This window comes from Anopheles gambiae, chromosome 3 (assembly GCF_943734735.2).
Source record: "Anopheles gambiae chromosome 3, idAnoGambNW_F1_1, whole genome shotgun sequence".
Lineage (NCBI taxonomy): Eukaryota > Metazoa > Arthropoda > Insecta > Diptera > Culicidae > Anopheles > Anopheles gambiae.
In genome coordinates, this window is record NC_064602.1 from 22435130 (window position 1) to 22578487 (window position 143358).

The 143358-nt window shown below is 45.3% G+C and overlaps 6 protein-coding genes across 13 annotated transcripts; 2 read left to right on the top strand and 4 right to left on the bottom strand.

Moving 5' to 3' along the window:
- The first annotated feature begins 19720 nt into the window (after positions 1-19720).
- Positions 19721-35956, top strand: LOC1279951 (ras-related and estrogen-regulated growth inhibitor-like protein). The gene is made up of 4 exons (XM_061657776.1): positions 19721-19873; positions 26065-26378; positions 30180-30348; positions 30451-35956. The coding sequence occupies exons 1-4, from the start codon at positions 19798-19800 to the stop codon at positions 30585-30587; spliced, it is 696 nt and encodes a 231-aa protein (XP_061513760.1). The 5' UTR covers positions 19721-19797; the 3' UTR covers positions 30588-35956.
- Positions 35957-44068: 8112 nt separating this feature from the next.
- On the bottom strand, positions 44069-47083 carry LOC1279952 (phospholipase A2 group XV). 2 transcript variants are annotated; one of them, XM_061653932.1, is made up of 5 exons: positions 46933-47083; positions 46104-46329; positions 45317-45691; positions 44727-45249; positions 44069-44658 (listed from the first exon to the last, which is right to left on the bottom strand). In XM_061653932.1, the coding sequence occupies exons 2-5, from the start codon at positions 46273-46275 to the stop codon at positions 44427-44429; spliced, it is 1302 nt and encodes a 433-aa protein (XP_061509916.1). In that variant the 5' UTR covers positions 46276-46329; positions 46933-47083; the 3' UTR covers positions 44069-44426. The 2 variants fall into 2 exon arrangements, with proteins under 2 accessions (XP_061509916.1, XP_061509917.1); XM_061653933.1 differs by lacking the exon at positions 46933-47083 and adding an exon at positions 46586-46777.
- A 1231-nt stretch (positions 47084-48314) lies between these two features.
- Positions 48315-51158, top strand: LOC1279954 (CDK-activating kinase assembly factor MAT1). The gene is made up of 4 exons (XM_319742.4): positions 48315-49549; positions 49620-49711; positions 49810-50975; positions 51059-51158. Exons 1-3 carry the CDS (start codon positions 48702-48704, stop codon positions 49815-49817), a joined length of 948 nt encoding a protein of 315 aa, XP_319742.4. The 5' UTR covers positions 48315-48701; the 3' UTR covers positions 49818-50975; positions 51059-51158.
- A 3281-nt stretch (positions 51159-54439) lies between these two features.
- LOC1279955 (prohormone-3) lies at positions 54440-71605 on the bottom strand. Of its 6 annotated transcripts, none has more exons than XM_061653936.1 (8): positions 71215-71605; positions 70867-71015; positions 65874-66048; positions 63651-63771; positions 56126-56330; positions 55689-55737; positions 55324-55380; positions 54440-54747 (listed from the first exon to the last, which is right to left on the bottom strand). In XM_061653936.1, the coding sequence occupies exons 3-8, from the start codon at positions 66033-66035 to the stop codon at positions 54688-54690; spliced, it is 654 nt and encodes a 217-aa protein (XP_061509920.1). In that variant the 5' UTR covers positions 66036-66048; positions 70867-71015; positions 71215-71605; the 3' UTR covers positions 54440-54687. The 6 variants fall into 6 exon arrangements, with proteins under 6 accessions (XP_061509920.1, XP_061509922.1, XP_061509919.1 ...); XM_061653938.1 differs by having other exon boundaries at positions 70867-71034; XM_061653935.1 differs by having other exon boundaries at positions 65874-66051; positions 71215-71604.
- Positions 71606-76387: 4782 nt separating this feature from the next.
- LOC1279956 (serine protease filzig) lies at positions 76388-114445 on the bottom strand. The gene is made up of 8 exons (XM_061658196.1): positions 113513-114445; positions 80543-83646; positions 80259-80451; positions 79909-80095; positions 79573-79757; positions 79055-79170; positions 78757-78876; positions 76388-77499 (listed from the first exon to the last, which is right to left on the bottom strand). The coding sequence occupies exons 1-8, from the start codon at positions 113646-113648 to the stop codon at positions 77335-77337; spliced, it is 4206 nt and encodes a 1401-aa protein (XP_061514180.1). The 5' UTR covers positions 113649-114445; the 3' UTR covers positions 76388-77334.
- A 12058-nt stretch (positions 114446-126503) lies between these two features.
- LOC3291870 (mucin-2) lies at positions 126504-142336 on the bottom strand. Of its 2 annotated transcripts, XM_061658451.1 has the most exons (10): positions 142172-142336; positions 134572-134729; positions 133218-134493; positions 132391-133119; positions 131087-131845; positions 127700-127877; positions 127481-127633; positions 127283-127398; positions 127048-127203; positions 126504-126973 (listed from the first exon to the last, which is right to left on the bottom strand). In XM_061658451.1, the coding sequence occupies exons 1-10, from the start codon at positions 142314-142316 to the stop codon at positions 126813-126815; spliced, it is 3831 nt and encodes a 1276-aa protein (XP_061514435.1). In that variant the 5' UTR covers positions 142317-142336; the 3' UTR covers positions 126504-126812. The 2 variants fall into 2 exon arrangements, with proteins under 2 accessions (XP_061514435.1, XP_061514436.1); XM_061658452.1 differs by lacking the exon at positions 132391-133119.
- Between the last annotated feature and the right edge of the window lie 1022 nt (positions 142337-143358).

Below are 143358 nucleotides of genomic sequence, written 5' to 3' on the forward strand. Positions count from 1 at the left end.
ATGGCATAAGCGATGTCTGGTGCGAGCATAAGAAGCAGCTACAGCACAACAACTGGAGCTAAGCAACGTGAAGACCCTCACCGGGGAAGGGTTTTTTTTTGCTGTCACGGCAGGACAGTTTAAGAGGAGTTTGCTGCTGCTGGATCCATCTACCCGAAACTGTGCGTCTCAGAAGCAAAAGAGTTTACCGCGCGACATGCCACCAGCAGACGGCAAGGCAGCAAGACCCTTCAGCAACAGTCACCGACGGCGGCGAACGCCCCCCTCAATGTCACTGACATAATACTGTGCTTGATGGGAATGCTGGCTTTTGGATTGAAGCGAAAGAAATGTGCTTTCTGTAAACAGTGGGCCGCTTTTTTTGGTTTGAGTGGAACGTGTCGCATGTATTATCGAATATTTCTGCTTCGTTTAAATGTTCCAGCCAACCATCGGTGACCGGACAAGCGATCTAGCGTAACCCAGTTCAGGGATACACTCCATTAACTGGTGACTGTTTACATCGATATGAGGGTGCGATCTGCCACGTGGAATTCGTAAGGTCATTCGGTGATCGATCGAAATGAGGTGCGAACGGAACGGAGCGCACAATCGGTTGACCCTTAAACCGATGCCCTCTAGCTATGCTTAGCTAAAGGGACCAGCTCCGAATGCCCTATCCTTCCTCTCCAAAACCACCGTGTCCCATTAATCTAACGAAATTAGGGCCAAAAAGTTAATTGCCTGTTTGGTCAACCTTGATCGACTGTTGGAATCGGATCGAACCACTTTAGTAGTTTTCTAGGGCAGGCGTTGTGTAAACTATGGCCCATTCTGTTCATGCCCTTTCATCTTGCTCTCACGCACGATTCACTTTCATCGCTCTACATCCACACATTCATACACCGAATCGAAGTAAACTTCCCATTTCGTATTTTTGCTTCTAAAAGCACGCTGAACGGATGTTTTCCTTTTTCCATATTGCTGGGGTACGGTAATCTCGGTAAGTTGGATACAAAACATCATTTACTTGACTTGACTGCCATTGCTTCCTTTCATCGCCGGTTGATTATGGGGATTACATGCAGTGACCAGAGCGCCAATTGACACCCGGTGCTCCCGGTGAATGGTCGCTTAAAGCACGGACGCCTCTGCGCGAGACATTCCGATGCATCTGGGGCGTTTGTTTGCGCTATTGCCCGTTGCACCCAGCGGATGAGGTGTTGCTGGGTGCTGCCGTACTGCATAAGGAAGTAAATGCAGAACAGAAGAAAAGAAAAAAGAAACCATCCTCACCGGACGGTAGAGGAACAAAAAAAAAAATCATCTTTCAAAATGCCATTACCTACCGGTATGGGAATGTTATGAAAGTTTACGGTTCTTGTCGGGAAAGGACTCGAGAGAAAATGATTGAAGTTTAAGGCTCAATGCATAGATTTTACTATTTCACCTCAATTGGATGATGTGTCTCCCTTGGATTGAATAAACCCTATTGATGAGGTAAAAGTCATGAATGTTTTTTTGCGTTCGTTTCATGTTAACAATGAAAAAATAAGATCAATATCATATTAAAATATTACATAAATTATAATTTTCAACTGATTCTGAAGTGAATATTTCAAGGAGTACAAAGAAATTCGTTAAGAGTGAACAAAGGTGCGAGTTTTTGATATTCTTCGTACAACTTAAACCCAAATGTGCTACAAAATTCAACAACTTTTCTAGGGGGATATGATCATTTCCAGCATCTTGAACCTACCCTTTGCTCTCACCCCACACCATTGCCATGCAAATAAAGCCAAACACTTGCTACTGGGCCTACCTTACTGGCCACTCACCGGGGATGGAAGTAGTCGACCCCGATTGTTTACGTTTTGAACCCCCGATACGTGACTCTTGCCCAGTCCCGGCGGCTACAATCGAATCACCGGAGAGAGCGGGAATGGGGAAAAAATGGGGGAAAACTCAAATTGAGGAAGTTCGTTGAATTCGACGATGTCTTGACCCGAACCAATGGCTACCTCCACCTCCAATCGTTTTCCCAGCATTGTGGCTTGCAGTCAACCCCAAACCATGTTCTTTCAATTTTCCCGCTCGATGGTGGGTTTTTTGTTGTTGTTCTCACTCTCGTGTTCTTTCGCCTACCCGCGTAATGATGTGTGCCTTCGGTAATGGGTCACTAATAGCGACGATGACTTTGAGTGAGTGAGCTGTTTGTGGGGTTGTATGGTGAATTATTGGCACCGGGTTCACCATACAGCCAGGTTGGCCGTTCAAGGCGAATTAGCATCCCCAACCACCCCGGAGAGCGGGAACACTGTCAGGCTTGTTTAACCGTTCATTGCATGGACGGTTCATGCACCTGGAAACAGGAACAAATTATTAAACGTAACTCCGAGAGCCAAAAGAGTAAACAGACCGTCCGTAGCAACAATGGATCAAATGTCTTAATCCATCTTTTCTTGTTGAGATGGAAAGGGTTCATTAGGATGGTGAAAGCATGCCAGTTGTCTTTCAATAAGATGGTTCACCCCATCAACAAGACATCCGCAAACAGTTGCCTTAAAAGGCTGACCGAATTTCTATTCACTCCCGGCTGCTGGTTCGGTCAAGTTGAATGATCGTGCTCAAGTTCAGTGCCAAGATTCTCCAAAAAAAAACAAAACACTAATCCATCAATGAAACGATTGCTCGTTACTATGCGCCCGTGTCTCTTTACAGGGTTTTCCAGGAATTTTCATAGCTATGGGACACTTTATTGACTCTTTCTTACGTGAAATGAACTATCCCCAGTACGATTGGACTCTACAGAACCCTTGTTGAACCAATCCAATAGGAATTTCTAAGGAGCCTGTCCAAAAACGGTGCCAAAGAGTCCAATTTTCAACATACGAAATTCACATCTCATAAGCAAGAGTCAAGGAAGTGTCCCACAACTATGAGAACCCCTGGAAAACCCTGTAATATACCAGATGTATACAGCACATAGGGCAAACAATTTCGGTGCTGGACAAACCAGGCACCGGCATGATCTGTGTATTTGAGTTTAAGAGAGAGCGTTTTATGATCGATTTTGCGTTACGACTTCCACTTCCTGTCCGGAGCAAACATCAGGTTTTGGTTTCCCAACAACCGTGTTTGCCGCAAATTTGATAACTCAATCGGCGCAGAATATCATACGATCAGTTATTGCTGTTGCTGTTGTTGTTGTCTGAAAACGGTTCTTCTCCGTAGCAGACGCTCCGTAGATTGTTCGCCCGTTCGCGTCAAGGTTGCTTGTTTATCTAAAGATCCGCGTTTTTCCATTTGCACGCGTTCGAGGAAGATAAGAGATCTTGGATATCAGCACGGGACGGCCGTGATCGTGAGCCGTATCGTCTTCGCGCGGGCACTTGGCCCGGGGCCTTATCTTGAGTGCAGTAAAGCCGGGACCGGGTGTCTTTGGGTGAAGAACGGATTTTCTGACGACTGTGTGTGTGTGTGTGTTTGTTGTTCGGCGGGGTTGCACTGTAACAGTTGAGTTGCATTCCTAAGCTAATTCCACCACAGCTGTGGGAAGAGTCCACGGGGCAGTGCAGGGTGTTGAAAAAACGTGATAAACAATCTGTCAGAAAGGGCTCTACTGTGGGTGATTGGTGCGTAATAGCGATGGAATGTAGGGATGACTCTTTGTAGTCTGTAAGAGTGATGAGTCCATAAAGCGTTTGGGAATAACTGAACGAAGGATGTAGGACGTAACGCATCAAGTTGATTTTAAGCAATATTTTAAGCCAAAACCTTCATCAGCCAAGCTTCATCAAAATGAATGTATTTTATTAAATAATCCATTAGAAACTAGTCCACAACTGGCAGAAGACGCAATCAGCGACTTGATTCAACCGATAAGTATGATCTTATCTGTGCATTTGGGTTTAGATATATGAGAATATTCCAATTTTGCAGTTTTATTGAAAAAAATATTCTATAAGATCTTATCTATTTAAAACTTTAAAAGAAACCTATTACAACCTATTAAAACTATTACATATTAAATAATACGGATACTTCTGATACAAACGTTTCCTCGGTTATTATGGCACGTGCCATAAAACGAGCGAGGGTCTATCGTACGCTCTCAAATAGGTTATGAACTCTCGCAGGAATTTTCCTCTTCCCAGCACGATGCAATAACAAACCTCTCGCTCTCTCTCTTTGTCTCTCAAGCGTGGGATTTCCCTGACTGTTTCTCTCTCGCCGATGATGCCGGGCGCCGGCAACCGACCGGACTTCTATATATGAGAGTCCACATCGGGGTGCCGGCTTCAGTCGAACAGCATAGTTTTCCCGGTGCAGTACCGAGCAGTACCGAAAGCGAGAGAAGACACACGAACAAAAAAGGTCGGTCTACCCTGTTAGGTATTAAAACGCTTCCTCTGTGTGTAACGCGTGTACCGTCTGTAGTAACGTAACACAGACACACAGTTACGCACACAAGCACCCAGCATCACAGATACCACTGACGTCAGGTTTTTTGGCGTACGGTTTACGGCGTCGTGTATTAGCAGTTGTTGTAATCGCAATCGTGCACTGTAGCATCCGTGCTAGAGTGGACGAAACACAACAGTGAGTGGGTGGGTGAGTTGGAGTTTATAAAGCACAACTGTTGCGATTTAGTAACAGCAGCAACAACACCATAACGCTAAAGTGAAGTGGGAATAAAAAACGGTCAATTACAACCGTGCAACAAGTCGGCTCCGGTGGTTGGTGGCTGCCGTGCTTATCAGTTGCAAATCTCGGCCCAGCAAATAAGTGCAGTGTGTGAGGGTGTGCAAGTGTGAAGAAGATAACAGATAAAAGTGTGTGTGTGTGTTGTGGTCAGAGCAATTGGAGAAGCAACCTCAGCAAAAAATATAAAACGGAAGAATGTGCAGTGAAGACTGTTGGTAGTGGTGTCAAGACGAATTGAAACGATTTAAGGACATTAAGAGCTAGTTTTCCTTTTGAAGGTTAAAGAAAAGGAATCAATTTAGTGCATTTTGTGTGAAATATTAAAGAAACAATTGCCCGTCGATCGAGTCGAACAGAGCTCGACGGCAAAGTGACACCATTCTTAAAGCAACCGAAGGTGATTAGCCCGAATCCTTTGTGGCAGTGCAGTGAATAGGAAAACCTTGAAGACCGTGTCAAAGACTTGCTGCTCAGCACAGCAGCGCTCCCGCCTGATCTCCATCAGGCAACAAAAGAATTTGCCAAACCTACCTGAGGTAAGAAGTCAGTAGCAGTAGTGCCATGGGTTTTGATTGTTTGAATATGTGGGGAACGGGGTTTTTTTTTGCTCCATTTTGAGAGAAGGTTCTCGACTACACCGCCACTCGACAAGGGGGACATTGAAAGCTCCGTTTTCTATGAAAGGATCAGTTTTGTAGCGCACGTGAATGATAGAGTTCGGGGAAGGCAAACACAGTCCACTGCAAATTGAATGAAATGAGATTTGTTTTTTTCCTACCCTCTCCTTTCATGACAAGTGCCTACGTTTACCATGAAATTGGTACAGAAAAGGTTTCATATTTAAGAGGAGTGGGGATGGGTAACCCGATATTTGGGTCAATTTGTTGTAACACCCACCCATAAAGCTCTTTAAATATGAGCCCAATTTTTTGTGTGAACGTTCTGAGCCAACCTGTCCAAGCAGCAAGCAGCGAGGGTGTAAGTACAGTTTAAAGTTCATCACATGCAAATGAGACTATCAAAAATGTAGTGAAAGATGTGTGGGTGTTTCATCCTGTTCACACACAAAAAAACCGACCATATTCTAATGAATGAAATTTTACCCACACAAATCATACCGCTCCCACAGTACCCGTCATCCATCGACCGGATGATGGGGGAAGATGATTAGTTAGCGTGCGCACGCTTTTCGTGTACAGGAAATTTCTCCCTTGGGACATGGGCAGCGGGAGCAGGGCATTGATGGATGGGCTGTATTAAAATCGTAGCGAGTAATAGCTCGTGTGTATGTATGTGTGTGTATACGTGGGATAGTAATTGGCTGTAATCCGTACCTTTATCCCGCACGCCGCTGAGCGAATGGTTCCAAGGTGCAGTTGGAAAGTGTTCCCATCACACAAGCGGAATGCGATTTTTGAACTGCAAATGGAATGGTTTGCATCATACGTGAGGTAGGAGATTTATTAATTTATTACAGTTGCAAGCTGGCGAACAAACCCATTCCGTTCAATTACGCTGAAAAAGAACTTTGACCGGATTATTGAATTTTGAAGACAAATCATGGGCAACAACTGCTCGTCGTCTGGTGCAATTAAATGTTTCTACGTAATAAAAATTGCACCACAAGTTTCAGATGATCTTGGGTGGTATAAAACTTCATGTTTTTTTACTCTGTATTAAATTTCAAGAAGGATCTTTTACCCGAAACGTTTGTGATACACGCTTCCATCATCCGAGAACCCTCCCGGACATGCGGGGTTGCCATGTACTTACCGACCCACGTGTATCAAATGTTCGAGAACGACACACATTCCAGAGCGTTCCGTACTGGGCTGCTGGTGCGGTACTACTGCTGTGCCAAATGTCAAGGTCAGCCCGATGCACATCTGCTTCCTTCTCACAGCTTCTCTCGGCCCGGCTCGGTGCTCGGGGGTGGCGGTTGGTTGGTACCCGAAGGTTTTGTTTCTCCATCAACATGAAAAAGCGCACCGAACATGGGGCCGGTTGCGAGCAAGCATAACTGATCCGCTTTGTTGTTTTAATTTGTTTTCCATCCTCCGTAGCCCCCTTTGGTTGGACGCCCACGGCATCCTGCAACCAGGCGTCTCCATTTCCTGTAAACTCTCTTGATGTCTCTCACCGATGCGGAGGCAAAAAAGGGAATTAATCATTTTAAAGTTGTGGAAAGCAGCCTCCCACCTCCCAGCGCGTTATTGGCAAATTCCAAGTAAATCAGGGGACTTGAAATGGGGCCTCTGAATGGTTTTTTTCTTCTTCTGCTAAAGCAACACTTCAAACTCAAATTGTGATTTAAGCTCTTGGCGTGCTGCCGGCGCCAATCACGATTTGTAATGATGAATGTTTTGGTGTTTCGCTAGACGGTTGTAAAGCGGCGATGCTTGAACGGGTTGTTGCGTTGCATAATTTTGAAAAAAGAAACCCCCCCCCCCCGTCAAACTAAATCCCTCCCAAGCAACACCCTTTGCTCCCATCTTCCGAGCGGTTAGGCAACGTCTGAGTGAGGCGAAAAGCGCGTGCACACAATCGGCCTAGCGTTTCTTGCAAGGGGGTTCCTTGGCACGTGTGTGTGTGCGGTTTGTCGCAACAAGTAGTGCGCAACGAAACTCGATACGGTCGGTCGAAAGATGCGTGCTCCTCGCGCAAAGCAACGGCTAAAGTATGGCGGCATGTGTGATGCGCTTAGACTCGCATGTACACACACACACACACACGCGCATTTATGAGTCACGTAAATGGTCGCTCCTCATCTGTAAGCCGCATTAGATAAATAATAATTGCGAAAATGTACATTCCTTCGCAGTGGTGCGCCAACGAGACCACATAACCGACCGGGCGTCTCCACCGGGCAGTAAGATTGGAAAGATTGACCACTTGCCGCCGCCGCCACTAGGTTTCGGTCCAAGTGGAATGTTTGTAAACACACGCGTGTGCAAGTTCGTGACTGTTGCGGGCGATGGATGGGCATTGAGGAGCGTGTGGGTAGTTTTTCGACTCACGCCTTTCGGAGCGGGGGTTTACAGTGAGGAAACATATTTTTCAAGCAGCTTAAGCCGCCGTTTGCTGCCGCCACCGGCCGTCGCAACGGCCGAGCGATTGAGTAATCCCACTGTTGGATGCCCATCACAGCTGCGGTTTCGATCGGTACAGGTCCACGGGGCTCATTATCGGGTTGGAATTTATCGTTTCGACCTAGAATTCAGCTGACCGTATTCTCGCACTCGGGCGTTTGATTTACTTTCCCTAGCGAGAGCATATGAAACGGGGTGAGTGAGAGAGATGTACACATTCCAATCTGTATGATACATTCCAGCAAAAGTATTGGAAGGCTTGGCTCTATGAGTTAGAAGAAGCAAATTCCAAAGGAAAACGCTGATATGATGAAGTTCGATACTTGTATACAGTGTCGAGTTAATTTAATTGCAAAACGATCCTTTTCTCTATCGGTTGTTCGGTTGTGGAAGAAAAAGAAAGTGATTAAATATTAACTTGTTCGTGGGATCCACTCAACCAACATCAGTCAAACCCTTTTCAAGGGTTTCAATTCTTCGGTCCCGACCCTTCGCAACGGTTCGTGTACGAATCAAATCCTCCAGCCGTACGAAGCATCTCGAATTTCAGCTTTAACCCTTCTTCATGCCACCAAGTCCAACTCGAACGGATCGCCCGAAACAAAGAAGCTGTACGTCTGAAGCACGTTCAATACTGTCCCCTCCCAGCGTTGGAATGCTGAAGAGCTACTGTACCCTCTAGCTTCAAACCAAACGGTTCGATTTGTCCGTTGCTGATTGACGAACACACTTCTTCTCGTACTGCGTGCGGTATTGTGGGTAGCAAGTTCTAAATTAATTCCCGAAGGTTGACAACCCTACCTTTTTGCTCTTGCTGCTTGCAGCGGGACGCCTCGTCGGAGGACGGTGGAGGTAAAGGTAACAAACACATTCTTTGCCTAGATTGTAGAGAATTTCCTCCTTGTTTTGCGGTCGAAACGATCGTTCGACACAGTCACTCGTCGCATTGCTTGCCGCATAAATGCATGCATGCGGCAGTGTGTGAGTGTGCGTTTGTTATGTAGGAGCCTAATCAGACGACCGACCCCGATCTCTCTCTTTTTGCTGTCCTCGGAAAGCAACTCCAACGAGGTAGAAACGTACCTTTCCCCCCATTGGACGCACTTCCTCACGGACGGACGTGTGCAGCATGACTGCAGTTTGACTGCATTCCGTTCCCGGGGCGTACGAAGAAAGAGAGAGAGAAACGTTCCTCAACATTCCAATGGGCCCTGTTGCCCCCCTTAGAATACGATCCCACACGCACACGCACGTCTTGGGATTTGGGAATGCTATTTTCGAATCCAATACCGACAAGCGGACGCCATCCGAAAGTAGCGAGCTGCACCGGGTTTGGGGACGCATCCCACGACGTGCCGATGCACACGATGATGACGATGGTGATGATGATGATGATGAGGATCGGGTCGTTCTTCAACTGTACCGTCGCTGCACGCAGCATCTATGCTGCGATGTCTCGCTTTGATGCGCTGCTCATAAATTCCTTTTTGCATATATAAATAGCACCCGGGTAGGAGGGAATGTACGTGTTGTATTCCCGGACACGGTAGACATCGACGCACCGTTCTAAAGTTGGATTTTAGCATGGATCCCACGCACGCATGCCAACTGTTGTGTGATTTGCTTTTGATGGGAATGTGTGGCCGTTCTGTTCTAGAAAGAGCATATGCAAAATTCTTCCCTGGAGCAACGTCGCAAAAGCGTGGATCCAGGTGGAGAGCTGCACGCGTAAACAGTTAAGGCACTGTTGAGTTTGGCCAAAACAACCCCATGGTAGAGCAGCTTGTTAGGGGGAAGCGGCGATGAGCCATTCATTCATATCTTTTCTGGATGTTCGCGGGACGTGTTGGTGTGGTAAACATCGTAAAATTGGCCCAAATATTAGTTTCACTCATCGAACCGGTCGGTATTTGTTTACGCTCACCAAATTGCGGGCCCACCTTTTGTTTTTATGCAGGGTAATTACAGTGCTCTCTCGCTCTCTTTGAGCTCGTACGTTCGCTTCCTGATTGCAAACGATCGTGGGACTCATTGCAAGAGGTAAGCAAATCATCAAGCAGCGCTGTTGTGGTGTATTGGAGAATGTAATTTTTGTTGTTGTTAGTACATCTGCGGCCCGTAGGAAATGTTTTTTTCTCGAGCATATTTATCTGGCTGCTGCTTACTCAAGCGAAAACAATCCTCTCAATCAGTGAAAAAATGTGGGAAAATGTTGTGGGATGGAAATGAAATAAAAAGCCAGGTAAAGAGCACATTCTTTTTGCCCTCCAGGGAAGTGTGACGCTGCCGATTCTTAGAACTGGAAACAATTTTCCAAGCCTGTATGGTACACTTTAGCAATCGCAGTACATCATTTCTATGCAGCTTCGATTTTAGAGCTGTCTTGCCTTGTCTAGAATGTTGTTGATTTTAATTTATTTTAGGAATGCGTTTATGATTTTATGGAATTTATAAGGTGGGATGATTTTATACATAATTCTTTGGAAATGTCTTGAAAAGATACAATTTTGGACTAAATATCCAAAATTATTTTTAAACATGATAAATATTTGTTGATGATTTCCTCATTTCCTATGGCTATTATGACTTTTATTCTTCTGCAGTGTATTATGAAGCCAATTTATCGTGCTTTAGTATTCATTTTTCCATTCATTTTTGGTATATTTTCATATTTCTTCATGTTGAAGTATATTGAACCTTTCTGTACCTTTTATTTCATGATATGTTTTAGTCAGCAGTAAAAATTTATTTGCTTCTGTATCAACAGCTCCTAATTAAAGTTGAAATAAAACAATACAAGCTGTGTTTAAGAATGATTTCATTCATATCGCACGTGAGCGAGCAAGCATACCTAGCGCCAACATGATCGCTTCATACAAACGCTTCGCATGACGTTCGTACGAGATTATGTGTTATTGTGTGCCTTTCTGTTTCTGTTGACACTGCTCCTCACGCGACAGTTAATCATGTCTGCCCGTGTTCGGATCATTGTCAATGAATTTCGACCAATTGTTTCCACGCAATAAATTGCTCACGTGTGGGCACGAAGCAAAACTGCCCACTTCCCAGAATGTGGCGAGTCGTTTGCTTTTGCTCCTCCTCACGACCGCTTCTTATTGGTTTTGGGGGTTCGGGTCGGACAGGATTCTTCTAAACCTAATGGCCCACACCATCTCGCACGCGCACATCTGGAGCAGGTTCCACGTGTAGGACTGCGTCTGTCATCTTAATTACTGTGCCGTCCCGGGACGGGCGACAGCTGCCATGGGTGTAGCAGCAAGGCCATCGGAATTTTTACGATAATTCGCCGTACCCACACCGCTAATGTATCGTCGCCATCGGTGCTCTAATAGTGGGAATCCTAGGAAGAAGAAAAACTAATTGGAAAACACACAACAGATCGGTGAGCAAAGATTGGACTTGAAGGTTGCAGCTTTAAAATTTCCCTAACCGCAGCGCATCATCCGCTCTCGCCGGTGCAGTTATGCAATTAAAGGTTTGATGGAAGGGGGGAGGGCATAAGCGAAATTTATGATATCGCAGGCATCAGCACTGATGTAGGAATGAATCTATCTCCCCGTCCTTAAAACGAGCTCATCAAATGGTGCTTCCACTGATCCATCTTAGTGATGGGCAAAACGGCTCCGAAGCCGGAGCCGGCTCCGACCGGCTCCAGGCAATTTCGGAGCCGGCTCCGGAGCCGGCTCCGCTCCGACGGCTCCGGAGCCGGCTCCGCTCCGACGGCTCCGGAGCCGGCTCCGCTCCGACGGCTCCGGAGCGGGCTCCGCACCAACGGCTCCGGAGCTGGCTCCGCACCAACGGCTCCGGAGCCGGCTCCGCACCAACGGCTCCGCTCCATCGGCTCCGGAGCCGTTTTTAACACAAAGGACCAAAAAAACTTTTTCAATGAAGTTTCAATCGAGGTAATCCGTAAATTGCGAAGTAGGTCATGTTTAAAAGAATTTATCAAAAAAATATCGATTAGTTTTGAATATTGTTAAGAAAGACGAGACTAACGAATGCTACACAACGTCATGCATGCCAATACTGCAATCATATCGTGTGTTAGCTTCCACACGTGCGAGAATATATATTCATTTATGGAACGGAGGCGTGAGTGTAGAGCCGTTAGTCCGGAGCCGGCTACGGAGCCGTTGGTGCGGAGCCATTGGTGCGGAGCCGGCTCCTGAGACGTAGGTGGGTGTGGGTGCGGAGTCGGCTCCGGAGCCGTCGGAGCAGAGCCGGCTCCGGAGCCGTTGGTGCGGAGCCGGCTCCGGAGCCGTCGGAGCGGAGCCGGCTCCGGAGCCGTCGGAGCGGAGCCGGCTCCGGAGCCGTCGGAGCGGAGCCGGCTCCGGAGCCGTCGGAGCGGAGCCGGCTCCGGAGCCGTCGGAGCGGAGCCGGCTCCGGAGCCGTCGGAGCGGAGCCGGCTCCGGAGCCGTCGGAGCGGAGCCGGCTCAGGAGCCGGCTCCGGAGCCGTCGCTGCGGAGCCGGCTCCGGAGCCGTCGGAGCGGAGCCGGCTCCGGAGCCGTCGGAGCGAAGCCGGCTCCGGGAAAAAGTCGGAGCCGGCTCCGGAGCCGTTAGTCCGGAGCCGGCTCCGGAGCCGTTGGTGCGCTCCGAAACGCCCATCACTAATCCATCTCTTAAAAAAGGGGACAGTAAATCTTGCTTCATCCATCGTCAGCTCAATGATATACCACTCTCGCTGGAGTTTTTTCGTTCTTCTAATTTTGATGACTAAAAGGGAAGGCAATGAACAGGGACAGGGTATGAGGAATGAGCAACGGTTGGCCTTCGCCGGTAGCTGGCTGGGTGCACTCGAAAGTGAAATTAGGCCAGAGCTATAAAACCTTTTATCGGATCAACATCTAGAGCACCTGAATCCGCATCCAATGCGGTGGTGAAGGACACAGACACATACATTGATCGAACGTTTACGCCTGCAAAGCCCTTTTGCGACAAAGTTCAGTGTTTTCCATTTTATCGCCGTATTTTTCCAACGGCAGTAGCAGCAGCTCACATAGGCATCGCAGCGACGCTCGTGAACTGGTTGTTTGTGTCGAAATGGTAGCAAAACAAACGTGCCCCGTGGTTCGGTCCTGATGGCCCCGATGGTTACTACAGAAGGGCGGTACAAGGGTTGGGATCTGCCTTTCCGATGGCCCTTGACAATGATCGTTGAGCGTCGTCCGAATGATGAGATAATTCCACGTACACCACGCATCACCACGCCTTAAGGTCGGGGTGCGCATCAGGTTGGCCAAACATGATGCCCCTAATACCACGCTGTCCCTGAGCCGTTGAATCGTTGGGGCTAACAAAAAGCATAATAAAATGGCTCATAAAAAAAAAAACATGGGAGCAAACAAGTCTCGAACCGATGGTATAGCCTCGTCAACACAAACACGTTGATTCGATCGAATGGAAATTACCGAATAGGAGAAAAAAGATGGATGAAAAATGGGAGCAGGAATAAATTAACTCCATCTGCAGCCTGATTGGTGTGAAGCAAAATGCAACGCTAACTGCAACATTGTGCCCTAGGATAGGATCAATAGGAATTAAAATTACAAATAAATAATAAAAAAGAAACAAACTAAATCCTGCTCCAACGCACTCAGTTCAAGGTATAATCGATGTACCAAACGTGCCAAAAAGGATAAAATTATGCAGCCCCGGAAGGCTTAGGCCGGGACCGCGGAAAAGCACGATTTTACACCGATTAGTCGCTGGCAGCTGGTGTGTGTGTGTGTTTGCTTGATTGTTTTTCCCTTCCTTTAGTGCTCCCTTTAGTTTGAAGCGGGGGAGGGAGATCGAGTGCACTAGAAGTGAGTTTATGCATTATTTATGAGGCCACCACAGCTCGGCACCGTTACGCGGGCTGGTAGCGCTTTTGAGGTTATTATTATGTTTATTATCGATGTATTACGGTTAAAGGGTGGTGTTTGCTCTCTCAACCCCCGGTGTGATGGGTAGGAGGTGTTAACGGCGAGCACGGCGACAGACACCAGCCGTCACACAGCCGTTGCGATGGAAAGTTTTTCCCCTGGAGCCGTCATTGTAACGCAGTACGCAGAAATTCAAACACACGTCAACAGGTGAACATCATCAGCGTGAAGATACGCAGCTTGTCGGTGCAAAACAAAATGCAAATGAACGCGACAAACTGTGCACGACGGTGTACCGCTAGCTCTCTAGCCACAAGCCGTCGGAAGATTAGCGGAATGAACATGCGATGCGATCGCAAACACAAACCCTTCCCCAAACCAGAATGAACCGGCAGTTGAGATTGAGCCGCGGGGTTGGAAGATCCCCAAAGCTGCCTTTTTATTGCCAGCCGCGTGAGCCGTAACTCACTTCGCACGGCCGTTCGTTTTCTGAGTGAGTGAGTGAGTACAAATGCGTCGCCAGCGTTTCTCGTTCGTGTGACGAAATTGCCCTGCTTCACGATCGTGTGTGCGCCCGCGCGCCCAGCAGGTGAAAATTGTGACTCAGAAGGAAGGTTAAGGGGGTAGGGAGGATCGTTCGAGAAAACCGGCTGGCGCCAGTTGACACTTTGCTACAAATCGGTTCCCATGCCCCGTTTTTTTGCCGCTGCTCTGCTTTATATGCTTCACGTTCCCCCGTTCGTGTGTGGCGTGTTTCACACACTTGTGCATCATCAAAAAGGGGAAAAGAGGTTTTCGGTTTTTTTTTCTACCAAACCTCCTCCACCATCACAATGTAATAAAAACCAGTGCAACAGGGGACAGAAAACAAAACAACCAAGCTCCATAATCCATAAATTCCATCCATTGCCTCAGCTTCTGGTGGCGTTCGTGTGCACGCAACCGGCAGTTTTCCGCGCGAGCGTTAAATTGAATCTTGCGCGCCACGTTCGCGTCGCTAAAACTGCCACCACGCCACGAACTCCGATGACAAATGCGTGCATCATTAACGTGGGGAGGGATGAAATGTTTACCCCCTTTTTGTCCTGGGTAAGCCCCACGCCGGCTTAATGGTGACACATTCCCGTTTGCGTGGACGCAGTTCCCGTTGCTTAACCACCGGAAAGGCAAGGAATGGGTTCTGGTTCGCATTCCTTTCTCGCACTGCAAGCCGAATACAAAACGCTTTTGAGATGACAAATGGTGGTGTGCCATCGCGTTGTGTCGTACAGAGTCCGGCTTCTACACGTGCTGTTGGTCCGGTCGGGGGGTAATATTTAATTCGCATTTTGCTAGCGATTAACTTCCGGGACAGTGAGGGAAACGTTGCAATTCTAGGTGCTGTTGCTTACTTGGGCAGTAAGTCCTCCTACAGATTGGGAGAAAACTGCTTTATTTCTTGGGAAAATGAAAACCGATGAGTGCTGTGACATTTAGCGTAACCTTTTCCAGCAGATGAAAATACACCAACACACGGTGGGAGAATGGGTTAAAGTTTCACTCTAATTTGTAATAATTAGAGTGTGTTTGCGAGCAGTTTCAATGTTGTGGGTGTGTAATAGATTGAGCTACTAATTAATTGAATAACAGGCGCAGGTGTGTTGATTCATCGAAAGAGTCATCTCAATGAAAGCAGGAAATAGAAAATGAATATGGACATCTTATCTGTAGGTTCTGAACAAGTTAAGCTTCAGAAGAACTTGAAAACATTATGAATTCTTTGCAAAATTCACTCAAAATTCAAGTTCAAAAGTGAAGTGACTCAATCGTTTTAATTGGCAACCATCCAAATGCACACAGTGTGTCCCGCACGTTGGGATGAAACATGTTTTTCAAAACTTTGGCTCCCTCAAACACCCCAAGAGGGCAACAAACTTGATCGTTTTATGGACACAAAATAGCAAGCTGCCAGGAAATCAATAAATACAAAGGCGCACACACACAAAAAAGAGCAACTTTTACGGCTCAAACACAGTACTGTGTTTTTATCTTCAATGTGGCTACTTAAAAAACCAGTTCCGTGTAGCGTGTGGGGCGTTTAAAAGATGACACACACACGGGCCATCATCATTATACGGAGGCCTGCGGGACTGCTGGGCCCTGGGCGATGAACAGTTGCCAAAACTGGTGGTTCAAAAACTAGGTTAATGGTCATGGCAGGCAAGCAATTTGTAATGTTTTTTTTCTTTCTTTGTCGGTGTATGTTGTCCATTCACCACTCCAGTTTTGTGGCTTGTGCATGAGGACATAAAAATCGTCCCGGAACTTAGCAAACACGCTCACGACCGTTGGCTTGGGGCCAGCCTGGTGACAAATCGAACCGATGAGGTGGGATATGATTGGGTCTTAAAAAAAGTAATGATGCGGTCGTTGACAGGCATTTGGGCGGTTTTATTTTAAATCTTTTTTTCTTCTGTCGCCAATCAGTTAATTGGTGGATTGAGCAGGCGAAGGAGTTGAGACATGACTTTGCGTAGCGAAAGCCCCCCGCTTCGGGTCGGGATTGGCTAGCTGTTTGTAGTAGCGCATCATCTTTTCATCACCTAATCGGGTTGCTCGAAATGGTCGACATGGTTTTCGTAGGCAAAAAATATGCCTTTCCGATTTGTTTTTACTCGTTTGGGGAAAGAGATATAGGCGTGCGAACAGGCCGCTCACGAATCGTGAACCGGGACCGGTGAAATTCCGGTGCCGTACAAGATCAAGCAAACAGAGCAAACATGAACCACCCGTACCTGCCTGCTACCTTCCTGCTTTCTGCTAACGGTTTTCCACTCCTTTCGCGCAAAACGCTCTGTTTTATTTAAAACAAAACATTCACCGTTGTGCCTCTCTTTCTCTTGTATGTATCGAGCATGAAAATCAGGCACTCGCTCTCTTTGGTTGGCTGCTTTTTTCCCCTATCTCCTTTTTCTTACCAGCAACTAAATATAGCATCATAATCCGGTTGAAATGTCATTACAGATCTCTGTTTTGTTGAGCAGCAGCGTGGTCCGCCGCATTTTTTTGATCGCTCATTCACGCACGACACGGGGGCTTGTTTCGGAGCTTGTGTCCGGCACTGCTTGTGTCCGTTCAGTTCAGTTTTGCTCGTTCTTTTAGTGCGAGGAATTTCCTGCAAAAGAACGACCGTCGCGAACGGTAAAAAGAAGACAAAACCAAACAAACACTCGAAGGAAGGCGCGTTATTTTTTTTGGGTTTTTCTCTTCCTCCGATGATACGAAAAAACCCCTTTTTCTCACGCGAATGGACAGTTGGGAAAGGAAAGTCCCCGGTTGCTGACAGTAGTACACAAATGCACCCTGCCGCCGGCCACGGCCCAGGTTTGCGGTACGGTTTGTTTATGTTGATTACTTGATTCGCATAAATTCGCGCTCACTCTCTCAACGCGTCACAGAACAGCGTCGCCAAATGTCGCCAAATGGTTCGCACGATCGTCGAACAAATCAGGCACGAATTGCGTCGTGAGTGAGTGATATTTGTTCCCACCCGGGCGGGCGGGATCTTCGTCAGCGTTTCGGGGAATGCGCCTCAGGAATGTGCGACGGCCCCATCCCATCGTGCGAACATCGTCATTAGCGGGGGCCTCAAGAGCTTGTTCAAGGTGCTTAATCATAGTGCTGCAGGCTAGGGAAACAACAGGAATTAAAATCGTTTGTAAATGGCAGGTGTGGTGCATTTTTTTTTCCACCCACCCAACGAACAAAAGCGAATGATCCGGAAAAGAGCTGACAAACGTACAGTCACGGAAACTTGTCCACTCCATTCAGAGAGAGTGAGAGAAGAGGTGATTTTTGATCAGCCCAGTGTGTTAATGTTGTTTTATTTTAAGCGGGCTCATCAAAACATCAAACGGAATTCCAACCGATGGGTCTATTTTTGAACGCAACCATCAGACGGGACCGTTTGGTGCTTCACTGTTGGTCCCAGTGGGATGGGACATTTTTAATTCCCAAGCAGAAATGATGCAGCTCGTTCCAGGGAAATGGCCTGTCAATGCGGAGTCAATAAAAACAAGCTGACCAAACGGTGGATGAGTAATTGTGTGGCTGAATGCGCCCGCAATGGAGCGTTGCTAACATCGTTCGCCGTAAAACCAGCTTTCCCTGGAACCCGGTTGAAGTGTGTGTTATGTGAATGTCCCCCTTCACTAATGACGCCATTCGAATTCGTCCAATGACCGATACGCAATCACGTTCCAGCTTCGTGCTCAAGCCGCCGAGCCCTGGCAGTTGTTTCTAAAGAGATGCGGTTGTGAAATTGACCGATTGTATTGGTATTGGTCGGTATCGGACAGGTGGTCAATAGTGTTTTGTTCGCCACACATGCCCGCAACTGACGCAGACAAAAGGATCCAACCTAATGAGACGAAAAAGACACCCGACGGGGACAACGGGTTTTAGCTGAATTAGTTCGGCCATTCGATCCGGCCCGCAGCACAAAGCAGGCACGTTTTCCGACACATCCTTATGCTCTGATTGGTGTGGTGCAGCCTGCAGTTACGTAGAACGAGCGTCTGTATGTGTGTAAAGCTTGCCAATGCAAAAGCACACGTGTCTCGAATGGTGCGGATTAGTGTGTTTATGTGTGTGTTATTTATCACCCAAAACATTGCTCAATTGAAACTCCGATGTGTGCTTCGGTTTATTTATTGCTATTAATCTGACGTCGTTGACAACTGTCGAGTCGTGCATAAAGATGAACCATTTCTTGAGAAACAGTACCTTCAAGCAATACTGAGAATTGAAAAAAGCAACATTGAACAGTGAATTGAATGGAAAAATACACCCGCACACACACTCACATAGATGAAACCCACAGCTTTTCTGCAAATGCCACACGCAGCATCTTCAAGGGCACGGGAGATGGCTGAAGATGGTGACGTCACGCTTCACAACCATGACGTGTAACACGGTATGCTCTTTTGGGCGCTTGTCAGACGATGAGAGGATAAGTTGTGCGCACTGGTGTTGGAGGGGAAATGGAGAAGCTATCGGTACCGCAAGAGCCCACGCTGTGAAAACAATTTCTCGTTCCGTTTGCTTACCGTACGGTAGGAGTCGTCCTTGCCCAACGCGTACCACGCGCGCAGACTGGTGCTGCTTGTGGCATTTGTTACCTCTTAGTGTGTGTCACGTCCTAGTTGGTGGTGGTGTGTTGGTGGTACAGCGTTTCGTTAGCAACTGCGTGAAAAAGGCTCATCTTTTGGTTGCGCAAAAAAGATGAGAAAGTAATCAAAATTGAAAATGCTTTAGGCGTTCGTCCTACAAATCTGGGTTAGCAAAGCACGTGTTTTCGATATTAAAGCGGAGGGGATGAGCACTCTGTGGAGGTTTTATTGTGCTGAAAAATCAGCAAAAAATACAAATTTCTTTGAAAAAAAAATGAAGAAGAAAGAGTTTGAGCTAGAAGCTCAAACGTTCATTCATCACCCAACCTCAGGTTGAATTTTTAATGATACACTCTACTTGCTTCACTACACAAAGGAAAGCATCGCGCAACAGCATCCATTTAATATTGCAATATTTAATTTCAACTCTCCATCGCACCCCCGGCCTCGAGTGGGCGGAAGAAGTTTTGTAATGCAGCTGGCCGTGGAAAATTAATTAAAAACCCACTCATCAGCAGCAAAGCGATGGCCAGTGGACAATGGTCGAGTTGGTGGTGGTGGCGTGTCCAAATAAACACACGCAGCGCTTGTTGCGCACCGATGACAGTTTGCCCTTTCCCATCAGCAATTGCACTTGTCCTTGCGCTGCAGAATGCAAACGCAACTCTTCATTTGCATCTCGATAAGCCTCTTTGTTTTGGGGTGCTGGCGTGTGCTGCGTGAGAGACGATGGGGCGAGTGTGCTATTTCTATTGTGCAAATGAAGTTGCGGTTGATGTAGATGGTGGTGTTTGGATTTGCAAAAACCAGGTTTCTGGATCATGGGGTCTATATTCTATGGACAATCGCTACGACACTGGATTTAGTTCCTTTCCTTGATCAAGCTTTATTTCTCTTCCATTTCAGATTTGGGTAACTTTACAAAAGGGGCCCTTAGGCAGTAAATTGAACAAAAACATAGTTCCAGCGCCAGAGGACGTGGTCAGTATGAAAACGGAGGAGAAAACAAATGTACCCCGGGTACGGATAGCGGTGCTCGGAAATGTCAATGTCGGAAAATCTGGTGAGTAATAGGACATTGTTCACAATAGTTATTGAAGGTTATTAATTCGAAGGATCTTACAGAGTAGTGTCCTAGATGTTGTAAAACAAACATTGTCGCTAGCAGAAAGTTAGTACTTTGTGGTAGGATTTCACTTTTTTTCTATACATGTATCGAGGGGTAAACAAAGCCTTGATAAATAGTACATGCTCAGTTCTAGAATAAACTTGAAGGCAAATATTAACCAAAGGCCTCCACTTCTTCGCTTGTCTACAACACTCTCCTTTGTTTGATAATAAACAATCGGTCCAGTCCGTGAGCATATCCTTCGGCGTGCAAGCATTCGAAACTGCACTGATGCTTCACACCGTTTCTCCACTGCCGTATGGGCGCAACGGCTGTTTCTCATTCACGATCCACAGCTCGTAACTAAGCCTGGTGGAGTGGAGTTTTAACAACAACGCTGACTCGCGGCTGTGATATTCGGCTAGCACCCAGGAATCAGACCTTGAACGACGTGCCCTCGGAAATTTGATTCATCCAGAGCGAATTTGTTTGTTGTTCTTCGCTCGCCAAACAATCGCGTCCACGCAGCCGTGGACCGTGAGCAACGACAGCTCGAGAGGACGCAAACGTCCCCAGGCGAAACATCATCCCTTTTCGTGTCCTTCGTTGCTATGGATTTTTAAAACCTGACCATGGACTTGGGACCATGTCCGCTGCCAACATCTGATCCAACCAAAAATGATTCCATTTATTTGCTCTTCCCTCAATTGGCTGTTTGAAGTAAGCGTATCGAATTGGCAGCAAAGATTTGTTCATTTATTGACGAAAAGAGCACACTTCTCAACAGGCGTGCACTTTTGTCTATGGGTTTGGATGCACGATTCGTAAGACGTTTGGCTTAACTGTGAGGCAGCACACGACGCTACGGAACGTGATCACCGGCAAGCAAAAGCCGCCCACGGGAGTAGCCGGGGGTAAAGAGCATCAGCTGGACTTTGGGTGGTGTTTTGTTACCGTGTGAATCATCAAACGGCCAACGTGTATCCATTCTGCGCCGAGATCTTTCAAATACGGCAACAGTCTAACGCGGTGTCCGGCCTGACACGACAAGGAAAAATGAGCACCGCGGGGAAACATAAACGAAACGTGCCAGTGGCAGCAGCAGTTGGCCCGTTTGCTCATCGACTTGGCACCCATTCAAAATTTGGCACCATTCGGGTAGAAGAATATTGTTTAAAAGAGCTGTGTGTGGTGATGAAAAAAAAACTATTCTTTCCCAGGTTTTTGGGCCGCTTTGGCGGTATAAAAAAGCAGCAGGGCTGATTACTTTTGCAAACATTCAGGATTGTTCTCTGCACTGTCGTGTCTGCAAATACAAACAAGAAAAAAAAACACAAAAATTCACTCAATCTTGCTGGCAGGATGGATGGTAAGTGAACGCCATCGAAAAAAAAAAACAACCGCAACCTCAAGCTATGGTACCATTTTGCGACAATTATGAAACCGTCACTCATCGCAGCCGACGCTCAGGGCAGCCAGGGGGGGGGGAGGTCCGGTCCTCAACGGACCCAACGATCGTTGCCAACTATACCGTATCATGTGTGTGTGTGGGGAGCAAATACTGCTGCCAAATGTTGATCGATTTGTTGTTCCCTCATTCAATTTGAAAGGGAAATATTTCATTTTGCCGCTTCCGATCGGATAAGACTGCACTGCGCTTGGGGACTGAGTTGGGTGCGAGTTTTGGTGCATTTTCCTGTGCGGCAGTGCGGCAGATAGATATTTTCATTTCCACGACTGACAGATTCCTTTTGCCCGCTTGCTCCAATCCTTCCCCGGGCACAGCTGTGTGGGGTGCTTCCGCGGTTTGGTGACTCGATCCTTTGCCGGCGCGACCTTCAGGGCGCTGTACTGTTTCGCAAAAAAAAAAGAAAACAAACGGCAGCGGTAAAAAGGGAAGAGTGCAAAGCAGCAATGCATCATATCGCGAAAGTACGGACGGGATCGGTGGATTATTTTTAACCCAGGTGTGGGATTAAAACGGACCAAGCCAAACGGTCTTGCTTGTGGAGAGCGCATCGCGTTACTGTCTCTGTTTTCTTTTGCCGTTTTTAATGTATTTTCTTACCAAACGTTTGCTTCGGAGGAGGATTACTGTGGCCCAGGGTGATGGTGATGGGTACCGTGTGAGAAGTATGAGGCGTTTGACTTTTTGGTCCACAAAAAGAAATCGATTGAAGTTGAATGATCGGCGTGACGAAATGCGTCCCACAACATCCGGGAGTTCGAGAGGGAAATCCCTGAAAGGAGAGGGTTAAAGAAAAATAAATAAATGCACTTTTTCAAAGTGTTTGGAATGAAAATTCTGATTCATCTAGAAGTTCTAAAGAGGAGGTAGAGAAAACATATAACAAACACCGGATAAAGTCCATCGGTGTACAGAGCTCACCAACTCATTCGTATGGACCTGTCAGAAGCAATCGCCGGCTGAAATTGAGATATATAACTTTCTACACAGCAGATACGGAGGACACGGCAGATGGGGATAAACAGCCGAACAAATAAACTTGCAACTTTTCCCATCCGAACCGGTTCATCATGATGCACTGCCACACACACACTGAGCTGCTGTGTGCATCGGGAATGCAGGTGGGAAGATGTAGAAATTTTCCATCGTGCGTTACCCGTTTGCATACGCTGAGATGTGTATGTCCATCTCCAATAAACAACAACGAGCGCCTGGGAAGTGAGGTGCCAAAGGGAGGGTGTGAAAGAGAGGTTGTAACATCTCCCTAGGCGCGAGTTTTTGTTTACGCGCTGCTGCAGCATGTGTGTTGTGCACATTTTAACTCAATGAAAGTTGTTTGGAGCTCTGCGCTCTGGCGCATTGCAATGCCGTTTAGCTATGAAAGAGTGAGAAATGGCGCAATTTAACGATGGCAATAATTCGATACTTGCGTTGCAAGCTGAACGCATTTGCTGTGGCGTATTTTGTAACTGAAATTGCTCGAAATTGCTAAGTTAAACGGCTGAATGTATTAGTGTTTAGTGTTTCAAAATTTAGCAAAATTGTAGCAATTTTCTACGTTCCAACTCCGCAGCTGTTGTGATTAGCAGAGCGTTTAATCAAATAAATCAATTTGCAAAAAGTTAAAAACTGCCGCTACTGCGTACATTACGTCCCTTTAGTAGCGGCACTAAACTGCTCGAACGTGCATTGGCAGCCGGTTCCGAAACGTCTCGTGTTGCGTGTCGATGGGCGTATTTATTTTCTATCAATTTCCAAAACCACGGCGCAATGCACCGACTTCAGGAAACAATTTGATACAAATGGACGAAATGGTTTACTCTTACACTTTGCACGGCGTGGGTTTGATTTCCGTGGCCTGATCCAGGTTCTGAGATGTCGACTCGGGTGAGGAGTGAAATAGTAAACAATGGTGCGCAAGTGAATGAGCGATCACGCTGCGAAACGGTGGCAATTTTGCGCTTGCACTGCTGCAGTTGCGGCGCCTTGTGAGAAACAACATGTGAGTTCCTTTCCTTGGCCCGTCCATCATGCAGCCGAAGGGAAGTTCCAAAAGGGGTTGAAATTGATTTATAGCTCACACTCCAGCACCGTGTCAGCTGGCAGGATGCTTGACGATGCGGGAAAACCCCGTTCGGCCTGATCAAACGCAATTCAATCACGCAGCAAGGGCCTTTCATCAACGAAGGCCATTCTGGACCGCCACACTCCACAGGACAGTTGCCACGCCGTTGGCCACTCATTGTTGGACCGTTTCGACGAGTCAATCCACTCAGGGGACTGAAGGCCCTCCAACCGTAACAATAAAATCAGTTCCAAACACTTACTGCTACGCAACCGGCAGCCCCCCTGATGTGTAAAGCTGTTACTTCCGCTTGGGTGCTTGTACTTGCTGTAGTTCGCTGTGACATGTTTCCATGTTCGTCCCCCCTTGTACCCTTGTATCCCTGGGCGGTTGAAGGGAAATGTGGTTGAAACATGTGCGGCAGGTAGCAAAACGTCAAAAAACTGTCGTCCTTTGTCTAATATGATGAGTTGTTGCTTAGGCCAACGAACCGATGCCGGTGTCGCGCCGGGGCACTATTAAGTGTCCTATTAGTTGATGATTAAAGAACGGTTGCGGAAGATGTTCCAACCTGGGTTGGGATCCTCCCGGGGGTGAAGGAGGCACCCTTTGCGCTGACAACTACCCTCCGATAGTTGCGCGTTTGGCGCTTGCAAACCAACCAAAGCCCCGGACCCGATTCTAATAAGCACACCGGATGATCGGTCCAAACCTGGTGATTCTCATTTATCTTTCACCAGCGCACGACCCCCGCTAGCGCTGACAGGTTTGAGGCCGTCGACCTCAATTATTAGGCGGGACACCTCTGCGGTGCGCCACCAACGTGGCGGGAGATTGATGGCGTCTTTTTCGATGGCGTCCGGGGTTTTTTTCGGAACGGATGTAACACGCCGTGCGGTAGCGGTCGACTGATTGACAGGTTCGATTCTTGGTTGAAACTCTCGCACACACGTACGTTTGCAGTTTTACAAAATCAGCTTGGTTTGTGTGTGTGTGAGTGTATTTTCTGTCCCTAAATGTGTGACACACTTACCCCATAGGTGTATCACTTTTCAGTAGCATTTGTGGAGTGGAGAGCCGGTTCAATTTTGCTCCGATGCCCGAGCAAGTTCAAACTGATTGGATGTTTTGCTTTGGAGAATGTCAGTGGAAGATATTCTGCGCCCACATGATTTCTTCTTCTTTCCCCTTTTCGGAGGCAAAGAAACCAGAACAGACAAATCGATGGTCGGATTGGGTCACCAACATGAAAGGGAATCTGCCCAAGGTTAGCAGATGGTTGTCAAATTTATCAATTAGCTCAAAACAAACCGACGCGTGTCGCCCACCACCACTCATCGTTTGAGGTCTGTGCTTGTGGGTGAGCACTTCTTGGAGGGGTTGCAGAAGAAGACAAAAAACACGCACACGCAAGTTGCATTGAACAGAAAAGAGCAGAGGAAGAATGATAAGAAGCATAGAAGCAGCGATCGAGGGTAAAATGCTGCGCGTGGTTTTCTCAGTTATCGAATCTCGACGGCTGTCTTTGACCCAGATTGGGTGCACGGCGCGGGATTTGAACCCCCAGTGGCCGATTTGTTCTCGTTTTGCTTTCGGTTGCGGTCGTAAAAAAGTCCCCTCACCCTCCCCAATGATGTGCCCTCACGTTGAAGTGATGTGGTAGTATGCTCTGGCTTCCGCGTGTCCGTGAGTTCTCGCGCGAGGGAAGATTGGTTAGGAAGAGCGTTTCATCACACCCGTACCGTCGCCTCGTGTCCCGGGAGTTAATCTCGGGTTGCCTCGGCAGAAGCGTGTCCATTCAAACGGTGGTCGATGGTTTTAATACACATGTCTGCGCACCGAGGAATGCGACGAGGGGCAAACAAGAGAAGAGACGACTAGCAAGGAAACCAAGCGCACTAACAAACAGTGTAGCGTATGATAGAACCAGACGTGTCGGTATTAGCTCGATTATTGAGGTTAAGGAAAGATGTCTGCAAAGACGTTATCGACACAAGCACACACGCCCGCGCACCCGCATGACTAATGCGGTGTCATTTTCACTTTCCTTTCGGGGGACCTTGAAGCTTGCTAGCCGTTTTTGAAATTGCCACCCGATTAACTGATCGTTCCGGCTGGCGTGTTACTACCGTCCGGTGATGGAACGATCATTCGCACGGCCATAATTTGTGGTGCGGCGTTGGACAACTTCCTGCTACAGGGTGAAGGTTACGTAGCAAAGTAACAGTGACGTAACGCTCGCTAGAAGCACCCACTCGAAATGACCACTGCAATTCCCGCTGCGCCTGTTTGCAACAGTGCGTTTCGCGTGTCTGCCACATGCCCGTGAAGACGACGTTGTAGCAGTTGCGAAGACACGTGTGTCCCGCTTTTCCGGCAGTACCACTATTTCCATCCATCAAGAGCAGTGCATTACAACAGGATTAAGGGGAGGTGCAATTGCAGTAACTTCCCGATTTGCCAGAGTGACTACGGAACTTCTCCAGTCCAGCCCTTTGGATTAGGAAGGATACACGGGAAGGGATACAGTAAATGGAAATATCTTCTCCCCAAGGTTAACTGATTGACTGATTGTGATTTCTCTTCTCCTTCTCGCACCCTCCTTTACTCCAGCCCTCACCGTACGCTACCTGACCCGACGGTTCATCGGCGAGTACAGCTCCAACACGGACCTGCTCTACAAGCAAACCGTCACGCTCGACAGCGGCGTGCTGGATGTGGAGATAGTGGACATCTCGGCGGAGAACGACAACGGCTTCCCGGTGGAGCAGATCCAGTGGGCCGACGCCTGCCTGATCGTGTACAGCATCACTGACCGGGCCAGCTACGAGTACGCCCAGCGGTCACTGGCCGAGCTGCGGCAGCTGCAGAACGCACCGTCCGCCTACCTGGTCGGCAACAAGGCCGATCTGGATCACCTGCGTGAGGTAAGTGTGGTCGTCCCTGTTTTACTGAGGCTGGTTAATTGGATTGGGCTCCGCACTTCAGCATTCGAGTGCCTGTTGTTGGCCCACCCATGGGGAAAAACTGGGGTGAATCGAGTTCATCAAAAACAACATCCACGGTTGGAGAGGGTTACGAGTTGACTGAAGGCTTAGGGGCCGGCACTGTGAACGCATCAGTGTGCGTGTTTATTGGAGTTTGAGTTGATGTTGAAGTTGTCGAGTTGAGGACCTAAGGGTAGTAGCGCTGTGCGTGTATTGGGAAGTTTTCCTACTTACTATTACTTTGAAAAGGCCAGCAGCTCGTTGCCCTTTCCGGGGAAAAACCCTACACAGATTTTGCTGTTTTGCACCAATGCCGGTGTAGTGTGATTGCCATGCAGCATGAACTTCAATTTGTACTGACAGCGAGCGAAGAGATGACATTTGCATTCGATGATGGTACGGATGTTGTTGCGGGGGTATTGCACCGCAGCAGTAGCGACAGATAATTAAGCCAAAACCCTGTTCCTCAAACTGCGAGACTTGGGAGTCTTGGGAATAATCTTTTTAGCACACAGCAGCAGCACAGACAGAGCAGCACACTTAACCTTCACGAAGACGGGTCTGCCCAGCGTCTGGATTATGTTGCGAAAAGGTTCATTTTTCACTGCCCGGCTTGGGTTTGGCGGGTTTGGCACGCGAAGCAAAGGCGGCAGATGGAAACGTACGACGTGTGCGTATGCGGCAATTAGAGCGTGACGTGAAATTGAATGGAACCTGAGCTCGCGGGACAGCTGCTGCTTGTAGCATGCGCGGAAGGAGAGGCATTTTTGTGGAATGTTGAGCCGCGATGACGCTGGTGCGGTCGGAATCAATTTTCTTCGCCGAGTTGGGAATGGTAATGGAGAAAGCTGCAGGAGCGAAAAAGAATAAAAAACCAGCAACAGCGGAGAGAGAGAGGGAGAGTTTTTGTTCCTTTCCATCATTGGGATCGACTTGGGGGGAAACTCGTTCGGAAACTTTTTTGCCTTTAATTTGCCACGATTTCTTGGGAATCATTTTACTTCGAAAGATTCGTTTTTCGTGCTCCTCCACCTGCTCGCTGTGCTTTGCTTGTGTTATCTCGATCACTTCTGCAGCCCATTAAATTGATGGCAAGATAGAGAGGGAGATGGTGAGCGTTGGATAGGGTAATCGAAACATTCTCCACCCTTCTGTGTAAACATTGAACGGTAGCATCGTAACAAAAGTATGCTCTTCCCCTGCACACACACACACACCAACTAGCACCACTTGGCCCTTTCAGGTCCGCCAGTTATTAGTGGTTCCGCGAAAAACACCGGGCGTCTCCACCTCGCGCAACCGCTCAAACCCGGTTAGACAATGGAGGTGCAGGAGGAGAACAAAAAAAAGGGGATAAACTGAACGTTTAATCCCTCGCCCAACGTGGTGGGGCAATTTCACGTGATCGTGGCGTGATGCAGATCTTGGCGCGCAAAGGCAGGGCCACTTGACGCTTCGTTCGCTTGAGCGGCTGTTGCCGGTGAAATAAATCTATTATCGATTTGCTGCAAAGTGGTCTTGCGTTCGTGTTCGGGTTGGAGGGGGGAAAGGGAGGATGACAGAAGTGTGAAATATTTTCAATAATCTCGTCGACAACTTGCAAATTTATTGATTGGCTTTTCATTTTCACCTTCTTTTTTTACCTTTTTTGGACCAATCATTTGCGTTAAATCATTGTTTCAATTTGCTTTTCTTTTCTGTTCTATTGTCGTAGCTTATCGATTGTTGAGCAGTTTTTAAAACCAGTTATTTTTAGCTTATATTCGTTTTACTTATTACTCAGTTTTTTTTAAACATTAAATATTGCGTTCAATGTTCAAACAATCTAAACTATTTTGTTATTTATTTGTTATTTTGTTAAACTAATAAAATTAAACTGCAACACCATAGCAACATATTCAGATTAGTTCTCTGTTCAATTTTCAATTATTTTTAATTTTTAATTGTTTTTCTTAATATTTGTAATTTTAGCATAATTATATTGGGCGAATAATTAATTAGTAACTGAATTTAGTAACAAATTTTTAGATTTTCATTTTATGCTCATTTTTTCTATTCTGAATGGTTTTGCAATTAGTTTAAATTATAATAAAAAAATGACTAAAATCTATCAGATAGTTTTAGTTTACATTATATAATATTAGATTAAGAAAAGGTATTAAAAACCACAAATAAATTTACTAAAACTCTTTATTTTCTACATTCCTTCTTACTGAATCACTATACAATATTTGACTGCAAGGCACAGATAAATAACCCTGTAGGATGCACGTTTGGATGCAGTGCGTGATTTGATAAACATTTTGGAAGTAAAACGTGCAACCGCAAGCACACGAGCTCAAGTTTTTCGTGGTGGTTGTTTATACCAGCAGCCCACATGGATGCACTACTAAACCCAGTGTATTATTCACGCCCGGATGGGTGCCTGTATGCAGCTTGCTGTGCATCCCGCTGCATCGTGTGGGCAGCTGGGAGCTAAGCTGTCGAACGGTTGCGATTAGCGAACAAGCGTCCCTGGTGGGTCTGACTGACTGGTATGTATTAGCAGCCGAAACCACACACACACACACGACCGCATACCCAGTTGTCGTGGGTCCCTCGGTTTGGCCTCGTTTCGTGTCACCTCGCCCAATGCAATGCCATTGGGTTGTGTGTCACCTGTTCCAACATTGCTCGTGGTGCCATTCATTAGTCACGGTGCAGCCAATTCGCTTTGCCGTGGCACGATTACCCCTTGGGCAGATTCTTAGCCAGCCGGAAAGACAATAAGGGAAGGGAGGAGCGGCGGCAGGAAAGTAAAGGAGGACTCGATTCTCATTAACACGTGCAATTTGGCAAACGTGTTGTGGCCGGTACGGCTCGTTGTCAGTTTCGCAACGTTGCAGCGCGCGCGCGCCGACAGCGCCGAGGCAGCTTGTTAGCAGCAGGGCTAATCGAAATTAATTATGATGCCAATCGCAAACACTACCAGCCCCTGTCAGCTTTTTTACCAACGCCAGCGCGGATTTCGCCAGACATTATCCAGAGATGGCCTATCTCGGGTTGACCTACTTTTAAGCTGCCGGCGGTGGGGTCCGCGTGACACTGCGTGTTTTTTGCAGATTCGCAGACGATTAAGATGTCAACTCGAAAGGCTGTGCCAGGGAGTAGGGGGAGAACATAGGGGAAGACAACTGTGCCCCGCGGGCAGCAGGGCACAGTTCGTTAACCTTGGGGTGCGTACGCGTAGGATACGGCCAATCGGTGCCAATTTGTTAGTTTGCAGGACAAGCAAACACGATCAAGATTGTGGGACCAGCCTGGGGGGGAAGGTCGTCACCGTCCTGTAGTGGAAAATAGCAATGGCATTTGACAAATGTTTTGTTTTGATCGGCAAAAGATACTGGCTTGCAGGAGCGGAGCCATTAGTTTCTCATCACATCCCTCTACAGAGCAAGCTTAGGCAGTAGTGAACCCCGTGTGTGTATATGTGTGTCGGTTTGGAGCATAGATTTATCAAGGTGCTAAGATGCAAAGGAAACATCTCCGACACTGTGCAAAAATATTTGAAGCTGTCAAGCTTGGGACCGTCTTGGGCGAATCTTACATTGAAAACCACTTAACCTAGTTTCCGCGTGCGCCTGTTGTGACTGTATCGGAAGGAATGTTGTGCTTCTTTTTCCATCCAGCTTTATCCAACTGTCCAAGCGAAGAAGTCTCTAACCACCATTCCATCTCTTACTCTCCTTGTTCGACGTTCAGGTTCAGGAAACGGAAGGCGCATCGCTGGCCGCGTCGCACGCGATCGGCTTCTGCGAGGTGTCGGTGGCGGACAACACGCCCGCCCTCTACAAAGCGTTCGAACGGTTGCTGGTGGAGTCACGGGCCCGCCCGGTCAAGCCGCGCAAGTTCTCCGTCAGCAAAATGTTTGGTAAGTTTGCATTGAATCTCACATCAAGTAGGAACTGATTTTTGCTAATTTTCTGCTGTGTTTTTTCTGCTTTTCTTTTGCTCTCTCTCTCTCGTGCTACAGGAACGCTGATCGGTAACAACGGCACACGGCAACCGCCAGTCAGCCAGGGTACGGTCGTGCCGTGCCACAAAGGCGAGCTGCACAAGTCGCGCGTGATGAAGCGACGCCAGGCCTTCACAGCGACTGCCTCCCTATGACCGACGTCGACCACGGCCGAGGACAGCAATTAAACAAAGCAGCTTAGCAGCGGGGTGCATATTCGGTGTGTAGAGTGGACACTGAGAAGCTGGCGGAGGGAAAGGGACGGAAGGGGCCAGAAAAACCAAACCAAAATTTGTGATGCTAGAAATAATATTGGAAGTGATCCCCCCCCCCTCTTTTTTCGGCTCCAACCGTCGTTCCCGCCCGTCGTCGTTTTCCGTGAGCGCGTCGTCCCGCGTTTCGATACAATCGGCGCTCATCAATTGGCTCTTGCTCGGCTTCTTGATTTAATCTTATTAGAGTTTCCCCTTTTCCCACCAAAATCGTATAGTGTCCCGCATCTCGATATAAGTTCAGCTTCAGCATCCCGAGAAACGCCTTTATCGTTTTAGCTAAAGGTAGTGAGTTCTCGCGGAGGGGGCCCTTTCAAAGCCTAGACTAGACAGCGATGCAATCCGGCGTGTGTGCGTCAGACTGTGTGTGTGTATGTGAGTGTTTCTACAGACAGGATGTTGTTGTTGATCGTTTGCAAATCCTTTTTCCCCCTCGGAATCGATATCCCTTAACCCCACTATCACTTTCTCTCTCTCTCTATCTTCCGCTTCACGTGTAACAGCAAGTAAACAGCAGCAAAAGCAACCCATTAGTAGCGCGTTTTTCGCAAGCAGGCGCGCCTCCTCCCCTCGTTCCCTGCTTTTCTGGATGGAAAATTTTCCTTCCACAGCGGCACGTTTTCCACCCAATCGAGCCTCATTAGTGTCGTCGCCTGGCAACGACAGCTGGAGAATGCGGGCTTTCCGGCCCGGTGAAGAAGGGGTTCAGTTTCAAGCAGCTAAGGAGGGAAAAAAGTACTTCATCAGCGAAGAAAAAATGGGAGAAAAAAAACGAACACAACCACCACCAAGAAAAAAAGGTGGCGTTAGTGGGGGGGTTGTTGCGGGAAAGATCGAAAAAGTTGTCCACGTGGCGCATAATTTTGAGGCCCACCATACGGGTGGCATGCGTAATTGATTATTTGTTTTTTTTTTGGGGATGGTGATGGTTTTCTGTGTACTCCTTCGTTTTGCATTGAACGGAAACTGAGCAGGAAAGGGCACACCACACATTCGCATAATTTTGTGCCATGTGTGCGGGATGGGCCGACAAGCAGCACTAATGGGTGGGTGGAAAGGGAGCGCGACAGTATCACCTTCACCAGCGATTGTATAATCAAGTGAATGTGTCCGTGGGCGTGCAGTAATTTTCGACACCGAAGACAAACAGTTTCCAGTTCGCTCCAGTCTTTTGCTCCTTTTCTCGTTACTATGACGGAATTAGTGACTGGAGTAGGGGCTTTTCCACAACTAATACAGCTCTCGTTAGCTGTGAAGATGATTAATAATTGTGTAATAATAAGCCGAACGGCACGAGCACGATCTGGTTCTTGCAAATGTGTGGTGTTCTCGTAACGATTATACGATAAGTTTACTAGTTACATCATCTCGATATCGATGGTATCATGCTATTGGTTTGCCCTTATACGGAAAGTTAATCCTGTTCTGTTGAACTTTCGATTGCTTAATTGTTTTGTTCAGACTCGTGTCTTGCTATACAAACAACCAAATCTTGCTGGAAACGATGCTCTATCTCGCGGACAGTTTCAAGCTGTTTGTTCAAATTCGTCTTAGCGCAAAAACAAACAAACAAGCAGCGAAACGAGTCAAAACACACGAATCATTGCATTCAAAAGCAGTGTCCACAGGCGGCAAAGGCCTGATCGGTTCGCTGGAAAAAGTGCCTGGACATTTAGCTGGAAGTTTATTCCGAGTTTACTGGGAAAACACACACAAAAACAAAGTCTCTGTAAAAAGCCCGCATTTTGCGTTGTTTTCAACTAATCACCATCAGACCAGATCAATAGAGCGCTGGACATCTGTTTGATTGTTGCTCCCTCGGGCGGGGGGGAAATTAATCCAGCTTTGAAGGATACGATTCGCCATAAATCCCAAACCTGTTTGCTGTCGCTCATCTTGCAAGTCATCCCCAGCCAGGTGCCAGGGCATTGCGGGCGATGGATGGCAGTTGTTTGCTGCGAAATGCCTCTGTCTGTCAATTTTTCCATCATTGCGATTATTACTCGTTTTCATCTTTCTGCCACAGCAAAAACAAAAAAATGGGCGCCCATTTTGGTTCGTTATATTTCAGGACACTCCTCGTGAGCGCTATTTGCGGGCGCCTGGCTGGCTATAAATGCAGCCACACTCGTGAAGGCGTTTCGATACGCTGTGGCGTTATTCGATTGGTCGCGTGTGTCACAAATCAAACGTATCATAGTTGGAGAGTGTGCAGAGGCGTGATCCATTGGACGATCTATTTCCGCTCACTATCAACCTCTTCTTGCTCTGGACTATTATTACACGCAGACTATAAGTTGTCGCGCGTCGCGTTGTGGCGCAGCATTGGGGGCAATAAATAGCACCCAATTTAAGTGCTGCAAAAGCGTAATTTTAATGATAACAACACTTCCAACCCAACATGATTGGATCATCAAGAGACAAGGAAAAGGACAAAACACATGTCCGCCTTTATTAAAGTACTTTGCAATGCGTTTGCGTTTTGCCTTTAAACCTTCTCGAAGCAAAAGGGGGAGGAAGGAAAAATGTTTCCATTGCTTTCGTCGGCTCTTTGTGTGCTGGTTGGTTCGCAAACCCGGGTTTGACGCAAGTGACGCCAGTGCGCGCATCCCGTCATGACCGGATTGAGAGACAGCGGAGCGCGCACAAACCTTTGGCGACTCCCTCTCCCCCGATGTTTTTCCCTATCCCAAGATCTGTCATTGGCAGAGCTCTTTTCCGATATCGCCGCGCCCGGGAGTTTCTCGAATCTCGCCGTCTGGGAATAGGCTGAAAACAAAAAAAAATCAAACGCAAAGGTGGACCAACGCGTCCCTCTTGCTCTCGCTCTTTCTCTCGCTCGCCCGCCTTCTGCTTGTGGTTTTAGACGGACGAGCTGGCGATGAGTTTGTGTTTGACTCATCGTAAAAATAGATCCCTTTTTGCTGCCTCTTACCTAGCAGTGGTTGGTGGTGCCGGTTTGGTAGGATTCTTTCGTTTTGCTTTGCGGTACACATTTCAATGTGTTTCGCTTGCTGTGCTCCAACCGGAACCGATCAGTGAGCCGGTGTGTGTGTGTGTGTCACAAACGTCATTCGGCAAAGCGTATCGCATCGGACGGGGAAGCGCCATATTGGCCACGGAGCGGAGACCAGCGCCGCACAGCATGGCATTTCCGGGCAGCTTTGATGAGAGTAGGGAGCAGGGGGCAATGAAGGCGTATGTCTGTTTAATTCCAGCGTTTCGCTGCCAAATACGTCATGCATTTCCCGCAGTGGCATTGTTTTGCTGTAGTGGCGTAAAAACCGTGCCTCCCAACCCGGTGATGCCTTTGAGTGATGGTTAACTATTTTTGAATTCCTTTCTCTTGCAGATGAGCAGTTTTTTTCTTAGCGGCACACACGTCCTCGGACGTCATTAACGCGGTGTGGCTTTGGAAGAAAAAAAAAGGTGAATCCGTTACGTCTGTGTGTGTGTTTGCTAGTGCAAGTAGAAAACCCCCCTTTCCCCAAACGATCAATGGTGATCGTTTGTGCGCGAAAAGCGAGTGTTTGATCCTTTTTCTTTTGCTTTTTTGTTGTTGTTGGAAAGTGGACTTATTTCGAGACCAAAGTTGAATGAGTTGTGCGTTGTAGAGGGGAAGAGTTTTAGGGTCATTCATTATATGCTGTTCCCTCTACGACACCGCTGACATTGAAGCGGTGTGGCTTTACATTACGCTCCGATTTGCAAATGATCAACCTTCATACCTTTGAAGCATCTTTATCTTTTCCTCTGATTTTACACTCTTTCGCAACTATCCAAATGCAACTCACCCCTCTTGACTGCTGTTCTTTCCACCCCTTTCATTAATTAAGGAACGAGAGCAACGTTTGCCTTTGCGAAACATTTGTAATTGAACCGTTGATGGTACGGTAACACGGGGATGGTACGATGAAGGGAGGAGGAGGTTCAAAATTTCAAGCAAGGCTGTGAGTAAAGTTAAGTTTTCCCCTTTTTTTCGATTCGCTTCACTCCATCCTTCTGCTGTCCCGATACTATCTGCTTGTTTGAGTGTCTTTGAGGGAATTGCAAAGTAGAGGAAAACAAAATGAAGTAAATTAGTGGAAAAATTGAAACAATCAAACACACACACAGATAATGGCACACAGCCGACCCGGTTGCATCCTGAGTAATTGTTTGGTTTGAAAGCCCAAGGACGATCAAGCTGTTGCCCCCCCATTCTAATTGTATGCCTTTCTAATGGTAAAAAAAGAAAACAAAGAAACTTATATCTCCCGTTAACATAGATGTCAATGCCAATTGGAACCAAAGCCGCCAAAATGCGATAAAAATTCCCATTACAGGAAATGAAATGTAAGGTTAACACTCGTACACTCTCTTCTCTGCTTGCTCTGCGCGAACGCATCCAATATTAAAGCGGATCGCAGGTTGCACAGAGACACTTTTAATAGCGTATAGAGAAAGAAGAAAATAGATAAAACAATGAATGTTAGGGTAAGGAATTGGGAGAGATGCAGCACACTGTGAGCCTAATATCAAATGTTAGATTTATCGTGATTTTGACGCTAATAGTGATCGATCGGCACATAAACAAGTCGGCTCAGTCTATTGTTACAGTAGGTTAAACAAAAACGTATGCTACGGGGAATGGTATAAAGTAGCAGGAAAGATGAAGAAGCAGATCAAAACAGCTGGAAGTGAAGTAGACAAGCGAAAAAGGTTACACAAAAAATCGTTATAAACCCGCAATTTGTGGCTCCCGTTGTGCGCATATCTTTAATATCCTTATGTTTAAAACCACAACCCACGCGCAAAAGAACAGGGACGCTCGTGCTCTACTAAATTAGTTGCATTAACGGATAATGGTCTCGCGAGGCGAACAACGGTGAGCGTAGGATGCGATTTAGCTAGGAAAGCGTGATTGATAGCATTACTTTACGCTCGCCCAAAGGACCCAGCTGTAATGAAGTGAAAATTAAGAAGCATTTTGCACGAAAATCACGCGGATGTTTGCTGTTGCTTTCCGGCCCAACCCATCCCTGCGAAAGTCTCTAGTGGAAACCAGTTGAACCGCTTGAATCGAAATCGAAACCATTGTGCGGTAAAACCCCGTTTCCCTAAACTACTTGTATTATTAACTGGTAAGTGTTTTGTTTTATGCGTACGCGTTTATTGACATTAACGGAGTCTGCGTGAGTCTTTGATTATGGGTGAAAGGAAAAACAAAACGGAAAATAAAGATAAGCATTTGTACTAAATATGAAACATAATGGTGCGTATAATTATTGGCCCTCTTTTTGTGTCATTACTTCGAAAAGTGCATATCACACATATAAATACTCTAATTGCGATCGTACATATTCCATCGAACTGCATTAAGGCAAATTTTCCACGTACGAGGTAAACGCTAATGGGTCCTTGTGCTAATGGGATGCAAATTTCTGTATGTGTGTGTGTTTGAGTGTCCTGGTTTGCGCGGAAACGTGATACCATTCTGCCCTCGGTGCTCATCTTACTCCGAACGCAACGGCATCGGAATGGGTGTGTAGGCCCGGTGCATCCGGTGGTCAACAACCGTTGTCACGTTGCCTGTTCGTTCTACTAGCCTCGGTGGATTGTGTTTGGGTGGTTGCAGCGCTTCAAAGGCACACACACAGGACCTTCATTATGCGGTACAGCGACCCGTTGCGGCCGCACGGGACCGGCGGTCGAATGATGGTGTCAAAAAATAAATATTTAAACCGTACCTCTCCCCCGGTACCTTTCTCGAATGTGGCCTGTGTGTCTTTGGTTTATGATAATGCGTTTTTCAGCAAAGCGCTTCCTGCGTTACCACACCACGTGCTTGCTGCAGGGTCGACAATTCATTGTGCATTCACGTGGTTTGGACAGGCTGGTGCTGCTGCTGCTGCTGCTGCTGATGATGATGCTAATGGACATGTAATTCGTCTCCTGCTTCAGAGGGCTGCAGTTTCGCTTCGAGGGACACATACGGTGGCTGTGCTAGTCCAGTTAGGCCGACTGATGAAGGTTCTTTGTGAGCGCTTGGTAACGGTTATTGGCGGTTCAATAAAAGCCACAGAATTGAAGTCTTTTCTGCATGAGTTTGAATGCAGCTAGCAAGGAGTACATATGAGTTTGAAGAACGCGTTTATTTGTAAAGCGATGACATGGAAGTTAAGTATGTTGAATCAAGCAATCAACTTATCTATGATTGAATTAATTAAATTGGTTGCAATATAGAATTGATAATATCAGATATGTTTGTAGTGCAGAAGAAACATTTATCTGTTCTATTACAATAACATTGAACTCACAGAACAGGCAATCCTCTAAATTCGACCCACTCGAAGTACTACGGTTTTGATTCGAACTGTTTGACAACTGCAATTTGCTCCACTTGAATAACCTTTTTTTAAGTACTCAATTCTTTGGTCTATAACGACTCCCTATAAGATTTCCTCTGAAACATTACATTCGATTACAAACAAAGATAGCCTGGGGCATGAGTATCCACAAAGTTAATAGTGTAAAAAGCAATGAGTGTGCAAGAAAAGGGGTTTGGAAACTGTCGAAAAAATTGATCGCAAAATGCTGATTCAAATTAAAAAAAAAAAAAAAGGAATCACAAAAGCAGGAGTTCAAAAACTAATACTCTGAAACTAGTCAACACCAAATCGAAACCAGTCAACAACAACAAAAAATACGAAGGCAAACTGATGGTATTTCATTGGCTTGAACTAGAAGCTCGAGACAAAAAAAATGTTTGTAGGATTTTGTAGATTTAAAAGTATTGTTTTGTTTTGTTTTTACAATATTTCCAGCTAACCACGTGTGAGTTTGTAAGTTGAGTAAACGTTTGTAATAATTCAATCATTGTATTTCTGAGTTTTTATCAGTTCAAAATAACATTTTACTTTGAGCTATCGACTCTTCGACTACGTCAAACACGATGAAATGATGGAGATTTGACACACCAGAGAAATTTCCGTAGGCATTTTTCCGTCTCAAACATAGAAGACGTAGTTGAAGGTTTTCCTGGAGTCGTTTTCGTTTTCTTCTTGTTCTTCTTCATGGCGAAAGGTTAATATGGCTTATGATTAAGTTACACTGTCTTGTCTACATTCAATACTAGAGTTAATACTACACGGTATAAGCTAACGATATGATCAGCGACGATCTGGATTGGAATTGAATCACAGAGTTCCGCTCTGCTCCGGCGTGGTCAAGATTTGCTATAAGTCTGTGTGACCAGGTCTTTGTGAGTCTGTTGTTGTTTTGCGGCACGCTATTAGCTTGTTGACATGTAATGCTTGCTTATCTCAAGATGTACGTTGAACAGTTGTTTGCTTCCGATAAACTAACACACCAGTTAGCTCCTACAAATTCAATCCGTGTGTTATTTATGTGGGACTATCAATATGTAAAACTAGTGAATTTTGAAAGGGTCAGAAGTATTTTTTTTTAAATTTATTTCAATTAATTTGAACGCCATGAAGGCTTTACAAATATTAAAAGTTTTATTGTTATTGTTGTGTCCGCACAAAACAAACATGAGACGGTGGTGTACGGCACAAACAGAATATATATTTAACAACTATCTTTGGTATCGTTATACAATAACACGTAATAAATAATAACGCATACACACACGCAATGCGGGGAGAGGACGACTGGTCCTTCTCGCGCCGCGATCCTCACTGAGGACGTCACCGGATGACAGCCCTGCTGTCAACAGTGAGCCCTCAGGATGAGGCAGCGGTCTGTCCACAACACTTATAAACTAACGCCTAGCTTTAACACTTTGACCGCCAGCCTGACGTCACAGTTTTTGAGTGAGCACGTTGCGCATGGCAAGAGAGCGATGAGAGCGACAGTTTCTCGTGCGATTGTTATCACTCTTTTGTTTCATTGCGATAAGCAGCGTAGCACATGTCGTTCTCGTTCTCTCTTTCCTACCTCATTCGTTCTCAAGAGAATCACTGAGCGTCAGATGCAAAACTGAACGGTGAGCAAAACCGTCATGCGAATTAATATGACACGGCGCTTAAAGTGTTAATTAGTGAAGAGTAATTCAGCCGTACCGGCGAACTCGTTCGACAAGAAACATTCGTCGCTCATGACTGGACAGGGTTGTACCACTAGGTTGGCCAGTGCAAAACCTATACGGTTTTCTAATTTTTGATCTGGAAGGCTATGAAATGAGTGAAAATGAGCGTCGCGGCGAACGTTCCCAGGAACGAACGAGTTCGCCGGTACGGCTGATTGCTAACAAAAAGGATTGCACTATTTAGGTGGTTAAAGTGGAAGAAGAGGAAGCTTGGAGGCGGGAACGGAAGGAATGTAAAGAACAAGTAAAGCTGAAATGGTCGGAATCATTATTAAACTATCTGAGGCAGTTTAGCAAGGTATCATTATGACAGTACAAGCGACGAGTAGGGATGGCTAATAGAGGACGAGGACGGAGGGATCTAGAAGGTTCGTAGAAATGAATGGTACAGAAGAGGTCAGGAACATAGAGATGCTAAGGATCAAATCTACTATTTTTTCTTGCGCAATCTTGTTGCTCGACTTTTGTACTTTGTTTTGTACTTTGAAAATTGTAAGAATTCATCTTATTTGTACATTAAAATAAATCATTTTATTTGTATCTTGGATTTAACGGCTGAACCACGGAACTGATAATAATAACAATAAATAAATAGTAATGTTTAAAGACTCTTTTAACGCCTTAAGAATAAATTGTAATAATTTTTTAAATTAAACAATAGTTAATTCCCACCTTTGCTCGTAATACATACGGTAAGTAATCCGGCACATTGACAGCCTCTCTTACTTGTTCTTATTTTAATTGATATTCTTTTCCCGGAAGCAATCGAACAGGCAATCAGCTAAATGCTTGAAATTAGATTATTAAGACGCCAAATGAATTACGCGCCTTCGACCGTAACAAGCGGATGGAGCGGAAACGGGGCCGAGCGTTATTGATCAAACGGATCAACGATCGTTCGTAAACACATTCACGTAACCCCAGCATCCAAAAAGGGAGGTGTCCCAAAACGGGGGGCCTAACCGGTACCACCTTGGTAGGCTTCGAGTACCGAGTACCGGCAGCTTCGAGCTCCATGGGAAGTCGGCAAAAACATAACCGTGTAACGAAAAACTTTTCCTATTACGTCTCACGCCGGTGTTCCCGGCAGACGGCGGAGTTACTGTGTGTGTGTGCGTGTGTTTTGTTTTTGAAAATGGCAGGAAAAAAGGGCGGAAGATGGTGCTGTGCTGAGTGTGCTTCCCCGTTCGTCGCATGCGTGTCCTTTATTATGGTCCCCTCGTATACATACACAGTCCAAGGACTTTTCTCGCCGTTTGATACCCGTCCATCATAACACGGAGTACGGTGGTTCATCAAAATACACGAGCCAATCCGTTGTGACAGGGGAATGCAGGGGTTTGGAGAAAGTTTTGTGTTTTGCCAGCCGTCGGAAACTTGTCCCTTCCCTTCCTTCCTACCCTTTGGGGAATGGGGTGCTTTTTGTTGCGACGCATTTTGTGTTGCCACACAGCAGGGCTCATAACTGATGGACGACGTCCCAAAGAGCGGCAACAAGTGTGTGTGTGTGTGTGAGTGGCGAGAGGCTGAAACCGACCAAGGTGGTTAGGTAAAGCAGTTCCTCGTGGTACCTTTGTCCTTGTTTTTTTATCCGCACTAAAAACCCGTTACCACACATGTTTTGTGTTCGTAATGGTTGTAGTTTTCCACTGCCAGTTTTAAAAGGGGAACTTTTTTGCTTTCCCCCTTTCCCCCAAAGGGAAGCTGCACTAAAGCGAAGTACGGAGAACACTGGGCAACTGAAGGACTGCATTCTACAGGTGGTTGTTGTTTCGGGTTCAGCGCGCAAAAGTTCCACGACCGGGAAAATGCAACACGGAAATTCCATTACCGCGCGCTGCGGCGCAAAAATCGCACACACACGCACAGTTTTATACGCATATACGCGGGGCGTAATTTGCGCGGCCACCGACCGTTAGAGCGACTCCTAACGGGAGTCGAGGAAGTTGCTAGGGGCCCGGCTTTGCGGTGCACTGCTGTGAAAATTGCATTTCCAGCCGCGACGTTTGCGGCCCACGTGATACCGACCGCCGGGGACGGATTATACGCGCTGCGTATGTGTATGCGCTGCGAGCCGGGGCCACGTGGCCCCGAGCGCTGCCGGCGAAAGCATGGCAATGACCGAGAGCAATGCGCTGTCGTACGATTTTTCATTCTAAAAAGGATGCTTTTAAGGGCGAAGGATGAAAAAAAGGACAGAACCCCGGAACGGGAGATGGAGTTGGTTGATCTGTGCTCCTTCCCACGTGTTCGAATTATTATGAGGGGCACGGGGTTACGTTGCTTATGGTGTATGCCTAAAATTTGCCCTCTGCCCTCAAATAGGTCGTGACACGTGCTATTTTTACTACAGCCAAAGCCCTCTCCATTGCCCGCACGTGTAGTAGTTGGGAGGACGCTGAAATGTATATGTTTTTCTCTCTCTCTGGGTTTTTTTGGGGGAGATTGGAGGGATTTTAGGCATACGGGAGCTCTATTTGGGGTTGATAATTTGTACTTTTTTAGGTGGGGATTTTGGGGAAGTCAGCGAACATGTGATTAGTGATGGATGGTTAGCTGGAAAACGGATGCACGCGACAAGCGGATTTGATTTGCTAATGGGAAGTCGTTAGCACAGCAATGCCTGCGGATTGATGGTTTGTAATTGCAAAGACGGTTTGATTAATAAATTAATATCTAATGACTTTAGTAGGAAGTTAGATATTAAAATTTTGTGTAATATTTGAACTTTTGTTTGATTTCATAAATTTTTTAAAATTTCTTTGGAACACAATTTTCAATATCTTGAGATAAATTGATCGAAGAACGAGAATTGGAATAGTTGCAATAATTATTCATTTGAATTTTGATTGCAAACTTGGCCCTTATCTAAATAATAATTACTTAGTCCAATGCTTTCCCAAATAATCATATTTTCTTGCCAACACAACTTACATTCAATTGCATTTATAGGTAAATTGATAATTGAAAACTCCTGTTTATCATTCAATTTTATACTTACTTACTTACTTATCCGGCGCTACAACCGCTATGCGGTCTTGGCCTGCCTCAGGAGTGTCCGAAAACGCTCACGGTCTCGCGCCTTCGTCTGCCAGTCCGTTATCCCGGCCTTAATGGCGGACGCCTCCACGCCATCTTGCCACCTCAATTTGGGCCTGCCACGCCTCCTCTGTACGACAGTGAGGTCGCCGTACATCTCGTATAGCTCGTCATTATAGCGGCGCCTCCATTGTCCTTCCACACATGCGGGGCCTTCTGAGCATTCAGAGCAGCAAGTATCCTTCTGAGCATCTTCCTCTCGAACGCGGCCATGTCTCAGAGGCGTATGTGAGTACTGGTACTAGATCGGTATTATATAGTCTCAACTTCGTCCGTCGCGACAGGTTCTTTGAGGTGGACTGATTTTTCAGGCTGTAGAATGACCGGTTGGCATCCAGCATCCTTGCGCGCAACTCAGCTTCCATGCTATTGTCGTTGCTGACCTTTGACCCAAGATAGGTGAATTGTGGGACGACTTCAAAAGTGCGTTCACCTATCTGCACGTCACACCTACGTAGATTGCGATTATTTAATGGTAGGCCCGCTGATGTTGCCACCATCAGTTTGGTCTTTGCCTCGTTTATCTGCAATCCGAGGCTCTCTGCCGCCTGCTCGATCCCTTGGTAGGCTTCTGCTACATAGGATAGCCGCAGACCAATGATGTCTATATCATCAGCGTATGCCAGGATCTGGGTTGACTTATAGAAGATGGTTCCCGTAGTCTCCACCCTCGAGTCGCGAATGGCCCTCTCTAGCGCCAGGTTGAATAGGAGACAGGCAAGCCCGTCCCCCTGGCGCAGACCTTTGGTGGTAGCAAAAGGTCCTGATAGTTTTCCATCCACCCTCACCTGGCAAGTGACGTTGGTCATAGTCATTCTAACTAGCCTTATCAGTTTGGCCGGGATTCCAAAAGAGCTCATAGCGTCATACAGTTTTACCCTGGCTATGCTATCATATGCGGCTTTGAAGTCAATGAAGAGATGGTATGTGTCGTGTCTGTATTCAGCCATCTTCTCCAAGATCTGCCGCATGGTGATGATTTGATCAGAGGTTGATTTCGAAATCGTTTCGAAATCCTCTTTGATAGTTTCCGACTATCTCTTCGACGTGCGGGACAAGGCGATCCTGAAGGATCAGGGAGAATATTTTATAGGCGGTATTCAACACCGTAATACCCCTGTAGTTGTTGCAGTCAAACCTGACTCCCTTCTTGTATATGGAGTAGATGATGCCGAGATTCCAATCACAAGGCATCGATTCGCTATCCCTATATTCAATTTTATACGAACGGTTTAATATTGAATAGTGGTGCCCAATAATAGAAACATAATACGGTACAAACCTACCTTCTATTATGGCTTAAAAAGACTCTAAGAGAGGTTTGGAACACTGCGAACGATATTACAAATGTTATAATGTATGAATAGATGTTTTTATCGAAATAAAAACAATGTCAAACAAGTGTATGGGAAGCAGTGTCTTTGGGACTGGGCGATGAAAATGGAGCAAGAACCTAGAATATTACACATTACGCATTCGTTGAGCTCTTGATTACCAGAACATTATTTGATTATTTGATTTTATTGGTATAATTAACGAATACGAATTACATTACTTAAAATCTTTCATTGTGTTAACTTACGTTATTTATGCTGGTAAAATTAATTTTGATTGACATAACTTTTCACAATTGTAATAGGAGTAATCGTCAAGAGATCTTCTTACTATTTATTACGCAAAAAATGGTTTTATCATTATGCTATATGCCCCGGCACACCATTTTCTAATGCCATTGTTACATCTAGATAGAAACGTATTCCAAGCTCCCATCATCCAAACACATTCGCCCATCTCCAGTTATTCCGGAGCTGGCATTTAAGCCGGACACAGTGGAAATATCATCGTCATTATGGATTGTTTTGACCATGTTACGTAAACCGGTACGCAATCAGCGCTTCCCCGCGTTCTTCCCGCAGTTAGTTCTAGCAGGACACGACATTGCAAGAGAAAGGTCACACGGCGACTGGATCGTGACAGAATTGACGGATTGGGATCTCTTTTTTCTCCTCCTCCTCGAAAGCGTTTCCAATTCCTCTCCCATTGGCCGCATGATGTACCTTGAAAATGCTGAGCGCTCATTTCCACTGTGACGTATGTGAGAGATTGTGTAATCAAAATCAAGTTCGTGTGTGTGTGTGTTTCAAGTGCAAAAAGGGGCTTCATCGTTTAAAACTTTGGTTTCAAATTGCTTTATTGAACTGCTTTAACAGAACAAGGCTAAGGTGCTACGGTAAATGCGCACCGTCTTGTGGACATTTGTGGTTTGAGATTCATGGCGGTGGTCGTTTGCAATACACCGGCTGGTAGTGCAAACGTGCTACACTTTTAAACAATAATCAAGCTACTAAACATCACATTAGAGCTATCGAGTCTTTGCGTTGAGTTGGGTATGCGAAGTCTTCTTGATATGAGGGAAAGGATCCTCCGAGCGGGAAGTAGTCTACAAATAATGGCACCACAGTAACTCTATCCAAAGAAACAAAAAAACATCCTCTTTCGAAACGAGCGGTATGTGTAGGGGTGTGTCCTGTTCAGTTTGCAACGTCCGACAGGAGCAGCTTCACGATGTTTTCGATAACGTTCACATCCGCCAGAATGCTCATGTGATCGGCCCCTGGGAACTCTTTGGCAACGATCGTTTGCTTCTGTTGCGTTGTCCACTGCAGGCAAGCTTCCAGCGAACGAGAATTGACCGTACCGTCGCCATTGCCCATCTTAAGGACTGGTGTGCCGCTCAGATCGTACGATTTCTGATAATCCAAGCTGTCAAAGTACGAAACAAAGGTTTAAATAGGTAAAATACACGCTTTTAAAGGAAAAAATCTGCTTACGATTCAACAGTGTTGATTTTGCTGCCGTACAGACAGTGCAGCTCCACACCGGGTGCGGTAAAGTTAAGCGTGTACGGCAGGGAATCTTTGCGCATTTCCCACCCGTTCGGGTACTCCAGATCCTCGAAAAACTCTTCCATCTGTGCCATCGTGTATACGCGCGACTGGGTCCGTGCGAGCACCTCGTTCGGCTTCCAGAACAGTGGCGATGGGAGCAGCCAGGCGAGCGACGGATTGGTGATCTGTTCGGCACGCATCACCTTACCGCTCAGCGCAAACGCACCGAGATCATCGCCGATTGCGTACACCTTCAAGGCTTTCACGCTGCCCGCCCAAGCACCGGCAAGCGAAATGACGCGCTTTATGTACTTTGCCTTCCACTGGGCCGTTTGTAGCTGCAGGAAGTGCAGTGTCATAGGGGCGCCCATGCTGTGCACGATAAAGGTGACCGGTGTGTCGTGGTTAATGGTGTACGTCTGCTCGACCAAAAACTTTAGCTGCAGGAAATACTCTTTATTTTCGGCTGGAATGAGGAGAACATACATTGTAAAACCCAGTTCTTTCTTCTCACTTCATCTTCAAATACATACTCGGTCCCTTGCGAAAGTCGTACGGTGCGCCAACGATCGATTTGTCCCGCACGTACCCGTTCGAAACGAGCGCATTGGCGATGTTGACAAAGTACGCACCGACCGACGCGTGCGACGGATCGATCCATTCGACCGTTTCCGACTGGCCGAAGCCTGGCACGCGCGTCGTAACGCCGGGCGAGTTGCACGTGGTGCGCGTCACATTGTCGTACTCGAGGCGAATGTTGTCGATCCAGCAGTCGATCACTAGGGGAAGCAGCAGTTCCTTGTTCAGCCAAAGGTTAAAGAACGTGGTGGTGTGTTTCTGGCACAGGATCGAAACCTTGTTCGGTTTGTCGATGATTGCATCCATCTGGCTACCGCCATCTCCGGGTACTGCACGATCGGAAAAGAATGAAGTTGACAAGATCCAATCGATAAAGAAAATAACGATTAGTTTAAAGTTTGTGTACACGACCTGCTTAGAACAAAAAGCCTATGACCAGGCAGTCAGCGCCATAAACAACAACATAGTGCCAGCATGTTTACGCTTTGTTGAAGGCCCATTCCATTCATTTTCCCCGTCTCGTACGTGGTACGATCATCGCGCGATCATTTACGCAAATTTGCTATATTTATTTACTTCTCTGTCACTGGGTCGTGACTCACTGCGGCCTCGCGTTTCGGTTGATAAGCGTGCTTCCGAAACGTTCCAGTCCCTTCTTCCCGGGCTTGCACGTTCGAACAAAGAACCTGCGCCTGATTGCACGCGCTTGATTGGAAAAGTAAAAAACAAATTGCAACTTACCGAAAACAACTGGCGATAGGTGGCGTTCCGGCTCGCGCATATGAGAGTACTTCCTGAAGAGATGCTTGAGCGATCCCAAATAGGTGCCACCGTGGTTGAAGAACACTCCCGAGGACGGTGCACAGCAGCCAAGCAGTACCGCACACAGCACGAACAGGTAGCGTTGGTTCATCTTACTTCCAGTCGGGGATGGACCCCGGTTCACGACGCAAATGGGTTACCACTTCTGAGGAACAATGATGAGGAGGCTCGTTACCGTTGTTGAAAAGTTCCGCTAATTGAATTTTTCGGTGTTATCCCTCTATCCAAATTTCGCGTTACGAAAGCACGCCAAGTCGTAATCAATCAATACTATTCGAATGGTATTAGGGCACTTGCTTTCGATGCTACCTCGACCGCGTACGAATGTATTATGTAGCCGAGGAAGCAAACAAATCGCAAAATGCTTGATACGCAAAATCCGAATGCGGCTTTGAACTCACGCGACTTGTTTTTCGGTCGGTCCCGAGGTGGCCGATTTTTCTGCTTGCGGCGGCGGATTCCCGTGCACGACTGGATTGATCGCAACCCAGGAATGGGAGATAGAGCGAGAGGTAGCACGGACGATGGCGATAACGGACGGTCGATTGCTCTCCCCCCAAAGGGAATCGGCGAGAACCGTGATTTGATAACAACAGCGAAATTGTTAACTCGCCCTACCCGCTGTGCCCTCCACACGATTGTTTTTGTTTGGTTCCGAAACGCTTTCAGTTCAATGATTTCTAACACCACTTTTCAATGAAATTGTCCTACTAATAACTGTTTGGTGGCTCTACAGGTAGCAACTTACCTAATTTGGAGCTCTTTTTCCGAAAATGCTTCGTAATTTTGCAGCAAACAGCTGTGAGAATGCTTTTTATTTACATTGAAGCCGCCGATGCGAAGACGCAACAAACAGTACCGCTGTACGCCAAACAAAACGTCAATGCCGATGTGCGGTATTTGTACAGCGGTTACAGTGCCGCCGTGTGATGCGATGTTTTGAAAGGATTTTGCATGCGGAATGAGGTGCTGGTTTTGATTTTATGTATTTCTGAGATAGAGATAAAACAAATTAGCTGAGTTTTATTCACTTCTGAATATAATAAATATACAATAATAAGCATTAGAAAAAGGAAACGAATTGAAAATAAGCTGAAAATGGCGGTAGAACAATGCCCATGGCCTCATGTGATTTGACAGCTGTTAGCTGTCATCGACAATCCCGCCGTGTTCAGAGTGACCAGAAATACCGATTTATCCGTATTCCTACCGATTTTTCATATGCCTACCGATTCACAGATAAGCCTCCTAAAACTACCGATTTTTCATTTAGCCTACCGAAAATCACAGATATTTGATTTTTCAGTCGTTTAAGCTTAATCTGTAGCTTCGAACCACACACATTATTTATTTAAAAAAAATCGTCGTATTTAAAATAGTCGCCTAACTGCATGGATACCGTTGTTGATATTCAATACTGCAAACAAATATGAAAATGAAGCAACGCAAATCACACATTTAGGAAAAATGATAAAAAATAAGCGCAGCTTCATTTCAATGTGCACAACACTTCAACACTTAGCGAAACTTCGATCGCCTGGGACTTAGGCTAACACGCGCGCGGCCTTTCTCGGCGAACGCTTGAGCTGAACTGACGATTTCGTGTGGTGGCAAGAAAGGGAGCGAACAGAGGAACACTCGCTGCACTAATGCGAGCGAGACACCGATACCCGCATGCCGCTGCGAGAAAACCAAACTGAGCGCGCAGGCTGAAAGTGAACGCACACATTCACACATGTGTAATTGTGTGAGTGCAAAAACTGTGTAGAAACCAAAACACGCTCGCGCCTCCGCGTAATTCCGCGTATTTCCAACCGTCTCCCCATGCTTCTACATGCCCCTCGCCTGAAAGTTGCACACTTTTTCATTCTCATTGCTAGTAGGGTACCCCTCGACTGAAAATTTAATTCTCTTTTTCTGTCAGGTGAGCTTAAACCGCGGACAGCGAGATTCAAATTCAAATTTAAATAATTTTCTTTGACGAGCAATTCTCGGAATCCCCACAACTGACATAGTCTACTTATTAGGAACATTAAATTTTAACGGATAAAACTAAAAAGTGCCAGGCAAACAAACGTGCATCAGCGCGATAAGTAACAAATGAGGATAGCGATCCTTGAAACAGCAACCCAAGCGCCACAGATTAAGCTTAAACGACTGAAAAATCAAATATCTGTGATTTTCGGTAGGATAAATGGAAACTCGGTAGTTTTAGGGCGGTCATCTGTGAATCGGTAGGTATATAAAAAATCGGTAGGAATACAGATAAATCGGTATTTCTGGTCACTCTGAATCGAAGCCGCCGTGTTTGTTGCGGCAAATGTAAATAAATTTCGCTCTCGTCGAAGCGTGCTCGTAATTGCTTAATTTTTTTAGTATTTCAAGTCTTTTGGTTGTTGTACGAAAAGTTGTTTGATTACATATAATTTTTAGAAGCGGAAAAGCCATACAAGCAGTACTTTCCTGTGAAATCGATCGCGTGATCCACCGAACCTCAACCAAACAAATCCAACCATCATGGATGATCAGGTCTGTCCGCGATGCAAAACCACCAAATACCGCAACCCGTCGCTCAAGCTGATGGTGAACGTGTGCGGCCACACGCTGTGCGAAAGCTGCGTCGAGCTGCTGTTTCTCAAAGGGTCCGGCTCCTGTCCGGAGTGCAATGTGGCCCTGCGCCGGAGCAACTTCCGCGTGCAGCTGTTCGAGGACTCGAACGTCGACAAGGAGGTGCAGATACGGAAACGCATCCTGAAGGATTTCAACAAAAAGGAGGACGACTTCGGCTCGCTGGACGAGTACAACGACTATCTGGAGATGATCGAGGAGCTGGTGTTTAATCTGTGCAACAACATCGACATCATCAACACGAACAAACGCATTGAGCAGTACAAGCGGGACAACCGGGACGTGATCATGAAGAACAAGCTGAAGCTGAGCAAGGACGAGCTGGAGCTGGAGCAGATCGTGGAGTACGAGAAGGAGCAGTTCGACCAGCGGCGGAAGGAGCTGGCGATGATTGAGGCGGAAAACCGGAAGCAGAAGACGAAAAACAAGGAAGAGCTGATCGATTCGCTGATGGCAAGCTACGAGGATGCGAGCGCGATCGTGGACAAGTTCACGCAGAAGGCGGAACAGTCCCAGATACAGCTGCCGAAACCGGTCGCACCGCCACCGGTCGCCAAGCATACACACTTCTCGTCCGGCATTGCGACCGGTTTCCAGGGTCAGCACGGTTTCCTGGCCGTGCCGAAGCTGGAGGAGGGCCCGCTGTACGTGTACGAACCGCAAGGCTTTGAAACGGATGGACCGGCGCCGCCCTCGCTGGAGGAGGTGATCAACAACGGCTACATCAGACACATACGGTGAGTAGTAAATTGAGGGGTTTTTTTTTAAAGATTTTCCGAAGTAAATTTATGTTCCTCTTTTTTGTAGAGTTGAAAATTTGGCAGAGAAAGCGGGAGGATTCCAAACGAACATTTCCTGCCTGCGAGCCATTCAGGAAGCGTTGGCCGGATTATATCACGGTTAGTTTGGAGGTTGAATAGGATTAGCTAGAGGTAAACAAGAATAAATTTACACCATTTTTAAACATGCAATTTGTTCCTCCTTTTTTGTTTTGTAGAAATGTAAAAAGCTATTGCCTCGAATAGTTTGCGTTATAATTTAATTTACAAACAGGAATTAATAAGTTAACCTCACACGTATTCACGAACCATCGCTTGCGATTCTACTATACCAACCACACCATGTGCTCCAATGAACTGATTTGAACTTTGCCGGTGTATTCTGTAATAAAACAGTAGCAGCTGCCGGCAACCGTTGCCGATAGCAACGAAATATCGAATCCACATAAAGGGCGCTTGCAACCTCACAGTGTGACTCAGTGCACAGTATAGAATTCGCGTGTGTGGTTGTAACGATAGCGACTGTGCTAGAAACAATAATAAGTTCCGGAATCGAATATCGGTCGTGCGGCGAGCAAAAAACGGCTCCAAACCCAGCAGCAGCATTCAATCGCCGCTGAGCTCAACCAATGAGGGAGGTGCGACAGGCGATGGCCGAACAGTCTGCCGGTAGAACTAGAACAATCGGGCTTTAGTCGTGCAAGTGAGCTAGTGACACCTGCCTCACCATCATCATCTTCAGTAGCGGCAGACGAGTCGATTGTGATGATGGAACATGGCAAACTGGTCGAAGGCATTTGCATCGACGAAACGGCTTTTACGCTGGACGATAGCGGTGAAATTCGGGAGAACGAGCTGCGGCTAACGGTGGAAGATGATAACGATGTGACGAAGGATCTCGATTTTAGCCGTACATCGCCAGCCCTGTTTTCGATGACTTCACCCAAGCGTGCCCGGATGATGCTGGAGATACAGCGGTCGATCGATCGGAATCGATCCGCCATGACCGGTCCGGTTAGCAGCTCAACGCCATTTTTTATGCCGGCGGTGGAAGGTTCGGGATTCGGGAGCTCGCTGAAGACGACAACGCAGTCGGAGGTTTCGCCGGCCGCTTTGCGGTGCAGTGTGGATGAAACTCCTGTGCCACAGAATCAACAGCAACTGTGTCAGCAGGAGGGACAGCGAACGCCGTGGAGTGGCCGCTCGGCTGGAAGCCAGTCGAAGCAGACGGGTGCTTTGAAGCGCCAATCGATTGCCGGTGCGATAGACGATCTGAACGAGATGACGGAGGAGCTAATCGATTTTATCAAGGGCTTCGAGGAGAAGTACTCCACTGCAATCCATTAATGGTGTTCCTTATGGTTCGATAGAACTTGAAACAGAGGTAAATTTTAAGTCTTAAAATATCGTTCTAGCTCTTGAAGAGGATTGTACTAACCTTTCTGCACTTTTTTTTTATCATTTTAGGTTTATAAAACAGATGAATAACGTTGAAACTTGAGGTGGAGCTGAAAATGTTTCGGATCGGATTTTCTAAATAAACTACACCGGTAGTTGAAGAGATGTACACATATAGTATCTATTTTTGTTTTTTTCTTTTTCATTCATTCATAATTTGTTATCTCTTTTAAAGGGGGGGAAGGAGTGTGTTGCGCCCTGTGTGTGCCCACGTTGTACGCAAGAATCACACCACACTATTGGGGTGCTCCTTTTTCTCGTTGGAAAGGGTTAAGCAAACGTTACAGTGCGCATACTATGTGGATGAAGACTATACTGCAGAAAATTCAAAATTATGAATATGATCTATGTTTCTCTTTCATTCCGCATGATCACGAAAACCATCAGCTCAACAGTGTAAAGCAAGGTAGTGTGAAATCGTGCGTAGAACGTCGGCCCAAAGGTCGGCATAAGGTAAGGTAAGGTTTCGGTACCATTCTTCTTATATAGCAAGGTTCACGTTCACGGTCGCAGAGTGGGATCTTCAGTGCGATTCAGTTGTAAATCAGCTTAGTCTCAAGTGTCTTATCTTATTAGTTAGTTGATATGTATGCGATGTGCAATTGTTTTTTTTCTTCTCTCTCTATATATCTCTTTCTCCTTCGTCATGTTTTGCTCTCTCTCTCTCTCCCACTATTCAGTAAGTTTGGTTTAGCTTGCAAGCCGGCTTTGAATAGAATTAGATAGTGTTCACATTTTGTTTTTCGTTTTTCATTTCGTTCTCTTCTTTCTTTGCTCTGTATGCAGGTGTATTTGATATGTCTCTATAATAGGATCGGGTGCACTTTCCTTTACTTGTGCTTAGCAACAACAGCTTGTTTTGTGAGTGTTTTGTCTGTCTTTTGAGTGTGTATGTATGTGTGTGTGTGCAGTGTTAGTGAAAGTGTAACTGATTTTGTACACTGATATGTTTTCTGATTTTAAAATCATCATCATCATCAACATCACCTCTCGCTCACTTCTTCTCAACCTCAGGGCGGCTCACTCATGATCATACTCTATAGCATAAGGGCTATAGCATTACTTCCGGTGCAGCGTTAGAGGATCGCTGCTTCGATCATCGCTTTTGCAGCCTCCTTTGGTGGCCGGGTCCGTTTAGCGACCATCTAGCCGTCGTCTTTTGGTGGGGGGGTGTGGGGCTGACTGGAAGGTTTTCAGAGTATCGAGATGGGACATCGATTTCGTTCGACCAAACTACAAGGGTGAAGAAGGGCTCCCGACCTCGTCGGCCCAAACAAACACGCTCACCAAAGAGGGCCGAGACACGATGTGGAATGCCTGGGATCGTATCGAGCATACATCTTTAAATTTGTAACTCGCTCAAGCCTAAGAAAGAGAACCTTATTCAAAATGAACCGTTTCATTTCGATAGATCCAACCTTCAGCCGTTTGATGTGGTTCGCGTTTGAATATCGTTTTTGAATGGAAATATTTGTGACTTTTTTCAATGTTCACACTGCTGTGCAGTTGGAAAAGATGTTTCATCCAGACACATGTGTTCGCCACACATCAACGGCTCGGCATGATCGGGTCTGAAACGAAACGAAGCCATTTCAAACGGTTCTGGCGGTAGCTGGTAATTGCGTTCGCCTTATGAGAGAGCATCCAACAAGAACAGACAGACAGACACACTATAGTGGGGATTGTTGGGTTCTCTAGCGTTTTAGCAGAAAACTTGAAACGATGGGAAATGTTTCACCAGAATCCTTTTCCTTCACCGTTGATACAATTCATAGTGGAGATATTAACACACATATTACTAACAGCTTGCATCGTCCATCTTTTCCAGAGAATATCTTCTTTTCGACCATAACTTCTTCGCTTCTGCAATTTCGTTCAACAGACGCACACACACTGAATAATTAGTTGGGTGAAAACTTTATATTTTTAAGTCTGTACTTCTGTACTTGTGTGCTAGCTTGTGTGTATGTGTGTAGAAGATTAAAAGTTCAAAATGCCTCAGCCAGTATGAATTTACGTAAAGGTTTTGTTTCCTTTACCTTTTAAGATTTTTGTTTGGTTTTGTTCTTTTTTTTGGTTGTTGTTGTTGGATTTTTTGGGGTTTAATTAGTTTTCTCTTTTTGTTTCGTCCATAGCTTAACGATACCGATACTTTCACTCCTTTCCATTTGCTTTCCTTACCCTAGAGTGGATTGTTTGCAACTTTGGAATTGATTTGTTTTATGTTTTTCTCTCTCTTTCTTTCTTCCTTTCAATAGTTTCCTCTTTCTTCTGCTGCGGCTCTAATGATCGCAACGTTAGTATATCTGTATATATATATATATATATGTATCTGTATATATATAAGTATATTTATATATTCATGTATAACGATATGTATTCATTGCATAAGAACCGATTATATCAGCAAGGGTATTTTATTGTATTGTTTTCAATCAATATTATGTGTGTGTTTGTGTGTGTTTGGGAGTGTTTGTGATTTTTTTTTCTCCTTTTTTTCCTTGTTAATAATGTGTAATTGGATGTGCCGCATAATGGACGAAAACAGTTTTAAGCAAGCCTATCCCGACGTTCACCAACCCTTTGCCACGCACTCTCGTCCGCTCGCTACACGCAGCTATCATACACAAGCCTAAAAGATGAAAACTGGAGAAAATGGGGACGAACGGGTTTAAAAACGACACACAGCTGTAAAAAACACACACACACACGCATATGTTAAAAATTTGTAGCGAAATATCGAGTAGAGAACAAGACGTTGTTGCTTCGTTTTGCATAAATGCTGTGCGGTTTACATTAGTGTTCATACCGTTTTTGGGACTGTACACGTGGCGTCAATCACAGTGGAACGTTTAAGCATGGTTAAGATAAAAAGGTGAACCATTCTCTTGGGGGGAACATTTAATTTACGCGTCTCCGTGGTGCATTTGTATGGAAATAATACCTTCGGTTTCCCTTTCTGCCACTGTGGCGGGTTCTGCTGTGATCCATACACAGCTTCTACACACATTCGCAAGACTTTAAGACTATTGCATTGTATCTAGCTGAGAACGGAAACTGGTTGGATTACTTTCAATGGTAACGGAACTAACGAACCTAATTGACAATTTTCTGTTTCTGCTTCATGTCTAAAGATAAGTGTTTGATATGTATTCGTTCCGATAGGTTATTTTGTTCTCTCGCTTGAATGCACTGGCTGGTTCTGCTGGGTATGATTTTTGCTTCGGTATTTTTGCTCTGCTATTTCCCACTGTTGTGGGATTATTTTCTATTAACTGTTTTGAATGTTTGAATATAACTGAGAATTTTATTCAGTTTGCAAACGAACCCATGTTTCGCTTTCCACTTAATTTTGATTGCTCTCGTAGTTTTTTTTATAGTTTGTTTCTGATTTTAATTTTCTTCCTTTTGGCGCTACGGTTTGTTTGTGGGGGCAAGGTAAATGAACGAACTTCATATAAGAGTTGAGTAAAAGTGTGTGTTTTTTTACACGCTTCCAGCGTTTATGCTGTCCAGGCTGTCCAGGTTTAAAGGGTCATAATTTGTCTCACGATTCGGAATGTTCGGTTTGATTTACGATGTTTCGTTTTTGCATGGTTGTTGGGTGCTGCTGCCGTTTTGCGTGACATCCCACTGGTTTAGTGCTTGTTGTAGATGATGCGCTTCTCACCAGCAGTATGCTCGATCTGGTGTTTTACCTGTTTTACGAGAGCGACGAAGAGAAGGATACGTTTTAGAACTTAATACTGTTTCATTTGTTACAGTAATGTTGATTGGGATTTAAGAGAATATTCGATTAAGATATTTGCCCAAATATTTGAGCAAATTGGAATTTGATCCTTGAGCAAGTCTTTTGTACGAGAAATATTTTATAATTCCTTTTAAAACTTCAAAGAATCGTCTGAGTAATTCTTTCAATGACAATAATAATAAAAATGGCAAATTAATGAATCAAAGAGAATTATTTCAGGAGTTGCATTAAAATTCGCATTAATTAAGCTTATTTTTTTATTGCTAACGTCATCAGTTTAATAAAAAATGTCTACTAGCCTATTTAAATTAAATAAAACTCAAACACTTTGTATTTAATGTAATATTAATAGCTTAATCTATAATGCCACACACAACAAAGTTTATCAAATATTGTAAATTGATATCACACTCATTGATAAATGAAATTCAAACTTTTCAATATGTTAAAAATGCTCAATAGCTCCTGACATTCCTAACGAGGTTCTGCTGTGTCATGTCATTGCCGTCGTTACCATATTTACCTGATCGGCAGCAACCGTTCCAACGCAGAGCAGAGGATCTTTGAAGTACGAGCATACCTGCAGTGGAAAAAAAGAAGCATAGCATAGAATAGAAAATCAATCATAAAGCAATATATGCCCAAGAAATACGGTACGGTAATTCACAATCAGCTAGCAAAACCACCCGTCGTTTGGGGTCGTGGTGACGACGCGCGATGATGATAGAGGTTAATTGAAGCGAATTTCCCTCGTTAGGAAAATCATTTCCCAGATGAGGGTGGATAGAAGATATCGCCGATTTAATAGAGGGGGGGGGGGGGAAATGGACAAAAACCAACAGGGAGAAGAAAGAAAGAAAAAAACACTATTGTTGCAATCTTCCTTACCTTACGAGGCACTTGTCGATGTCTTCTCTGCACCTGACAGCATAGTCCGCTGTGTGTTGGTTCAGGCACCATGATGGGAGATAAGAAGAGAGAAAGAGAGAGAAAGAAAGCAAAGACGGGAAAAGTAAATCACGGAGCTTGGGTTTTTTCTTCTTCAAACGGTCTATTGTCGCTTTCCATCATCATCTTAACGTGATGGGTTCGGCGTCCCTTTGCCTTTGGTGGACTGATCTCTGACAGGCTTATCCAGTACTCAGCAGGATTAGCGTATCACAAAAGACTTGCTTGATTATGAGATTATACTTTGCTAGCTTTTAAATCAACCATTTTAATGGTTGCTACAAACATTCCTTTGAATACCTTTGAATCTTTTGAAGTTTTTATTTTCTGGGTTTTTTTTACTGAAAGCTGGAAGGTTTTATGTTACGAAAACTTACCGCGTAATATCACAGTCACTGGACGTGATGCAATCTTCGCCGTACTGCTTGGCCACGATGGTTGGCGGCCGGCAAACGCTGGCACCGCTCAGCGCGGAAATGTCGCACACCAGCCCCGACTCGCAGTCCGAATCGTGCCGGCACAGCTCGCCATACTTCCGTCCGTACAGTGGCATGCACATTCCCCTGACTGAAATTGGCGAAACTTATGGTGTGGTGTGTTGCGTACGAAATAGTTTTGGCGAGGATTGTTTGGTTGTTTGGTGGGTTTTTATTTTGTTGGGTAGAAATTGAAGAAAAGAAAAAAAAACAACAGAAGAACCGGACAACGAACGCACGAACGAAGAAATGGTCGGGAGGAGAGAAGGGAATTCGATTCGATTAGTTTTGCCGTTCGATTCGTCGAGAGTAGTGGGCACAACAACATACGGTTCACATGTTTCACACACACACTCAAAACACCGAATGTTACAGAAGAAGGTAAGACAAAGTTGAGGAGAAAGTACATCCGTTACAAAGCGAAAAGCAGCTATGGAAAGTATTAAAAGTTGAACAAGTTTGCTTTCACAGAATGGAACAAAAAAAAAAAACATTGAAGGAAAAGAGTAAGCAGTAGTTTTACGACATGAAAATAGCAATTAATGTTGATGGCAGTTTTCACCGTGTCATGCAAGAGCGTTTGATGAGAAATGTGCGCTGTCGCTGTTGTGTGTTATTCGTTCGAATTATTTATATTACCTGTCCCCGGTACGGTGAATTTTACAATGCATTCGCTAAACGATGCTAAATATTTATTATTCAGCTTGGGTTCTCAGCTGGGAAACACTCGCAGTGAAAATCTTTTTACGATCGCTCGCATGATTAGCTCATTAAGTATGCATGTGGGGACGACAGTTTCGATTTATCGCTGGATGTTTTTGTCGAGTTTACGAACACATTACGTTAAAATTCCCGGATGAGAGATTTTATCGGTTTTTGGTTATGGTTTACGGCGGAACAAAATGGTGGATATGGTTTGTAAATGACTTTAGAGGTGTATGAAAATATTGTTTGTATGTGTGAGGTAAAATTGTACCAAAATAATCAACAGTTTTTGGGTTGATGGAATAACGTTTGCATTAAAAAATGGACTCAAAAAATAGAGATAATTTCCTTCCATTGACATTATTTCAAAGGAAATTATTCAAGCTTAGCTGCAAAAATAAATCTACGACCTTGTGAGGTGTCTTTCGTCAGTCAGGAATTTTCGTCCGGGCGGACGAATACATGCGTGTAGGTATGTTTTTAAGATCTACTTTCAGTTTTTATCAATTCCTGCTCAGTTTTTGTGACAAAATTGTTGAAGTAGGGCTTTTTCATCATTTTGGTCCAGAAAATGTCGATGGAACACAGCTGGGACCGGTTGGACCGGTTCGCTAGCTAGGGTGTGTTATATAGAAATTCCGCCGAAATTCGCCTAAAATGATCAGAATGAGTTTTGGCGTCATTGCTTGCTGCTGCGAAGCCAGTGAACTCGATTTCTGCTTCCTAATATGTTTGTTCATGTTTCCAAGGTACTATTTCAATCTTTGGCCGGTTGCATCGACCTCCCAGTCAAGCGAACACAGTGATGTAGAGACTTTTCCCTCGATCTTCTCGGTCGGTCAGCATCATTTGGAGCTTCTTGTCGCTTAGGGTCGTCGGCCATTCGGAACTGGGCTTTCTTTCGATGCTCTGATTGTTGTCTAATAGTGTCAAGATGTTGTAGAAACCAGAACAGGCTTATGGGACGGCCACAAACAGCCGCACGGAGTCCTTTTAAGACGCTACAGGGTGCCGTTCTTTGATCGTGCACGTTTCTAAATGAAGTTGCTTCACTTTTTTGGACATCATCGTTAGAGTTCGACTGTTAAAGGTGTCACATTTGGTCTGCTGACTAATGGGATATTATTTTTTTAAAGTGCAGTTCACGCCCATGAAAAATCGACAATTTTTGTTCATTTTTTTAATGCAAATATTAGAATTAGTTGAGTAAAATTATCAATAACACAAATGTTATAAATAAATCAATTAGAATGATACTGCGGGGACTTAAATCAGTTTACTATAGCAGTTTGAAACAAAAGGATGCCTTTCTGTATTTCTGTATGACAGATATAAAATACGTTTATTTATAACCGTAACTGCCAATAAAAGAATTAGTAATAGATCTGGCAAGGCTAATATAGGTATAAAGTAAATAACTTTAAACATAAAACACGAAAATACGAGAACAGTGTGTTACATCGAAATAAGAAGTTGCTACTTTCTGCAGAACATAAACCATAAAGGCGGTTGGAAATTTCCATCATTTTTCCAGACAATAAAATACATCAATTGAACGCACTGGAACGCTTTTTTGATTGCTCTCTCTCTCTCTCTTGTAAAAGAACATCAAACCAGATTGATGTGGGCGCATTTTTTTTTTGCTCGAAGCAAGCCTCCCGCGCCAAATGACAATGCAATCGATCTTGCATGGAGACGCCCGGTACCTGTCGTTGATGAAGGATGGATGGTGTTATTTTTAGTGTGCCGCCCTTGAACGGTGTCCGACTTGCCGGAACGGTGTCATACTGTCAAAGATGATGATGGTTTTTGATCGGGAAATTTGTGTACGGACATAGATGGGATATGTCGCATGGGGAAAATGGCGCAGGCGACCAAAAAACATTGGTTCGACTGTTTGAGGCTTTTCAAAAGGAATGCCAAGGCACATTGGGACAAGTTTGTATCGAAACATTATGCAAAAATAGAAGAAGAAATTGCTAGTCAATCTTTTTTATTGAGTTATAATAATACTTGTCGAAAGCATTTTACTGTACAGTAGAGATAAAATGAACAAATGTATCTTTCAATATACTAAAGCAATAATTGTAGTAACAAAGACAGCAGAATAGAACACTTCCTTGTTTACGCACAACAACTTTATTTACTGTATCTATTGTTGTCAATATCTCCATCGCTTTTAACACCACCGACCAAAAAAAGAAGAAAAAAACCCAATCATCACCAGGACCATTTCTCCACCGTCGCCCGTCCTGTTTTCCAATCATGTAAAAAGAAAATATATTTATCATCCCATTGCACACACACACCATCCTCCGTATCCGGTGAGAACAACCACCAATCCACAAAACAAATTACATCCGTATGCTCAGGCTCATCCTTTGGGAAGTTCGTGCAGGTTCGTGCATGGTTCGTCGTGTTTCAATTGAACAAAGTGATGTTTATTGTGTGGAAACAGAGGCCAAGCCGAGCGCTGCTGGACAAACAAAAGAGCTCGAACAAAACGTACAGCGTTATGTTCATTTCCTGTTTCCTGTGTGCTGTCGAAGGGGTTGACTTCCCCCTTTTACTGATGGTTCTTGTTAGTGGCAGAGCGAGCGACACGATTCATGGACGCTACGCCCCGAGCTGTTCGACCCTGTTGTGCTGGTACAGCTTGCTGTGCGAACACGAGCGTAACACACATGGGACCATGTCACATTTGTGCGGCGATGCTTATCGATACACTCGAACTCGATGTCCGCTTCGATAAAAAAACGCTCGTTTGGGGGTTTGTATGCAGATAGGTGGCCTTAACAGAACTCCAACAAGATACACGACTCCAAAGGACTTGAATGACGGGCGGCAATCTTTGACTTATTACTCCTACCCACAGAATAACATACACACACACGTGAATATACTGAGTGGATGACCCGGACGAAGCAAAGGAAAGTAAAATGTATCTCACTGGTAAGGCGCACAGTGTTCGGGGAAGCGACAAGGTGGGGCAAAAAATTAAAAGCTCCCCCAGGGGCCCTCAGCAGCGCTCTGTTATGACGAGCTGTTCTGTGTGACGTGGTCGGTATTCGTCCTACGCTCCGAGGTTCATAAACCATTCACTGGCTGTCATGGTACAAACCGGCCGGGTCCCCCTACCTGTCTCTCATGTGACTTTAAACGACCAGCGTCATGTCATTGTGCTTCCAGCACGCACATTCAGTCTCTTACGCCCGTACGGAGATCGGATGGTGCAGACTTTGAATGACGAGGTTCAGCAAAGTGAGGTTTATTTTTGCCAGTTGATTGGCCCGCAGCAAAGGGACCGTAAACGAACAGAGCTGAGAATATGTACACGCTTTTTGGTCGTTCTTTTTTGCATTTTGTTTTATTTTTGAGTGGGAAGGATGTTACACGCTGCAAAACATGGATAAAACTCAACCCGATGCGAGACAGGGGCAGTTGGGTGTGTTGTTATGTTTTTGCCGCATAATGTTTATGTGGTGACTAGCGCGCACACACACATACACACCACATGTGCTCCACGTTTGGAGACGCCTCTGCAGCGCTGCAGACGCTGTAGAGCGGGGGTAGTGAAATGAAGCTAGTAGCTAGAATGAGGTGAGCTTAAATGGATATTCTTGTTTCATTATATCATAACAGTCATTAATTTACAAAGAGAGCAATTTAAAAGCATTGCAGTCCGTTTTAAATGGGTCAATACGTTATAAGATCAGAAAAAGATCCCCCAGTCCAGTAAGAACATTACAAAATGCTCTCGTTTAAACGTAATTCTTGATTCGTGAGTTCACTTAGACAGCAGCCTAACACGTGTAATGACCATTATGAAAACATGTTATCAAAAGCATTGGACTTCCAAGGCCTTATGTTGCGTGTTGGTAAGCAGTTTAGCGTAAAGTAGCTCTAGCATAATGCCATTAGTTTTTGGTTTCGTTTAGATTTTTTGAAGTACAGTATGCATCTTTAGTCATAAGCTTACTTCAAGTTGGTTTTATCGTCTTTCATGATTCCGTAGCTCGTTATGTCCTCCGTGTGGTGTTAGGTGCATGGTTATTTAAATTGAAGCATTTTAAAGCATTTTGGCATGTTGTTTGCCAAACTTTTTTGAGGTTTAATTGAAGCCCCATAATTTATAGAAAATCAAACCTAAAGGCTTCATTTTGATTAAACAGAACAGGACTTCTTCACAAGCTTAATAGTCTGTTAAAAATGTTAACCATGACTACTTTTCAATTAATAATGTTATATTTAGTTCATTACTTATTTCGACATAATTATATAAACCTTTATAATGCAGGATTATTATAGTTTTTGAAATCTTAAATAATATTCCTAAAAGTAAAGCAAAAGCACATAATGATTAAACTAATAAATATTGAGTATAATTTGAAAAGGTTTTTTGTTTTATAGAAAGTCTTAAATAACGCATTGGTTACAAAAGAACATTCTACAAATTCTACCTTTAAGGCATGCATACCTTTAATAGGTTCCTCTTTTTCATCATATTCAATTACAACACCGTAATAGCACACGTTCGATCCACTTTGCTCTAATTTGTTTACTTCTTCTCGATACCCACGGGCGCTTTTTTCTTAGTCCTTCTTCCACCCCGAACTCGCGAGCTGTTGTACGATACAACGATCTCGTACAACGCCAGTCGTTCGGCGCCTTCCCTTACGAAAGCTTTGAAATATGATCCAGGTTGAAGCTGCATGTCTGATTTATATAATCTAATACACGTTTTGCCGGCCTGATTCGCTATCAGTTCATCGTTAACCTTCTCTCTTTCTCTTTTTTATGCCCTGCTGCTAAGTTGATAGCATTATCGGGTTAACACCTTTCTCGGCGGATTTACTGGATTCCAATTCAAACACCCACACATAGTGAGCGGATCCTGACCGTTAGTAAGAGATTATAAATAAATGATTATCCTGCACCAATTTCGCCAACGAAAGCCCGAAAATGTAATAACGTTCGTAGAGTTGAGGCATCATTTCTCCTGTCGAGCTAAAAGCGCTCCTTCCGCTACAGCGATACATCGAACCCTCACCATTCTCTATTGTTTTGTGCTATTTTCTGTTTACTACCACTTTCCGCCGAGGCTAAAGGCTAAATCAAGGTAAGCCACCGAAATGATCCTTAAAAAGATGAAGGTTTAATAGAGAGTGACGCGAAGGCGCCGACAATGACTTTCACAGAGTGTTCACGCAGACGAACCCATCGTTCGTGTATTGTCTTTTTTTTCTCCAACCCTGCGTGTATGTGTAACGTGGAACAATCCTGAAAGGAAAAACCGTTCCATAGCAATGGGAAAGGAAAATCGACAAGAGCGCCCTTTCGCAACGTTCTCGGACGTTGCTGGCGAAAGGGCGAAAATCAAAATGATAGCGGATTAGGGTCAAGCATATAAAGCTGTGGAGGCCAGAATTGAGATTTGTGCACCTTGAACGGTACGAGTTTCTCGGAAGCTTCTTTTGCAGACAGGGAAAAAACAACAAACTCTGTTACCTTATTTATGACGTGAAACAAAAAAAAGGAATCTGTGGAAGGACCCAACAGAGGGCAGCGAAATAGCGAACCTGATCCAATAATCCCATCGCATGATGAAACCTGATTACCTCTACGGGGCACTAGATTGTGTGGCGGTCCTTTCGCACAACAAACGTTGATCCCAAAAGTCATAAAAATATCATATGGATATATAATTAATTTTCAAACCCACGCTTCCGGTCACTTTCGGCAACGGGGCGAACCGGTTCGTGCTTCAAAGACAACATCGGTTGATTGCATCCCCAACCGCTTCCCACTCGTCAACAGGACGAGGTGAAACCAGTGAATGTAATTAGAATTTAATTGACTTTCTTCCCACGCGCGCGCGCTTCCGAGAGCGGTACGAGGGAGTTGTTCATTTGTGTGTTGAAGTTACTCCTTTTCGGAGTAGCTGATTTTAATCATTTCACCTGGTGTAAACGGAACGAGCAGCTTTCCGGCTTTGTAATGCCATATTAAAAGGTAACGCTGCGAGTGAAATTAGTTGCGGTTGTCAGCGTAACTTTGTGTGTGTTTGTGTGAGCTTTCCATGTTCGTTTTTCTTGTGTTGTAATGAAATGATAAATCATCGCCTAAAGGTTGGGAGCATTTCGGGGAAAAAGCTCACCAAACGTCCTCGGAACAGATGCGGCTTTGAAGCGGCTGTTTACAGCGGAGGAAACCGCGAAACCTTGGCTTATTTAAACTTTTTTAATCTTTGCGCCTGACGGTTCCTGTCACTTGTTTGTTTGTTGGTTTTTTGTGTGACATTTGTGCTTTTGTGAGCAGCTTTTACCACCATCCAGTGGCAGTCAACAATGATCCTTCGAAGAAGTTTCCCCAAAGGTCTCAAAGACTTGGATACTAAGCTCGCCATGACATTCCGTGCCATGATTGCTTGTCACTTGCTTTTTTGTGGCGATAAAGAATGGATTTATGAGCCTTTCAGTAGCAGAAAAGCAGAGCTTTCGGGATGCACTGAAGAATGGGTGAATTGAAATAGAACATCAACGGAATGGTAAGGAAGCACATTCATAAAGATTGTAAAAGTAGTCGGAATATATAGAAACATCGAAAAGACAGTCAAGGAGATGACACAGAGAGCAGACACAACGAGAAGGATAGAGAGACAGTTTGGAAGGAAAAACAAAAATGTGTAAAACCATCGCGTAGATGCACCGTTGCGGCTTACCATCGTCCACGGCTACACAGATAAATCCGGGACAGCAGTACTCGTTGGCGGAGCACGCCCGGGGATAGCACGGATCCGGCTCGTAGCGTGGGCTTTGCTGCTCTTCGTCCAGGATTTCGTTCTGCAAGTAGAAAGGAAAGGAGTTACAAAAGTGCATTAGAGCGACAACGAGCGATCACATTTAATGCTACCCGAACGAGAATGTATTTAAATACATCTAGGAAAATGTAAGCTGCTTAACAATCCGTTACACTTTATAAGCTTTCACAAGAAAAGCTGTTTTACAGCAAAAAAAAAAGAGAAAAATCCAAATTAAATTATACAAGCACTGTTCGTCCCTTGCGCGGGCAGGGTCGTATCGTGCTGATCGATATTTACGGTGTAATACGACAGCATACACAGCAGAGGCTTGCCAAAACTCATTTACATCGCGACACACGAGAGAAAAGGTGTGGCAACGGTGAAAACGGTAATGAAAGAAACTCCCGCCGTGCTCGCAACCATGTGTGGATCCAAATTTGGAATTATGCAAACATGAAACATGGTTGCGGAACTTCTTTTAGATTGGTAAACTTTCCATACCGTGGGAGGTGCGCTCGTTTCAATCAACGTTCTCGTTGGCGCGCGGAATAAAGGGGGAAAGTGCCCGACGGACCGGCATGTGTGATATGCGTTGGCGGTTGATTAAATCACCATGTAAATGTTATTACCCCTTCGGCTGGGCCCTTCTTTGGGCACTTTTTTTGTGGGGCTTGAAATTCCCCAAGCAACGGGAATGTTCTTTGACATAGTTTCAGCCCAATGGCTCAGCACGTTCGAGAGAGGCTACGGACACCAGAATGGGTTGGATCAAATTGAAGTTGGAATGAAAAGTTCGAAGTTATTTCCAAGATACTGTAATTTGTTTCACATAAGATGCTTTAGTAGAGAAAGTTTTTTTTGTTTTAAATTAATTTTTTACTTTAAAAAGTAAGCGAATATCATGAAATTACTACACGTGGTTGAATGCGCTTAAGAATTTCCTAATGCTCTTTCAAATTTGGCAGAGCAAATGTAGTTATTATTTTGGAAAAAGTATGTTGCATTCTTGCACTATATAAATATACCATATAAAAACTAATTATATATATAGTTGAAGTTGACCAAAATCGTCCTGTCGGCTAAAACAACGATAGACTAAAAAGATCATCCAAAACTGAATCTTTTTCGGGTGTAAAGATGATAACTTCAACAACTGGAGTAATAACAGTTAAATTCTGAGATCATTTACTAAACTATAGTCACGATCATTTATATAACATGCATTTGTGTAATATTGTTCAATAATATTGTGCAATTGCCCATTTTCGTCTGACATTTGATCACTGTATTACTTACAAACAAGGCAGCTAACCTTTAAGAGTATATCTTTCAACATAAGTGATCTCCAATGATGATTCATAATATATTAAAATAATATCATACCACATATATGTACCCCAATTTCCAGTAAATATGATTCTTGCATACACACACACTGCATTAAACTGTTTTATAACTGCGTGTAGCTCGACTGTGTCCGAGATGTTAAACTGTTTCCATAGATAACACTGATTTGATTCCTTTCTACTCACTATCTGTTTCTCGATGTCTTTAAGCGCAATAAAGATATTGCAACACACCACCGTACTGGTTTACCGTGCCGCACATTCCACAAAAAAATCGCATGTGACTATGTTCACTGTTATTGAGCCAATTTACGTGGAACAAGATGTGGGACTTTTGGGGGATACAATCTTACGCTTTTATCACATTATTGGAGGCGAAAATAAAAGCCCTTTGCAATGGTTATTATGCTTAATGGAGAAAAGGGAAGAAACGAGCTCCTACCTTTCACGGCCATTAAAGACAAAAAGGACAAAAAAACAAAGCAAGAAATTGCCGGAAGGTAATAATATTTTATTGGATGTGTGGTCAGCCGGGGCTGACCGATTAAATCGATTATCGATTAAATGGGTGGAGTGGTGTAGGTGTTGATAAAAGCATGATAAAAATTCGATTTCGATCCGAACACACCAGAACAAAGCAAAGACACGACCAAAAAAGATCGTCCAATATGGAAGTTACTCTTGCAGGTTGACATACATTCGCTTGGTGTGCTGTTTGGTTTAAAATGTTTCACAACTTTACCACGAATATTTGAATATCATGAACTTAAAAGTACGATAACAGATGATACTATACCTGTAGGAACGATTGTGGCCGGTAGGATCCTCCATGACTGCCGTAGCCCATGTTTGCTAGCATTTCCGGTGAGAACCTATTGAACAGCCCACCCCATGCGTTCACACTTCCGCCAAGGAGTAGAATCGCACCGATGGCCATCCACAGGGCAGGAGATTTCATGTTGAAAATGGTGCTGCTAGTGAGGAAAAGGAGAAGAATGGTCAGATTAATATGAGAATTATTATTAGGCATTAATGGAGATATTTTTCTATACATTTTTAAACATTATTATACGCTGGTTTATGCTGGATGTAGTTCGTTTCACATTCGGAATAGTAGAAGGAAAGATAGTAAAAATCATATATAATATTGTTTTTTGTAAACGAAGTCACAAGGGTTAAAGATAAGACGAGCTTGGACATATGTTGTTATGTTTTTAAACATTACTTTAGTTCATTCGCACGACACCCCTTATTTTATGATTTAGGGCAATAAGTGGAGCTAAAACTAAGACTATTATTCAATTTTTTTAGAGTTTTCTAATTTGCTACAGCAAATTAACTATGATCTTGTGTCGTACTGGTAGTCGTAGTCTATTGATTAGCTTACGTGATGTGCTTTGCTGTCTGTTTAGCTTAGCCATGTAACACATTCTAAAAACTACTTGTCAAACACATTGCTTAAGCCTAGGTCTTAGTCACTAACTTGTTGCGTACAATTGGTTGTATGGAACTTGTGCTTCAACTTGTATTATATTATTAACCTTACCGCTAACAACTGGTTTTGCATGCAAAGCTTCAACATGATCATTGAAACGGAGAGTTTCGATTGGAGAATTTAAGAAGGACATAAGAACAGAAAGTCCAAACTTAAGCAGTATAGTTATACCCTTGTTGTTAGGCATGGAATACAACATGAGTGTAGTGTCAGATCAGTAAATAAAGATGATTTGTTTGAATGTGTTGAAAACTCTGGTCAAAGTATAAATATAAATGTTACCAGATTTGTCCTAAGAAATTCGGGGATTTCCGTTAATTGTTATTTATTTCTTTAGGTGCCCTACTTCTATAACTCTTGCGAGTACGAAAGTTGTCCTTTGACATCGAGATTGGTTATTCTTTGGAAGCAATTTACAGGGTTATGATGTTGTTATGACGCCTTTAATGTAAACAACGCTTTTCGATCAATGTGATTACCATTTCTGAACTAGAAAGAGTTTCTGAGCTGAAGAAATAATAATTCTCCTTATGATTTAACTTTTTGATGGATATAGCAGCACTTAAATCGCTGCTATATCCATCAAAAAGTTTCGTAGTACCCAACACTATTCGATGGACTTAGTTGTTCTGTGATTTTTTCAAAATGCGATTTCTGTGTTAACATCTAACGTAGATACTTTGTACTGAACTAAAACGTGTTCAATACGTCTATAGGCATATCACACCTATGCTAGAAATTGGTACTGAAGTTTGTGTTGCAGGAAATTCTGAATTCTATCTCAATAATAGTAAACGATTCCGGAAATGGTTTCTTAACCATGCTAGACTTTCACCGACCGCATTCGATGCCATTTTATAAGCGCCCGTCCCGAGTGAATTTCTTCAGAATGCTAAACTTTCTTCTCTCAATCAACACCATTTTTCATTCCTCTGCACAAAAGTACACATACAAACACACTCACACTAACCACAGTTTCTAACAGCAATCAATCACGATAAGTCAACTGGGACAGTTTGTGCAGCACGTACAGAGTATGTATTTTGTTTTTGCTTGCCTGGCTGGTGTGGCCACCTTCAGCAAAAAAAAAACTTTGCTTTTGTGAGGCATAAAAAACGGTCATACAGATTTATTTCTTCACCGTACAGCAATGGTTTCCGTTTTTTCCGCAAAGCCCCCGTCCGTGTGCAAGTCAGCCGGCAGCGCAATGTCAACCGTTAGGCAGGGTATTTATGTGGAATATATGCAAATTACTTGCCAGTTCAAGTGCACCCAGTGCCAACCATAAACTCAGTGAACTTGAATCTTCTACTAAGTCGTGACTGACTGGATTTTTTTTTAATTCTTGCTTCGCCCCATTCCATTCTGCTGGTGAAAATGCAGTTGAAAATGCTATCCGAACACCTGAAGGCTGCTGAACGCTACAAGCGACAGCAAAAAACAACAGCACCACGACCGAGCGCACCGAGCAGAACCGGGCAAAAGTCCTGACAGGATTGTGAATGACATTCACAGCTAACGGGCACCAGCCGCGCACCTACCACTGCAGGGTCGTCGTAGTCGTCGAGGAAAAGTTGTTGACGCCATAATGCAGCTAAGGCATGGGATGAGAGTTGATGGTTTACGGTGGCTGGTAGCAAGCGCTGGTGGTGTTTGGTAGCGTTTGGATGGAGAGTGTAACGGTCCGATGCTACTGAAATGGTTCTTGCATAGGTATGCATGGCTGTGACACCGTAATGATTGACGCTTGGAGAGGGGCGTTGAAACAGAAGAGCCTAGCAAAGAAGGAAACTGTTTCGGCTGTGCTGCTATGTGCGTGTTTTTTTACTTTGAATAGAGGTCATAGGTTACTAAAAATTAGCGTTATTTTGCTGGTTGGAAAATGATTAATGTTCAAGAACTTGTTTATTGAATTTTGTGGGATTTTTTGTTATCAATCCTTGGGGCTATCTACAAAAAAAGCCTATGTTCTATTTGAATCATTCTTTTGCACAACTTCCTGATGCTAATCACAGTTCTAAACACCAAACAGAAAGGCAGGAAATTAATACAACAGCACACGTACAAGCCGTGCTAGAATTTATTGCCTTCTGCTTGCTTTTACTCGGTGGTAGGGATCATTCCTCCTTCGTATATTGCAACGCAACGTAGCGAAAACTACTTCGCACTATGAAACTTTTGCCAACACCACCCTTCTCACTCTCTCTCTCATATCGGCCGACTGTGACTCATCCGAGGCGTGTATGTGTGTGGTGTGTATCACGGCGATAAGATCCTGGCGGAACCGGGGCGGTATTGCCGGAAGTGTGCAAAGTTGAACCCATTATGACCTTTATAGCGTCACCTCTTGGGGCTTGTGAATGTGCCCGAGGATGGACATTAATGCGGTGGAGAAGAGGATGCGGGATGTTTTAATTACGACCAGAACCAACCTATAACACACTGTACCTCCCGATGGGGAAAAGGGTTTTTCTTGCTGATGGTGATTATTTGTTGACTTCCGTGCAAGATGTCTGATAGTGGGGAGAATATCCATTAACAAATAAAAAAAGAACTCAAGTATAATGAATAAAGAATAAATAGCACCAAGCCAAAGTGGTCAGATGTGCTCGTTTGGATAGTGCAAACTGTGGTAAGAAATTTCCATGTTCTTGTCATGTGTGCTAATCTTTTTTTTTAAGAATTGTATTTATCTGAGTGTTTTATGAATTTGTAGGATGATCTTTGACTAGTTTTGTTAAGGAATGTCCGTTTAAAAATCGTACAAATATCTTCATAAAAGTCCTTTGAACCTGGTTCCATTCACTACCAACGTCATAGGACATAGAAACCCGCTGTGCGATGTTTATCGTGGTAAAAGGACTACGCCTAAAATAAATGTGTCTGTTAGACGAACACACTCATCAATCACACGCCCCAATGAAAACGAAACACCTAATGACAGGGTATTTTTTCTTCGTATTTGTGTGTGTGTGTATACATTCAAGGACTAGCACATCAACAAGTGAAAAGGTGTGTCATGATGAATGATGTGCATCTTTATAGAAGTTTCAGGTGAGCTTTTTGTTTTGTTTAGTTGAGTTGGCGAGTCGATTAGCAAATAAACAAAAACATTGTTGCGCTATTTGCGTCGTTGATGTGCTGTTGAAATAATGCGACCGTAGTGAGTGGGATTTTTATCACAGTAACAACTTTAATTCCTGGAGAAGGGAGTGGTCATTATGACCTTATGTCTCATGCATCAAAGTACATGTTTTTGAGGCAATAGAAGGAATCAGTGTTTCAGGGATGTTTGTTATGGACATTCAAAATATATTTCAATTATTTAATATTGTGACCTCAACGAAGTGAGATGATTTCACATGATTCACTAGTAGGTATAATTCATAATAATAATAATAATAATAATAATAATAATAATAATAATAATAATAATGATAATATAACAAAAGCTTGAAATAGAAAATGAAAATCCCATAACAAATTAGGGATATTCTAAGAGTTAAAAAATCCAGAATTTATTATAATTTTAGGACATGAAAATAATGTAACAACAAGGTCAGTTGATATCACAGTGCTAAAATCGCAATATTAGGAATAAATGCCATGATTGTCTTTTTCCAAATTCTGATCTCATATTGTGACGTTCTATTGAATCGTTAATTCGTAGCGCAACATTACCTCAAAATAGCAATCTGCCCTTTATCCAATTTTAAAGTGAATTCAAAATAGCTTCTCAAGAACATTCAACCTAAGGCGACCCTATCTAATATTTGATACAAAGAGTTCTAAATTTATTTCCCACCCACCATGGGGTATAATTTTCCCACAGCTCACAGTCTACTGCGAATCGATTCTTCGGTGTGCAGTCAACGATAATCGTCGCAATGGTACATCGCTTCTGAGCCATTTGAACCGTGGCATGAATAAATGAGAGTTATCCTTTGCCATGGTCAGTTTACATTATAGGTTAAACACACATTAAACCTTCGTTTCGTCGTACTGGGTAAAAGACAAATCCGTTTTCATTTTCTGTTGACCCCGCGCGATACCTTTGCCCTTTCTCCCGTGGGGAATGGTTTTGCAAATGTCAACGTAAATTATAAATATCATTGCTGTTCGGCGTAAGGGGCAAATAAATGAAGCAATTTTAAAAAGGGCTACAAAAGGTTATATTTGGCGCAGGGAAGCAAATGTTGGGGTAAATGTCTTGTTTGTTCGACGTTTTATTTTTACTCATAAGGATCGTTTGAAATAAGTTTCTCTGCCATCTAGAATAATAATATATCCTTACCTTGGGTTCAGTGTAAGAAAGCTTCTTCCAAGTCACGCCAAATGATACTGGCCGCTGGAAGTCCCGTTGAGCGTTTTTAGCAAGCAAATGGGCCCGTCTACGGTTGTGATTCGTTAAACCCGTTTAAAGCAAAGGTTTGCAAGGTCACACTGCAGAAGGTGGAAATCACTGGAATTAGATTTGCTGCTCTTAACACTTTTTGGGGAACTGAAACTTCTTCCACCGCACTTTCACGCATCAGACACACACACACACACACAACAGGAAATAGACCTTTTTTGGAAAATGAGAAATTTACTCGCATCAACACACTAACACACAAATAAGTACCCCTACACAAACACTTACACGCTCGCACGTGGTTTGACACACACGCTAGCCCGCAACCTGCTAGCAATCTAGCCACACGATTCCGACGACGTTCCAGGCAGCAGCAGCAGTGGCCGCAAACTGATTCCTCTTCCCGGTGCTCCCGGATGCTCGGTACAGGATGCTACCGATTATCGGTGCTTTTCGATTACTTTTCACCACGCGGCCGCCACCTATTACGCCTCCCTTCGCAAGCTGTACTAACTTCACCTTTCACGCACACACACTTAGACACACACGCACGAGCTTTGCAGGACACAGGGCACCTTACTGGAGGGCGCGTTTGGCAGGGGTTTCTCTGTCGGTGAGCTCTGGCAAGCGAGCGTTTCCACGGTCAAGAGTGAACTGCTTGTCAATGGCACCGGACGGAGCTGAATTAAATTGTCCGAGGACGAAAACGCAAAAGCTCGGCTTCTTGTATCCTTGAAGCGGGCGAGAGCGAGAGAATGAGAGAGAATGGTAGCGTTCGGCAGTAGCTTCGAGAGCGATAGGGTGTCAAGGTAACACGCTAGCTCGGGAAAATGAAAAAGCATCTTTCCCGAGAGTGAGAAAGGATGAGATTAGAAAATAAAAAAAGCGGCCCCTTGAGTTCATCATTAGGTTCATTAGGGAATTTCCTTGGAGTAACGTTTAGGCTGTTAAGTAAAAAAAATTATATTCTACTAGATGAATTGATATTTTACTGTAAAATATATACTGTTCTTTACGTCTGATGTTTATTTTACAGATTTTAAAGTTGATTGAAATGTTCTTTTACACCAACGAGCTCAACAATTCAACTAAAAATAGGCATATTTGATAACAAAATTCTTTTTATTATATTCTTAAGGGGTTTTCTTCGAATTAATTGTTATGATATATGATCCGCCATGCCATGCATTTACGGACTAATACATTCTAATTCTTGAAAATCCTCAACGGAAAATCCTTCTATTGACCTAATAAGCATGAATGAAACAAAACAGGTTCTTAAGACCATCCTTTATAAACAAGAGCACAGATTATTGCTTCGTTCCTATCTACAAAAAACACCACTCCAGTCCATCGCTGTGAAGATGGTCCATTTGGATGTGATTTGTTTGGGAATCTGCAGTCAAAAACATTATTGTAGGCCTCTTGTACATCAGCAGAAAGTGACCCAATGGATGACGCTCTCCTAAGAAACGGGAAGTGTACGGATTCCGGTGGAAAATTACAAACATAAAAGAAAGAAGCCTAAGATGAACTCCAGTCGGCTATGTTGTAACGAAACGCGAACGTCTCCCGACATTGGAAGCTCGTGGCTCTTGGTGTTGGTGTGCGTCAGTTAATAAACGAATCTTGATCCGAGTATTCCGTCGGAAGCACCATGCTCTCGCTGTGGGATGTGCGCAAACTCGCCCACCATAAACGCTCCTGTGTATCGCATTTTTTTCAACTCGTGACGCGACGCGTCCACGATGCAAGAGAGAAGCGTTCGTTCCGCTGGTTAGGATGGCCGTCTACGTAACGTTCTTGGTAGAGATGGCTGGAGTGGCGGGAAATGGTCATGGTTTTTAGGTGACGGTTGATGACGCTTCTAAGTCGATTCTGGGAATACAGCAGGACGCTACATGTGTTTCCGGACACGTAAACCGGGCCCGATAGCTCGACAAAGAATGGTGTTATTTGCGTCGCATCATAAAAGGAAGAATGAGTTGTTTCGCAGGATGATGGTTATCGGGTTTGCATCATCTTTCGCCCATTTGAGCTTTTGCAGGTTTCACTGGAATAAGTTATTGTTCCACTATCCTTTCACAATTAATTTACTCTTGCTGGCAAGCAAACCTGTTAATGGGAAACAGTTTCATTACGTTCCACATCACTCAACATCAGCTATACATGGTCATGTTCTCTTATTCATTTTCGTACATGCACTCCCTGGCTCGAAGCTTTGTACGCCACTCGTGCATCAGCTGTATTATTCATGAGCTAAAACGATGCAAACAGTGCACAACTGAAGCGTTGAATGATTGCAAATTCGACTGTGCTGTGTTTTGGGTAAATGGAAGTTTTTGTTTTAAACAGCAACACGTCAATCGCTGAAATGGAAAAAGTGGAAGTAAATGTTTACAATTCCTCGGAAAAAGCTGGTCGTTGTTTGGGGATGACTATTTGCTTTCACATTCTGCACAGTTTCTATCCATAGAGGTTTGTTGGAATTTATACATCACCATATGGTTTGCTCGGATATATCGATAGGATGGGGTTTCAAGTAGCTTTTATGCCAAATTCTATGTAACTACATAACTGGTGTGTATGATTTGCCTATGATTTTCCGAAAAGATTCATGGAAATTGGAGGCAAGATAGCCTCGAGAATTCACTAATTGTTCAGATTTTATTTCATTTAATCTTGAAATTTGCAACGGTGGGAACGAGTCGTTCACAGGAGAATGTTCAAAACGATTAAATTGTTTGACGACTGCCTGACGACTGTCTCAAAAATACGTCATAAAATCTGATAGACTGCTTATTACTTACTTACCACCATGTTCTATTGATTGCTTCGTTGCTACATCAATTCATTCATTAAGTAAGTTTCACTTGAAAATGATTACAGTTAACTACAGTCATAGAGTCAATAAAAGCTGAAAATGAAAGACACAAAGTGTTGCTTAAAAGTGTTACTTTCTTCGAAGTAAAGTTGGAAGTAAAATGTCCGTTTAGCTTCTTGCGCGTATTTTACATATTTCGCTTACCGGTGCCACTGTTGCATAATATTTTGTTGTTGCATTTATGCAAATAATACGTTGCCTTTATGATACTGTGAAAAGTTTCCTCACAAAACCGTAGCACTGTCAGGAAGCCATCGGGGAATGGTTTTCACTCGCTCGAAACATTTTGTTTGCCTAAAGGTTGGTTCCCCCCCCCTCCCCCCGCTGAAAAAGCAGCCATATCGCAAAAGTACGCAAAAGTGCAGCAAGCACCCACCACCAACGAGAGCGGCTACTTACAGTATGTTGAAAACGTACCGAGCCGATCGGTGTACGGGCGGCGTTCGAGTACAGAGAACGTTCCCGACGCAAGGGTTTTTGTGCGTCGGAGTTGTGCTGAGGATGCTACATGGTACGCGCTGGGAACATGTTGGTACAGTAGACATAACTTTTCATTTATGCAAAATTTTCCTGCTACGCAAGTTTTTGCTCAGTGCAGACCGTAAGCCATGAACGCGGTGGTGGTGTTGGTTTCCAGCAGGGTAAATATTGTAGTGGGAAGAAAGAATGGCGTGAACGTGAAGATGGCCTTTCAATGAGTATGGGCTCAAGGCGATGTAGGACGAATAGATGGAAGTATTATGTTTCGTATAGTACCATTTATTGTAACAAGTTTGATGAGGCGAAGTTTGTTACTGGTCGGTTTCAGTAGAGAAAAGATTTTTGTAGGTGAAGTTTAAATATTAAATTTAGTTTTTGATTCCAGCTAAGGCATTTTATTAAAATTTTCATACAAAAATAAATAGCACTCTGTTCGATTTTACCACAGCACAGTTAAGTTAGTTCTTGTTGAAGGATTTTTTCTTTATTTACCTTGCACTAAATAAAATTTGATAGATCAACATATTATCAGCATATTGCATACATTCAGGCACCTCGGATGGTCATCAAGGAGAAATGTTTACTTTTGCCCCAGTATTGCTCAGTGCACAGTTGCCTAACTTCAGGCGTTTTCTCGTGTTTCGACCAATTCAATCGGAAGAACTGCAAATAAAGCTCGATTAAATTTCACCTTCCACTCTAAAAATGACAAAAATAAATAAATATGCCTTTGCGTTCAGATTTAATTTGAATGCTGAATCTAATTAAGCACCTCATATTAATTTCCATTTCCTTTGAAAACAATCGCCTCGTTCAAAGGATTTCCATAAAACCCGAGCCAAAAGAATTTATTGCCTGTCAATTTCTGTCCGACTAAAGTATCCACCCCTTTTTCCTCGCTTCTTTTCGCTTGAAGGATTTCGTGAGAAAAGTGGAAAGCTTAAACCATCTGCATTGATGTTCAACCTGCATCGGCAAATTTGCCCGAAGCATACTGGAATGTTTTCTATCGGTTTTGGCCTTACTCGAACTAAAGCTCAGAACGATTGCTTCGGCACCCTGAAGGGATTGTCTTTTGCGATTGACCCAGGTTTTTTTTTTCTTTTCGCATTTTTCCTGCCTGTTCTCATAGTTTTTGTGCAAGCAAATCGCTTTTTTAGCTATCACCTGAAGCAAGACTGTTCCGTTCTTCGCAGCTTTGCAGCCGTTCGCTCTTCAGTTGGTCAAAATCTGCATCGTCGACAATCGGTGGCCGTTTGCTCTACAGTCGGTCAAAATCTGCATCGTCGACAATCGGTGGAGCTGAACGGTTCATTTAATCCTTACTCAATAGTTAAATATTAGTTTTTCTTTTGAGTACAGGTGGAAGAGGATTGATTATTGTACACTCTGTATCAGCATCCTGTTTTTGTCGAGGGGAGTCAAAACGTGAAAGATAACACAGTGATATAAATATTGAAATAACCACTAAAGTGCTTAAAATCTATTGTATGTGATCAAAAGAAAGTGTTTGCAAGGTTTAATTTTCATAAAGATTTATGAAACAAAGGGCGTTTACCGCTAATTTTGAAGATGTTATCACTAAAGCCTTTGTCCATAACTCTCCCTTGTAACTGAAGCAACTCTCGCAACAGGTGTAACGTTTGCTGTTTGTAAAAGTTTCGCTTAGCTCTCCCGCGGGAACTGGCCCCACCGACTGAGTACCGCGGGCAATCCTTCAGGCATCCCCGAAGAATCAGCACATTCGATGCACATTGTTTTAAATGGTAATCCTACATTATTCAGACTCAAGCGCTCGTCGTGAATAAGTAATCGCTCAGCAGCACATTTAATGCAAAACACTCCAGAGTCAAGTGGGTCCAAGCGGAGCAAAACGGAGCATCGCAATCCCTGTCCAGCGGCAACCTGTTGCAGAGCGTTAGTGTGCTCCAGTACGCAGCAAGCAGCCCAACTGATGGACGCATGATGGGGGGCGATGGAAAAAGTTAGCAAGCAAGACGAGGAGAAATGGACACAAAGTTAATTAGTATGCATTTTTCATGGGTTTACGCTGCGTTCGGATGGGTTACTGCATGCGAGCAACAGTACAAAGATTGATCGTTGTGTTGAACTTGTATTTGTTTGTTTGTTTGTTTGTTTTTCCTACAATTGTAATCGTTGTGCTGTATTTAACGCATTTTTGTTTCGTATTTGTTTTAAGTTAAAATAATCACATGCTCGTTTTCTACACCAGGTTTGATTTGCTTTCTCTCTTTTCTTCGTTCGTTTTCATTCTTTTCTGTTACAATTTTTCCTCTTCTCGCGCTACGTTCTTTTCTGCTGCTTTTTCCTTCCTTCCTACTTCTCCCATTTCTTATGCACCCCTAAGCGCTTTCCCGCACCGGACAGGCACCAGCGGGAAGAGCGCGTACAGCTAAATAAATATATCCTGTTTGTTTTTTATTTATTTTACTTTAAGTTTAATAAATAGTTTGAACCACTAACAACAAGGTTTTTGTTTAAATAAATTAATATAAATTACGCTTAACAATGACTCCGAATCACATCCCCTTACGTCTCCGATGAATGCAATTTGTTTCCTTTCACCCTTATCGTTTTCTTCCCGAACAAAAAATGAAAAAACGAACAAAAAACAACAAAACACTTCTCTACACCACTACAGTGAAACTGTCACGTTTTGTTGCAGCTTCCGGTTGCAGCGCACGCTCGTGGCGCTGCATGCAACTGCTCTTACCCAGGTAATGTGAAACAGGTTAAACCTAATCTCTTCTCGTCGCCCTACGTGTTACACACAAACACACACATACGCACTCTGTCCCAGGATTTTCCAGGGACACTACTACCTACATACATAACAGGCGGACGGCACACGTACACTCGCTCCATACATACATTCGCGCAGCTAGATATAAGGCATCGTACAAACTTGCATCTTCCAGTCACACAAGCTCAAACACACACACACGCACGCATACTGTTCACGTCCTAGATCCTGCACGCCGATGCACACACTCCGAATGCACACACACACCCTGTGGAGGTTGTTATTTCACGCCAGTAACGCTCCGCAGCCAGGGCTTGTAGAAGGTCGTTCGCATGTAGACGCCGGGCAGGTAGGGGGCGGCACACCGGATACCGTGGGAGACGGTACCGACCAGCTCGTACCGTCCGTCGGGACGCTGCAGCACCAGTGGACCACCGCTGTCACCCTGCAAGGGGAAGAAGGGGGAAAGAAAGGGGGAATTTAATTACGTTAAAGTTTTGTTGCTGGTGCTCCGGTTGCTGTTGTGTAGCTTAACGATCGATTCGTTTTAATTATAAGCCTAATGGCATTTTTATCACATGTGAGTGTGTCTGTATGTGTGTGTGTGTGTGTGTGTTTGTTTGTGTAGCAAAATGTCACCCGACACCCAGGTGGCGTATATTTTGGGGTAATTAGAGTGTGTGCGTCTCTGCGTGGGATGCAACGGTATCAAATTAGAGCGGAGAGTAACGGTTGTGCGCATAATGGAACGGTAATAGGATCTATTTCGGAGCGTTCCAGCGTCTGGTGCAGGTTTGTGCTGAAGGTTCGAGTGCAGGAGGGAATATTTCCTGTTTATTTGATGATGCTATTTTGGGCCGTATAGCTTTGCTTGAGCACATAGTCACAGAGTGTGTGCAAATTTAGATGAAAGCTAATCCTCTGTCTCCGAAACCTATTGCAGTGCGATCAAAGCTATTGTTCAATTATGATTGATTGCACAAGAATTATGAGCTGAAATAATGATACGTTCGTCACCAAATTTGCTGAGCGCCTAAAGGTATGCAATCGGTGAAGCAATTGTGTTGTTTTTACTAATTTTGGAAGTCTATAACCGTGATTGTCGAAGAAAAGTATAAAAAATGACTATTTGAATGCATTTAACTGATAGAAAGGACGGGAAAACCCATTAATACATAATTATGGGGCATCAATTTGCAATTCATAACTAGCATACAACCAGTCCGGATGTAAAGATGAGTTCATTTTACACATTTCAAATGAGATTTTAGAAAATAAGGAAAATTTTACGTTGAAGTTCCTGAAATACAACACTTCTTTGTGTACCCGGAACAAGATAATTAGACATTCATGGCGAATCCGTTCGTTTGCCTGATTTTCCGTATCCACGGCACTCTGCTCAGAAAAGCATACTTCCGTGCAGGGAAAAAGCACGTACAAATTCCCCCGCGCCTCACTCACCCCGCGATGCAACACGGAACTCCATTTTCCAAGCCAACCCGTTTCAACTCGCACTCGTCCGCTCGCAATATTTGTTGATTATGCTAATGAAATACTTTCACAAGATGACGGAAATTAATTAACCGAAGCTCCCAATCAATAATACCGCCAGCAGCCGGCGTTTTGAGGGGGGAAGGGAAAGAGGGAAAGAAAGGAAAGTCAAACGTGCTAGCGTTAAGTGTGGAAGCCCACTGGTCCGTACCTCGCAGGAGTCTCGTTTGCCGTTGGCGTACCCGGCGCATACGAACGATGGCAGGATCTTCTTGTTGTGTCCGGCCATGTGGAACATCTCCTGGCAGACGCTGTTCTCGATGACCGGTACCTGCGATGGGTGTGGAGTGGAGCAGTGGCGTAGAATTTCCGGTGAGTTTCCAATGCAAATGAACGATTCCCCCGGGCGGCACAGGCGGCACCAGACATGGAAAGTGGAACGAGCAAATCTCATTAGTTGTAATGCGAGTTGTTGTTTGCGAATGCGATGATTTAAGGGGTTTAATTACCTGAACTTCCTGCAGGACGGAGGGTACACCGCCGCCGTACGTTAGCCGGCCCCAGCCCGTCACGGTAGCCATGCGCCCGGTAAAGTCGGCCTCGTCGCCTGGCATACAGATTGGCACTGTTTGGAATGAGGGAAAGTGTGAGAAAAGTGGAACCAGATGCGAGACAGGGGGTCAATAAGGCTCTCCCCCTGTTGGAATGGGGATGCTGGGACCTAATGGTCCGGGCAATCAGCGTTGCTCCGACAGTGGCGCATGTGGCCGTGATTTGCCCACGTAATCGAGTGGATTAAGATGATTACATAAAGGAAGTGAGGAGAGGAGAGTTTTGTGAGCAAACGCTCCTGGGGAGCAGGAGCGTAACTATTTCTTCCGAACAATCGTGAGTCGATGCCACTAGGGAAGTTCATTATGGAGCGCGACGAGGCAGCGGCCTGCATACCAACGAGGTACGCACGTATACGACAATTTCGAAGCCAAACGAAGCCACTTAACCAGGAAGACAGTTCCCGTTGCCTTACCTATATGAACGTCGTAATGGATGGGATTCTCGAGCTCCAGGATGGCCAGATCGTTCTCGAAGGTCGCTGCATCGTACTGCCGGTGCACGATGACACGTTTCACGTTCTTCGTGACGGAGCGCTTCGTTTCCAGGTCACTCGAGATGTCGAACTCTCCAAACACTGCTACGAGCGAGGCAAGGAAGCTGTTTGATTGGGAGAAATAGAGAAACGAAAGTTAGGTAATGGTTTTTTCGTCCTTTTTTTTAAAGTGCATCCAACACATGCTGGAATGGCTTTTTCTTCTACGTCTCCAGCGTTGACTGCTGTCTCCGGAGAAACTCCCACCCTGCTTACCCGGGCTGACAGTGAGCGGCGGTGATGACGTATTCGTTCGTGATCAGCACACCGCCACACTTGTTCTTGGTGAACAGGCCGAGCCAGGTCGATTCCCGCACGAGCACCTGCCACGGCCATTCGCCAAACTTCGATGCCTTGCCGCCTACGACGCGTCCACTCTTCATCAATGGCCGTTGGCCACAAACTGTAGAAGAAAGAGAGAGAGCGAGAGAGATAGAACCAATGTACGCCATTAGTCATCCCACAGAACGTGACGCTAGAATTTGCCCCATTTTCCCTGACGACCCACAAAAAAAAAACAAACAACAACAAAAAAACAAGGCATCTTTGCGTTGCGTCATGCTTACGAATCTTTCTGCCACCGGCGTGCTGGTGGTCCGCCGTCTCGTTCTGCTCCTCACCAACGTCCTCGTCCTCCTCCTCCTCCTCACCGTCCTCACCGTCGACGGCGTTCTCCTCCTCGTCGATCGTTTCGTCCTCCGGTGCGGCGGTGGTGCTGGTCGTCGTCGAGGTGGGCCGCTTGGTGGGGCGCTTCGTGACCTATAAGAGTGGTTTTTTCAACTGATAAAAAGTGGAGTTGCTAACTTTTGTGTGCCATGCATGCCCCGTATCGGTAAGCGCACTGCCCTACCTTGGTCGGCTTGCGCGTCGTCGTCAGCTGGGTGGTGGTCAGGTCGGCGTCGGCCAGCGTCGGCCGGGTGCTCGGTTTGCGCGTCGGCCGCTTGGTGGAGGTGGACGTGCGGACCGGCTTCTTGGTGGTGCTGCCGCCGCTGGTGGAGGGTTTCGTTGCGGTGGAAGGTTTCGGGCGTGTGCTGGTTGCAGCAGTGGATGGTTTCGGCTTCGTGCTGGAGGGTTTGGCAGGCTTGACAGGGGTGTCGCTGGCAATGGGTTTGCTGAGCGTGGTGGCGGACGTTGGCTTGGATGCTGACGTTGGCTTGGTGGAGTTGCTCGGCCGTCGTACCTTGGTTGGTTTCTTCGATGGACGCGAGGAAGGTTTCACGGAAGTTCCGGTGCTGGTAGCACTATCGGCCAGTACAGTCGGTTTCGCCGTTGGCTTCTTCGTTCCACTGCTGGACGAGCTTGACGTGGTCGTGGCATTGGATGGCTTTTTGTTACCACTCGGGCGCTTCTTCTTCTTCTTCGGCTTCGCGGTTGTGCTTGAAGTGGGAGTAGATCCTTCACTCGTGGACGAAACGGAAGATGGCGTGCTCTCAGTAGTCGCTGCCAGCGCTCCAGCCGTGCTGGTAACTGTGAGGTTCCTACGATCCTTCAGAATTTGCTCCAACTCCTCCAAGTTCCCGTTGAACGATTGCACGATCTTGTTGACGAGCATGTTCACCTTGTCCTCCTCGCTGGCCGGCGTACCGTACAAACCTGACTCAATCTTCGTAATGTTCGACATCGTGGTAGCGTCCGTCAGGTTCAGGTTCGGGTTGCGCACCGGCGGGAAGTTGTTGATGTCGTCCGGTGTCGTGTAGAGTTCGTTCTTGAGCGTGGACACCTCAACGGGCGACGGTGGTCCGTACGTCTGCAGACTTGGCTGGTTCGGTGGCACTCGGATCGGATAGGATGGCGTAGAGCCGTACGATGCCGTCGGCCCGTAAGGTGCGTACGTGGAGGAGGCAAAGTTGCTGATCTTATTGTTGTTACTATCCACGATCGTGTAGATAGAGGTAGAGGTAACGCCGTTGTCTAGCGCTGGACGACTCGTCGAACCAAAGTAGCCCTCATCTTCAAAGTCTGCCATCGAGGACAGGTAGACGGGTGGTGTGTTTTCGTAGAAACCGGGCCGCGAGCTGCCCGGGGCGACCGAGGATCCAAGTTTGTTGTTGCTGTTCCAGGTGGAGGATGTCACCAGTCCAACCACTGGTTTCGGTGTAATGTGCACGGTGGGCGAGGGATTGTCGGACGCTGAGGCAATCTGGATGTAGTTTACGTTGGCCAGTGTGGACGGGTTCTGGTGGGACAGGGTGGACGACTGTACGATGTACTCGGGCAGCTTGATCGTGGTAGCGATCGGGCGCTTCGTTGCGATCGTTGTGATCTTCTTCGTTGGCTGCACGGATGAAACGGCCACTGTGGAGGCGGGTCTGGTTGGTCCGGTGTAGTAGCCAGCGCTAGCCAGCGTGTCAGTGGTGATCAGAACCGGGCGCTTCGATGTGCTTGCCGTCACGATGATCTTCGTTGGTGGTGGCCGATGAGTGGATGAGGGTTGTGGGTCATTTTGCTGCGATCCTCCGTACGATGCAACGGCACTGTTCGTTAGCAGCGTCGCCTGCACTACCACCGGCTCCAACGTGGGTCGTTTCGTCGGTTTCGGACTGTACACGTAGCTCGTCGACGGGACATTGCTGGTCGTATGCGTAACCGTTGGAGCTTCCGTTTTCTGCGGCTTCGTGATGTAGAAGCTGGTCGGTCCGTACTTGTCGTAATCGATCGCAGCCGTACCGTACGTGGACGGTACAGTGGACGCCTCAAACGTCGCCTTTGTCGCGTTGGCACCGTCATCGGTTTCGTACTGCGGTCCAACATTGGAATCGTTCAGCATCAGTATGATCGACTCAATCGAAGGGATATTGTTCATGGAAACGGTCGGCTTGGCCTGCGTGTCATTCTTCGTATCGTTCGAGATGGTCTGCACCAGCACGTACTGGCTGCCCGATTCGTTCGAGCTCGGTTGCGTTGGTTTCGGGCGCGGTTTAAACTGCGGCTTAGGGTACGTCACCTTCGCCGGCTTGACCGTCGGCGCCGGCGGCTGCGGGACGGATTGGGACGCTTGCGGCACCCCGGAGAAGTCGTTCGGGTTGGCGTAGCTCTGATCAACCGTACCGTGCTCGTTCAGCAGATCCGTTTCAGCCGCCGGATGCGTAATGTCACTGTGATCGAAGAATTGGCTGTTCTCCTGGAAGATTTGATTCGCAATCTGCTGCACACCTGTCGCCGTAATGTCGGTGCTCGTTTCCGTCGAAATGGCCGACGAGCTAGGGCCGGAGCTTTCGCCGGAGCTCGTCTCACCGTACGCACTCAGCAGGGATGGGATTTCCGCACTGTACACGCCGTCCTTGTTCACCTGCACGTAGTGCGTCTCGTCCGACTCGGTGGTGGACGGGTAGCCTAGCGACGAAGACGGCGGCAGCTCTTCGCTTTCCGTCTTGATTTTGTTGGTCGAGGGTGAATACACCGACACCGCATCGCTCGCCACATCGTACTTGTTCGCACCGATACTGTTCAGCACAATGTCCTCGTCCAGATCGTCATTCACGATGTAGTTGTTGTTCTGGATCTTCTGGTAGAGTGGTTTGATTTTTTCGCTCGTTGCCATGTATCCTCCGCTCGTGTCCGTTTCGTACGAATCGGGCTTCGGTGGATCCTGCTCCATCTGTACCACAACACCCTCCCCATAGCCACCGCCCGATACCTGGCTGCCGAACTTTTCATACTGACTGGCAATGGCCGAGCTAAGGGACGATTGGCCCGTCTGCTCGGTGGCGTTCGCCTGCTCCATCAGTGCATCCGCGTTCGCTAGCGTGTCCTTCGTGAGCGGCAGCTCACAGCACGTCCCGAACAGGAACCCATCCATGCAGGCACCGACCACCTCGCCCTGCCGCTGGAAGCACTCGTGATTGAACATGCAGATCGTGGGGCCCCGGCGCTCTGGCTCACGTTTCAGCAGCGACCGCGTAGCATTGCAGAACTTTGGCGTAATTCGGTACCCACCGAACAGTTTCCGGCTCTCTGGAGAAGAGAAGAAAGGGAGAACAGGCAGGGTTAGAGACGAAATGGCAAAAGGAAGAAAAAAGGACTGTGAAAGCTATAATAAAAATGGTTGCATGCGAACGGTGAGAGCTGTTCTGCCTCGTTGACCCGGCAAAGCAAGGAGAACGATGCCTTTGCTGCTGAATATGGTACGTGACTCGTGAAGCGCGAGCAGCATTTGCCGGCGCAGTGGGGGCGTCCTTTCCATCTGCAGTGTGCTTGTTCTGCTGCAGCGCTGGGTAAACAGTAAATTTTACTGTCGCTTTTGTGTGTGAGTGTGTGTGTGTGCTGTAGGTGTAGAAAGAAGGTGGCCACTGTACAACACTCTCCTTGCATGGAGTAAAATAACAAAAAAAGCGTTTCCATACAGCATCCCGTCTGCTTCCGGCTGCTCTTGAAAGAATGTATCGATTTTCCGTGGGCGTCGGGAAGACTAAAGCATTGGGGAAACATAGTGGCAAGGATCACATTGCATTCGTTACGGTTTAGTGACCGTTTTCATACGAGGCAAGCGAGGGGGAAAAAATCAAACTGCCACCATTAGCCTACGGACACTACTGGGAGGTTCGATCGGTTTTCCCACACAGTGGGATGTATGGTGACATGTTCCGGTACGTGTATGTGTTTGTGTTTTCGTAATTCCAGGGAGCAGTAGTGCAGGGACAATTTCCCATACGTGCCGGCATGGTCACGTAGTATATTGCACCATGTTTCATGGGTTACGTTTAAAAAAAAAAAAAAGGTTCGCCAAAACACCCAACGTGGGCGGACGGATTCAACGGAAAATCAGTGGCCGCAACAAAGTGCTGGATTAGCAAGGGAAGGGATTTTGTGCTGAGCTTGTTCATGTTGGGCGTTGGGCGATTATATGAGCAGTAGGTAGTACCAGTAGCATTACAAATCAATTTTGGGAAAGCATTGGGAAATTAATCCAAAACATTGTTAAAAATAATTAAAATAAAATGTAAACATAATCTTTTCCCAATAGCCCTGAAACCCAACAGTGATTAATCATTTCGTATGTAATCATTAAAATACATTTTAATGATATGTTGCTTACACCTTGTTACACCTTACAGCTTATCACAACGAATTGATCGAAAAAAAGCCGGCGGAAAATCGTTTTTGCCATTCCCAATCAATCCTTCAACCAGCCGGCGGGAAATGCTGCGCACAATATTTATTCCAATGTTTGCCCTCTTCAGCTGGTTATATTTTCCTTCGAAAGAACCCCACCGAGAGAGAGAGAGAGGGAGAAGAGACACCCTCAAAGCCTTACGGGTACGTGCCAACATCGCCAACATCGTTCTATATTAATAAACCACTCGCCAAATGCGTAATAAAATGGCAAAAGATGTGTGCAAACTGTGCTGGTAAGCCCACCCCGCCATCGTTTCTCGTTTCTTCTGATTCTTGTCGGGTGAGCAACCAAGTCCTGCCTGCAGGTGTGAGCGTGTGTCTGCGTGTGTTTGTGTGTTTGTTATCCTTCGCCCATAATCCAAACGATATGCCTTTTGCGTATTTATTTTATTCTACCAGGTGTAATCCACCCCCACTACCTACACAACTCTCCCTTTACTTTCCCTATCAAAAAGCAGTGTGAGAGTGTGTGTGTGAAAGGCCAACCGGAAATGGCAAAGGTAAATGTTTGCAGAGAATTTTGTGCTGTGCAGGGGAGTATGACCTCGCTCGCTCCGTATGCGAGTTGGATGGGTGGGTTGGTGGATGGGTAGTGAGCTTTTCTGGAAGGTCGGAGGTGCAGGCAGGAAGAATTACAATCAGCTCACGAACACACAGGGCACAGAGCCTGGGAGAAGGGGAACAAACACACGTGTGCTTTGACGTCACGGCGTAAGTGTTTGGCGAGAAATGGCGCAAGATTAATTCTACGCTGAAGCTGTGTGCGTGTGTGTGTGTGTGCTGCTGCAAAATAGGTTGTAAATTGAAGGGACCGTGAAGGACGCGCGAAGCACGCCCGCATTTTTATCGTTACAAAATGAGCATTGAAAAATTAATTTACTTTTCTTCTGATTTTTCCGCCCGTCTCTCGTCGGTTGCGGAAAACGTCCCAACCAATCGAGCGAGTAAAAATTCATAAATCGTCCCAGGCCGGTGTAAAGAAGAGCCGCTAGAGAACGTTGACGACTTTGAACGTCATCAAACGTTCGTGGCCGGTGCCAGAAGGCAGATGTTATCGATCAATGGGGAAATGGCGGCGAGCGAATGTTAGGGATGGTTGTTGTGGAAAGAAAACGAAGAAAAAAAAACAAACTCGCACGTAATCGCGTGCCGGAGGGCGTAAGCAATTAATTTTTCCCAGGCCTCCCGTCCACCCCCGGGAAGGTGTCGACCTCTTGGGCGCTGCATTTCACACGCGGCGCACACTCACACCCCTTGTAAGTGAGTGCAAAATTTTGCCTCCCCTCTCATGAACTTGAATTGTAAAATGTCGTCACAAAGGCGGTTGGATGGGCGGGCTGAGAAATTGGGCACTTGGCGCATGCAAAATCGGTGCTATTGCGGGAATAATGAAGGGAGGAAAGTTTTTTGCCACCAGATCGGAGCTTTTGTCGCACATTGGCGGGGGGCGTGAAGCTGAGCGCATCATTAATTTCAATGTACCACACGCTTTGTTTTATCGGGCACCGGTGCTGTTCTTTGCGTGCTAAGGAGGGGTGGTGTGAAAAGTGAAACCCCCGTGGCACGAAAGTGAAAATGAGAAGCTGGCACCGATTTGGTGCATAATAAATGCGTGCGTTGGGAGGGAGGTTTCGATCGTTCGGGAGGTTAACATTATGGAAGCAAAGTTGAGAGACAGGGCGCTTGGGAGTCATAATTCACTTTCTTGTCCAATTGGAATTTATGATACAATTGATGATTGATGAAACATTAAAATTATAGAAAAATCTAAGTAAAATCCAAAACTGATTAAATATGGTTTTTCGGTTACTTGCTTTCCTAAACAAATACCAAATTTTTAATGACTATTGTATTATATATTTTTTGCTAACACGACAGCATCGTTTCAATGAATTGATAAATGTGATAGTAAACGCTTTTGTCACTTATCATAAGTGGTAATTAAAAAAAATGATATCACATTCATAAATCTGAAGAAAGAGCATGTTATTAATGAGTTTTTGAGCTTTCAAAATTAGTTAAAGTCACTTTAAGCAAGCAAAAGAACGAAGAAAAACTAAAAATTTAATGATGTTTACTTGAGCTTTGCTGGAAATCAGGATATGGATGGAGGTCATATTATTAAAGTGAATATGTTAGTTTTTATTATACGTTAAATATTTCACTCAAGTTTACCTTATTTTTTATAATTATTTTAACAGTTTTGTTAAGGTACAGCAGCTGCAATGATTCAATGAAAATGAATTCCAAGTATTCCATATTTACGAACGTACTAATGCTCCACACTACAACAGAACGCACTCAAAATGGCATCCAAAAGTGGCATTATCACCCTTAGCAACCTAATACGCCTACAAGCTCCACTGTAAGCTGGCACAAAACAAGCCCCCGTACCGCACCATGCCCCAAAAAGGCACACATGTACCTGTGCTAACTATTTCACCCGATATGCTCGTTGTTTCTCTCCCGGGTAGTGACCTGAATTTTCTTTCATTAAGCTCGTTTGTCTGCATCCCAAGCCCGGGTGTGGGTCTGCCTGCCGTGCAACCTGGCTTTCGATTGTCCTTCCGAAAAGCGAATGTTCACTTCTACGCCCCCGACAGGAGCCTACTACTACTACTAATACTACTACCAGGAAGCAGGCCGGCTCCGTACCACTGCAGTGTTTTGTGGTGTTAATCTAATTTTGATCCGCCTGTGGCCCGAGAGGCTGAATTACGCTTCGCCCTACACGGCGCGTTAAAATGCCATTCTATGATCTGTCTTTGGAGCTGCAAATCCCAACCGTATAATTCGAAAAATTAAGGCGAAATAGTTAGGCGAACGTTCCGAAGCGACAGCGAACGACGGGCAGCGTTTGCGTGTAAAATGAAGGCAAATTTTGTGCAAAAATGTCGTTCCTTATTCAATTGTGCCCGGGGAGGAAATCCCATGCAAACGACAGAAGGGAGCACCAGTTTCGGTGTATCCCTTTTCACTGGTGCGGTTGATAAACATAACCAAAACCACGTTATCGTTTGCTTTTCATGAATAAATATATCCTCGTTCGGTGCTCGGTTATATATATTTCGGTTTTCGCCGTACCGTCGAGGACGATTGGCTGCTAATGAGACACTGGTGAGCGTTTACGCGTCGTGAAGCGAAGCCCCGGCTTGGCACGATTGGCTCGGTGCCAAAACAATTTACCCGCGCCGCCCCGTCAACCGGTGGTGAAATTTTGCTGCTTGGAAATGTGCCATTTTGCTCAGGCTCAACAAAACGACGCTTCCTTGTGTTTGGCGTAACGCTTCGTTTAAACAGCGAATTATTCTGCCGTCTGCTTCGCTGCTAGAAGTGAAGCATCGGGATGAAGATAAAGTGGATTAACATTGCATTGTTCAGCATAGTGTAGTCGTTCATTACAATTCATTCGGAAGATGTTGAGGAAGCTTAAGGGCAGGAAGATAAAATTCAAATTTGATAAGGGGCGTGATATTACGGAAGATTGTTATGAATGAAAAATGAACCGTTTTAAGGTTGGTAAATTAATTTGGACATTACACTTCAAAATGAGATTAACGTTAGGAGTTTCTTTGGAGGTTCTTTTCAATAGAGAAAAATAGTTGCATGATTGATAAGGACTTACATTTCGTTTCTTACCATGTTACAATCTTCCAAATGGGAAACAAATGCCCTTTCTTCCCGCCGTGCCAAGCGATGTGCAATTGAAGGTGAAACGAATCGCCAGTAAGTGATAGAAATCAATCTCAAATGCTCTCCCGAGCAGACCTCCTGCAGACATCCCGAATCCGACCGTGCGCACCATTAATCATCCATCCGTCCAGGCTGTTCCATGCTCTCGGAACAGTAATTAGGAAGCCGGCCGGTAGACGCCGATATAAAGATATTACCGAAAGCTGTTACACAAAAGCCAGCAGCTGCAATAAATCAAACAGTTGCGCTCTTATTTCAATCCTTCCCAACCTGAGAAGGCCCGGGGAGTAGCGGGTAGCGGGCGTAGCAAATTTATAATAAGTCTCTTCTAAAACGATCCACTTAATGCACTGACTCTCCCGACGATGATGACGATTGGGAGTGGGATGTTGCACGGTGCGCGAAGGGAGGACGATTCGATGAGGGAAAAACAACAGCACACGAGTCCATTAATCACCCAAGTAATTGGGCCAAGGGTTCACAGGTTGAAAAATTGGTCCCATTCTACGGGCGTTTCGGAAGCGCTCGGAAGCGTTTCGGGGGGGCGCGAGCGAGGAATGCCCTTACCTGCCTTCAGTGGTACATAAAATGGTGCATTTCTTATTGTACTTGCTCGGGCCACAGCGAGTTGTGAGGGCGTCTCCACACTTTAGCTGAGCCGAAATAAAAGCGAAAGAGTTGTACGAAAAGCTGCACCATCATCCTTTTGGAAGGCCTGACGATGAAATGGACCTAAGCGGGGATGGAAGCTTTATTGTGGGCCGTCCAGGGTACGATGAGTTTTAGTGTCCTCGCTTTATTTGTGTTCTTGGGTGGGGCATTTATTCTTCTTTCTCGCTTTGTTTTGTATAAACTCTTTCACAATGCAGAGGTGTTTAATGGCACAACAGAACAAAAAGCGAAAACAAAAAAATCATTTTGATTAGTTCTTTTAGTGCTTTGCGCAATCCTCCCGCAAAAAAGGTGATGATTTTGGATAAGCGGAAAATTTGTTATCTCAGCCTGCTCAGAGTCATTAAAGCACGGTTGATGGTGGACATAAATGAGGCAGCTTTAAAAATAAGTATATATTGGTGTAAAGGCCCCAAGGGCCTGCAATGAGAGCGGGATCTTTTAAAATTTTCATTTCATGCTGCTTCGGCCGCTTGGTCCATTTTAAATCCAAAGCCAAATGTATGGCAAGTGAAAAAGACAGGACGAGCATTGTTTTTTTGTTTGCGTACCGACCGTATCTAGTGAGATGATGCGGAAAATTAGCTGTCCTGTGTCCAGTGTGGGTTTGGGTGGAATTCAATTTGTTGGTAGACTGGTAGGTTATGCTTTGTGCTACGGAGTTGACCTTTGTTTTGGAAACGAGCTGCAAAAACGAAGTCGGTACGACCTACCCGACGGAGGATTATTCACGCTTTAACATTAATATGGTGCTGAGCGGTTCGTATTAGCAAACATATCCATGGTATTAGGTTTGACATTCTTGTTTGATCTTTCTGGCATTTTTGATTGCATAAAACATTGGCATTTGGGATATCAAATAGTACGTATATTTTGCATTTAAAGTGATTTATTAGACAGCTCAACATAGGGCGTTTCATTGTCATTCCATTTACAGGTTTGAAATATCTGCTTATAGTGTTAAAATGGCTTCAAAAGTTCTTAGTCCTTGTGTTCTGCAGAACTTTTGGGCAGGATTTGGAGCAAAACTCTGTAGAATCTCGGTACTATAATATTAAGAACATCTGAACATATTTAATGTAATTATTTGTGAGTAGCTTTGATGAATGCCACATACATCTTCGTTATCAGTATCTTCAAGTATCATTCATTATATCAGTACAGAGTTTTGTAATTGATCGTAATTTAACTCAAGCCTTTCTTATTTGATTGGTTGTGGCTTAATCATATTAGAAAACTTCCTCGATTATATTAATTTCTTTTCAACTATTTCAATGACATTGTTTTTAATGATTTCAATAGTTATAATGATGACAATGTGCCATGATTATACGGGAGCTTATGGCATAGAAGTGGCTAGATCACTCAGTAAATTGAAGCTTCATGTACCTCTGAACCAATTAAATACATTCAGTGTTGAATATTGATAAAATAGATAAAGAAGCGGTGGAAAACAAATGAAACTTTCAATCAAAATAAAACTATTCATTGTCATCATTCCAATGCTAAGCACACACCGATATCTCCCGTTGAAATCTTTGACTAACAAACAAGCAACAGAAGTAGCGCCGACAGCTAACAGAACGATAGCCACATTCCTTGCATTCATTTTCAAGCGATCTAACCCTTTCTCTCGCCCCACGACACACTCAGCCTCACTGGGCGCTCAAGAAACGCAACCTTGACGGTCACTGTCGAAAACAACAACAAAACTCATCCACCCATCCCGCGGGACCATCGTCGCTGCTCGCGTGACGCGCCCCGGCAGCTCCGTTGGCGGCTTTCTCTTTTGCCGTCATTTCTTGCTCTGTTTATTTTGCTTTTCCATCTTCCCGTGGGTTTCCATCGAGGCGGGAGGGAGAGTGTTGCCCGTCCGAAGGGAAAAGCTATTCCCACCCACCCGAAACGTGGCACACAGGGTTCGGCTGCCTCGTCGGTGTCAGCGGGTCGCACGATCAATGTCGAGCAAGTGCGACGGGTTGCGACGGTTATGAAAGGCCACGAATTCCCTTTGGGTCGGGTAGCCGCGAAAGCATAATTGATGATAAGCGCTTCGGCGATGATGATGATCGCGATCGCGCGCTGGAGGGGTTACACGGGCAAGACCCCACACAACCACATTCTGATTGACTGACTGACCTCCTCGTTGCCCAGCGGCAGCAATCGGAAGTCATAAATAAAGTCGATCATCGGTCGTGGATCGAAACATTTGCCTGCCATTTGGGGATGGCTTTTCTTCTGCACCGTGTGCGGTACGCCAGCACCGGGAAGACGGCAATACGAGGATGGACGTTCTGGTTTTACGAGGTGTCCGAAAAGATGGTGCGATGATGGACGTAATGATCACCGGAAGCAAACAATACGGTGGTGTCAAATTTGTTCACCATCTGTTTACGTGTTCCTACTTGAGAAGAGAGCCAAAGATTGAGCTAATAAGCGAAAGATCGACACCCCTTTTTTCCTGTGTTTTCTTCCGATGCGATAATCTCAAATTCGGCGTTGGATTTGGCCCGCCCCGGGGGTTCGCGTGAAGCTGCCGGACCATATCGCCCATATCGCCCGGTACCTTATCTGTGGCCACTCGGTCGGATCGGTTACTTTGAGCGGGCTAATTTACGATGTTGGACGGCACGGCCGGGCGCGCCTCGCTTGGTACACTATTGGGGTCAACATTTGGCCGGCGAGTGGAAGTGGAATAGCTCACGCTAGCCGGCCGGTGACCGAGTTATCATCACGCTCACACACTGCTTTGGCGGTTTGGCGTGCGTGCGTGAAACCGGGTCGATTGCGGCCAGTCCGGGTGGACATTGAGCTGTTGCTGTTCCTGGGGTGCGAAAGAGATGAAGAGTGCCATTTATCCGAAAGGTGCCCGCAACGTTGGTAGCATAATCGGCGGTGGCATAATGTTTGACACCCTTTTCTTTATTACTGAGCCCGGCCCTGATGAGCCCTCGATGGTGCTGGTGGTGGGTGGTAATGAATTTGGGAACATATGTTCCTCTAATTGGGCGTCGGTGTGAATAATGGGTCCGATGGTTCGCGCAAACCGGGCGAGCAGCGTGAACACTTGCGTGTGATTTATGACTCGTAACAGGCAAATTTGTCTTTCACCTATTTCCCTCACGCTAGAAAGTTTGGAGAGGTTGCGGAGGAAGAGTAATAGAAGATGAGCATTGATGTGTTTGAGTCGTATTTAAAATTAGAAACTTTAGAGTTACATTAACTCTTAAGTAACGCAAGTATTTAAACAATTAAATACGGACTGCAAACAGCAAAATTCAGTAAAAAAGTTTTCGATGCGGTGGAATGGTGGATAGAAAACTTATCATTGTATGAATTTTCCAACGAAACAAGAAACCAACAGAAAAATGCTATCAATCAGAATAATTTCTGTCAATCAGAATAATAAAATGGGCTCAAAAAAGTTGAGTGAATATTTATTGTCATTTGTGATTGAAATGTTTTGTGTTTTGATGAGTAAACAGATGATCTTTGATAAAACCTAAAACAACCTACAATCGCTCCTCACGACAAGGAGCTTTCCTGAGAAGGTAAAGCATCAAGACAGTGAAGTCAACTCTGTAATAAAATGAATTAAGTGTTATTTTGTAAACGAAAAATTGATTCGAATGTTCTACACAAGCAAAAAACTAATCACTAATATCTTAACTAGGTACCAATATGCAAAAATATAATTATTCTTTAGAAGCTGAATCTTATTTTAAGATTCTTATTGAATATTATGGAATGACAGAGCTAGGGTTAAATTTAATAATATTCAATAAAACATATGTATCATTTAATGTCATTTTACAATTTTGTTTTATGAGTGTAATTTATCGGAGGGATTGATATTTCTGTGAATATGTAAATGTAAATTTTAGAATATCATTTCTTTGTTTCTGAATCATACCCTGTTGAATTTGAAGCAAAATTTATTAAAATTGAAATATATTTTCATTTTAATTCCATTTACTAAAATGCGTCGAATCATTTGCTATCAATCTTCATGTTCATGTAAGCAAAATTGTGCTATAATTTGAATTACTTTTTAAGTAACAACTTAATTTGAACAATCGTTTTCAGGTCGAAAGTCCAATTTAAATTAAGCTAACACTCAATGTAATCAGCGCCACATTGAGATAGTAACGCCCCTTGAGCAATTGATCCAGATCCAGATTGAAGTGTGTTACATAAAATAAATCTTTACACACGCCAACGGTCTTCCCCCCCCCCCCTCGGCTCTAGCACTCACGCAGAAAGTGTTGCTCGATTAAACACAGCATAAATAATACAAAGCTCGGCGGATCGTAAAAGCGTGCCGGTAACAGTATTTTCTAATGAGCGTATTGTACACCGCGCTGCTTTATATCTTCATAAAATTGATCCATTATGTGTTTTGTTGGTTTCTATTCTGTTCATTTTTTTTGGTTCGTTTTGGTTCCGCCCGATTACATCACACCGGGCTAGAACGTTGCGGGAAGCGCCACAAGCCCACACTGACCCAATTTTGTCGTTCGTCCATTTTTGGGTCAGCGATGGTTTCTGGAAGTGTTTGATGGTGGGAAGCGAAAGGGGTAGAAGAGGAGGGCTGTGTTTCTAAATTCTTCCCTCTACTCGGACTTTCCGAACCAATCGTGAAATATGTTGTTCTATTAGTCAGTGTTATCACAACGGTATCCACCAATCGTAGCGTTTGGCCTCGATCAGCGTGCGGAAGATTCGTTCTACATGATTAGTTGGCGAAGAACGAAGATCATTCCGGGACCTAGCGGTACCGGTACTGATACCGATCGAGCGATACACGCGTTCGTGGCCAGTGCAACAGTGCACGTTTTGCTTTGAGGCGCGTTTATGCATATGCGCGTGTCGGCCAATTCAAACCGATCAATTGAATCGATTAACGTGCACAGAGGAAAGGAACGGTGTTCCTTGATAGCGAGCGAGATGAGTTATTGTGGATGGAAATGGTCGTAAAGTTGGAAGAACTTCTTCCCACTGCCCGCTTTTCAGCTCGCAAAGCATAATGGAGTGATCTCGAGGTTGGCGCCGCTTCATTAACGCCGACAAATTGCCGCATTTAGTAACGCACCAGTGACGTGGGAAATTGTTGCCAAAAAAAAAAACCCTATACCCGAAAGGTTCTTCCGGGAAGCTTAGCCTTTCCTCCTTCGCCACCAAAAGCAACTGCTAACTGTTTGTCCAAACGATCTGACGGACGATCGAATCAGCATGCATAATATCGCCAGCAGCCGGCTTCTCGCCCCAAAAGCCAAGCAGCGAGACAATAAGCGCCCAATCGGTGTGGCCTTAATGAGCGAACTGTGCGAAAATTCCGCATCCGAAATTATGGCCAAGCCAGCTATCATTTATAATTTCCCACCAGAACGCAACGGGACGATAAGCGAATGGTGGCGTAAGCAAATTTGCCTGCCCAAGCAAATCGTTTTCGGGCGTTTTACCGTTTTCTCCCGCTTGCGATTAGAACGCTTGTTCTGGGGAGGCAAAAGCTCCTGTGAGTTATATGCGCTGCCTCCGTCGTAAAGAAAAGCATAAGCCGACAAAAACTGGGTCAGGCGGGCAAGAAATTCTTGCCCGATCGGCCGTCCATCCAGCGAACATCGGGACGGCGATCGGGTGTGATAATTTGCACACACAGCTTTGCGGTCCAGTTCAAGCCAAAGCCCCCGAAAAGAAATGAGTGGCGTCTGGCGTGAATTAGAAAATTGTAAAGTCAACCTGACGCCCCTTTTCTAGGTCATCCCACCCGACAGCCAGCTACCGGCAGTGGCAGAAAGTGAATATCATTGAATCGGAACGGGAATTTGATGACACATTGGAAGGAAAGTTGTCGATCGTGGTCGCTCTTGGCTCTGGCTGTTTGTCCATGCGAGTGTGTGTGTGAGTGTAATGCGTGAGGTATCGTATTTCTTCGAAGCATAAATTCCGCCCAATGCTGTTGGTGAGAAGCATCAACACGCTTTTTCAAACAACCAGCCCGATCAATCGATTTGATTGTGGAAAATAAACGTACACAGCAATAAAACAAAACGGTAGAATACGACTATAAATAGAGCTGCATTCCGGTGGCAGGTGGTGGATTTGAGGGAAACAAATTAAGTTGCTCCGTACCGGCCCATCGTCGGCCAGCGGCTTGACCCGGTTCTGAAGTGCGTTAGCAAGAATTTTAAGCGTACGAAACAAACGAAACAGATCAAACATGATCGTCGACAGTGATTTAAAAATAATTGTTCAGATCAAGCATTGTTTACAGCTCACCACCGCCTTCTTGGAGATGGGAGAAACGGAAACGGTATTGTGGTTCAATTCGGGCGCTACTACGCTGCCCACTTCTAACGCGGATATGTAAATTAATTGCTCCAGGTGAGCGGTGCAGAGAGTGGCATGCGAACGGCAACCTGTTTCGGTCGCACACTCGTTGGAAGATGATTTGCATGCTGTGGGGCAGGGGTTGCTTGCGCAATTTGTACTGAAGATCAATAATTCGGGGCGAATCGCGCATAATGCCAGGCAATTGATTTTGATACACACAAATGCAGTAACAACATTGATTGAGCTGTAAATTTTAAATAATTTCTAATATTGGTAAGATACATAACTTGGTAGATGTTATAATTTATATTTTATCTTGTCTAGAAATGAAAGCATTTTAGATTTCAAAAAACCATTGAGTTCATACAAATGTTTTACGATTGAGATCGTACGACTTAACAATATGGTCGAAATGGATTGAAATTCTGTTTGGGCCCAAGCTATCATAAATAGGTCGTAGGTCATAGAAATACAAATCCTTTCATGATTTATAGCAGTCCTAGACTCACTACGGTTGTTGGGGTAAACAATAAGAAGAAGAAGAATAAGATTCTCAAATCGAGTTTCAAATTAAATTATTATGATTAGTAACGACAAATGAGACATTCCCACATGGGAGTAAAATTCATCTGAATTGAGTATTTTGTTCACGGAAAAGACGTTTGTCTTGAGAAATTAATAGAACTAAGAATGAATAAGAGCACTCTGATTCTGTGCAATTTTAAGCTGCAACCCCTACCGCTGTAGCTCGTCAATGGGTTTCGATTTCGAACGATAGCACGATAAGCAGGTGAGAACCCATTCAGGCGTTTCGAACGTCATCGCTGGGCCCCGTGCTGAGGAAGTACTGTGCCCAGGTGAAAGGGTGGAAGGGATGTGTTAGTTTGTCAAACCGTTCAGCACGCCCAGCCGGGTGCGCATCGGCCGCATATGCGCTTCCCTGCCCCTCCTGCCAACACGAGGTGCAGGCATGCGGGCACTCACACGCATACGGGCGGGGAAGGTGCGCTCGCGCTGGAGCTGGCCCGACTCGTTATTCCCGTTATGTCCTGGATTCCTCTGCCCGGTTTTCGCTCGGCCCGCCGCAAACGGCGGTCAAATGTGGGACAGCCAACAGGGCGGGTACATGGGGAGAAGGGTGCCGGCAATCGTGCGCACACAAGTGCGCCATACATATCCGTCGCGTATGTTGCTGCTGCAAATGCGTTTGCGTGCCGTCCGTGCGACAAATGCTCCATCGCTACGCTAGCATTGATTGTTGTGCGGCTTCGCTGGTACATTCTAGGCACGACACAACCACAACGCGAACGATTCGGGGCGAAACATCCCGGACGTGATTGATTGCTGTCCGTCTTCAGTGAGAAGTGTCCTGGACGTGTTTACCGAGACCGAGAGCGATGTCCAGCGAAGGCGTCGGTTTTACACGGTAATGGATACACATGGCAGAGGGGAGCCCTTTGGGTGCAGCGGGAAGTTGGGGAAGAAGACTTTGAGAGAGACAGAGAGAGAGCTTAGGTAGCGCCCAGGAGATCGTGTGCAGGGCCACTCGGGAAGCCACCGTTGTCCATTAAAATTATCATTTCACCCCTTGGATTGCAATCCATGCATTTTGCTAACTGTGTTTCAAAGCTTCTAGATCTGATGCAGCTGTGAGGAGTCCCGAGATCATTGGACGGGGGTTAGAACCTGATTTCGTATTCCGATGACGGAGTTAAGAACGGTTTGGGTTTTAGTATGGCTTGTGTCATGGCTCCGGGGCTAGTCTGGCGATCTTTCTCGCTAGAGTTGTTGTGCTGCGTACTCACGGTATGAATGAACAAACATCAATTACGGGCTGATGTTTAGTATGCAGTCGCATATTCTTTTGGGTTGGTAAAGGTTTTGGTTGTTGAAGAAATGACCTTACCTGGAAATAGACAAAAGATCATAAACTGTTAGTAATGCATATGATTTATCAGTCTAATAATGTATAGTATCCATTGTCTATTCATCGTGGATTATCAATTCCATGGGAAACGTTTATTTTATTATATATATATGAATTTAATAACAAAAATATATTTGACATTGCCTCGACTGAACGCAACAATATTGCTTTCCTCTCTGTACCAAACCAAACAAATTCCGTTTACTGTGGGCCCTCGCGGCGGGTTTGTTATTTCTATTGCCGCCTCTCTTTATTTTACTCTCTACACACATACACAAATCCCACGTACCATAGATCCGTTCCATTACACGTTCTGCTCAGCCCGTTATGATTGATTTTGTCCTTTCTTTTTTGTTGCTGTTACCCCCCCTTTACAGCACAAAACGGCAAATTGGCAAATGCTTTGCCAGCAAACGACGTCATTGTTCCATTTGCGATGGACCAAAACAAACAGTGCGCGGGTTTCCGAAGCGAACTTTGTTTTACGATCATGGGGGACGCATTAATACCTAAAGGGTTGTTGTTTTTGTTTACCCCACCCAATACTGTTGTGGGTTGAAAATTTTTGACACGCACACCAACGCGTGGGATGGAATTTTAAAACAAACAGGAAAAAAAGAACATCAACATGGCAAGGAACGGTTTGATGAGAAAATGGTCACCTGTAACATTTTCGGTACGAATAATAATTGCACACAGATCCTGTGGCCTTGCGGGGGAAAATAATACCTTTCATCAGGGTTGTTGCAGGTTTTCGTTGCAAAAAAACCCTCCACCCTCACAACTGGGACGCTTTTCTTTTTGGTTTAGTTTTACATCTCATCAGTCTCCGGTCACCCGGATGAATGCAAAATGAGCACAGATTGGGTCAGCCCAAACACGCACAGGTAAATTTTGAGGGAAACTTTGTAAAACCCTCTAATTTTTCCTCCACCCCAAAACAAAGAAAAAAACCCATTTACACACACACACAAACAATACTTTCCCTTTCCGATAAGGCGGAATGGCTGTTATTATCCAAAAATAGCAAAAACCCGGCCCGCCAATAAACGGAACGGAAATTGACCGGTTGCTAATTTTATAACGTTGCTTCTCGCTCGGTGGGGGGAATTGGGAAAACAATACAATCCCCACCCCATCCACTTGGTGATACAATGTTTGTTTTGCGTGTTCGACAGACCGCGGATAATTTGCCCCGCCGGATACCGGAAAAATAAAGCCATGAAGCCAATAAACATGAAAAGGAAAATAAACTCCCACACCCCTCCCGTAACCCGATAAGAACGGAATCAAAATGAAAGGAAAAGCAACAATGCGGTTGTTGATTCGAATCGGAAAAAAATCGTTGGTAAAACCAACCTACCGGATCGGTTTCCCCTGTTTCTAAGCAGCATTTCAATTGAGCAGCTCAGAATAAAGCTCACCGTGTCTTGGTAGGCGGTAGGAAATCATTGGAAAAAGTGGGAATTTCCCTTTCAAATGCAAGAAAGCGTTACCATCACCAGCAGGCTAAGCTACCCGGGGCGCAATGCAAAGAACAATCCCAAGAAGGGTTTCTGCCAACTTGCTAGTTCCCCATTATTCCTCCTTCCTAATGGGGGTGTATGTTTGTGTGTGTGTGCAATCATGATCATGCTCAAGTAGCTTTTGCTTCACTTTCGGGCTAGTTTTCCACATTGCCAGTGAAACTGTGATCTGCACTACGAACCGTAACCGTTTTGGCTAGTGAGATGGTGTTGTTGGTGAAAAGTGAATTTTCGTTCCGCGTTCCGGTGCCAGCAGCGGGCTGACAGAATTGGGACGTAGCGGAACTGGATCTCCCGTGGCCTAGATGAAGTTCCCCGATTGAGGGGCAGAGAAAATTGATTCCAACGATCCAATTGGGGGAAAAAGGGAAAACTGCTGTCCACTGATTTTCCAACCAAACGCTGTGATTAATTATGTTTGCATTTAAATTAAATTTATGTGCGCATGATAAGGGTTGTTTGGGCTCGCTGATGAATGTCATAAACATGGGCCCAATAATTAGGGTATCCTCATTGAAAGCCTAAGATTGACTTACTTTCGCTGTTCCACAAAAAAAAAATTAAAAAAGTAATTATAGCATTTCTCATTATATTTTCCCATTTTTGGGGAAACGTCTTCCTCAATCAGCAAACATGAAAGGGCAATAAAAAAACCTCTGATTTTCTGCTTTCATCAGAGCATCTGTATCGTAAATGCAATCTCTCTGCAGTGACAGATGATGTGAGCAGTAAATCGACTGCCGCATTACGTTTTTTGCAAGTGCAATTTTGCATCCCTCCCAGTTGCAACCTGCGTCATAGCTGACACGAAGTACGGCCAAAGCTTTTTTTCCCTACCATCCCTAAAACGTGACGTTTGGTCGTTTTTTGGGACGAATTGGCCGTCCCAACCGTCCACATTGCCCCGGTCGATTGTGGGAAAATGCTCAGCTGGTGGGTAGACGCGAAAGAAAAATGTAATAAAATTCAAAAAATGGTGCAATCGGTGCTACAACAAAAAAGAAGCACTACCACAGTTCCGTTTGACAGGAAATGGGTACACCGGACAACTTGGTACAGGCGACTGCTCCAAAATATGGCAGCACGAATGCCGGCGGACAAGTGTAGCCATGATGTTGTGGCATAAATGTTTTAATACTCTCCTCAGGTGATTGCCGGCAGTGCAATCGAGCTTCCGTAACCTCGACCCGGTTCCGTGCAAAAGAAGCGACGAGGCAAACATAGTACACACATAAAGTCACCTCGCTGCTACCCGCAGTTGCTCACCGTTGACGGATGACATCAAACCACCGGTCTGCCGTGGGGTTTTGGGCGTTTGACGTTTTCGCTTAAAACAACAGACACACAAATGCTCGCACCAGTTTGGATTAGCTGCTTTCCGGTTTCCTAACCAAGACGGTCACCGAAAGCAGACAACAAACCGTCAGAGTCAATGGAACGTTCCGTTTAATGTTTTCCGTCGCGTTCGTGTTCGTTCTGCTTTTTTTTCGGGGAAGGTTGTTTGGTTTCGCGCAGTCTCTCCGGCTGTGCTGCTCCGGCACGCGGAAATGGTCTGGTGGATGAATTTGACGGTTTATGATTTCGGTCATCCACCGAGGCCCGGGCGTGCGGTGATGTAGGTTAGTGAAACAATTACTGCCCGGGCCGGGACGACAAGACGTGGCGTGAGGCGGTTGCCTTGTTGCCTTGCCTCTACTAGCCTTCTTTCGGTGGGGAATTTATTTACGTTCCAGCGGAGATCTGTGACAAGTTGAGCGCGGCAAAGCTATGCGAAAGGCGGGAGCTGAGGTGCGTAAGAGTAAGATGATTCTCGTCGTGTGTAATGAAAGGGAAAACGATCGCGATAATCCGACCGGTTCACCAGGGTGAACAGGAATGTCAAGATATTGAGGAATTGTTTCATTTGGAGCTATTGAGACAATGGAATGACTTTCTTTTTTAAATATACAGAGCTAGATGGTCCTTTTCAATATACAAACAGGATGTTATGAACAAGAGATGTTGTTCCGCAACGTTGTTCTAGTTGTGAATATTTGGATTGAAACATTGAGATTTAATTTCTTTAAATTCATGTGGAGTCAACCATTGCCGATAGTGAAATCTGGAAATATTGTACACATTAGAACATCTCAATTTGTAGAAACCTCTTTATGCAATGAAGCTACGAAAAGATATCTGTTTAGTCATGCAACGTCATGAGGCACTTGTTGAGTTGACTGGTGAAACTCGATGCCACGTCTAACAGCAGGAATCAAGCGCAATAAAGTTGTATAATCCAACATTCTTTTCAAGCATACCACTTCTCTATTCTTTACGCCTGTTTTAAAGCGCTTCATACTCGTCAGTGCTAAGGCAATGGGCAATAAATCTAGGACTGGTTTCCTTCAAAGAACTACGAGTTTCAACCACCAAAGCCGGTATCGTTCATTCCCGAATGCTAGAAGCTAACCCGAATGGTCCTCTCCCGTTGGCCCTCTTTCCTATGCTGTTCATCCTACGCCTAGCGATCGATACTGTGAAGGTTATTGCATGTTCTGTGCAAGCAGCATGCTGCCACGGCCTCACCATCTGATAAGTCTTCCGCGCGAGAACGGAACCAAAAAAAAACGAACGTGATTGCCGCGTTACGTTGCACTTTAACCGTGCGCCGTTGGTGAATGTTAACCGCGCGCACAAGGCTTTGATGCGGTCTGGATGCGGGAGATCCGTTCCGGGTGTAGTTGTTTTTGGTACAACTTTCTCCGTGCCTCTGACATGACAGAAGCGAGTAGCTCTTCCACGAAATAAATACTTTCAGACGCAAACACAGGACATTCACAAACAAAGGCGAAGGAGATTGTTACAAGGCTTAAGAATGAACCGGTTTTAATGCCACAGTTTTTGGGCATTTTGTATGAAGAAACAACACATACTTCTCACACCTCTTTGTGTCGTAAATATGATCTTGCAAAAAAAAAAACAAAAATCAACTTTTAATAACGTGATGCAGCACGATCATTAATTGCGGAATAGTGACGCAAATGCAGCCACGCAGCAACAACAATCGCGCAGTTAAGGAAAGGACAGGCAAGCATTACACTTTACTGGTTGGTAGAGCTATTTTTGGTACTTCACCCTATCATGCAGCGCGTGGTTAATTATGGGAAATTTCTCTACCCAACCATTCACCACGGTTCCCTTTCACGGGCCACAAACAATGTGGAATGTGGAAGATTCGGCAGAAAGACCTGATGCGATGGGATCCCAGGTTTTGGAAAACATATCCTCGCACATGCATGATGCATGGGCGGTCGCCGCAAAGCAAAGATTCAAACGAAGAAGCAAACACTACAAGAAGGATCATCATGAAAGAAAAAAATAGCTTCCCGTTGACAGGGGCTACCCCTCATGCGGAAGAAGATGAACTCATCCGTGGTCAATCGCCCATTATCACCGAAATGTCAGTTTGATTGTTGCGAAAAAAAAACACAGTAGACAGCACACCACAAAAGAAGAATGGGGTGGCAAATGTGAAAAAATGGGCAACCCATTGACGACCAGTTTTCACTTTCCATTGAAATCATCGTAAGCCACTTTTGGTCATCAATATATGGCGCCAGCAGTTTTAGAAGGGGAGGAAAGGGGTAGATAGATTTCGGCAGCCCGGTAATTTTGGACATTGACTTTTGCGCTTCGGTCGGGTTGCAGTGGCCACGATATTCGATATGTGTATGTGTGTGAGTAAGCAATCGATCGATCGGAAAGAAATCGAAACCGATCATCGATGGATGTGATCTATGTGGTTTGGAGTTGTTTCTCTCTCTCTCTTTCTCGCTCTCTCTCTCTCTCTCTCTCTCTCTTTCCAGCGGTTGTGAATGATTTTTATCGTGAACATAGTCTCAGCTGTCGATTAAGATGAGAAACAGAGGGAAGTCCATTGTCCAAAAGGAGATCTAGTGCACTCAGTAATCAAATTCCACATTGTTTCCCTCCCCAATTTCCCGGATGTCGTGAATGCACTTGAAATCAAAATTTTCCATCGATCCGGGCGCACTCCATTTCCCCGTTGATTGATACCGTTCGGTCTATCCGTTCCATTTGCTGTTTAGTGCCTACGGTTTGGGGGAGAGAAATTGAAACCGATTCGAACACACAATCACCTAGCCGATCGCGCTTTAAGAATGGAAAGTTAAGTTTCCCGCTTCCCAGTGCGGGATTCCTCCGTACGTAATGGGGTGGAAATGGTGAGGAAAAAGCGTGACGCGCCTTATTCGGCTAGGCCGGTATCGTTCCCGAGTATCGGCTCAGTGCCGCGGGAATGGAGCGAGAGATAAATCGTGTGGATTGTATTAAGCTCGATTAATGCTAAGGTAAGGTTCGGGGCGAAACTATCAATACGAGTCGCTGTCTAGCAGAAAGGAACTGGCACGTGGATACTTCCGTGCATTTGGGGGGAAAAAAATGCTGCAGCAAGATGGTAGCAGCTATTTTCCTCTACAGCAAAAACCGTTTTTCCTCGAGCAACTGAAGCCAGAAGCCGATCACCCTGGCGTCGGTGGGTGGATACAGTTTTTCGATGCCAATTTTCTAAGCGAACGGAAGGTGCCGATATCGACGCTTTCTCTTCATTGACGATGCACGGTTGAATTTATGCACGGCGCTGTCTTCTGTCCTTCTCGCCGTTGCTTTTTGTTTGCCTTTAAGTTTCCGTTCCGTAACGATCGTATCACTGTGCGTGACATATCGGAACGTCTGGTGTGTACGCGTACGATGTCAAGCTTAAACCGTTCTTACCATAAAGGCACAACGAGTAAGACGCCTCACACTTATCACTCCCTTTCTTTGTGTCGCATGCAGCATTGTTTGTTTGCCGAAAAGTAAAAGTGGACATCTATTTGCATAGCTGTGTTGTTGCGAAAACAGGAAACACTAAAGGCAACTAAAGGTGACACATTTATTGTACAAGGGGCGAAGACGTGCGAAATAATAATAAAAAAAACACATCAAACCGTACCGATTTTGTCCTCCAGCGGCTACAATCTGCACCCATTATCCACCTGATTGATTGAGCCGGCAGCATTAGGAGCCCGCCCGCTATGGTAATAAACAGATTCACGCTTTTTTGCCTCATTTTTGCCTCTACTCACACAAACAGACGCTTTTCCTCAGCTCTTTCCACGCCCATGCTGGGTGGCGTCTTGGGGCTAGAAATGAAACAAAAACGCTCCCCTTCGGAGGCTTTTTTGTTGCTCTCCCGTCCCACGAGCACGATCGGTCTCTGGGAGCCGTTAGAAGGTATTTGACCTCACGGGGGCCGTATTCGTTTGGCACGGCACAAACATAGCCCAGCATCATTCGCACACACTGCGGATTTTCATTTCTCCAACCAACCGGATTCTTACGCATACTACGTGTCCGGATTGTTGGGGAGGGAGAACTTGGATGGAACGGGGTTCTATTGGAGGTGATGGATCCCGCTAGTGTGGATGATTGCAGCCAACTTCCACCGGCTACAATTAGGCATTATTATTTTCACGAATTAGCGTATACAAATCAGGGAGAATCTGGTCGGACCAGTGCCTTGTTAAGGTGGTAGAAGGTAGGAGGTTTTATGGAGGAGAAGCAGTAGCGCCTTTGATAGGCCAACGCCTTGAGGAAGGTTTTGTGTTGCTTGATACTGTTTTGGTCTATCATTTGTGTCGAAGTATTTCACAGTAGTAGAAGAATGTTTCTTGAATAAGCAATATACGATTAGAGGCACTACATTTTCAAGTTGAATCTTAAAAAAAAACTCCACTGTCTATTGTCTCCTTCGAAAGGAGACATCAAACCAATCGCTTAACGCTTACCTCATGATGCGAAGAAAGCAGAAACGTATAATTCGCATAGTAAATTAAACAAATGCCATCATCCCCCACTCCGGCGAAGCACTTTCTATGCAAAACAAACAAACCGCCCAACTCCGCTGCAACGAAACTCCTGTCCCAAAACCTGTCCCCGGTTTGCAAATGTTGATTCTATTGTTACCGATTTTATTGGGAGGTCGACCAATTTCAAATCCACCGGTTCGGAACTTGAGCAAATATCGATTTCCTTTGACAGAGCCAATTTTGGTGCCAGAGTTATGTGCATATATGTGTCGCCCCAGCACCATGGGACAGCAGAAGTATCAGCAGCAGCGACGCGAGGGCTTTCACTTCTATCGAGCGACGACCCGTCACGGCACGGCACGCTTGAATTCCGATTCGGCAGAAAGGATGACGCATGTCACCATCTGTGTCACATGTCGCGTGAAATCAAGCCATTCGGCGACAGCGAACGGAAGAACTACGGGAGAGTGCCGAAGCAGAACATGGTAGGGACACTAATCATGTGTGACGAGGGTTAGGCAAATCCTCTGGACAATTTTATGCCCCTGTGTGTGTGTGTGTGTGTGTCTTTAGGTATGTTTTGTCTGCTATAAACCACTAAACCACGATCACTCGGGCTTTCTAGACTGTCTAGAGTGCATTTGAGCTGCGTGGTTCCCGCTTGTGTGCCCCCAAGTGAACGGCTGCCATGTGTCAATACGATGAGAATAGGATGAAAGTGAGTTAAATATATGTTTATCGAATCGTATTTACACACACACACACACACACACACACACACACACACACACACACACACACACACACACACACATCCAGAGTCCCTTTTCTCTTCACTTCACTCCCCCTCTGGACCAGTAAGGTTCGCGACTCCCGTGAGCTAGTCGCTTCCCCACCCAACCTTTGGCCAACTTCTTGCACCTTGTATCCCGTTTACTTCTTTTTTTTTTTGTTCGATTATTTTGTGTTCCATGTGCGATGAAGGGGCATTATTTTGTACTGTACGGTGACGCGGCTCCCCCACCCAGATACCCCACTAGCTGGCCGCTGGTCGTGTTGATGTAAAATGTGAAAGTGAACTCGCGTGAACTCGCGCCACCGCACCACGGTTCGGGCAGCTTCTGAATGGAGGCGCGTTTTCGACGCTGCACCGTACCTTGGGTCGGTACATTTCAATGGTAGCATATTAGCGGATAGAAAGTTGTGGCGAGTGTAGCGTCTTTGGCGGGCGATTTCGTGCGCTCGGTTTGCGGGCGCATCGCTTAAATGGATTGCATTCGAATTTGCCCGCAGGAACGCGCGGGATAACCGTTTTCATTTTCAAGTTACCGTACCGGTATGTGTGGAAATGGTTGAATCCGAGACGAAATTCAATAAACACTAAATCAAACCCTGCCAGCAAGCATCGACTGCCGCAAGGGACTCATAATTTTCAGTGTATTGTGATAAAGAGAATGCAACATTGACGTGGAAAGGTAAAACATGAGGGTTGGATGATAAATTGTTGTTGAGGTTGAGTGTTACGAATGGCAAAAAAAACAACAATTTGAAAGCAAATTGTTTTGTGTAATTGTTCTGTCACTCAGTAATGTTAGGTCTAGTCAATCTAGGATTGTAATGGTAACCCTTTACATAGAACCATTAACAAGGAAAATGAAATTATCGACAAAAGACGAGGTATTCCTTACATGATATAAAGTAACCAGCGTAGTAAACGTAGTGGTTAGGTATCTATAGCAAATAAGCTATTGAAGAACTTCTGAAGAATTATAAAGGATAGAGAACTTACAACACATAAGAAGACGAGTGCCTCAAAACAGTGTCTTTTCATTTCTTCAACGTATCATGCAACAATTTTCCTTATTGTAACAAAAATTATTCTTTGTAAGTGATCTTTTATGATGTATTTTGGATTGCTTACTATGAAATTCTAGGCACGAGTCTGCTTTTTTGCGAACCTCCTTAATGTAAATACAACTATTTCGTTTGAACAATAGTGCACAATATGTAGCAATGTTATTAATATCCAATGAACAACTAGTTATATTTTGCTTTAGACATAAATCATGCAAAAATTCTAATTTCATGCTTTAGTTGAGGTGAACAAATAAATAAGATTTCTTCTTGTAGAGGTGCTCAAAATTTCATTATGTTTGTATGCTGCTATCTACACATTTGCTTCATTCTTATGTATGTCTACTTTGATAAGAGTAGACCTTAAAGCCTTCAAACATGCATACGTCTAGTTTCACTGCGTTTAACAAATTCCTCATTTCTAAACAGATTAATCCTCTTTATCACAGCATCCTTCCTTCTTGTCGTGCGTCATTGTGCAAGCCTTTTAAATTAATTTCACCCAAACTTAATTAAACACGCTTTCGCGTGCTCACCCTGCTGACGCATCCCGGACGTACTTGGTACTTCCCGAATTTACCGTCAGCACCCGTACCAGCGAACGCCCGAAAAACTTTCGCCGCGTGTCAACCTTTTCCGAGAATATTCACCTCGAACGCTCGGTCGCTCGGTTTGCAAGAAAGGATGGCAGGACGTGCCGATTGATGACCTTGGCACAGACGTGCTATTGCCTGCTATTTCTCCAATCAGGTGTGGTTAGATCCGCGACATAGTGCGGCTGTTTTGTACCGTTGTAATTTCTTGAGCGTTAATTCGTGCCTGCGGCGCTACTTTCTTGATGCCGTGCGCCTTGGTGACAGTTGCGGAAATAGCAGTCCCCGGTGACGTGCGCTTGAGGCATGCCCGGGTCTTGCCACAGACCTGCTGTTGTGTAATATCCGGGTAAAAGCCGGTTGAGTAATGGGTATGGCCGATTGAGCAGAACATGCAGCAGAAACGAGGATGCTGAGGATGCGCACTAATTGATAACATCCTTTCGCGTTTGGCCGAGCGGCGGGCTGGTTTGCAGCCAGAACAGGAAGCAATTCCCTGAGTGGCGAGGAATTCTAACAGTAGATACATTCCCCGTACCCGTCCGTCTTGCCTCGTTTGCTACGGGATGTTGATACTTGGCGCAGGTTAGCTGTTTCAAAAAGTAACGGTTCTGGAATGCTGCTAGAGGTCGTGTATTCTGTCTCTTTCGCTCGCCAGTTGATAAGAACTCGTTCCCCAGGCAAAACATCTTGCGTCCGGTCGGGCTGAGCTGAACGGTCTGCCGACCCAGATCTTGCCGGAGTCCAGAATCGTTCATCCGCCACCGTCACCACTGATGGCGTTCGATCTGATGGATCTATCCGGATGCGAAGAGTTAACAGCAAATCAGGTATGTTTGGATCGCGTTGACAGTTATAGCTTCATTGAGGCGCCGGTACACACTGGTGCAATCGTGGCTCGATGGCACGATGTACACATCCTCCAGCGGCCGTGATTAGTGCCGGCGGTGAAAATGGCCCACTAAGTAGGGTAATCAGTGACTCATTTTGCCCGTTCCCGGCGGTACGCTGTCGCACGGGAAAGAAGTAACAACAACAAAACACCGCCTTCATCCGATGAATGATTTATTGATGGATGATTTATGGGGTGCGGTTTCGTGACAGGCGTAATGTTTTGGAGGGGGCCGATCCCATGGTTGCTACATCTGTTGGCGCGTCCCAGGTGCTCGTTAGTAGTGTGATTTTGAGCGTTATTGTGCTATTGTTTTCGTGGATGAAAAATAAAAAGTCTGAAACGGAGCAAGCGGCACCTTGAGATGGATTCAATGAGCGGGAAAGATTGAGAGATTTTCTCTCGATTTGAGATGATTTATCATGAAGTTATCAACCTCGCTTTACGGTATTGAAATGCCGTTGGAAAGTAAAGTTGGGGCGCGAGTGTCAGCTTCAGATGATTAGAAGATGGAAGCATTACTTCGGTTTTTAAGGAGCACAAAGCGTTAATACTTCAATTTGAGTGCGAAATAATTTGGTTAAATGATTGATGACACTTTGACGAACCTTGTAACAAGCGGTCGAATGCCTCAATTAGTTGTAAAAGCCGATTTTCATGAAGATATATTGGGGCAATATATTAATTTTGGTCTAAATTTGATCTTTTTAGCAATTACTGATGAAATCTAACGATGCATGAAGTAAAAAATACTATTTTGTTTTGAGGAGACATAATTTTGAATTTAGCTAAAACATCCAAGACATAAACAGTCCAGAATTGGATGCCAATCACTTCATCTCATATTGATTTAGTTTATGAGTTTCTACCTTGTACTCTACATATTTTGAAAAACTTTCATCCGTATAGCAAATCAAGAAGCGTAGAAGAACATTGCCTAAAGAACTGCCCATCATAACACGATTCCCACCACTATCAATAGATTGCGGCACAATCGATCGTGCCTGTTTGCCACCTCACGACCGCGAGAATGTTAATTAAACAGGCTAACGAGTCTCTGACCAATTCATTTGGCGACTTCAGCACACACACACACACACCTCATTTCGTTCTGCACACTCCGTGCAAATCGCATTTGCATCGGCCACCGATTCCCTGCGACACTCTCTCGGGACGCTCCACTACGTGCCAGCGGTTTCCCGCGGTGCACGTTTCAAAGAGGAAAGAAAACTACCGGCACAAAAACGACCCAATCCAAGCCATCCATTGACTGGCGAAAAAATTACCAACGCCAAGCACGAACTCCCCCCCCCCCCCGCACCGAAAAAAAACCTATCTTAATTTCAAATGATTTGTGCCATTTCGGGGCGCGACGATGGCGCTCGAGAGAAGAAGCAGCAAAAAAACGGCATGCTCATCCTATCGATCGTGCACCGAAAACCGAACCAAAACCCAAAACCCGAAGCGATTGGCCGAAGGTGGCAGAGGGTGGCGTGTTGGGGCGGGGTTGAAAATGTTTTCAACTCGACACCGAGACCTACTTTTCGGGTGGCTTCTTACGGATGCGCTGTAGGGCGCTAGGCATGGACGCCGACCGGGCCGGGGAGGGAAATCGAATGGAAAAGTGGATATTATTTGAAGCAGGCAAGCGAAACACACGCGCGGGTGGACGCGGGTGGGAAATCTCATCGAAAAGGAACACCGGGACCGGTCACCGGTTCGGCAGCAGTGTTGTTGCTGGCATCAGATGAGATGTTGTCGATGGTTATCTACTGCATATCGAGAGAGTTGTTCTCACGACCAATAAAAAAAAATGCTCAAAACATCCAAGATTTACTAACCTTGATCATCGCATTCGATACAGAGTTCTTTCTCATTTCCAATTGCTTTTCTATGCATAGATTTTGTGAGATTTGGATGCATTCTATTGCTCGATCGAATGATGTTGACGGCAGGGCAGAAGGTGGTTTTCCCAGCTTTCCGAAACCTTGACCCGGCTGTTGTACAGTATAATTGACCCCTTCAATACCTCCCCAAAAGCGGGGGACGATTTGAAATCAAGTTCGATCCGAAACCGGATCGACACCGAAACGGCCCTTTTTCTACACGGTGCGGTGTGTGTAAGTGGAGGCGAGTGATTCGGCCGTCGTTACGAAAATCCGTAGAATAGAGGAAGCACACGAAAGGAACGAGATGCAATCGTTATGGAAGCGATTAAAGCTTTTCCTACCTCATTCGTTGTGTGAGTATTGTATGCGCGTGTGTGTGTGTGTGTGCTTTGTTTGGATAGTTGATTTGCTTCTTGCTTTCGCGCCTGATCGAGGCGGTGAGGTACGGTGGCCAGTTTGATGAGATCTCGTACGAACTGTACCTACCGAACGATGGGGGAGGAAAGGTACGTATTTCATCTACGGTTTCCATTACGTAAAGAAAATGCGAATGAATAACCAAGAAAAATCAGATTAGGTCACCGAATTCTTGCGTCTCCGGCGTGCCATTGCAATCCATTTCTAATCAAAAAACCCCCAAACAATTACCGGTGAAATGATCCATTCCTGTGTCACGCTGGGTCGGTGGTAGTGGGTTCGGTGGTGGTGAGGGAACAGCGCAAAGCTATGCTTTCCCATGACCGGCCGGGCTTTATTAGGATGGTTTTTTTGGTGTGATCTGGCCGTGAAGCGTGAAAACTGCAACGGATTGATTCGTGATCGATCCAAAGCGCGCAGCTCGCCATTGGCCTTGGAGCTCCTTCGGTCTGTCATGGGCACTAAACAACCAAAAGCAACCACCAGTGGCATCTTGCTGGATGTTAGATGCCTCCCATGGGCCCATGACGGGCGTGCGAGATCCGTTACATAAATTGATTCGGGTGATCCGAATAATGGCGATAATTAAAAGTAAGCACGGAAAAAGAAAGCGCAACCGATGAGCTGGTGATTAATTACCGGACCCCGGGGGTGCGCGCAAGCTGCGTAAACACGGCCAAGTTGAAACGTTCCGGAGACTGTGCTGGTGGTGGTGAGCTTTTCTGGAGCATCGGGCCATCGGATCGGCCGGAATCGGGGGTGTCCGTGTTTGTACTGGGTGATCGATCGCCCTCATAGACGGGGGGAGAGAAAATGAGACGCGCAGGAAAAAAAACAACTCGCGCGCACTCACGCAAACACGGCCAAGCTCACAAACTTGTTAGATGGCAGCAGCGATAACCTCCTTCCGGATGGTGGCTCCCATGTGCCATTGCCATGCGTCCTGTGCACGGTCTATAAAATGAGCTGCCGTAGAGCGATCGCCTAGCCGATCGCTTCCTGTGAAGCTCTTTCTCCCTTCAGCGCTATTGATGAACCTCGATTGACTGCACTGATCAATTACTGTGCAGTTTGGTGGGCCAGGTCTGCTGCACCTTGCCTAGTTTGCTATGGCGTGATCCAGTGCCGGTGCTCATTAGAGAGCATGGGAGGGACAGGGTTGCCACTTGTTTACACTGAGCATGTGGCCGCTTTCTTATGGTCGGGTGCGTGTCGTTGAATATAGACAGATCGTCAATTATTATTATTATTATTACTGGCGAGGACAGCGATCAGAGAGTGGAGTTTGAGATAGAGGTTCGATCATTGTATAATCGCCTAATCGCTTGGTCGTTAAAGCACCCTGAATGAGCCTTCGGAAGAAAGCTCCGGAAGTGATCTAATGGCGAGAAATTGTTACCAACACTTGACATAGATCCTATGATCAAAGGGCAAGTTGAACGAGAACAGGTGATCTTAAAGCAAGTATGTAATCTGTGATGATCGCCATTTGTATCGCTTTTACAGGGTTTTCCAGGAGTTCTCATAGCTGAGGGACACTTTATAAACACTTTCTTACGTGAAAGGAACTTAATGTAATGGGAATTGGACTCTGTAGCACGCTTGTTGGACAAATCCAATAGGAAGCTCCAAAGAGCTTATCCAACGGGACAAGGGTGCTAAAGAGTTCAATTTCCAACGTATGAAGTTCACTTCCAATTGGAATGAGTCTAGGAAGTGTCCCACAACTATGAGAAACTCTGGAAAACCCTGTATATTGAATGAGCCTTAAGTTTATTTCATTTGCAACATCTTCTTGATCAATAAAAAAAGCTATTCTTGAATTTGTTGGATTGGAATACTTTAGATCAGGATTTTAAAGTGGAATTTCATTATGCACATTTCAGCTAAGCATGACATCACCCTGCCAAATGATTCATTTTTGGATGAAGCATCTAAAACATGGCAGAAGAGAACATGATAAAAATATTGAGACATACCTCAACATATATACCAACGACTACAATTGCATTGATTCTGACGCCACTAAAAGCAAAACAGAAGATAAATTTACGAAGAAAAACAAACCTAAAGAAATCCAATTGTAGTCATCATCAAAAGTAATAGAGAAAAGTAACAATATTCTTATTGGAAAAACAACGTAGCTAACATCTTGACAACTTTTGTTCTCATATAGTTAGTAAATATGGAAAAAGAAACTAATGATCGGTTATAATAATCCAATCCCGAATTATGCCACACATTAATAAACATAAAATAGATAATATCGCCCGAAGCAAATGAGAAAAAATTAGAAAGCGCTTGATTCGCTAATATCAAAAGAGCGCGCGATAAAATATGATATGGCTAAGGTCACATATCCAGACGGTCGCGTCCCCATAATTTGCATTCGTAAGCATAAATAGTCCGTTTAGCAAGTGAATGGGAATAAAAAATAGCAACATTTCTGTTCGAAAGGAAAGCGTGCCGGTCCGTTAAAGTTGTTTTTTGCTGTTTCGTGTTTCGTATTAAAACGGTTTATTGGTTGTTTTTGTTGATAAAGTGAAATAAATTAAACACGTAAAACTACAACGACTAAAGGGCATTTTTCCAATTGAATATTCATAACGAACTCTTTTTGTTGCAATATTTTGCATTCTTTACTTGTTTGTTTGCGAGAGCTAGAAACTTAAAAATGCATTCTTTTCAAATTTAAAACAATCTAAATGATACGCTGATTGCGCAATCGCATGCCGATCACATCACCTAGTGATCGTGCTAAACAAACGTTTGAGAAAACACTCAAACATTGCTATGTGACATGAAACTTCAACACTGATCTTAATCAGCTACGATCTATCTTCTAAACCTAGTGAACACTCTACGGACCTTACTGAAAGAAAGAGTCTTCGCTGGCAGTGATAATCTTGCCCTTCAGCCTGTCAAGATCACTTTAAAAGAACGAACCCGAAAGCGAATCCGACCAACAAAACAACAGAGCACAGACACGAAAAACAAAAGAAACCCCGCACCTGACACACCTGATCGTTCGAGACCGGTTTAGCAATGAAGCATGCTTACCTCTTTCACCTGTTGAACTTAACCCATTTACGGACGCGGTCAGCAGTGCGATGGCAGCCAGCAGTGCTACCGCAAGCGGCAGCATCCAGCCGTTGGCCGCTTGCCGGCGCTGACCGTTTGCCATTGCCTTCCCCATTCGAGGCAACCGTGTGTTGTGTGAAGCGCGGCACTTCCTCTGGATGATGAGTTATCACAGTCACTGACACTCTTGACACTACTCTGGGCTGGGAAAACAGATGAACCGAACTTGAGCACACTTGGTCTAAAACACACAAAACACACGCTCAGCGGGTGGCGGTGGCTGAGGGATCGGACACAATTGTTACACCTCGCCTTCGTTCGTTCTTCCAAATTCTACCAGACAGTAATCACACCCTCCTGTCAGTTAATTGACAGCGCGGTGACTACTCGGGTGAGCCTCGAACCCGGCGGGACGATTTCCCCTTGATGCGTACGGTACGATAGCGATACGTAACCGTCTTAGATCCGGTTTTGGGATGGTTGTTCTCGTTGTGCCCCTGGCGAGCACTTAAAGCGTCCTCCCGAACTTCTGACGGTCCCGAAAATGTAATGCGGCCCTGGACTGATCTCCCGGATCTCACATCCGGACCGAGTGTATCCGTGGGCGTACGTTTCTGTGTACGTGCGCGGTGGAAGTTACGTTCGCCTTACTTGCCCGTCGGTCACTTTCACCCAAGATTCCAAGGAAAGAGAACCTTGAACTTTCCCTTAGCGGTGGAACGTGTCCAAGTTCCTGGAGCCAAGCGGCACCGTTCGTGGGATGTTGCCCGCAACTGTTCGTTTCCTGCACTATCGTTGAGGTCTTTCCTCTCGGTAGGATCTTTAACACTGCCACACTGAGTCACTAGTGCTTGGTTGGGTTCACGTTTGCCGATCTAGCACGAAACAAAACTCGAGACAAAAACAGAACAATCACAGCTACACCCAAACACACGGGATGACAACAACAAATGGCACGCGCTCGGTACGCGTTGCAGTTCGCCCAGTTGGCCCTGTTGTTTTTTACTTGGTTTGTTCGCTTTGCCGTTACACTAACACCGCTCCGGTTCGCTTGCGCATGAAGCGAATTGCGTGCGGTCGCGTAAAAAGAAAGTAGCACTCGCGACGCGCGTTCCGGCGGTCCTGCTCGAGACGGTGTTGCTCGTCTGCGTCTTGCGTCGGGATTGACCGCGCTTCTCCGGATCGGCACCGTTCGGAGCGGACCCAGTTTGGTTGCGATCGGGCCGAGGCACGTTTTGCGGACGCTTTCTTTTTACCGCTTCTTTCGAGCTGCTCTCGCACTCTGGCCCGCACACTGCACCCGCAGTATCACTGCCACTTCTCTTTCGCACACGACGGTCGGTCGCTCGGTCGCTTCTCTTGCTTCCCTCTCCTATCGTACAAGCCGCAGCACGCTGCTCGTGCAGATCGCTTTCTCCGCGCGAGGGTTTTCGATCGGATGCTTCGGAACGGATTCCTTCGCGGCTTGCGCATGCGTTCGGCGACGTCGCGTTACTGGCCGTGGCCGTGGTGTTGCGTCGTCACGGATCTAGTAGGAAATAGAGCCGGCGTCGGTCGCGCAACATATATAATAGAACTCCGAAGCAGCCGCTTTGGGAGAGAGAAAGCACGGTTCCGTTTGCTCACTCCCGTCTATTATCGTCTTTCGCTCGCACTTTGTTCGGAGGAATGGTACGGAGGATCTTGACACCGTACACCGAGCTTTACGCGGGCAGATGCTCCGGAGCGGTGCAGCATCCCGATAGCTACCTCTCGAGAAATTGAAACATCATTGACCGAGCGGGGCGCTCTATGCGAAGGATGGAAGAAAGTATCGCTGCGCCTCTCGCTCTTGGCACCTCTCAGCGATGAGTTTGTAGCGCCTTCAACTGCGCCTTCGACCATCGTCGTGCAGATGATTCTGCACAGCATGTATTGAGAGGTGTGCGTTTGTGTTGTGTGCTTCCTTCGTGTGCTCTCCGTATCTGCTCTTCTACCCTTCGCCTTGCTTGTCCGGCTCTTCGCCTTGCGGTGGCTCAACGCGTAGCACAACAATGGAAGCGGGGCCCGATCGACAGGTTGAAGATGCCTCCGTAAGGATTATTAAGAGCATCTTATCGATGTTTATTTACCTAGCACCGGGCGACACTGCTTGTAGAAGTGGAAGCAGAAAGGCGATCGAACGGAGCAGTTCAGCGTTGCTATCGCTGCCAAGGAGCTATCCCTTGTCAAGGGGTAAATTAGAAAAGCACTCGCGCTCTGGAAACTGTTTCTGTTTTTTGAGTGTTGTGAAACGTCAACATGGAAAGGAAGCACGTGCATGCTTTGAGTGCGGCATGTTATGGATGCTCCAGTGGTCAAAAGCTTTAAATTGGCCTCGGAAAGGAGTATCCTCGTTAGTGCGGTAGACACACATTTGAAGAAGGGAAAGATACTTTGATTATTATTTTGATTTTTTTAGTTTTCTTTATCAAACCTTTGAATTGTACGTGATCATTTCGTGGTAATTGAAGAGTTTGTTATTTTAAAGTTGTTATGTATTTTTATGAGATTATTTGAAAATTGTACGTTAGTAAACAAAATATAAACAAAAACAACTTCATTGGAAGTTCAAAAAAAAAAATCGTACGGCAATAGCCATGGCACGGTGAAAAACCAATGGTCAGCGGGGAATCACAATGAAATGCATTTAATTCATGATTTTATTATGTTTTACAGTCTGAATAATTGAATTTACTTTCTTTTGGTGTACGATAAGCCGCATTCTGATAAATACTTAAATAAATATTGCACAAAAACAACCAAATTTTACGTTCACTTTCACGCAAGGTCTAATTCGACCTTAACTCATAATTTTTTTTAGTCTTGAAGGAATTATCATAATTTCGCAAAATATTTGAGCAGATTTATGACAATTGTAATTTAACATCCCATGAACAGTGTAAAACCCGTAAGTTTTTGTAGATTGTTTTAGTTAAAAAATAATGGATTTTTATAAAGTCTACAACCATTGTTTACGTCTGAAAAAACATGCCAACTTTTTTCACTCGATTTCAATTTCCAAAATTTCGATAATAATAGTTGTTATATTTTAAAATTATTATTTTTAAACTGATTGCTATTTTCACTATGGTTTTCTCATTTTATATCAATGTTCAATTATAACCAATGCAATGAGTATTTATTTTCGCCACATTGTTCTATCTGTAACAAAATACGTTTAAAACTTAAAGCTGAGAGCAGGTTTTAAACACGTTCCTATCAGATAAAGCCTCCGTAGCATCATCACAGCCCCGGTTCGATGAATCGACCTGACATCAAAGACCGCACCACGGCCGGCCAGCCCGTAGTCCGTGCGATAATGGCAAATGGTTATGACGTTCGGTTGTTCGGTACTTCCGATCATCGTTCCGATCGGGCCGTTATTATGCGCATGATGTATGCTCCACCGCTTACCGCTATAATGTGTACCAGTGGCCCATATTTGGTCGATGGATTGCGTAGATTCCACACAAACGGCTTTGCATGCCCGGCGATGTGTGTACCGCGAACACGATACTTCCCCCGGGCACCCTTTGCTTGTGCGCTTGGGAGCACATTATCTCTTTTCGAAAAGGGTGTGAGGGACTGTCGGTGCTGGAAGATCAATTAAAAGTGCGTGATTATGTCGTCCGATTTCCGGTGCGCGTTGTTAATGATTGTGATAAATGTGTAATTTTTTTCAATCAATAAAAAAAGGAAATAAGTGATAGTCGTTTATTTATTTAAATAAAAATGTTGCTTAAGGGTGCACTTGTATTTGTACCTTCAAAGCAAGGTAGATGATTGCCCTTTTCAACAATACTCCGCACATTTTTCTAGCATATACTGAACGCTTGCTAAAACGCTTTCAACCGTTGCTGATTTATGTAGCATGAAGGTCGGTGATTTACCTATCCACTTGAGTCGCAAACTAAACGATTTTTGCCCTCCTCTAGCTTACTATTTCTACTTAAACCCTCACCCAGCGTAAGAGAAAGAATCAGCAATTGATCGCCTCCCCACAAACCTATCTCCCTATGGATTCTCTGCACTCTCCACCTAATCTCGTCGACGAAGCAGCCCGACTCGTGTGCAAAACGCGCTCTGGCGTTGGCATTTATTTACGACAATGGGTTCACGGTTTCACGGCGCCGGAAAGGGAGCGAGCGGAGTATAGAAATATGTTTATATGCACGTATCGCTTGCATAAATTGCGGGAAAATGCGAATTTTCTGTCCCCATGGTGGAGCGGTAGGTGAGTGGAGACAGGAGAAGAAGAAAAAAAATGGAAGCGATGTCGTTGTTCATGGCACGCAGTGTGGAAGGCAAGCGTCATGGTAGATTCAAACCAATTGAACCGTTTTTCAGTGCATACAAAATGTCACACGGGGGAAGGGGGAGCTGAAATGGAGCGGCACAGGGGGTGCGCGCAAGTTCGGAGGCTGCCATTGCACTTGAGAGAAAGTGTACACAAACGACGCGCACACAAGTACACATGATGAGAAGGCGCACGCGAGCGAGTGGGGCAGCTTTATTTGTGGCGTAGAACATGTTTCCGGTCGTTGAGTGTTTTATTTGTCACTCGCTTTACCTTATCTGGGTTCTGTGTTTGATCGCTGGTCATGGATTTATCTCTTAGTACCATGTTAATTTTTGGAGCATTTTTAAAGTCTTTTCAGTTTAAGCTTCAGTTTCAGATTAAAACAAGCTTTCAATAAGATTTTACGTTTGAAATAATATGTTCGTGCCAAATGCGGTTTCTGTTTCAACAAAACTCACCGCGGAAAGCGCATTTTGTCTGCCATATGTCAGCCTCATCGCCACAAAATCGCCACCGGACGCTCCATTCAATCCACTGAGCATGATTGCCCATTCGAATCGTGCACTTTCCCCTTTAAACGGGCATGCAGGCGGTGGTACACACGCCGGCTGCATGTGCCGCAGATAAGTGGATAATAACATTATTTCCAAACGACACGGCGGACCAGCAATGAGAATCCGTCCGCGTAGATGCTGGTCGTTTTGGTCAAGCTGCGTCAAAATGAAACCTTCCCAAAAGGGAAAAAGGAGGAAAAAATTGTCATCGAAACGTATTGAGGGGTGGAAATTAAGGGGTTCCAGACGGGGGCGGGGCGGGACTACTACTGGGAAATGCGATGGCCGGTAATGATGACATTGTTTAACGTTTATTACCAACAGCAATCTCATGGGCAAGCGTTTCGGTTTCACTTTCAGGCGTGTTTGGAGGAGCTATTAGCGTTTCGGGAATGTGTTGGCCCAATCCATCATGGTATAAATTTATGGGAAATGTTGTTCATTTTTTTCAGATTTCCTCCATTCCGGACATGAATTATACATGTGTTTTTGATGGGGGCCGGGGATGGTCAAATCAATTTTTAGTGCTTTTATTTTGACTTTAATTTTTCCTGAGCAATTGCAAGCATTCAAACGTGTTGCAGAATTTGTAGATTTTAAATGTTGTACATTCAATATGAATGCATTTTGGGCCATTTAGAATCAACTAGCTAGAATAAATATTCACAAAAATATGCTTCCATGTAATGTGCACTGTAACTCAACATAACTAGCATGTTTATCATTAGGAGCTATGCAACGAAGCTTTCAATTTTAACAATCACTTTCATACAGCATCGTTTGATTGTTTATCAAAAATTAGCAGCTTTGATGGCGTGATGATGAACGTTGTACCCAGACATCGTGATCATAAATCTTACATTTGCCCTGGAGGCGTTTGTTGCGGGCATGTCTTTTATAAGGTGAGAAGTAAACTGTTGACTGTCGTTTACAAGCCGTAGGCGTGAATGCAAAATTGAAGTACAAAAACCAAACAAGAGAGAGGAAGAAAGGGGGCAAAAAGCGTACGCGTACATGCAAAATGTCTTGTCAGGGGGGAAATTTATTTCTTTAAACGCTGCTGTGAACGGAACGATACCGTAGCACACGCTCAGCCCCGCAGGTGGTAGATGCAAGCTTCTCCTAGTGCAATGTTTTGCTTTCTCGTGAAAGAAAATGTTGTCTTTTTTTTGCTTAATTTTCTTCTTACAGGGAATCTTCCCGTACAATCCCACCCATCACTATGCACTTTAGTCATAGTGCCAGTGCAATGCCACACAATTGTCGTCAGTTTACCGTCGCTATTATTGGCAATAAATTTGCATTAAAACGCTCCCCGCACTCACACGCATTGTACGCATGAGGTTCTGGTTATGCAAATGGCGCAAGCTTTCGCTTCTGTGGAGGTTGTGTTTTTATGCGTGTGGCCGCAGTATCAACATCGGTGACGGGGTAATTATCTGTGTGTGTGTGTGTGTGTGTGTGTGTGTGTGTGTGTGTGGGAGTTTTTTTTCTTGACAGAAGCTGAAACTGATGTTTTTTCCCGCCCGATGTGGATAACGATATGGTGGCGGGGAAAATGTGTGGACGCACAGAATGCAATCTCGATGGAAGCGGTAAACATGTGTTGAAATTTTTCACATAGTTTTCGTTGCTGCCGATTCCTAGAAGTAACCGATATGTGTGGGACGAGCGTGGATGAAGTTTTGTGGTTAGATATTATGATTAGCTGAACCATGTTTACTGTCGCTGACAATAAAGATTGGCTCTAAACCATCTATTTTTGTCTTCAATGCACCAATTTTTGACTGTGAGTAGATCGCTTTGTTTACAAAATTTAACGCGATTTCTGAAATTTAGTGTTCCAAAATGATTGAATTTAAGTTAAGTGGTTAATAATTTCAATGAAAGAATTGGAAATATTACAATTCTTATGCCATTTTGGGGAGATTTAGAGGGATTGGAAAAAGTTGGCATGTATTTTCAAGAGTAAATAATGGTTTTAAAATGTATTTCAATACATTTTATTCACAAAAAAAAAAACAATCACATCTCACGCTTTTTTAGTGTTTTCATAATGTCAAATAACAGTTGTCTTTATGTCTTCTAAATGTATCATGATTCCTTCAAGAGACAAACGGACTTACGGACAATAATAGGTGCGTTAGAGGCAAACATTGATGCGTACTGTCAATATTTGATACTTTAGTGGCAAAAATTGATGGACACTGTTAAATATTGATGCCTTAGAAATAAAATTTGGCAGCAACGGCTGTAAGGTAAGAAAGCCATAGATTCAGATGTGTGTTCTGCAACGTTTTTAAAATCACTGTAGCAGGATATTAGAACAGCGTAGGATGGCTAGACCTATTGAGTGATCGATAGTGTATCGAGAGATCGAAATCGTAAAAGATCAACGAAGGATAATCGGAAAAAAGGATAAGAAAAGATTAGATTGAGACAGAATGGCGGTAAAAGGCGGTAAATTGTGGGCCGAATATCGTGCAAATGTTCTTTTAGGATACAATCTTTGGGTAAATAGACTGAAATTACCAGTTAGTTGCATAAATTAAACTAAGGCTCAAAGAGGATTTAAACAACATCCCAAAGAGTTGCAACAAAAGTTGGTATGTTTTTATAATGGTAAAGCATTCAAGAAAAACATAACCTTTTCAAGTAGTTTAAGGTGCAAATATAAACGACTGCTATCAGATTAAGAGTATTTTTCGCCAAACACATCCATCGCTAATGATGTTTGTTTTGTGCTCATTTGATGATGTAATTTCATCCCCATTTTCCAAGCAATGTCCGAATTATGTTTAATTGTGCAGCCTCTCGTATTGTATTTCTTATCTTCCATATGTGTATGCAATTAAGTGCGGACTCTCACCTGCAGCGTTGCATGTGCTAAATATGTCGATTAACCATTCGGCGGGAAATGATTTTGCACACTTCCAGTATGTGTGCTAATCGGTTTAGTCTGGACCGCGGTTGTCCGAAGTGCGCTATTGAGCCGCGTCAATTACGAGCCACGAGTGTGTGCGCGAGAGGTGTGAAAGCGATCCGAGCGATTAATGCTGCAACCATTCCGCAGCCTGCACGGTTCCAGAGCGGTACGGTATGGCAAACACACCGGGAGGTACACGGACACCCAGATCCCGGTCCCGCAGGTTGATCGACGGGGTGTGTTGGTTTTAAACGAATTTGGCGATGTTGGCGGAAAATTGGATCGCTAATTGTGTTAAGCGGGAGGAGTACATTTGGATTCAGTGGAGTGCGTTTGGGATGTGAAATGGTTGGCGTAAAAAGTATTTCACGTTACGTTATGAAAGCTGATCATTGGAGGCATGTATGGGAAGAGACATGTGGGGAATGTATCTGTTTGCCTATAATAATTTGCAGTACGATTTAAAGTGCAAATCAGTTTGGTGATCTTCTACATTTACCAGCTATTATAGCGTCAAATGCCTGAACAAATACGCCAAAAAATTGCTGTCACTGGGTTATAAACAATGCCAAAGGCTCCTCTTAAAATGAACAACAGAAACAATTTTACACAAAAAAAACCAGTGCCCTTATTTCATCGAAGCATTCCTTTTCGCTGAAGATCCTCTCGGAAGTTCTTTCACGCACTCTCGAAATTCCACGCACCGGACTCGAGACGGGAGGGAAAGTTTCTCTCGAAAGCCCCAACGGACCGAACGCTGTCGCTTTTTTTTACGTTCATACAGAACCTGCGATTCGATCCTTCTCGGTACGAATGGCACTTTTACCCTTCGCGTTTACCCGCGGCTGGAGAGGTCCATTCGGAAAACCAAGGCGACAAGTAGCAGTTTCACTTTCCAGCCATTGAGCTTCCCAATCGAATCAAGCTGGCCGCGTGATTGCAGCAACGTCGACGCGTGTGCTGCTGCGTTCACTTGACACGCATCGGGGCTTGAGGTTTGAATTTGTGTGCTTCCTCTCCGTTCCGTTTTGTGGTTCCCTTGGTTCCGGTTCTTTTTGGGGCGGGGAGACAGGGTGGATTGTTGATCGTGAACAGCCACTCGCGAACCTGTCGCCACTCTTTCTCCTGTCCTTCCTTGGTTGCATACGGAACTGAACGAGCACGGATAAGAGTCGTGCGCGTATCTTGATTTCCGGAAAATTGAATGGACGCTCAAGAAGGTTTGACGCACCAAAGGAAAGGAGCAGCAATTTCAATCACCCTTCACCCTTTCTAATCCATGCGGGTGTGCGACCGTCGTCGGCAAGTCGTGCGAATTGTTGCGATCGTGAAACGTCGCCAAGTTCACGACCAAAGTTGTTCCTCGCTGTGGTAGCTTTTCGCGTTCGTCGATTGATTTATTGCATACTTTAAAGTGTTTTGGACCGGGTTTTAATTAAATATGGGATACATTTCTAGTCACTGAATGTTTTACAGCACTGAATCATGTTTGACAATAGAATGGTGTTATAAAGGTGTTAACAAGATGAAACAACATTAATTGTGTGAACTGCGCTAGAACCAAATTGTAATGTCAAATTTATAGAAAAATTAATATTTAAAATTGACGAAAGAGCATTTTAAACTCTTGAAAACATGACAAATTACAAATAAGGTGGAACTGATTTACGGCCATTTAACGATAGATTTTCTCAGCATATAATAGAATAGGATTTTTGAAAAGTTTGTTTAGCTCAAGGTCAAAATGTCATTCTTCTGGATGGTAAAAAAAATCAAACAGCACTGAGAAACGTGTCATCCAAAACCGTTCGAAGGGTTGTGCTTCCCTTTCGTAGAATCTGGTGCGAAAACAGTCCAGTGCGAAATGGGTCAAACGCGTGGAAACACTTTCGATTCATCAATCGCCATTAAAATCTAACGTATCGCTCGGGCACTTTCAAATGGAAAAGCAAACGTACGGCCGGCGAAAAACAGAAAATTTAAATGCTACTTTTTAACTATCGTTTTCTCCATTAGGCGACCCGCGATATCGTTCGATAGCCGCCCGACCGCTTAATGACTTCGAAACCAAAACCCTCCCGAAAGCGTATGGGGGCAAGCGTTCGTCGCGGGCACACGGCTTATCCGTGCGACGAGTGTCAACAAACGAATCAGTAATGGTTTTTAGGTTTGTACGTTTGGAGGCATTTTTTTTTGGTGTTGCTGCTGTTGCTTTTGTCCGCAATGGTCCACTGTGTCGCGCGGAAGACTTTCTTGCTTGCCGGAAATTGACATCCCATCCCTGTGTATTGAAGCAATGAGCAAAAGAAATGAGCAAAAAAAAAACGCTGGAGAAAGATCCGTCAATTGATGAACCGCGCTTTTATTTGCTGTTTCTATTTTCGGAGGTAGGTTTTCTTTGTTTGAGCATTGCCGTTCTGTGTGTGTATGTTTTTTTTTGCTTTCTTGTGCACAGCATTTCTTTCCCTGCCATTTGACAATCGAAAGTTTTCCTAGGGTTTGATGCGACACAAAAACCGGGAAAAGATTACAAAAAAAAAAACAGTCGAATGTGTGAATGCAAAGGATGAACAGTAAAAGTTTTCTTTTCGACATCGAGTGCTGTGTGGTAATGCAGTGGGTAGGACGGATCAGGGAGGTACAGGGGTTAAACACGAACGTTGACACGATCAAAGTGTGATTTTGCTAAATGGCTCTGTGTCACTTGTCCCATCATTCGAAGAAAATGTTTTGACTTTTACCGTGAGTAGCTGGTTAAGAGGAAGCAATGGAAAGCAATTGAGAGTTTTTCATGTTGAAATGAATATTTTGTTTTCTTTGGTGGGTTAAGCGTTGATTGTACTTAAATCGGTCAATACTCTTTCACTTTCTTATGGAATAATGTGTTAGTTTCAACGTGGTGATAAGGCCATTGAAATTACCTAAATAATAAATTTGAACGTGAGTCGCACGACAATCATAGAACATTTTGTTGAATAATGTTTATTTTGGTTAAAGACGATGTTGTTATTTTATTTAATTAAATCGTACATTGTGCCGGTCTGGTGGTGCATTCGTCAACTCGTACAACTTAACAATATGTCCGTCATGGGTTATGCAGAATAGACCATGCCATTTTACGTAGGACTATCCTGCTATGGTAACAATAAGTCACTGAAAGTCAACAGTCAACAGTGACCGTCAACGGTTGTTGTGCCAAAGAAGAAGAAGAAGAAACTACGCCTTACAGATGATCTAAGGGTCAAACCGAAAAAAATATAATAATGTTACATGTTAGTGTTTCCAGCAGCTAGTATTTCATTCTGATCAGAACAACTAATGGTAGACAATCTATGCGTAAATGAGGTCAGCATGAACACAACAAATCGTTATGTCAGGAAAAAGAAGACTCAAGATACAGGTAACAAGGTTAATAACAATTTAATTCCTTTATTTTCATCTAAGTTTCATACTATTTTAAATTTTTTAACTCAAATCGTTTGAATATTGTGCAGATAATGAACCACGTGAATCAACGTCTTAAAAATTCGAGCTGTTTAAACGTGAAGAATAATCGTGCAGTATCGTAGCGCCTCTGGCGGTAATGTAGAGAAGCTAAACCATGCTGAAATTGCATAACTTCAGATCGTATTTGGGGCGAACGCTGGATCATTTGATAGGTAGGACGGAATAGTACTTAAAATTTATGATTTATTTATAGGTACTACGGATCGTAAGAACGTTATTTGTTGCTATAACATTACTACAAATTATATTGTTCTTGAAAGTATTATCAGGGCATATTGCTCATTATCTGAAAATTTGTCAGAATTGAATAGAAGAAATTATGGAAGCGTTTACTAAAACTGTTTTGCAACTCAAACCAAATAAACAGACCAATCATATGGTTAGCAAACAAGAATCTGGACTACATTTTTAGTACCTGTGATGCCGTTATCAACATGTTATTCCAACTGTTTTTGCGGAGGTTTGAACGAGTGATAAATTTTAGTATGCGGAATGTTGTGTATCGAACACATTATTTTATTATATCAATTTCACTGAGTTCTGTAGCTCTGCTTATCTCTGGTTTGCTGCATCAAGGTTTTATTACCCATCACGAGGGAAGACTCTCTCTCATAATTAATAGCAAATAATATTCACGTCCATCGGAAAAGCAATGAGCTAGATTATAAATCCTTTAATTTACATCCTTTCCCACTTTTTACATTCTTTCATTACTAAAAAATACTTTTTATCTATTTGTCTTGAATTGCGAAACATTGTTTCGAACAAATTTGCCAGTTTTCACATCAAAAACCTTTTGTCATCGAAGAAACAGTAACAAACATGTACGTTTAGTTGTTTAAAATGTTTATTTCAAAGTATAATACAGTCGAATTTAAATATCGTGTCATCGGAATGCATCTGGCTTCTTAAGTATAAACTATGTACAGGAAAAATTGTCACACAAACTAGCAGAACCTGTTCCGATCACGTTCGTCCACGTCGGTTACACATTCGCCTTGCATTAAGTCGTAGCACCTTTTGCGATTGTTCGTCAATCTAACGTTGCCTAAGTGTCCGTTTGTCCCTACGCTCCTCAGTTTGTCTGTGCGCCTTTCGTTCCGTTCTCTTCAGCTAGATGCGCGACACAATCAAATGTATCTAACGTTGAATATAAATAAATAAATAAAGTCATCTTAGCGCGTAACTTTCTACTTGCAAAATAGTGTCTAACTACTGTGAACGGTCGTAACTCTAGTTCGCGCACCATTCATCCACCGAGTGCATCCCACTACTGCACGTTCTTTCCCACAGGGCAAACGTTCTCAAAACGACTTCGTTTGCGACGATGCATTTAATTATCACAACATACTTTAATTTAAAAAGAAAAACCGACGTTACTTCACTATCGTACTGTTTTTTTTTTTTTTGTTGTTGCTAGGTTTAAAGATACTCTGTGTGTGATCTTTACGAGCAATTGCTTTTCACGATCAATGTTCCGTTTGTAACGATTGTCGATTCTACCACCGAAGTGCCGACTAACTATAATACCTTGCCTTTGAGTGTCCTGGAACTCACACTGGGTTATTGGATGCTTTGAGCAAAACTACGGGGAACGGGTATAACTTAACACAACTGTCAGCTAAAAACTTTGTCTCGTCTGTTTGTCGATTGTCACCTAAGGCTGTATCGATGATCAATCGGCCAGATTTAGCTGGCAGATTAATCATCAAAATAGGCCGGCTTATAAAAGAAAAAAAACTGTACGCTAATGAGTAAACGTAGTATCAAACATCAACAACTACACGCCCACTGCTGGGGAAGTGGGGAGACGGACAAAGTCGATCGGGATGCTGTTTCCCCCAAGGGTTCCATTGGCCCTCCCCTCGCTTGGAGCAACATTGTTCCAAGGATCTATACATCAACGAGAGCAGCGAGGTTACTGCGTGTGTTTCTCTTTTCAGTGCTCCTGTGCGCGGAGTTGGAGTTGCTTCAGAACTGTAGTATCTGATTGATCCAATCCCGGAACTCCGATATCCTGGTGTAAACACCGGGCTGGTTTGGCTCGGCACAGCCAATGCCCCAGGAGATGACGCCTGCGAGCAGGAATCGCTTGTCCGTACGTTGAATTACCATCGGACCACCGGAATCACCTGTGACGAAATAGGAAGAACGTTTGCATGAGACTTTGGAGGTGACATCTTCACTAACTTTGAGTTGTTCTTACCTTCACAGGAGTCATAGCCACCCTTCTTCCAGCCAGCGCAGATGAAGATGTGCGGAATGTGCTCGATGTAACCGGCACTCCTGTACATCGTCTCGCAGATCTTATTCTCGATCACCGGCACGGTCACCTCCTGCAGCACGCTTGGCAGTGGTCCATCTACAGAAAAGCAAGAGCACAAGAGCAATTAAACTGTTGGCTTTCTGTATCTCATCGACAAAAAAAAGCTCCAACTCACCTTCATACAGACGACCCCACCCGGTAACGAATGCTGTTCTGCCGATGAAGTTCTCATCATTTTCCGGCACACAAACGGGTATAATGTTGGGCTGGAAGACAACTGGCTCGTAGAATCTAGAAAAAACCGATCAAAAGTTGGGTGTTAACGGCGCGCTCTTATTATCGCTCGATCTCGGCCTCTAGCTTTCTCTCTTACCTCAAAAGTGCCAGATCATACTCGAACGTTCGCGGATCGAACTGTGGATGCGAGGCCACAATCTGGACGCGGCGTTCCTGGTAGCCGTACGGTTCCTCCTCCAATGCCAGATCGTACTCGCCTAACCGCAGCAACAGATCCGACGGCGGAACACTATTTAGGACGGCGAATATAGTTTGAGTTAAAGTGATACGGATCTTCGGTACGCCTGGTACTTACTTGTCAACACAATGCGCCGCGGTGATGGCCCAGTTTTCGTTCAGCAGTGCCGCACCGCACTTGTGCAGGTAGGTGGACGTTCGCCACTGACGCAGCGATATTTGCCAGGGCCACCGGCCGAACGCTGCCTTCGTGCCGCCGACGATACGCGGCTCGGGGAACATCCTTTTGCCGCACACTGCAAGATGAACGATAAGAACAGTTTACACACGATAAATACCTTCAAATAGCGCGTGGAGGAGGAGAAATTGGCATTGCGATAGAGACGCGCAGCAAGATAAGCAAAGGCAAATCAGCATCCATCTTCGTGCAGCGATGCGTGCATTAATGAGCCTTTGCGTGGTGTGTGGGGAGGGGACACAGAACGGATGAATGGAATCGTAATTATGCTGCCATAAAAATTGTAAATGATCCTCTTCGACCCAATCAGATCCGTGCGATCTTGATGGGTGTGCGTGGTTTGTGTAGCGCGCGGTGCTAACACACTCGCCGGCGACGCACTCGGGGTCGGCGGGCAGCTGACTGTGGGAACCAGTTTTTCGCACAGCTTCTTCTTATCGGTGCAATGTCCAAGCCGCTGATCGGTGAGGTTGCAGTGGCAAGATTAATTTTTCCCGATCGGAAAGGGTCATTTGGAGCGAACGAATGGGCAATCCGTAGCGAGGACGACAGCGTGCATAATATGTAATGAAATGTTCGCTCCGCACGAGAGGAAGAGCCGCGATGCGCGATTATCATTAGACGCGCAAGAGTGGTTGGTGTCCAGAGGATAAGCAGTGCATGCACTCCTCGACACTTACTCGGGGTTGTTGCGAAACGAGAATCGTACATGTAATTCGCTGTCAACGAGAGTTTTATATTTCCACGGTGTTGTACAGCAATTCGCAGCGGACATCTAGCAGCTGTGGCGGCATCCAGGACGCATTAATTGAATGTTGAAGCCTGGAGTTCTTGGCTTGGCGGGAGTTTTGCGTTATGATAAATGATTCACCGTGCGCGAAGCAATTCATCTTGCGCTGGGATGAATCTATCAACACGGTAGAAATGGTGGAATGGCGTGAAAATGTTGCTTATAATAGGATTACGCCTAAGGTACAAAGGGGCTCAAAGTGACCTCTCAAAACGGAATAATTCTTATTGTGCTTTAGCAGCAAGAATACAATGTCAACAAAGCTTCCGTTTTGGATCACTTCACAATACATTGTAAACATGTGTAAGCTATCAATTAAAATCGTTTGTAAACTGCTGTCAATCCCGATAGGGGGACGAAGCCCACCATCAAGATGTCAGCGAACTGAGCTTCATTCTGCTCGCAGGCAAAACCGTACAACAGTGTCAGTAACCGAACGGACGATCACATTGCATGTTCGCATGCCCGCAGCACGACACAATGCTCCTCGCGGTAACAATTAATTACATAATGTTAACAAGCAAGCGATAAGCCACCGGGGCGGCCCCACCACCCTGTACATTCCTATGCAGCTCCTGCGCTAAATTCCGTTCACAACCGATCGCGATGCGGTGCGCAATCCCAAAACAGGAGTGCGCAACCCGCGTTGGTGATCCTCGATGGCGACAAAAAGCCAAACCACACACACACACACACACATCTTTCTGGCCCGGTTCTGGTGTTCAAAGTGTGAACACGGGCAAAACGAAAGAAGACAACAACTGAAACAACAACAAAAAAAACCGGATAACAAACGACCTGTGAATGCCCTCCGGACGACGACGAAGGAGGTGCCCTCGTAGAAGGATCACGCAAGAGTGTGCAACTGTCAAAGTCAAGGTGCCGGCACTGAGCGGTCCCCAGGCCGGCCAACACGCCGGGCTTGAACATAAATCAACATTACCCGTATGTGTGTGTGATAGTAATGATACCATTAAGTAAATATAAATAATTTATTTTATTCAAGCCCGAAAAACCAGTAAATCAGGTGTCGGGGAGGGACACGCACGTTCTGACGCTTTGCTCCGGTATGGTCATGGCTGTCCGGTACGAGCCCTCCTTTGGGCTCAGGATCACACTCTTGGATGGGTTGTATTTGTGCTCTTGCGAATGCTCGCACGTCAATGCTCGATAATATTTCATACCAATGGTTGAGGTGTGCAATGGCCTCAAAGCCAAAGGGATTGAATTTAGTGTCCCGTTCGTACCCACAGTGATGGGCTTATTATTGAGCCTGCCTTCGATTGGGAAGGAACATCAGTACAGCATCTTAATGGAGACAAGACGATCTTCGCCCCAAAAAGGTACACCCTGTAGTGAGCTGTAAAATCTGCCTTCATATTGCAAAAATTGATTCCCACAGTCGTAAAGGATGTTTGCCAAAATGCGCTCCACCTGAGCAGACCCTAACAGCGGGAGGTACTTTAAATACATAAAGCTAATTTATCAGACTATCAATCATTTCGGTGCAAACCATTGTGCCGTTCCGCCTGCGAATGGTCGAAGGTAAATAGAGTCTACCTGTCGATAGCGATCAGTGTAATCGATTTCGAAACAGGTCGTGCTCAGCTCGGTCTCCCGGCCTCGCGTGTGCCTTCGGGGTCGCCCAAAAGGTGCTGCTCGCAAATCTTCAGTATGAGGTATTGTTTACCTTCCCTTTTTTTTACCGCGCTCTGAATGTTGAAACATGCACAAGAAGCGAGAGAACAAAAATTCGCAATCCCTTGCCAAGCTCCAAGGAAGAATTCCTGCACGAAGATGCCACACAATCAGGGAGCGGTGGAAGATCCGATCGCGCCTTGCTTGTGCAATTCCAGCACTGGAACGAGCTGGATTCACCCGGCCTCGGTTTGCATTAGGCAATAGGGACATCCGATCTCCCACCGCAAAGGTGAATCAGTCCGGGAGATGCTGCCTGGATCGGGGTGGTAATGACAAAACCGAACCCGAGTCCGAAGACGGACGCGAGCATTGTTGCTCGTTCTGCTCGGGCAGGGATGAGCCCGGGGGATACCGAACCTTCGTGACTTGTGGTGTGGCGTGCGGGCGAAGCATTGAACTTGCTTTCAAGGTTAAAATTGTTTTATGTTATTATCAATTATTTATGTTATATTTTTATGACCCTCCACGCCAACGAATGACGCCCGAAGGGCGTGTCGGTGTGTGTTTGTGTTTGTGCTCGGGAAAAAGAGTGAGAATCAGCAATAAGCACATTCGTAGCAACAACAAAAAACTGCCCACAAGCTGATGAGCGGTCTGAAGACGCAATCACCCCGTAATGGGACATAACGCGGTTGCTTCCTTCCGCGTGAGATGAGATAATTTTAAGCACACCACAGAACGGCACCCCGATCGGGGCATTTTGGTTGGCAAGTTGGCGATTGCGTGTGCGATACGGCTCCCCCCCGTACGGCCTCCTATGTCAAAGGTGTACTCACCCGATCGGTAATCGATCCCCTCGAGCGTCGGCAGTGTTGAGGTGGTCAGGAAATCGGGCGCCAGCGTAACACCGTCCGTGGTGACGTTGGCAAGCATCGCCAGGGTGGTCGTTGTCGGAAGCGCCGTCTGATTGCTGGCCGGCTGCTCGGGGAACTTGATGGGCATGCCGGTCGTCGACGTGCCCTGGGTCGTTGTTGGGCCACGGTCTGATGTCACCGGTGCTGATGTTGGTGTCGTCACGTTGTTGGACGTTGACAGCGTTGATGGGGATGAGCTCGAGGTGGACGTGGTGGAGATCGAAACCGGTGACAAGGTTGAGGCTGTCATCGTGCTGGGCTCGAGCGAGGTCGAGGACACTGTGCTCGGGCTGCTGCTGCTGCTGCTACTGCTGGGAGCTGCCGAGGTGGAGCTTGCCGTGGAGGAAGATGTCACCGGGGTGGTGCTTTCGTTCGTTTGCTTGTGCTGGGTAGCGTCGGTAGCGTTCTCGATCGAGGCCGTCGTTGCATCAGTCGTTTCTTCACTTTCATCCGTACCTTCCTCTCCTTCCTCTCCTTCTTCCTCTTCTTCTTCCTCGCTGGAGCCTTCTTCGCTGCCGCTACCGGATTCTTCCTCGCCGCTGCCTTCGGTGGCGCTCTCGATCGACTCCTCAGCGGCAGTCGTCGTCTCACGGAGCACGAGCATGGTTTCCGTGGTGGACGACACGTCGACGGCCGGCGGTCGTTTCGAAGACGGCCAAGCGTCCGTCGTGGAGGATGTGCCTGTTTGATGATAGCAAATGAGCAGTTATTAAAGGGCCCCCACATATAAGCGAAGGTAAATAAACCGCAGTCATGCTTTGCGATGCATTGACGGGCTCCGTAGCAAAACAAATGTCCTGCGAAGCGATGTAACAAGCGATGATCCAAATGGACGGTGCATTAAATGTGATTTTAGTATGAATTTTTGCCGTAAAAAATACGAAAAACAACTCTTGGGATTGAAATTGAAAACGCCAGGCAAAAAGAATGATGATTAGCAAAAGGTAAACGACACAGGCTAATAGTGCCATTAGTACCATCTCTCATCGCAGTTTAAGCTTGCGTACATGCCGCGGGAATTATGTTATTAATCGCAGCATTTACGCGGAACTTGTCATTGGATCTGCCACGGCACGGATGCTGCGCCGTATCGTTTTATCTCGCATTCGCATGGTGCAGTTAGTGAGGGAAATGTGCAGTCTTTAAAGTCACCAAATGAATGAAGTTAGTGTGTATGTGCGTTTGTGTTTGTGAGGGCAGATTATTTTAAAAGCCATGCAATTTACCAGATTCCTCGCTAGACGCTGATGATGTCTGTTCGGATACGCTCGTAAACATATCACTGGTCGTTAAGGTCGGTGCGGTGGAGGATGTAAAATGAGTCGAAGTAACAGCGGCGACAGGAATCTCGGTCGTTCTCGGCGAGGAGGATACGATCGTCGTGGACAATGTCGTCTCAACCGATTCGTTAATCGCTTCTACCGCCTCGCTACTGGGTTTGGCGGGTGATTGAGTGATCTGTGACTGGGCGGTGGTGGACGACACTGGTCCATGTCTGGTTACGATCGTCGTACTGTCAGTGGTTGTCGGTGGAACGATCGATGAGTGACGCACCGTGGTGCTCGTTCGCTCGTACGGTGGGAGAGTACTCGATTTGACCTGTTCGGTCGTACTGCTGCTTGCAACCGAACTCTCCGTGGTCTTCGACTGCGCTTCCAACGATTGATCGGGTGAGCGAGAGGTGGACGTTACTTGCGAATGTACCGAAAGATCGTCCGGCAGCAGGAGAATGTTTGGGGCGGGTTCCTCCTCCGGGACCGTGTTGTACACGTAGGCCGCCTCCGGTAGAAGCGACTCGATCGGTAGCTTAGTGTCCTGCGCGAAGGACACCTCGACCGATGCGGGCGGTGTGTGAGTGGAGGATGATGGTTCATGCTGGTTAGTTTGATTACTAGCAACGACCTCTTCCGGGGTTAGTGTCTGTATGAGTATCCAGCTGTTGGAAGTGGTCGGTCCTGCAGATGCATGATGATGATGGGCATGAAGTTGGGGGCGCATGAGAGCATATGTATGTGAGCAGCGGTACGATTCGAGTGAGAGGGACTGTACTTACCTTGATTCGAGCTAGGACGCTCGGTCGGTGTGTCTTCCAGGATGCTAGTCCATGTTACCAGCCCAGGTCGGGAAAGGGAGGCGAGATCCTCAGAATCTCCAAGATTGATCGGAGCCTCCGGAACCTTTATAGTGGACGATTGCACTGATGGTTCGGATTGGGTGGATCTTGTAGTGGAAGAGGCCGGTGTTGGAGTTGGTGTCGGTGTGGTTGGTTGTGTTACTTTAACCGTGGTCGAAGGATAGGTTGGTTTACTGGTACTGCTTGAGGGAACAGCACTACTCGATGTAGCTTCCGAGCTCGAAAAATGCGTCTCAACTAGATGGTCTAGCGATGTGGCCGGCACAGTGGCGACTTGGGATGTTGGTTTGGGACGCGGACGAGGCGCTCGCGTCGTTTCCGAGCTTGTCGTGGCCGGTACAGTCGTTTTGGTAGTCGTCGTGGTAGTAGTTGTAGGTCGTCTTCGGTTCGTGGTCGGTTTGGTTAAAGGTACCAGCGAAGGAGACGTTGTTGGTCGTCGGGAATACGTGACAGAGGGAGTCGTTGATTCGGGTTTCGGAGTGGACTGTGTCGTTGCTGGTCGTCTCGACGCAATGGTCGTCTGTGTCTGGGAAGCGGTAATCGAACTGGGCGCTGGCTTGCGAGATGCAATCGTTGACGAAGTCGTTGGATGTCTCGTGTTCTGTCCAGAGACTTTCCTAGTCGTAGATGGTGGAGTCGTCGTTAGCGCTTCGGTCGTAGTCGTTAGTGGTTGCGCAGGTCGTCTGTTAGGTGGACGTACCGTTGAGGTTTTGTTAGTCGTAGGACGACGTGTTTTGTAAGGTTTGTAAGTGGTTGTTCGGGTCGTAGAAACACGATTATCCTGCGTTGCCAAACTGGGACTGGGGCGTGCTGAAGGCCGTTTGTTCGATGTTGGCGATGAACTTCCGGCAGGGTTTTTACTGCTCTGCACGTACTGGAACGTTGTGAACTCCTGGTACTCAGTCGTCGTCTGCAGGTCATCCTTCTGTTGAACCTTCTGGGGAGCTTTCGTCGTCCGTACGGTGGTAGATGTCGTTCGTCGATTGTTCTTGGAGGTCGTGCGTCGCGTGGTCGTGGATGTGCTGAGCAGCTCGTACTTCGTCCCATTGCCAGGTGCCGTTGTTGGCAGGCGAGTTTCCGTGAGCGGTGGCTTTCGGTGCGTATTCACCGATGGTGGAAAGTGCTGGAAGTTACCGACCGAGTTGTGATCGATGCTGTTATCCGTAATATCCGGATCAAACAGTAACCGATCGTCCTGGGAGAAGAAGAGAAACGGTAATAACAAGAGGCTAAGTGTTAAGAGAAATGGAGAGAGTTAAAGCGTAGTACTTACATTGACCTGACAGCAAGATCCGAAGAAAATTTTGTCTATACACACGCCCAAATGTGTGCCATTGGCCTTAAAGCAATCGATAGCGAACATGCAAATTCCTTCCTCGCCAGTGTTTCGTACCACGCAGGGAAGATGCCGAAGGTTTCTGCTAGCTTGAACTGGAGAAAGAGAGAAGATGTAGGTTACAGATAAAGCGATTAGTACGGGTATGTGATGTGTGCTTATGGTTTGGTTATAAATATCCAGAGCGACAAACAAACATTCACAGCGAACAGCTCAACAGCTCCATGAATTAAGTGCCATTCTAAAGCACTCTCTATCGCTCTATCTCAAAATGTCCAAAACCTAGTTTCTAGTCCTGCCGCTCGTTTAACGCTGTGCATCTAACGCGACCAACATTTCAGCTCACGTGTACTAGGTCAATGTGTTATTTTTACAGCATCATATCGCACGTAAGCATCTTGCTCGCCCAGTCAGCACCTGCAAAAACGCCAAAATTCCATTTGCATACACTCGCTCTCTCTGTTGCTCTCAACAATCCGATAAGCTCCAGACCAGCGTTAGAAATGCTCTTTTCAACGAAAGCCTGGAACACCGAGGTGTAGCGTGCGCTCATGAATTACTGAAACGTCCCGAGTAGGACACGCTTCTCCGGGAAATGGTCGGATGCTGGATGGAATTTAAAATGAAACCATTCCTTTCGTCTGCCCATAGCCACAGCTGCGCTGCCGCTGTCCTCCCTTTGCTGGGTCGAGCACGATGCGGGCGTTGTTGGCTTGGATGCTCCAAAACGGGAGCTCCCTCGAAAGTGGGTCAGCCCGGGTATCGTTTACCTCGATTTATGGTTCTTATACAATTGCCCCTTTGTTGGGTTGCCGGATGATTGCTCTCTGTGCTGGGGGAAGGTGCTTAAAACTGCACCACCGAATGCGTCGCCGCTTGGTGCGAAGGAAGTGGAGTTTTACTTTCTTCGGTCGTTGAAAGCATTGCTTGGGCTGAGATTGAGGTGTCGTTTGGCTACAACGATGCTTTGTAACGAGATTACTTTCTTTTCTGCTGACTGAAGCGTATTCCTGAAAAGCCTGATTACCGTGGTTGTCAATGATTCATGTTCCTACGTTTGCTTTCTTGAAATGTGAAATGTGATTGTTTGTCTTGCGGGCGATGGAGTATGTGTCTGGTTGAGGGAAGCTTCCTCACATACACGCGTTATGCATGCATCTTAATGTTTCGATCAGACACTCAAAGCAGTTATGAAAGTTGTCAGCAGAGGCGTAACGTTATCGCGATCGCACCCGGTGACACCACACGGAACACGGAACACCAGATCAAGTTTGATGAACTAACGCAACTTTGGGATGAACCCACGGAAAACAATGCACGATTGCTTCCGAGCCGGAACTGGTCTGAGCACCTCTGTGAAACGTTCAAAATCCAGCCAAGATCCAACCATACAGATGTTTTCCCATCGTTGTCACTTAACGGCATAGCTATCGGAGCGAGGTCATCCTACCCTCACGCAGAACGAGAGTCAGCTAAGTGTCCAGCTGTCAGCGCTCGTTATTACGCCGGCAGAAGAATAGTGCCTCCGGGGGGGTTTTGGTAGAACCCTGTTTGGCGGGAGTTTTGTGCAAAAACCCGCTCCCACCACAATGGGTTAAATTAACTCTGTTTATTTTCATTGCCTAGCCGAGCGTCGGAAGGCAGGTCGACCGTGTTCTCCGGTCGTGTCCCTTCACGTTCCAGTCTAGAAACTTGGGCTCGAGAACTCGTAACCAGGGGGATGAGAAAGAGGGTGAGAGGAAACGGAGAGCTTGGGTTTGCATAACCGAAACCCGTTTGTGTAAACCTGCAAACGCAACGGAACGGGTGTACATGCGACCGACCACTGGCATGAATCGGAATCGGCATGGCAATGGCCCCTGGACACATGGGAGACATGATCGCGGGAAAAACAGCAGCAGTTCGGTCTGGTTGTATGATCTCTTTTGTGTCATTTCAGTTCCTTTTGCCCCTGCACGAAGCAAGTTCAAAGTCAAGTTCAAGACGTGCCGTTGGCAATCGTGCTCTGGCCGGTAGAATCGTCTAGTCTCTGAAGGGGCGCTGAGGATATTGGTAGAGTTGTGTGCGATAATCACTTGCCTTCTTGGCCGGTGGTAAAGAACCTTGAAGTGGTTGAAGTTATCAAATAACAAATAATGAGGGGTTATAAAAGCATGACTATTTATTTCGTCCTATAAAGGCTGACTTAACAAGCTTTAAAAAGCAACTGTCAGTCTTCATTAGCTTGTTTGTTTTCTTGTTTTTGTGTTGCGAAGCGTGCAGAGTTTGAAAACGATTCAATCTTTCTTCATCAAAAACTATGTTTGCATTTATTTTGTCACCGTGGTCTCATTATTCTTCTTGAAAAATAAACAACCACCTGAACGCAACATAAAACGTTCTGCGCTCCCCTGGGATAGCCGGTATTGCTTACAATTTAGTGCTCATACTTCAACGTCCTTGTGCTTCCCATGTGACCCATAGCCGCCTACGACATCACTTTCCACACACAGCGTTTCGGTCAACAAAACCCCCATTTGGGTGGAATGTTGGGCCCGTTTACTTGCGCTTTCGAATTGAGCCGCATGACTCACGCGTGTGCCATTCCATCCATCACCCTCGGGTGCCATTGCGGGTCGCTTCCCGCCTGCCCGAGTGACACTTTCTCCCGAGGCAATGGACACAAAATGTGTGAACATAATCCGCGGTGCGTCACCCGGCGCGGGAATCCGGTTTGGCTGGCATGTTTTTGGCAACCGAGCAGCTTTGCTGCTGCAAATTCGGACATGACAAATATCAACCCCGTCCAAGGGGCTGAACGATTTCAGGTTCACGAATTTCAAGCTAACCTGTGAATGAAAGTGAACGCCAGCGAGCAGAGGGTTTGAGCTTTGGGTTGGACCGGCCACGGCGTAGGTGTTGCCAACTGGTTAGGACTGGCGCGTTGATTTGCACCAGCAGAACCGCAAACATTTCCTGCTTTCCCATCCCATTACTGCTCGCTTGGTTTTGATAGTGTCTGCCAAACCAGTATCTTGGGAAAGGTTTTGTGTGCGCATGGCAGGGAGAGAAGCAACTGATGGGAAGCGGCGGTAGGAGTGGGTGCTTTTTGGCGGAAGAAGAAAGTAAATTAAAGCTGCCCAGCATGCACCCGCAGCTTTACCCAGTGACCTCAAAACCGAAAGCGCGAGAAACGCACGAGAAACTCCCAGCTCGCCATCCGCGCGGGGCAAACCATAGGGTTGGTGGGGGGTTGGGGGGGGATCTGCCAACAAGGAAGCGGAGTGGGGTGGCAATTCGTGGTGCCGTGTCAATTACGCGCACATTCCCTAGGCGGCCCCATCACAAAACGCTGCTGCTGCTGATGATGATGATGAGCAATGATGATGGTGCTAATGTAACACAAAGAAAGCCTCGCCGCGCAAACGAAATGATATGATAGAGGAATGGGAGGGGAGAGAGATGGGAGCGCGTTTTCTTCCCCTACTCCACTCTGCTGTCCATTGCAGGTAACCTCAATTTTACCGCGGGCGGCCCCCATACGCCGAATCTTCACCAAATTGGTATGAAATGAGCGATGCTTCTAAAAAGCAACCTCCCGCTCAGCCCCCACTCCGTTGTGTCTGGTCTGGACTGGTCCCGCGCCCCGAGGAACGAATTGTTATGATAAGCAAACTGAGCGGATTCCTTCAAATTGTTCCACCACCAACAACCAGCAGAAAAAAAAGAAAGAAAATCCGCACCAAAAAGCGAAATCGAAATTTCACGCAATTGTGCAGCATTGTGTGCCTTTGTATGAGTGCGAAGTTTGTTTCCGCATTTCGGTAAGATGTGGTCTTCTCCCCTCCGGGCAAGTTCTGCTTTTGTTTGCCAAAAGAAGCGTTTTCTTTCCGCCATCAATAAAAGCAAACAAAAAAATGGTTGTCACGCTAGCAGAAGGTGCGTCTCAACAAAGCTGAAAAATGGGCCCAGCATGGTTGACGCGGTCCTTTCGGTGTAAAAGATCCGTTCCGTGGATGTTTCAGGTTTGTTTGTTTGCTTCCACCTCCGCCAACACCGGACGAAGACGAAGCACCCGCCGTTTGGCCCATTCGCTTTCGTTTTCCGTGTCGAATCGCGCAAAACTAGAATGGGACATTGTTTAGCCTTTTGGGCAGCGCGGCTACTTTCACTCGTAGCCGAAGCGAAGCGCCGAAACTGGAACTGGTACGTGTACGATTTAGTGGAGCGACCGTGTTGCTAATCGATGCTGCTTGATGGTGGCCGTAGGGAAAGCAGGACCTGTGAAGGCGGATACCCGGAGAATTCAGTTGGTCCGAGGTAACTGACTGTCCTTTCACCGCCGAGAATGGTAAGGGTGATTAGAGCATTGATAGTAATCAATTAGATTTATGGCATGAAGAAAGTGAAATGAAATTGCGTGGTTTGTCAATCGGCCGATGCAGTGTTTGTTTAAGCAATTGATGCAAATAAGGAGTGTAAAAGCTTTGCGGTAAACTAGTTCGAAAGTGATGCTTACTTCTTATTGGTAATGTGGAATGAGTTATTCTTTCTTCTTGTCTGTATAAGACCACCCTTGAACCATCCTTTAAGTGAATAATATATACATTTTCGTGGAGTTTTTTGCCTGGGTCCTAAGAGTCTTCAAACATATTAGGAACCTAAAACGTGCTCTATTAAAAGATTGTAAACGGTTACAATTTAGATTCATAATGACCGAATGTTGTTATTTGTTGTTACGTTTAAGTTTAACAGATTTTAGTTCTGATATGGTATAAGCTCTGATTTTGGTCTCTAGAATAGAAATAAGGGCTTAGGATTTGGAATAAAGCCTGGTTCTTTCCAATTTCCAGTTAAAGAATTGTCAACATACACTGGACGAACCGAATTTTAGTAATTTGTTGACATCGGTAAAATGATTTTAAAAAAAGAAGAAAAGCTTGCTACAAAACCTCTCATGACGCTTCATTCCTTATTCCAACAAGAGCACTTAGTTCGACCTAAAGCTAACCAAGGAAAATATGTTCTTATGTCAAAAAGAAAAGTTCACAACAAAACTCTTTCTTATGCTCGCCTCAGCTCTAATGTGCATGGTGGTATTATGCAGACGTATATATTGTTAAACTTTTACGATGTTACAATCGATTAAAGTTCAGCATCGTTTTGGTGATACACCTCCATTAACCTGCAAGCTGGTAAGTCACTTTAGAGACTTCTGCTTGCAGACAGTCTTACCGATTTGCCTCGTTAGCCCGTGGCACCCATCCCGATCATCATCGTAATCATTTTCATAGCCATATCATATTTAACAGCGCCTTGGGGAGCATAAAAACCGTGCCAGTCCATTTCAGCCCAGTCCAGCGCCGTAGGGTGCACACGGAGAACAGTTTCCAAAAATTTGTTTAAAACAACTTTCCGAGCAGTTTCGCTTTGTCCCGGCTCATGTTTTGCTGTATGAAGGTGGGTTTTTTGTGTGAGAAAGGTCAACAAACTGCATTTGCCGAAGCGTACCACACTGTAATGTGCGCCAGCGAAACCTAAAGGACGGTACGGGGCAGCTGCAATGTGCCGTGGGAGAACCGCGTTGTTATTATTCTACCAGCATCGTAGCCGTAGCGGGTGGCACGCGTCTTCTAGTGTCACGATGTTGTGAAGCAAGTGGACAGTGCGAGAGGAAATAAGAAGACATAGCGCGGTTAAGGGTGTAACACAAAGACCAAAACCCATCATAAACCGAACAAGCTGGGATGAAAAGTTTGTTCTGCAGCGTAAGGAAGGAAGGTGCTTCCCGCTATTTTGGTGCTGCTTTTTTTGTTGCTGCCGAGGCTCTATCAAAACAAAGAACTTGAAATATAATGAAAAGCACATCAATAGCACACGGTTCCGACACGGTAACCCCCCATGACCGACCGGGGTGCAATCATCGATTAGAAGTTCCGTAATGAAAGCGTGATGGTTGGTGTACCGGTGTACCAAAAATGAACTCACCCATAGAACACATAGATGGGCAACGGGAAACGCTCACTTTCGCTTCGGCTGGCGTGACTACCGGAGACGCTGTAGCGCAGATCCTCCGCCTGTGCGTTTGGTCTGTGCGTGGTCTGGCCGCGAAGACAATGGCGACACGCGTGGTAAGAAAACCATAATCGACTCCACCGTTTCTCCACACTCTAAAAAAAACAACATCCTCTCGCACATGTCCACGAGTAGGTATTGTCGTAGTACGGGACCACGGGAAGCGAACAAAAAAACTACACTGCTCCCTAACGGTTCTTGGAGCTGAAATATTTTCCTGCACACTGCTTCATTATTAGTAGTAGACTGTTTTATTATTTTTGCTGGCCCGTAGGGCCGTAAGGCCAGCGTTTTAATGGTCACTTTAGATGCGGATGGCACACCGTGAAGGTAAGGAATAGAAAGAAAAAACAACAACAGCTTATCCACACAACCGTAAGCTAGAGCGAAGTGTTTTAAATTCTATTCAGTTCCGCACAATCCACCGGAGGCTTCTGGATGAACGGACCGGGTCGAATGGTTGAACGAATTGTGCGCTCTATTTAATACGGTTTTTTGGTGGTAAATATTGCACCGGCCCAGGGTTTCGGGAAGGGAGCATATTACGCAACGGTAGAATAATATGAGCCAAAAAAATCGCGTGATGTGAGTATCTTGAGAATCGAATAAGTCCTGAATTTGTAGAAACAAGTTGTAGAAAAACGCTTAGGTTTAATACTATTTTTATGAGCTTTTTGAATAATCATTAGATGTGGCTTTACGAAGGCAATACAATTTGGTAAAAACTGATACTATTTTATGCCTGGTTTATGAGCTAATTAGCTAGACATTATGCTAGTTAAGCCCAAATGCAAGAAGAATATTTTATTTGTCTTAACTTAATTAAATCGCTACTCCAAGCTGTAGAGCGTTGGAATTTGTAAAAATTGGAACAATCATATTTAAAATTGAAGCTATGTTTAAACTATTCAGCTGTATAACAGTCGAGATCATAACTTCTGCCAACGAGGTGAATGAAACCTAAACTTGGTCTGGGAATAGATTACAAAACTTCTGTTATTGTGGTGACAAATGAATTAAATTAAGTTCCGACTGTACTTGTGTTGGCTTGCAAAAGTATTTTAAACTCAACTCCATCGCATTAAATAAGCGTCCCAGTTTAATTAATTGCTGTACACATCCTATCAGAATAAATAGAATATTTAATTTAATCATCACCCCCTGAATCAGCACTACTGATATGCAGACCCTTGAAACAAGGGCAATGTATCTCTGATATGCATCCTCACCGTGGTAAGAAATGAAACAAAAGCAAACATACATACACCAACAAAAAAAAACTGTCTCCAATTAGGAATCGTGCCATCGACCTATAAACCGACATAATTAAGCTCTAAAATCTGATAACACCTGAGTACAGGAGTACTCCACGCGAACTGACCGCGGTCCCGATGTGTCCCGAATTAATGCAGTTATCAGACCCTCATCGTGTATGTTTGTCGAGGGCTAGCGCTACTACGTGTGTGTGTATGTTCATACTTACATGACGTGAACGGGAACACGGGACTGCTGTACGCGGACGAGAGCAAACTGCCCAACAGCAGGGTAAGGGAGGTAGCGAACTGGGCGGCACTCCGCTGGTGACTGCTCCATCTGACCGTCCCCCGGCGTAGATCGACACTGGACATCTGCAATGGAACGGGTGGAGAGAGAGCACGTAGAAGAGCACGAAAAGCGCGAATCAGTACACGGAACAAATCAGCTACACGGCACCAGGGCCCACAACAAAGGTCATAGACAAAATTTGCATAATGTTTTTCAAGGTTTTACTTCTTCTTTTCGATCCACCCGCTTGTAGGGTGCTTTTCAAGGGGCAGAGAACATTCGGTGTACAGCGTCGAATGGACCTAGTGACATTAAGGGCTCTGTTGGTTTGTCGGTATGTTTGTTGTTGCTGCTGCTCTCCGGAATACCCAAGAACTAGAGAAGTCGATAGGCGATAGCTAATTGAATTCATTGTTGCTGCGCGGTACACAGGGTGTCTCTCCGAAACGTCTTCGATGCTGCCTTACGGCAAGAAATTAGTTTCCAGCAAATCGGTGAAGCCAACGAAAGCCAACCGCAACAGCGCACACTGTTGGGGCACTGTGGTAGTTTGTAATTAATTGCAAATTAAATCAACCTGCGCTGGCCTTTTCCGCTGGGGATGGCGTGACTCTTCGCTGATTAAGGGACAAAACTTTATCGTGACGCACGGGGCTCGTTGGAACAGGCGGTTGATGAGGTTGGTGGATCGGAGACGGTACATTAAAATGGTTTACCTACAGGTGGTCTCCCGGAGCTCAGTCCGGAGACATGCTTCAAGTTCAAGTTGAAGGTCACGCCAACGGGCGAAGATGCAACTGCAATGGAATGCGTCTTTGCTTAAAGTTCTTGTCGACTTTGCCGAATAAATCTTGGGCTGATGAGTTAACCAAGCATAGGCTTTAAATTTTGACGCTTCCCTTGTTCAGCTTTAATCCCGCGGGAATCGCGGGAGCTCCCATGCCCGGGACGTGACGTTCCCATTCCTTATCGATCCACCTGCGCCCGAGCGGCCTGATTAAGAAGTCAAACACGCTCATGTGAAGTGAAATTGCTTGCGGTGGGATGTCTCTTGCCCCCAAAAATGTGCCTGCGAATAATTTTTACACTTCGGTGCGCTTGAATAATGAAGGTTTGCCAGTTTCT

Coding starts and splice junctions, on each gene's coding strand:
- LOC1279951 (XM_061657776.1), top strand. CDS start 19,798: ATGAAAACGGAGGAGAAAACAAATGTACCCCGGGTACGGATAGCGGTG. Junction 26,379..30,179: donor ATCTGGATCACCTGCGTGAG/GTAAGTGTGGTC, acceptor TTCGACGTTCAG/GTTCAGGAAACGGAAGGCGC. Junction 30,349..30,450: donor CTCCGTCAGCAAAATGTTTG/GTAAGTTTGCAT, acceptor CTCGTGCTACAG/GAACGCTGATCGGTAACAAC.
- LOC1279955 (XM_061653936.1), bottom strand. CDS start 66,035: ATGAAATCTCCTGCCCTGTGGATGGCCATCGGTGCGATTCTACTCCTT. Junction 63,772..65,873: donor GGCCACAATCGTTCCTACAG/GTATAGTATCAT, acceptor TTCTACTTGCAG/AACGAAATCCTGGACGAAGA. Junction 56,331..63,650: donor CTGTGTAGCCGTGGACGATG/GTAAGCCGCAAC, acceptor CCACACCATAAG/TTTCGCCAATTTCAGTCAGG.
- LOC1279954 (XM_319742.4), top strand. CDS start 48,702: ATGGATGATCAGGTCTGTCCGCGATGCAAAACCACCAAATACCGCAAC. Junction 49,550..49,619: donor GGCTACATCAGACACATACG/GTGAGTAGTAAA, acceptor TCTTTTTTGTAG/AGTTGAAAATTTGGCAGAGA.
- LOC3291870 (XM_061658451.1), bottom strand. CDS start 142,316: ATGTCCAGTGTCGATCTACGCCGGGGGACGGTCAGATGGAGCAGTCAC. Junction 134,730..142,171: donor CGTGTTCCCGTTCACGTCAT/GTAAGTATGAAC, acceptor CTCTTTCTCCAG/TTCAAGCTAGCAGAAACCTT. Junction 127,204..127,282: donor GTGGGGTCGTCTGTATGAAG/GTGAGTTGGAGC, acceptor GCTTTTCTGTAG/ATGGACCACTGCCAAGCGTG.
- LOC1279952 (XM_061653932.1), bottom strand. CDS start 46,275: ATGAACCAACGCTACCTGTTCGTGCTGTGTGCGGTACTGCTTGGCTGC. Junction 45,250..45,316: donor CGACTTTCGCAAGGGACCGA/GTATGTATTTGA, acceptor TCCTCATTCCAG/CCGAAAATAAAGAGTATTTC. Junction 44,659..44,726: donor AAAATCAACACTGTTGAATC/GTAAGCAGATTT, acceptor GTACTTTGACAG/CTTGGATTATCAGAAATCGT.
- LOC1279956 (XM_061658196.1), bottom strand. CDS start 113,648: ATGGGGAAGGCAATGGCAAACGGTCAGCGCCGGCAAGCGGCCAACGGC. Junction 79,758..79,908: donor GCCGCTCACTGTCAGCCCGG/GTAAGCAGGGTG, acceptor CCAATCAAACAG/CTTCCTTGCCTCGCTCGTAG. Junction 78,877..79,054: donor CCGTCCTGCAGGAAGTTCAG/GTAATTAAACCC, acceptor CACCCATCGCAG/GTACCGGTCATCGAGAACAG.